Below are 144179 nucleotides of genomic sequence, written 5' to 3' on the forward strand. Positions count from 1 at the left end.
TTATAGTCTTATACCCAAGTTGACACTGTTGTGGAGCATATGTCAATAGTATATCAAAGCACTCTTGATCGCCGTAGGGGATCACCACCTATGGGTCGTCTTTTGGGGAAAATACCGATAGATGAGGTAATTAAAATTTAATTTCAAAGAAATTATAATTCAGCATACATGTTGATTTTGGTGTTAATTTGATCCAATTACAAATTATCTAGTTCATAATTAATCTAATTTGTGGCTTGTATTGTTATTGTGCAGTCATCTATAAAGGCATAAAGTACTTCAAAGAGGCTCCATTTTGTTGATCCACCAACAGTTTAGGATTCACTAGAGATGTATAGCATGACTTTTGGATCTATGTGGTATATGCCACATATTGCATTTAGATCTACATGGAATATGCCACATTTTGTATTTAGATCTCTCTATGGGATATGCCAAAATTTGTATAACGTTTATTGAGTTGCAATATATATGGCATTTTTGTATATGTAGATGCACAATTATTATACATTTTGATATAAAAAGGTTGATATTCTATCTAATTTGTTCCTCGTGTTAAATTATTATTATAAATTTTGATATAGAAAAGTTGATATTCAATATAATTAATTTGTATACATACAACTTATGAATTAAAATTGGTAATCCATCTATATATTCTAAGTGTTACATGTGGTTGCCTCGAGAAACTTCACCAAATTTTATGACTATCTTTCTAACATTATTTATCACAACATGGATTCTTAGTAATGACGAATAACAATTAATGAAAATTAGATTCAATTTCATGTTCTACTTTCTTTACTCTTTCTAAATTTTCATGATATTATCAAACAAATTACTTGGTATGCCTAGATGATTGTATAGATTACTTATTTTGTCTATTCAATCACATAACTATTGAACATGTATGGACATGATATGACATAAAAAAATTATAATTTTACCTTTACACTAAGTGGCACCATGGAGACAAGTGATACCTAAGCTAATAGGACTATAATACTTGGAAATTGTGAGCCCATAACATCATGACATTGACCATGCATTGAAAAAATTGAATGAAAATAAAATATCGATAATATTCAGGGAGAGTTAAAAAAAAGTTGCAAAATAGTGATGCATAGAGTACACAAAAAATTACAAAAAGTGTCGTGGTCATGAACCATTAGCGTGAGAAAGTCTAGGTAGGTAGGTTTATTCAAGGCATGGTCCTATTTTGTTTCCAAACTTGCTCATACGTTTAGGGCCATGTCATAGCGATGATGTCTCTTAAGTTCCCTAAGTTTAAAAAATTGTCACACTTTGATGACATGTATCTCAGAATCTAGAGCACATACAAATGATCTGTTTGAATTTATGAGGTCATGTGAGAACTCTCTACAATAACTTATCTCAGATTTTGAAGGCTTGAAACCATTTTCATAGGGCAATAATTTTTCTCTTGATGTAAGAATTGTCAGATGCATGCAATGCAAACTAGCAAGGTAGCCTAAGTTTTTTTCCTGTTCATCATGGTCATGAACCATTGGTGTGAGAAATTACAAGTACAGGGTTTTATGTTATGAATGCTCCTATTTTTCTTTTGAACTCACTTGAAGTTTCAAGGCCATGTCATAGCAGCACTGTCCTTAAGTTCCTTAAGTTCAAAGATTATCAAACTTTGATGACCTACATCTCAAAATTCTTGGCACATAAAAATGATTCGTTTGAAGCTACAAGGTCATGTGAGGACCTTCTACAAAAACCTGTCTTAGATTTTCAAGACTCAAAACCATTTTCATAGGGCTACAATTTTTCTGTTGATGCAAAAATTGTCTGATGCATGCAATGCAAATTTGCAAGGTAGCCTAATTTTTATTTTGTGTGTCATGGTCATAAATCATCAATGTGAGCAAGTCCAAGTAGGTGGTTTTATTTTGCTTCCAAACTCGATCAAATATCCAAGGCCATGTCGTAGCGGTGTTGTCTCTTAAGTTCCCTAAGTTCTTAAAAATGTCAAACTTTGATGATCTGTATCTCAAAATGCGAGGCACATACAAATGATTTGTTTGAACCTATAGGGTCATGTGAGGACCCTCTTTTAGATTTTGAAGACTCAAAACCATTTGTCTTAGGGTAGTAATTTTTTTGTTGATGCAAAATTGTTAGATGCATGTAATGTGAACTTGCAAGGTAGCCTAATTTTTATTTTGTTCGTCGTGATCATGAACCGTCAACACGAGAAAGTCCAAGTAGGTAATTTTATGCTAGGCATGGTCCTATTTTGCCTCCAAACTGACTCAAACTTTTAGGGCCATGTTGTAGTGGTGTTGTCTCTTAAGTTCCCTATGTTCCAAAAATTGTTAAACTTCGATGACCTGTATCTCGAAATATAGGGCACATATAAACTATTTGTTTGAAGGGTCACATGAGAACCCTCTACAATAACCTATCTTGGATTTTGAAGACTTAAAACCATTTTTGTAGGGTAGCAATTTTACTGTTGACGCAAAAATTGTCAGATGCATGCAATGCAAACTTGCAAGGTAGCCTAATTTTCGTTCTATTCATTGTGGTCATGAGTTGTCAACACGAGCAAGTCTAGGTAGGCAATTTTATGCTAGGAATGCTCCTATTTTGCCTTTGAACTTGCTTAAATTATTAGGGCCATACTATAGCGTTGTTGTCTCTTAAGTACCCTAAGTTCAAAAAATTGTCACCTATTCATTGTCGTGGCACCTAATTGTCAATTCTAATGAACCTAGGACAACCTATATTAAGCAGGTATAGGAAATGATAATGAGTATGAAAATGATAAATGTAGATTGACAAGCCTATATTAAGCCATAATGAACCTAGGATAGCCCTAATAAATGTAAGGTATCCAGGTACATATATTACAATTACACATACATACATTACCATTACACATACACACAACTTCTTACCTAATGAATGTAGGGAAACCTATATTACCATTACACATACATTTAACATCCATGAACATACATAACTACATCAATGTACTCATTTACAAATACATTTAACATCCATGAATATGCATAACTACATCAATGTACTCGCGTACAAATACATTTAACATCCATGAGTATAAATAACTACATCAATGTACTCATGTACAAATTCATTGTGTATATCATCAATACAACTACATCTACATCATCTGAGGTACATAAAACTACATCACTGTACTCATGTACAAATACATCGTATATCATCAATACAACTACATCAATATCATCATGTACAAGTATGTATCAATGCATCCTACTATCAAGCTATCCTAGATACACAACTAATACATGTGCCTCTTATATCCTCACATCCTACTCCAAGCTTGTGTAGCATAGTGCCTTCATATAAGTAAATACCTACATAAACAATGTGAACAACATAGTTTTATGATCATTATTTGAAATGAAAATAGGGCAATCCTAATGAAAATGGGGCAGTCCTAATGAACATAGGGTAGTCTTAATGAACCTAGGACAACCATAATGAAAATCTAGGGCAGTCCTAATGAATCTAGGACAACTCGAATGAAAATAGGACAACCCTAATGAACAATTAGGACATGTTATTATGAATAATGCATTGTACCTTCCATTCCCTAGAGTCTCCAGCCAAAAGAACAACCTCACTTCTTTGATTTGGTAGTTGAATAAGATTTTGACATGATTTTCCTAAGCCCAACATTCCCAAGCCATTACAAAAACTAAGTTTCTTAACCAAACGAATAATTGGATTGTGTTAATTTTATCGAATCTTCTTAATCAACATAAAAAAAGTGAACAACAAAGTTTTATATGATCATTCTTTGAAATGAAATAGGTGATAGTAAATCAAGAGGTAGGAGTATACCATGAAGATACTTCCTTATAAATTAGATCGAATGTACTCACAATGTTGAAGCAAAACTTTGATGAATACTATTGTCCAACAAAAAGATCTACATTTGTTAATAATTGTTAATAAAAACATAAACTCCAATATACATTTCACTCAACAATGGTTAAAATTAAACATAAACATGAATATGAATCTTCTTAAGTTGTACAGTTCATAATCGTCATAATTATCCTACCTTTACCATATGGTAAGAGCTACATATGATACTCAAGTGTGCCTGAAGGGTCATCTCTTACTCTCATCATATCAAGTATTGCTTCATGATTGACACTACTAACTATCCATAGTTATTTTGTCCTTGGTTTGGCATGATGCTTCAATAACTTAACATTTGTTGCTATAACAAGGTGTGATAACATGAGAATGCTTTTGTGTCTATCATAGTCATCAAATGTAAGTAAGCCATTCTTCCTAATCATATATGCTCACAACCATGTTCCAACAACAACAATTGAACCTAGAGGATAGATGAGGTTACAATCATTTGTCACCGATTTATTTATCTTATTCTTTCCTAGTACACATCGTGCCAAGCAATATTTTGATCTCTCTTCATTCCCTTCCGACACAACAATTGCATAAACATGTCTTGGATGTACAAAATCTAAAAGATGACAATAGTCAAGTGAACTTCTCATTCCATCATGTAAAAAGGATTTGGCTTGAGATAAAAGAGTTAGATATTATTGAATCCATGTATCTACCCACTTGCTTGATTCACATCAATCCCTAACATTGAATACAGTTGTGACAAAACAAACCAACTCTCATGTCCAAATGGTCCATGTACTTGCATCTAATCTTTGAAATGAATGCATCTTTAAAGATTCTCTAATCCTCTTACAATATAACATGTCCCTCACTATGCCCTCATCAACCAACCAAAAGAACCTACACACTTGTGAATCAGGTGTCCCTCCTTGTGATAATGCATGGTTACACCAGTCAACAACAAAATTGCATCTATGAATGTAAAACCACCTATAATCTTCAGTCATTCCTCAACTAGAGCTCTCTTCACACATGCACCTACTCCATCATGCTCCCCTTTTCCATGCCCACCTTCCTTGTGACAATGCATGATTACACCAGTCAACAACAGAATGTGCATCTGCAAATGTAGCACCACTTATAATCTTCAGTTGTTCCTTAGCTAGAGCTCTCTTCACACATGTACCTACTCCATCATTCTCTCCTTTACTATGTCCAACTTCCAAAAAACTCCATAAATGAGGTACACCCCTCTCTACATGCATTTTATTCAACAAATAAAACATACAAGCATTATTGAATTGACCCATGCAGTTATTTGACCAAATGAGATGTTGACCCAGTGCAATATCTTTTTCTTGCAAGTACTCAAAAAAATTATGAAAACAATGTTGCATATACTCTGATGAATGAGTTGTCATTAGTGATGTAAAAATGGTAATCCTTGATTATCTTCCTGCCCTCTTTTGTAGTGTCATAGGCATGTATATATGTCATGTGCACAAAAATAGCAACCTGAGTAGAATTTTAGTATTAAGACTATACCTCATTTTGTGGGTGCATTGTGTATTTTTTAGCAAAATTGATCACAAATATAATAGTACTAATCAGAAAAGATTCCTTATACATACTAAATTGCTCATCCAACCACCAGGACTTGTGGCAATACCTTGCATACTTGTAGAAATTTTCTTTCTTAAAATCTGATATAAAATCAACAACACTGATTTCTCTTGTTATCAACTCACACCGAGAACCTTCATTTCCACTCTTCAAATTGTATTTCATTGCCTCGTATCTCTTTTTTTGAACCATTTGATTTCCAAATTCATGTTCGCCACCCTCATGAAAAAACATGATATGAACTTTGGCAACCCACCACATTATAAACATTTCTCATTTAAACAATCATTTTTATTAAAAAACAACCATCATATCTAGCACATAAAAATAAAATCCAACAAGTCCTTGGATGACTTAGGGAGTTGCATTAATTTACCACAATCCTACAACATTTCATTAGTATGCAAATTAGAACGAACATAGCATAATAAATCATGATACATTGAAAACTCTACATGGTATTTACAACATGTAATAATAATTTTGAGAGGTACACAATAAAATGGCTTACAAGATTAAAAAGCCCTTTGAGATATTTGCAAAGTTGGGTGTTTTTCACAAAATTGTTTGGTTAGATTCCAAGAAATGTTTATGATGTGGCATGTGGTCTTTCTTACCAATTCTCAACTTTAAAAAATCCTTCAAATAATTAGAGTGCCAAAATTGTTGAATTTCATCCTTTACGTTCTCGATTAGTTTCTTGCCAACACATGTAAGCCTCCGACTAAAAGCCCATGTATCATTTTGTAGAGGACTATCTAGTCTTGTTCTTCTTCTGAGTGCTCGAAACAATGTTTTACAATTTAGGTTCATATTAAGACAAGTTTGCCTTAATAAATGAGCCTTCCTCAAATGATGGCTTACTAGTGGGGTTGTGGTTACTCTTTGGGCATCTCTCTTATCTTTTACCTTACTAGTATTTCCAATAGAATTGAGCACATTGAAAAGATTTTTGACAATAATAGTATTTTTCTCAAAAAAATTATTCATACAAATCTTCAACTTATCTAGCAAAGGTCTCATATTGCATTTCTTTAGCAATTGCACAAAAAGTTGACATTGTTTAGTCAATGTCTTATTGCTAAAGTGTTTGTCACAAATTTTTATAGCACATAATCGAATGGTTCGAGTTTATCTCTTCCCTTCAAGATTTTCAATTATATTCTCATCAATTTCAACTAACAATTTTGGGGTTCTTGAATATGTTCGATTTTCAATTTCTCTTTCTTCCACACAAATATCTTATCTTCTCATGTAATTCGGCAATACATAATGTTGAGCATTTTCATTTTTATTATCAATATTTCCGTTAACAATTTCAACATTTCTATTATTAATATCAACATTTCCAATATCAATCTCAACATTTTCATTTTCAATATCAACATTTTCATTAACAATTTTAATATTTTTATTTTCAATATCAACATTTCCAAAACCAATTTCAACATTTTCATTTTCAATATCAATATTTTCAAAACCAATTTCAACATTTTCATTTTCAATTTGAATATCATGCTCCACATTTTTAAATTCAAATGTCCTCTTCACTTGAAATAACATTTATGGGTAAGGAAGAAGATTGAGCATCTTGATAAGTATTTGATATACCTTGTCTTTTCTTCTTATGTCTTTCTCTATCTTTTTCTCTACAAGCTTCAATTTCTTCTATTGTAGGTTTTATCTTGCTTTTTCATTTTTTATGACTACTGCTCCCCGTTACACTTGCCAAAAAGATTCCAAAAATGATTGTAAACTTGAGTTTTGTGTAAACAAGTGCTCCAAAAGGTGAATTTTGTTTGATACGGACAAAGATCATGAGTTTTTCGATAAAGAAAAGAATGTGGGAACTATTGGAATGGTCAAAACGGTCGAGTTGTCCATTTTTATATGGAGCAGCAAATGGATATTTGTTATCAATCGAATTCAACAACAAAGCCAGCACGAAGGGCGCCAAAGATGTTTTTTGCCAAAAAATGAAAATAATATATCAACTACTAACGGATATCCGTTATTTCACATTATAAATATTTTGTAAATTTATTTATTTTGATCGGTAAAGTTATATTATATTATTAGAAATAAGTCTGCAAAATACATTCAACTTCAGTATGAGTTCAAAAAAGCACAAAATTTGTCGTACCCTTCTCACCTACACATTGTTAGAGTTATCTTTTATTAGCTAAATAATTATTTATTTAATTATTAGTCTATTATACTCTATGCTTAAGCTAAACTTAGGAATCTTATAGTTCTTTAGGGTTTTCTCCTTTAGGGTTTTGAGTATCCTCTTATAAGGATTCTCTCTTTGTATTTTCATAACAACTGTAATTATTGAATTGCATTCTTGTTGCACAATCAATATGACTCCTCTTTTCTGGATCTCTGAATTTTGGCCTCCATAGCTTTTTTGCTTCTCTCCTTTTGTGACAGGTTTGCATGCAGGTGATCTTTGGGAGTTGTAGAGTTGATTTTTCTTCAACTCCAATATGGTATCAGAACTCCAGATCTGCATGCCCCTATTCTCTTCATGCCTCTATTCTCTTCATGAGAGATTTTGGGCCTTGTTCTTCAAATCTGTGTATTTGGGGGTTTGTGCAGTTTTTTTTTTCATTTCTAGGGGTAGCTTATTTTTTGGTCAATTTTGATGCCAAAAGGACCTCATAGTTGTATTCAGAAGGCTGATTCCATGAATTTTGATATATAATTTGCCTATTTTCGATAACAGGGGCATGATTTTTTATTGGCACATTTTTCGAGGCACAAAAATCCGTACAGCTGTACTTGCAAATGTGTCAGAAAATTTTCATTAAAAAAATAAAAATAAAATAAAAAATTCTGAGCTCTATTGAGATTTGGAGGTTTGAACTTTTGATTTTTCTTTTTTGATGGCGTTTTTTGTTGTCAAAGCTATAGGTTCCTTTTTGCACTACGAGAGACATAACTTGAGCATCCGAGCTTCATTTTTCGAAAACTTTATATTGTTGGAAAGATTGTTCTGTGTTCTTTCCATTCATTTGACTTTTCTTTCCAGATTTTGCTCCAGGTATATTTTATTCAGTTTTTTGTTTTTCAGCACTCTGGTGAATATCTTGGATGTTTCAGGTCCTGGGATCTCTTTCTTTGAGTAGGATGTCTCGTATTTGTCTATTCTTTTTGTTTCCAGTCTTTTGTCTCTTTTGATCATTGTAGCATTTTATTTATGCAAACACACTGAGATAAAGTGCCAGCATGTATTGTATACTTGGGATCTTGCACATCTTGTGCCTTATTGTACATGCACTACTTATTAAGTGTCATGGGGGGTTGATGTTTGCCTTTGTTTGCCATCTACTTTTGTCACGTGAGTGTTCCTTCCACCACATTAGCCTCATGATGTGTATCAAGTGAGTGTTCCTTCCATGAAACTATGTACTTTCTTTGCACCTTCAATGTTCCTAGTTCTTCGTCATGCAGTTCTTGTTGGCCGTTATTTTCACTGTACCTGTCCCTCTCCCTTTTCAGCATTATGGGGAGGTTTGTCATGTTGTTCTAATGCTTCCTTGGTTCGATTGATCAACTCTTTAGGCTATGGTGTTTCATGCCATCTGTATCTTCAAGTATTTAGTTGTTTGCCTTTGTTTGCCATCTGATTCAAGTAGTGTCATTAGAGGGCACTCATACAGATTACAGTCTTCTCTACCTGGTCATGTTCTATTTCAATGGAGGTTCTTCAAATTAGCAGTTACTCTTTGATAGTGTTTGCAACTATTTCATATTTCAGTGGTGTTTTTCATTCTCTTCTTTTTGTTCCTATCTTTTAGAACACTTTTGTTTGGAGGCTTCTTAGTCATTCACTTGAGCTTCCATCTCTTCTTGGAGAGGAGTTTTATTCTCACAAGGTTTTCTCCTTTTTTCTCCACTTTACAAAGATTTTATTGTACTTGGGTACCTCATCAGGCCTAGTTGTTGGGACTCATTGTTGCTTTCCTGCATTTTTTACATGTTTTTTTAGTCCTTAATTGTTTTTAGCTACTTCCTAAGTTCATCTTAAGGGGGGGTGTTAGAGTTATATTTTATTAGCTAAATAATTATTTATTTAATTATTAGTCTATTATAATCTATGCTTAAGCTAAACTTAGGAATCTTATAATTCTTTAGGGTTTTCTCCTTTAGGGTTTTGAGTATCCTCTTATAAAGATCCTCTCTTTGTATTTTCATTACAACTGTAATTATTGAATTGCATTCTTGTTACACAATCAATATGACTCCTCTTTTCTGGATCTCTGAATTCTGGCCTCCATAGTTTTTTTGCTTCTCTCTTTCTGTGACAGGTTTGCATGCAGGTGATCTTTGGGAGTTGTAGAGTTGATTTTTCTTCAACTCCAATACACATCTTCGTATGGGCATTTAGATTATCACCCAAAATTCTACCCATGATTATCTTATCAATCCAAAAAATCAATATATGAAATTCATAGTATCGGCTTCATACAAAATTTACAAAAAGAAAAACCCTCCCAAATTACTAATCGTGTTCTTCACCTTGCTTGCATCACCTTGCCTCGCCTTTGTCTCCTTCTGGCACCCTGGCCACCCACTGCGTCCCTCCTCCATGCTCGGCCCTTGCGGTTCCCTTCTCACTGTCCATCTCTCCAATAGTCTGCCAGCTTGAACTTAAGCTTTGTCAGGTCCATCATCTCATGTGGCAAACCAGAATTAAGCACTATCTCCCAGTCATTTACATAGTCCGAAACCGATCGCCATCCTTCCATAGCTTCATGTCTCCTTGCATTTTTATCCTCAATGGCATGCCATAGAATGAAAGCATGTACCTGCGAAGGGTATCCCAAGTTCGCCACCCAATCTTCCAACACCATCACAAACTCTCGACCTAGCTCTACATATTTAAGGAGCTCATCCAATCCTTGCCTCCATTCAAGTTTCACACACCTCTCCATTATCCTTTTCACCTCCTGGATACTACCACATTCCAACCCCCAAGCACTGAACATAGAAGAAATGTTCGTATTTGTGCGGTATTTATGGTTGCAAGAATGTAGTCATAGTCAAGCCCTGTCACATCCCTCCATACACCACTTGATGATACACCACTTGATGAATAGGAAGAAAATAAATAATTAAAATAATTAAAAGACATTCAAAAGTACGGGATGGATGAGTTGACGGGAGGCATGGGCCTCCATACAAGTTTAAGAATGATAATCAACATGAAGGGAGACTACACCATTAATGAGGAATGGTGTCCCTATTATTTCCTCGATCATTCACGGCTGCGTCTATTCTAGCTCCAAAACGGACCTTTCATACAGCGTGTTAGCGACAGGTTAGTCAATCACAGCCGTTAATTGTCAAATCGACAGTGTAAAACGCGCGACTAACACGCGTGTTAGTCAATCGGTAGTGTCGTTTTGGAGCCAGAATAGACGCGTCCATCATTCACATGAACACGTAGACCAAAAATTAAGGCGTGCAGAAGAACCGTGACCATCTATCAGGGCATTCAATGACAGTATGGTAGGAACAGCCACACAGTTGGCAAGGCATGGCATCTATGCCTTCTAGAAATCTAAAACGACAATCTGGAGGTGAATTTGGGGACACAAAAGAATATCTCACGAGCCCCCTAAATCGCATTCTTCTTTTCTGAGTTGATTTTGGAAGGAAGAAGAAATCGGGTGGAGAAGGTGGAAGGGCATGTTCGAGGTGGAGAGGAGAATGCGCTGTGAGAGAGCAAGGAGGGAGGAAAAACAGGGGAGCACGCATGAGGATAGTGAACGCTCTTCTCTCAGCATTGTCTTCCAACCCCAGGTTGATTTCTTTTGCTAAGAGTCTTAGGCTGCAAGAAAACGAGTCAGCCTGAAAGGAAAGTGTGTAGGAGCTTGGTGTGTGCCTCCACAAAGTGCCTTCATGGCTGCTAATGGTGGGCCTGCGTTCACCCATTTGCATTGTTCGAGAGTCTCTAAAGACTTAGCCTTCTCAATAAATCAAACAATTCGCATGTCGTGTTTATGATTCCACGTTTTGTGTAATGTCCAACTGCAAAATCTAATAAAAAAACCCCTACCCTTATGCTTTGCTGGATGTCCATTCCTTATTTGACAGATCCCATATTTTCACAAGCGAAAAGATGTTGGCTAAGGTTTGAGGAGAGGGCTTTACTCAGCCAACAACATTTATTGGGAAGTTTTCAAAAGCCTTTCCAGCAATACCACGTTGTGCATATCCTGCAACATTGCAAACTCTGAGACATTTCAACCTTTGAGGCTATTGTTTTGAGATAAGACGAGATTCATGATTGCGGGTTTGGAGAGGAGGTACAAGGTGGAATAAGATGCCAATCTTAGAGAGCTGATGGAAAAGTGTAAGAGGAGCGTATGGAGGAAGCTCTGCGTGGAAACTGCAGATGAGTTCTCAATGATTTGTGTGACAGCAAGGCCCATAAGAATAGGTATGGTTTATAGGTTTTATATATGGTTCCATTTATATTATTCATTGAGATGTACTACGACCCATTCTACACATTTGATCTTTTAAGTAATAATGCTAAACAAAACAGTGACCAGTACAAAGATAACTATACTATTGCAATTGAATTCATTATGTAAGTTACTATTACATCTAAATTTAGAGTTATTTGTCACATGGAAGACCTCCCGGATTTGGAAGCTTCAATAAATGAATATTTATAAGTAATTAGAAATGTGGAAGAAAACCCAATACGTATGTGGTACTTGACAAAATACCTAAAGATAATTGATATTCGTTGAATATGGTATTAAGTAGCATTTGTATGACAAACTCTATATTCATGTAGGGAGAAGAAGAATCTTCGATTGGTGGTCAAATTCTCTCAACCTATGGTTTATTATCTCACAACAATAGATAATGTTGAAGTTATATCAGAGATGACCTGAGTTCAATTTGGCTTTCTACCCCTCAACTTTAAGGCTTAGAGGATTTATAGGTCCTATTTCATAATTAGAAGAACATTCACACCTCGTGAAAATACCAAATCTAATGGCGTCTTTATATGTAAGACCATATATTTTCACATTTGGAACTATTTTTAATCATGAATAATCTTATTTAATGATATATACTTTGTTATCAAAATCTTTGTGAGTTAAGAAGAGATTAATTGTGAACATGGTCCTAGATGAACATGTAGAAAAGTGGGGGGAGGGGGGGGGGAGAGATCGTGAAATAAAATGAATACTATTATGTTTTCTTGATAGTTCTTGTAATATCTTGTTAATCATGGGAAGAAATGAAGTACCACAATTTTAATTACTAAATGAAGATCATTTTAACCTTGGCACGCAACTAAACTAGTTATGGAGGTGACAATTCATTATTTATATTAGGCCCTCAACATGATGGAATGATTAGGATGTTATGTTGTGACCTTCAGGTCATTAGCAATGATAAGCTCTAACAAGGATGCAATAGCACAACACTATTTTATTTATGGTTTATCATTTTATACCTAAGAGGGAGAGCTAACAGACCCTACCTAGTAAAAGATTGGTGTAAATTTAAACTCTCTTTTGAGCTTATACTATACTACTAACGTAGTTGGATAAAATGGTGCCTATAACTTATGTGTAAATGAATATGTATGTTAAGCTTGATTGCAACAAGATGTTATCATGATATAGGTGGAAAATGATAGATACATGCTTGGTGTTATTTTTGGTTACTAGCAATTGTAGGTTACCCATGATGTATGAGTATTGATGAAATAAAATTGTTAGGTTCTTGCTATTGATGTTATCAATATTATTATGTATAGCTTTACATGATTCTCCAAGGGATATAGAGATACTAACTATCTTGTGTATAACTCAAGTATTACTCATGCCTCGATAAAATTGGTAAATAATATGTTAAATCTTTCAATTATCTGTATATAATATTTGTAACAACTTTATAGTATTACAAATATTGACTCCTTGAGTATAACACTCGCTATAGTGAATCTAATATGTTAATTTTGAATGGAAGTATGTTCTTATGTGTTGGGGTAAACCAAGGTAATTTTATGTTGAGCAATAAGCCTAGCCCTTGTGTTGATAAGATAAACCTTGGACATTTGGGTAGGTTTATGAATAACCCTAGGAAGAGTTTGATTCGAGATGTCAATATCTTTAAGAGATGTGTTGTAGTGTGTGTTGCTAAGTGGCATTATAATTTCCTATAAATATCATTAAGAACTAATGACTATTGTGAATAATTTAAGGGAACTATATTCGGGTGATATCTAGCAACTAAGGGAAACATTAACACAATCTTGGTTATGGTAACCTGAGTGTAGGTGTCCTTGAGAGACCTGGGTAGGAGAACTACGTATGACTTTGACCTGTTTGGAAGCGGGAACGTAGGTGGTCCTTGGGTGAAGGATGCCCCTGTGACCTCAAGTCCATAGGGTAGGGTCTAGGGGGGGGCGAATAACTCCAAGGTTTGGGGTTGTTACTAACTTGTCGACCCTTCCTCTTTGGTAGGCTTCAAAGGAGGCCGAATAGGCATTAGAAAAATATGAAATAATTAATAAAGTATTATAACTCGTATTTAATATTTATCGTGTTTTGAATGATTAGTTGATAAAATGAAGGGTAGACCACCTTATGGTTGGTTGGTTTACCTATTGAATAAAGGTAATGCTATGATGGGTTCAAGTGATCTTAGGCGAATGTGTAATTTAATCATAGACCTATAAGACTTTGTGTATACTCCTAGAGTAGACAATTATGATCTATTTGTTCTAAATTAGGAACCTCTCTTCCAGTTATAGTGCTAACCCATGTACAGGTGTTGATTTTTACGGCTACGGATGGAGTAAGGGCCCTATGAGGGCATAGGTAGAGGTTGTATACCTCATTTCATAGGCTACCCTTCTCCATCTAAGGTGATCACTGATGGAAATACTATGGCCCACATAAGATAAGCTTATCCGCTTGAGATTGATAGTAGTCAAGGAGCGTACTATGTCGGTAGACTGTTAGTCATACCCCCTAGTTAGCGGATGGTTATCGCCAATTGCATGTAGGCAAGGGATACCCCGCTTAGATCTAGGGTTTTGGACAGATTCTGCTAGGAGCATGTGGATCTTGGTGCCAACAACATGTCGATGATGGATGTCCTTGTTGCTTAGTCGTTCGATGGACTGCAGGGAAGAGAATTTCTAATGAAGAACAGGTAGGTAATAATTGGATTAATCTCATTGTATATCTTGGGTGTATTTTGATGTGGAAATGGTATACTTGACTTGTTAGGATGAGGATAGATACCCAATGTAGTATGGGATACGTCGAACCTTGTTCGCACTTTCTTGTTGGTGCAAAAGACTAGACAAAAGAATGTGTCCCACGGTGTAGTGCGCAGTGCACCGACATTTTTTTATCTGGGATGCACCATGGGCAAGTGGTAGCTAGAGTCATGGATATGGCAGTTCCTCACTGTGTAAATGCTAGTCACAAGCTATGTGATGCCTACCAAATCTAGTCATTGTATGCAAGAAATGTATATTGAAGCTAGTCCTTGTGATTATTGAATGTATGCTAGAGCAAGTCACTTTGCATAGAGCTAGTCATCACATGCATGATGCGTACGAGTTAGTCCCATGTGTTAATGGTAAATGTGCTCATATCACTCTTTATGGAAATGGAAACATTTGGAAGGATTTGACCCCTGTGTGATTGTGTACACATGAACACTACCTAATGGTGATGGTTGTCTTCTATTGATACAAACTAAGATTAATTGATTCCATAAAATTAATAATCAAGGTGAAGGAGAGATCAAGGATCTCATACAAGAGGAGAGTATGATCTCCCTCTAACCTTTGGGGTCAAACTACAAAGCCTCTGATTTCTCTCAAAGGGATACGTAGGCAAGGTCATTGGGAATGAACCCTTGACGCTTAAGGCTAGGTCTAATAGGGATCCTGACCTCAAGAGCTTACCGCCTTTGAGTGCAAGCAGAAGGGGTGGTGTGGAACTTTCACCACTAAGGCTAATAAAGGAATTAAGAGAAGTTTGTTTAATTAAACTGGTACTTGTAAATGTAAAAAAAATAAAAAAATTATAGTGTCCAAATGGTGGATATTATATAGGTATTAGAGCAACTGGATTCAAACACTAGAGACCTTCAAAGCCCACTTAACTTTGGATTAAGGTTATAGACTTATTTTACGAAATTACCATGATTAAGTTCGAGTCGTAATGCATATATAATGTTTTGAAATTTTTAAATGGACTTAAGCTTGTGAGGATAATTGGCTAGTCTTGACCAAGACAACCTAAGGGGGTTTGAAAGGGATTTTTTAATATATAAATTGTAAATGAATACTAGAGTGTGACGTGGGAAGTTGTGGTATTTAATTAACATTATTATTCAATAACCCCCCCCCTTGTTATGTGTTAGTTGAAAGCTTGTCAAGTGTGGTAACTATTATGGTATATATAAAATATCAAGAATCTTTCTCATGATATGGACATAAATTTCTATCCCATTTATTGGATTAGTATGTGTTAGGATGGAGTTTGTAGCACCTTTGATGGGTAGTTTGTAGCTACCTTAAAATTAGATGTTGTAATTAAGCAATTTATTAAGCAATAAGAAATGCTTATCCATAGTAATAAAGTACCTAGGAGGAATGATAGGTCGATGGAGACTATTATGTATCCACTAAATTCATTGCCCTTGAAAATGACATACTATGAGTTTGAGAATAAGATTGCATTGTAATTGGCACAATAAGAAGCCATATGAATAATATTCTACAAAGAACACGTGGACCTACATTTGTATCCACTAAAAAATAACTAAACTCGCATGAATTGAAATTTCACTAATGTTGGATCACTATGGTATGTGAATTGAACCCACTTAGTGAGTGATTGGTCTAAGGCCATGTGACCCTATTAGGAAAATGTATGACTCCTTAATGATTTGTACTTGGAACCTTGCAAGAATTAACCTAAAATAGGTGTATTGAATGATAGTATATTGATTACACTTAAGAAAATCAACCTATAAATTGAAAATGAAGATTGCAATTGAACAAAAAGGCTCACTTAAGAGTAAAAATTTAGTATGCTTCCTCTTAAATCTTGTAAATTGTTTAAAATTTGTTAGATTATGGAAGATGGGACCAATTGAAATAACAATGTTAAGGGGTTCAAAAGGAATTAAGTTGGCTAGTAACCCAATAATTTAAAAAAAATTAACAAAAGAAATATTTAAATAAGTTGAGGACAACCCATCCTAAGGGGGGAAGGATGCTTGCATACACCACTTTCACTGAGGATGAATAGAAAGAAAATAAATAATTAAAAGACATTCATAAAAGTACGGGATGGATGAGTTGACGGGAGGTATGGGCCTCCATACAAGTTTAAGAATGATAATCAACATGAAGGGAAACTACACCATTAATGAGGAATGATGCCCTTATCATTTCCTTGATCATTCGCATGAACAGGTAAACCAAAAATTAAGTTTAAGGCGTGCAAAAGAACCATGACCATTTGTCAGGGCATTCAATGAGAATATGGTAGGAATGACCACGCAGTTGGCAGGGCATGGCATCTATGCCTTTTAAAAATCTAAAATGACAATCTGGAGATGAATTTGGGGACACAAAAAAATATCTCACGAGCCCCCTAAATTGGATTCTTCTTTTCTGAGTTGGTTTTGGAAGGAAGAAGAAATCAGGTGGAGAAGGTGAAAAGAAGGGCATGTTTGCGGTGGAGAGGAGAATGCACTGTGAGAGAGCAAGGAGGGAGAAAAAATAGGGGAGCACACACGAGGAGAGTGAACGCTCTTCTCTCAACATTGTCTTCCAACCCCAGGTTGGTTTCTTTTTCTAAGAGTCTTAGGCTGCAAGAAAACGAGTCAACCTGAAAGGAAACTATCCGGGAGCTTGGTGTGTGCCTCCACAAAGTACCTTCATGGCTGCTAATGGTGGACGTGCGTTCACCCATTTGCATTGCTTGAGAGTCTCTAAAGCCTTAGCCTTCTCAATATTTGACAGATCCCATATTTTCACAGGCGAAAAGATGTTAGTTAAGGTTTGAGGAGAGGGATTTACTCAACCAACAACATTTATTGGGAAGTTTACAAAATCCTTTCCAGCAATACCACGTTGTGCATATCATGGAACATTACAAACTCTGAGACATTTCAACCTTTGAGTCTATTGTTTTGAGATAAGAAGAGATTCATGATTGTGGGTTTGGAGAGGAGGTACAAGGTGGAATAAGACACCAATCTTAGAGAGCTAATGGAAAAGTGTAAGAGGAGCGTATGGAGGAAGCTCTGCATGGAAACTGTAGATGAGTTCTCAATGATTTGTGTGACATCAAGGCCCATAAGAATATGTATGGTTTTATAGGTTTTATATATGGTTCCATTTATATTATTCATTGAGATGTATTATGACCCCATTCTACACTTTTGATCTTTTAAGTAATAATGCTAAACAAATCAATGACCAGTATAAAGATAACTATGATATTGCAATTGAATTCATTATGTAAGTTGATTGGTTAGTATTACATCTAAATTTAGAGTTAATATTTGTCACATGCAAGAGCTCTCGAGTTTGGAAGCTTCGATAAATGAATATTTATAAGTAATTAAAAATGTAGAAGAAAACCCAATACGTATGTGGTACTTGACAAAATACCTAAAGATAATTGATGTTTGTTGAATATGGTATTAAGCAACATTTGTATGACAAACTCTATAGCCATGTATGGAGAAGAAGAATCTTCGATTGGTGGTCAAATTCTCTCAACCTGTGGTTTATTATCTCACAACAATAGATAATGTTGAAGTTATATCAGGGATGACCTGAGTTCAATTTTCCTTCCTACCCCTCAACTTTAAGTCTTAGAGGATTTATAGGTCCTATTTCATAATTAGAAGAACATTCACACCTCATGAAAATACCAAATCTAGTGGCGTCTTTATATGTAAGACCATATATTTTCATATTTGGAACTATTTTTAATCATGAATAATATTATTTAATGATATATACTTTGTTATCAAAATCTTTGCGAGTTAAGAAGAGATTAATTGTGAACATGGTCTTAGATGAACATGCAGAAAAGTGGGGGGGGGGGAGAGATCGTGAAATAAAATGAATAGTAATATGTTTTCTTGACAGTTCTTGTAATATATTGTTAATCATGGGAGGAAATGAAGTACCACAATTTTAATTACTATATGAAGATCATTTTAACCTTGGCATGCAACTAAAGTAGTTATGGAGGTGGCAATTCATTATTTATATTAGGCCCTCAACATGATGGAATGCTTAGGATGTTTTGTTGCAACCTTCAAGTCATTAGCAAGGATAAGCTCTAACAAGGGTGCAATAGCACAACATTATTTTTATTTATGGTTTATCAGTTTATACCTAAGAGTGAGAACTAGCAGACCCTACCTAGTAAAATATTGGTGTAAATTTAAACTATCTTTTGAGCTTATACTATATTCTAACCTAGTTGGATAAAATGATACCTATAACTTATGTGTAAATGAATATGTATGTTAAGCTTGATTGCAAGGATATGTTATCATGATATAGAAGGGAAATGATAGATACATGCTTGGTGTTATTTTGGGTTACTAGCAATTGTAGGTTACCCATGTTGTATGAGTATTGGCGAAATAAAATTATTAGGTTTCATGCTATTGATGTTATCAATATTATTATGTATAGATTTACATGTTTCTCCAAGGGATATAGAGATACTAACTATCTTGTATATAACTCAATTATTACTCACGCCTTAATAAAATTGGTAATTAATATGTTAAGTCTTTCAATTATTTGTATATAATATTTGTAACAACTTTACAGTATTACAAATATTGATTCCTTGAGTATAACACTTGCTATAATGAATCTAATACGTTAATTTTGAATGGAAGTGTGTTCTTATGTGTTGGGGTAAACCAAGGTAATGTTATGTTGAGCAATAAGCCTAGCCCTTGTGTTTGTTGGTAAAATGGTGTCTCAACCTTGCATTTACATGAGTTACTATTTATAGTAAGTTTTCATTTGAGCACAAAATGGTGCAAAATTCTCCCCAAAGATTCTGGTTGGCTAGATAAGCATTCTGATAAAGTTACGTCACAAGATCACAACTAGTTTTGAAGATATTAAATTTTCCATTTTGGAGGGGTCTAATGAAAGGTTTAAATTTGATTTTGAAAACTTTATAGGTCCCAAAACATCCTAAAAAGTGGGTGTAAATGGTGTAGCATTTTACGAGGCAATGGAGTACTTCATGAGCTTTCCAATGCTTTAAACAATTCGTCAATAGGACACACAATTCTCAAGTTATGGCCTCCGAAAGTTTGTAGTCCTGAAATAGGAAATATAAAATATGAGACACATAAACGAGTTGTAAAAAGGGAGGGACACGTCATAGGGCATCTAGAAGGGAGATAAGGCCAGTTACACCTTATTGGGTGGTTTTAGCCCATGGTTTTGTAATACCGTTTGACGGTTTCTTGTATATATGAGATGCGTGAGATAGAGGTTGTGTGTAAGAGTCTTATGACTATTGAGTTGCCTTTGAGTCTCTAATAAGTGGTACTCTTGCAAAGAGCTTGATCTGCAAGTATATTGTAATCTATTTTTTATTGTTGAATAATACATTGTGCGGCTTTTGGAGTGTGGGGTTTTTCTCCCGAAAGGGTTTTCCCCACGTAAATCACTATGTTACGGTTTGAATGTTATTATATCTATTTCTATTTTTTGTAACCGTTGTGACAATTTGTAAAATTTTTGCATTACCCTCCTCTCAAGGTTAGTGTAGGAAGTTGTCCTGCTACTTGAATTCCTTTCAAGCGGTATCAAAGCTTGATCACCTTTGGTTTCAGTTGTGGGTTGTTGGGTTTTTTGAAATAATCTAGATTTGAGTGGGAGCTTGTGTAGAAGACATTTTTTGATCTTGTTGTAGGAATTTTTAGATGGCAAGTTCGTCAGGGAAAATAGAGGTGGAGAAATTTAATGGAACAAATTTTTAGATGTGGAAGTTGAAGATGGAAGATCTCTAATAGATCGAGATCTATGGGATGTTGTTGATGTGAATGTCCAAAGGCCCTTAGATCCTACTACAGCGGCTCAATATGATGTTATGGACCAAAAATCCAAGGGTCTAATCAAACTATGTTTGGAAGACTATGTTATGATCAATGTCCATGAAGAAAACAATGCAAAGAAGCTATGGACTAAGCTTGGTGAAATGTATCAAGCGAAATATTTATTAAATCAGATTTTCTTGAGGAAGAAATTGTATTCCTTTAAGATGGAAGAGGGTGGACGAATTGTAGACCACCTAGAAGCATTCAATATGTTGGTGGCTTAATTAGTATCGGTAAGTGTTAAGATGAACGAAGAGGAGAAATGTCAGATCTTGCTTTGTTCTTTGCCCGTTTTGTGGGATTCTCTTGTTATGGCTATCAATAGTACTTCTGTTATTTTGAAGTTTGAAGATGTGGTGGGTGCCCTACTTGGTGAAGAGATGAGGAGGAACATATCCCTTAGTTCAAAAGAAGCCCTAACTGTTTGTGGAAGACCTAAGGAGAAAGGCAAGAAGAATGAGAAGTGCGATAAGTCCAAATTGAGAGGGAGATTGAAATCTCTTGGAAAGTCCAAAGTCATTTGTTGGAATTGCGGTAAAGTAGGTCACCTTTGTAAGGACTACGAAGAAGAAAAGAAGAAGAAAAAGAAGAAGATTGATTCTAATTCTGAGTCCGAGAAGGAAGAAGGTGATGCATTTATTGCAGCTTTGATGACTCATGTAGGTAATGCCCAGTTAATTGACTCAAGTGCATCTTTTCATATGACTGCCAATAGAGATTGGTTTTCTGAATATGAAGAATTTAGTGGAGGTAAGGTGTACTTGGGTGATGATTCACATTTAGACATTGTTGGTCAAGGTAAAGTTAGAATTAGGTTTTTTGATGGTAGAATAAAAAGGATTAATGGTGTGCTACATATCCCTGGTTTAAAACAAAATTTATTATATGTGAGCAAACCGATAGATGCGAGTGTGCGGATAGTCTTTTCTAAACTAGGATGTAAGATGATTAAGGGTGCTATTGTAATTGCTAGAGGTGTCAAGTTTGACACTTTGTATAAGCTAGACACATACACTGTTGAGTGTAATAGCACTTTCGTAAAAAGTAAATCTCTGGAAGATTTGAGGGTTTCACCTTCAACAAATAGAAATGGCTTTTGGGTACCTAAGGGTGCTCTTTCTTCTAAAGCAAAGTTACCTATAGAGAAGACTATGTTATGGCACTAGAGGCTTGGCAACATTGGAGAAAAGGGTCTAAGGACCTTGAAAAATAAAAACCTTGTTGAAGGTTTGAATGATTGTAATCTTGACTTTGATTTCTGTGAGCATTGCATTTATGGAAAACAAAACCGTGTTCAGTTTTACTTGATTTCTCATAAAACTTGTGGTGTTTTGGATCTTATTCATTTTGATGTGTTTGGTCCTATAGATGTTCCTTTGATTGGAAAATCTACATATTATGTTTCATTAATTGATAATTTTAGTAGAAGGACATGGGTATATTTTCTAAAGAGTAAATATAAAGTTTTCAGTCGATTTAAAGAATTTAAAGCAATGGTTGAGTTGCAGACTGGAAAGAAAATTATATGTTTGAGGACTGATAATGGCAATGAATTTTTCTCTAATGATTTTGATAGATTCTGTAAAGACTGTGGCATTAATAGATAGAAGGCAACTCTATATGCTCCACAACATAATGGAGTTGCAGAAAGAATGAACATGACACTAATGGATAAGGCTAGGAGTATGTTGAGTGGTGCCGGTCTAGAACAAAAGTTTTGGGCTGAAGTTGTTGCCATTGCTTGCTACCTGATTAACAGGTCTCCTACATCAACCCTTGTTGATAAAACACCTATGGAAGCATGGTCAGGTCACAAGCCTTCATTGAGACATCTTAGAGTTTTTGGTTGTGAGCCATATGCACATGTGTTAAAGGAGAAGTGGACAAAGTTGGAGAACAAGGTTGTGAAATGTATCTTCATCAGGTATAGTTATGGTGTGAAAGGATACAAGCTTTGGGACCATGTTGCACAAAAGGTAATTCATAGTAGAAGTGTTATTTTTAGAGAAATTAAGTATCCTTTTGTTACATTGCAGCCAGAACAGACTATAAAGGAAGATGTGATTCAATTTCCTTCTACACCTGAAAGAGTTGAATCGAGACCCCTAGATAGGAAAGCAGTTGAGGAGAGCTCGTCTAGCTCTGAATCTTTGGAAGAGGAGGAAGAACCTCCAACTCAGCTTGTTCGAAGGTCTACAAGACATAGACAACCACCTGAAAGGTATTCACCTGATGATTGGAGATGTATTTTTGCTTTGAATACTAATGTGGATGAACTGAAATTTGTAGAAGAGGCATTAGGTATGAATGATGCAAAATCTTAGAAGATTGCTATAGAATAAGAAATGGCAGCTTTGAAAAAGAATGATACATGGGGTCTTGTACCATTGTCTGAACAATGGAAGCTTGTTGGTTGCAAATGGGTGTTCAAGAAAAAGATCGGTTCAGATGGAAGCATTGAGAAGTATAAAAGCAAGGTTGGTTGCAAAAGACTACTCTCAGGTTGAGGGTGTTGATTATGGTGAGATATTTTCTCCCATTGCCAAAATGACATCCATTAGATTTTTGCTTTCTATTGCTACTACTTATGATTTAGAAGTTGAGAAAATGGATGTGAAAACTACTTCCCTTCATGGTGATTTGGAGGAGGATATTTATATGACACAACCAGAGCACTATATTGTGAAAGGTTAAAGTAATTTGGTTTGTAAATTAAAGAAATCCATGTATTGCCTTAAACAGAGTCCTAGGATGTGGTACCCAAAATTTGATACATATGTGTTGAGTTTGGGATTTGAGCATTCTAAATCAGATCACTATGTTTATTATAAATCTAATGGTGATCATTTCCTGTACATTGCATTGTATGTTGATGATAATTTTATTCATTGGTAAAGGGAAAGGTATGATTTCAGGACTTAAGTCTCAACTCACTACTAAATTTGAAATGAAAGATCTTGGTGTAGCAAAACACATTCTTGGGATGGAAATTAAAAGAGATAGAGTGAACATAAAGCTATAGCTAGGACAGAGTATGTATGTGAATTCACTGTTACAAAGGTTCAACATGCAGGATTGTAGACCATTGTGTGTTCCTTTTATAGTTGGAATGAAATTATATGATGCAGATTGTCCTACATCCCCATCGGACATGGAAGAAATGAGAAGAGTGCCTTACCAAAGTGCAGTTGGAAGTTTGATGTATGCTATGGTCGCTACTAGACCAAACATTGCCCAAGCAATGGGAGTTTTGTCCAAATATATGTCTAATCTTGGTAGAGTTCATTAGGATGTAGTCAAAAGAGTTTAGATATTTGAAGGGTAACTCAGAGTATTCTTTGTGTTATCATGGTAATTCAGTTGGAGATGTGATTTCCCTTGATATTCATGGTTATGTGGATTCAGAATGGGTAGGTGATATTGATAACAAAAGATCCACCAGTGCTTATGTGTTTACTTTATTTGGTGGTATAATTAGTTGGATGAGTAAGCGACAGGTTGTGGTTGTTTTGTCCACTATTGAAGCAGAGTATATGGCAGCTACTCATGCTTGTAAAGAGGCCATTTGACTTAAGAGATTGTGTTCAAAAATTGGAATAAAACAAGGAGTCATGATAGTTTATTGTGACAGTCAGAGTGCGATTTGCCTATCTAAGAACCTGACATTTCATGCCTGGACCAAGAAAATTGATGTTCAATATCATTTTGTCAGAGATATGGTCGAAGATGGTAGGTTGAAGCTAGTCAAGGTAGAAATTTTGATGAATGTTGTAGATTCTTTAACTAAGGTTGTGAGTACAAAGAAGATCAGATGGTGCTTGGAGTCTATGGGCCTCATGGCCCCTAGCAATTGATTCATTGTGTTGATACTCCCTTTTCTCTTGCAAGGTGTTTGACAAGTGGGAGATTTGTTGGGAAAATGGTGTCTCAACCTTTCATTTACATGAGTTAATATTTATATTAAGTTTTAATTTGAGCACAAAATTGTGTGAAATTATCCCTGAAGCTTCTGGTTGGATAGATAACTATTTCGGTAAAGTTACGTCACAAGATCATAACTACTTTTGAAGATATTAAATTTTCCACTTTGGAGGGGTCCAAGGAAATGTTTAAATTTTATTTTGAGGACTTTAGAGGCCCCAAAATGCCCTAAAAAGTGGGTGTAAATGGTGTAGCGGTTTACAAGGTAATAGAGCACTTCACAAGATTTATGGCACTTCAAATGGTTCGCTAATAGGACACATGGCTCTCAAGTTATGGCCTTCAAAAGTTTGTACTCCTGAAATAGGAAATATAAAATACATCAGACACATAAACGAGCTGTAAAAATGGAGGGACAGGTCATAGGTCATCTAGAAGGGAGATAAGGTCAGTTACACCTTATTGGGTGGTTTTATCCCATGGTTTTGTAATACCGTTTGACGGTTTCTTGTATATACGAGGTGTGTGAGATAGAGTTTGTGTGTAAGAGTCTTATGGCTATTGAGTTACCTCTGAATCTCTAATTAGTGGTAATCCTGCGAAGAGCTTGCTCTGCAAGTATATTGTAATCTATTTTTGATTGCTAAATAATATATTACCCAACTTTTGGAGTGTGGGGTTTTTCTCCCAAAAGGGTTTTCCCCACGTAAATCATTGTGTTATGGTTTGAATGTTATTATATCTATTTCTATTTTCTATAACCATTGTGACGATTTATAAAAGTTTTTGTATTACCCTCCTCTCAAGGTTAGTGTAGGAAGTTGTTCCGCTACTTGACTTCCTTATAGTGTTGATAAGATAAACCTTGGACATTTAGGTAGGTTTATGAATAACCCTAGGAAGAGTTCGATTCAAGATGTCAATATCTTTAAGATATGTGTTGTAGTGAGTGTTGCTAAGTGGCATTATAATTTCCTATAAATGTCGTTAAGAACTAATGACTATTGTGAATAATTTAAGGGAACTCTATTCGGGTGAGATCTAGCAACTAAGGGAAACATTAACACAATCTTGGTTATGGTAACCTAAGTGTAGGTGTCCTTGAGAGACCTGGGTAGGAGAACTACGTATGACTTTGACCCATTTGGAAGTGGGAACGTAGGTGGTCCTTGGGCGAAGGATGCCCCTGTGACCTCAAGTCCGTAGGGGTAGGGTCTGGGGGGGCGAATAACTCCAAGGTTTGGGGTTGTTCCTAACTTGTTGACCCTTCCTCTTTGGTAGGCCTCAAAGGAGGCCGAATATGCATTAGAATAATATGAAAGAATTGAGAAAGTGTTATAACTTGTATTTAATATTTATCGTGTTTTGAATGATTAGTTTATAAAATGAAGGGTAGACCACCTTATGGTTAGTTTGCTTACCTATTGAATAAAGGAAATCCTATGATGGGTTCAAGTGATCTTAGGCGAATGTGTAATTTAATCCTAGAACTATAAGACTTTGTGTATACTCCTAGAGTAGACAATTATGATCTATTTGATTTGACTTAGAAACCTCTCTTCAAGTTATAGTGCTAAGCCATGTATAGGTGTTGCCTTTTATGGCTACAGATGGAGTAAGGGCCCTGTGAGGGCATAGGTAGAGGTTGTATACCTCATTGCATAGGCTACCCTTCTCCATCTGAGGTGATCACCGATGGAAATCCTATGACCTGCATAAGATAAGCTTATCCGTTTGATATTGACAATAGTCAAGGAGTGTACTATGTTGGTAGACTATCAACCGTACTCCCTAGTTAGCAGGTGGTTATCGCCAGTTGCATGCATGTGATGGATACCCCTCTTAGATCTAGGTTTTGGACAAATTCCGCTAGGAGCATGTGGGTCTTATGGCCAACAACATGCTGATGATGGATATCCTTGTTTCTTAGTTGTTCGATGGATTGTAGGGAAGAGAATTTCTAATGAAGAATAGGTAGGTAATGATTCGATTAATCTCATTGTATATCTTGGGTATATTTTGATATGGAAATGATATACTTGACTTGTTAGGATGAGGATAGATACCCGGTGTAGTATGGGATACATCGAACCTTGTTCCCAGTACTTGCTCATTAGTGCAAAAGACTAAACAAAAGAATGTGTCCCACGGTGTAGTGCGCAGTGCACCAACATTTCTTTATCTGAGATGCACTATGGGCAAGTGGTAGCTAGAGTTATGTATATGTCAATTCCTCATTGTGTAAATGCTAGTCACAAGCTATGTGATGCCTACCAAAGTTGGTCACTATATACGAGAAATGTATATTGAATATAGTCCCTATGATTATTGAATGTATGCTAGAGCTAGTTGCTTTGTATATGTGACATAAGATAGAGCTAGTCATCACATGTGTGATGTGTATGAGTTAGTCCCACGTGTTAATGGGTAATGTGCTCATATCACTCTTTATGGAAATGGAAGCTTTTGGAAGGATTTGACCCCTGTGTGATTGTGTACACATGTACACTACCTAATGGCAATGGTTGTCTTCTATTGATACAAACTAAGATTATTTGATTGCATAAAATTAATAATCAAGGTCAAGGAGAGATCAAGGATCTCATACAAGAGGAGAGTAGGATCTCCCTCTAACCTTTGGTGCCAAACTACAAAGCCTCTGATTTCTCTCGAAGGGATACGTAGGCAAGGTCATTGGGAATGAACCCTTGAGGCTTAAGGCTAGGTCTAATAGGGATCCTAACCTCAAGAGCTTACCACCTTTGAGTGCAAGCATAAGTGGTGGTGTGGAACTTTCACCACTAAGGCAAATAAAGGAATTAAGAGAAGTTTGTTTAATTAAGTTGGTACTTCTAAATGTTAAAAATAAAAAAAGTTGCAGTGTCCAAGTGGTATTACAACACCTAACAAACCTGTAGAAGGAAGAAAGGGTCATCTATGGTGAAAACAATTTTCAGTCTCTCAATTGTGATTTTTCCCCAAAACTACAACTGCTACTTTGAAGCCTTCAAACTAAAGTTTGCCTCTATTTTCAGACGACAATTTCACCTCTCACCAGCCACAATCAAATGGATGCCACCCTGGATATATATTGAGAATCGTGTTTGCACATCTCCCACAACTGCCATAAATGGTAATAAAGATTGGAGTACGCATATCAATCGAGCCATCCGTGCAAAACACCAAAATATGCCACCTTGCAACACGTTGTCCTTGCTTACTTCACGACATCCAACAAAAATGGAGATGAATAAACGAGGTATACATACAACTCCAACTCAAATCACCAACTCTGCATCTTGCCACAGTGACTGGTTTGGACAAAGAGTTTGCCAACACATTTCCCTCTTGATACACATGTGAAAATTTGAAATTTTTGAATCCTTCTAATTTCTTCTTGATGATTCACACCAATTTATCCATTTTCCATACCCTTGCTTCCCCATTTACAATTGCAGTAATCACTATTTGGGAATCACCTTCTAGGTGCAACTAATTGATTTTGAGCCTTTTCACCAAATCCATTGCCAACATAGCCGCCTTTACTTCTGCTTCATTGTTGGTTCCTATCTCCAAGTGTTTTGAGTCAATAGAAAGAATATTACCTTCTGAGTCTCGAGCAACACATCTGACCCCAAGGGTCCAGGATTCGCTTTTGAAGCACCATCAAAATTAACGTTCACCCACCTTGGCTCTGGTTTGGTCAATTGCACTCCTTCTCTCCTTGTCCTAGGATCAACCCTAGCTTGCCCATTAGCAGGAAAGGATATTTTGTAAAGTGTTAATATATAATAATATTTTTCTATTTTAATAATACATATAGTGATGTGAGAGAGAGAGAGAGAGAGAGAGAGAGAGAGAGAGAGAGAGAGAGAGAGAGAGAGAGAGAGAGAGAGAGAGAGAGAGAGAGAGAGAGAGAGATGGGAAGACTAGAGAGAGTTAGAGACCTAATAGAGAGGGGGAGAGGGATAGAGATACCAAAAAAGAAAGTGTCCAAGGGAGAGAGGTTTAGAGATATAAAGAGATATTTATAAAATATAATATTATATCAAGCATATATACATGATATTTAATATATATTATATAGTAATATCATTTATTATATATGATATTATACTATATTATATATCATAGACTAACAAAATAATTATCAAAATATTTAGTTGACATAACAAATTAGTTATTAAAAAGAATCTTAAATAAATAGTGCTCTAAATGAATATTTGTTTTTTCTACAAAATAATTGCAGCCTTGAGATTCCCATTGGGATTGCTTTGGGATTTGGCTTAGAAGTGCCAAACTTGGAAATTCAACACAAAAAACATGTTTACAAGTTTTCCTTGGTTTCCTAGATTTTGCCCATGTGGTGGATGATGACTTTTTTAACCCAAAATTGATGAAACAAAAAGAATTTTTTAAGGAGATTGTTAGATTTCTATCAATATAAATTTTGCCTTATTTTGAATTTAATAAATAATTATGATTGATTTTTTCATACATTATGTCTAAAGCCCTATTTGATAGGCTGATTGAAAAACATCTATAAATTTAACACGGTTAAACATTTTTCAAACCCCAAAAATGTTGCACATCCTATGCTTTGTCTACTATAGGAACATTTTTTTTTTTTGAATTTAATGGATTTTTGACCAAGTTATGTTCTGCAGACAAACACGTTTTTTTAATTTTTAATAAGTTATAATAAAAAATTATAATTAATTATTTACTTGCCAAAAAAATTTACAAAAAAAATGTGGCACATCCGCACGTGTCTTCTACTTATTTTGAAAATTTCAGAAAAAATATTATGTTTTGTTTATACTTATACTCCATAGGCATACACCTGCTTTTTATTTTTTCCCTGAAATTTTAGTACTATTGCATCAAAATTTTAATTTTTCACCAGATAGATTTAATTATTTTTCAAAAAATAACTAGTAGCTTAGAAACTAGATTCAATTTGCTACAAATTTGATCTTACATATTTTTCAAATTATGTTAATAACCTATTCAAATTTTTATGTCAAGTTACTTAACTCTGATTTTCTGAATTTTCATTACCACATAAGGGCCTAATTTGGACCCTCGTGGTCTTGCACACACACACACACACACACACACACACACACACACACACACACACACACACACACACACACACACACATACATTCATAGTCTTTTCTCTTAAATTGTGTAGTCGTTACATATCATGTAAAGCTAAGTAAATTATATGTGGAAATGGCCTTGGCATTTTATGTCGTCAATTAAATAATGGTAGAAGGATTATAAATTTTAGTCATTCAAATTTCACTGTTTTTCCCTAATTTCTATTATGTTCATTCATCGTTTTCAAGTGATAGTTATTTAGACAGTGCTCAAGGCCTCATGCTTTTTCATTTAATCCGTATCAATATTTTATTTTGGAAATATGCATGTGTGTATTTAACTCATTAAATTTTTATTTATTTAAAGCAGACAATGAAAGTTGAACAAACGATTATATTAAGTTAGTCCTCCATTCAAAAGACAACACATTCAAGGGATGACACATAGGTATGTGGAAAATGCCAATGATGAAAAATAACAAAAAGTGATGGAAAAGGGTAAAAACGATGAACGAATGAGATTTATTCAATCGTATTGCATTGCATCTCTTCAACTTTCAAGAGTCAATGTAAATCAAACATGTTGTCTAATTAAAATAAGGGAACACCTTTGACATAATTAGGCTGAGGTTCCATGGGGTGGCTTTAAGATCTATTTTTAAAGATTCGAGAGGTCCCATGGGGTGGCTTCAAGATCTATTTTTAAGGATTAGGAGGTTCCATGAAGCGAAAAAAAATCGCTACAAGGATAATTAGAATATTTTTTTGAAGAATAGCATAGAAATTGCGGTTTAGGCTTTTTATCCACCACTTGACAATGATGTGGAGTTTTTCAAAATTTTATCAATTAATTTTTCTCTTATTTTATATTTAGTTACTTGTTGAATTATATGTGATAAATAACAAAATTCATGAAACCACCCACTTCTATAAATTTTGGAGCTTAATCTTTTTGTTTAAATGATATTACAAAATTCATAAGACTAACTGCTCTAAATAATTTAAAAAATCTCAACAAAACCCACTAGGAAGCCCCCTCATGAGATCCCAATCTCAATATTTATTTACTTTCTTTTTCCCTCTAGGAGATCCTAACCTTAAATTTTACTTTTTTTTTTTTTAATATTTTTTTTTAGACTACCCCTATAAACTAGAGTGCCGCTAACCTGACCAGTGATGTTAAATAATAAAATCTATAAGACTATCAACTTTCATAAATTTCAAAACTTAAAAATTCACTACAAAATTCATAAGATTTTCAAACTTAATCTCATGAGTTTAAATTGCACTACAAAATTTATGAAACCGAAAAAAACCCAGCCTCAACTTTATTACCAAAATTTACAAAAAATGCTTTTCCCTCCCCTTACAAAATTCAAAATGCGTCAATGGAGAATGATGTGATAATTTACAGAGATTCAACTATATAATCTGTAAAACTTCATGCACTCCAAAGTAATCATTACTTCATTGATTGAGAATGGATCATCAAAGGATTTACAAAGACATGGAAGAAGTGGGTCGAAGCACAGATTCCTGGGAGTCCACCTCGATCCATTCCTTGGAACAATGTAGATCTAAAGCGCGAGACATCGCTCATTATCAAGGTTGTTTATCCCTTTTACCCTCTGCATTTCGTTGATTTTGAAGGACAAAAGAAAATACAGAAATAGTACATTAGTTACTCGGTTTTTGATTGATACTGAAGAGTTGACTGTCAGACCGGTGTTCATGAGTTCAATTCCCCAGTTAACATGGTACATGTGATTATCTCTTTCCTTTTTTGCACTTCTACAGGAAAGGTAGAAGAACTTGAAGCCCATTTTCGCGAACTGGACGAGGCTTACCTTCACACTAAGGCAGGTAAGTCAAATAAGCAATACAGAGTTCATTTATCATACTGATTCTTTATTGTAACCTAGTTGATTCATGAATTCCTTTTAATAATTCTCTGCTCTGGGTGTTGGAAATTTGTCAGATCTATTAAATTATAATTTTTTTACATGCCCTTAAAATCTCTTTGTGAGAGAATTTGCATATAATTCGAGAATAATTATTAAGCTTTTATACAGTCGACCGGTCAATTCACTTGGCTGTTACACAACCCACCAGTGTGCAATTCCCGCAGAATACCAGGTCTTCACATATCTTAGAAGGTGGAGGATGAGACTGCATGCTAGTCTTGGGAAGATTTGGTAGACTACTCACTCCTTAGGTCTTCGAAGACATAAAAGGAGGTTATGCAATGGACCCAAGGCCTCAGCGGATGCTGCGAGAGATTTTAGGGCTTCTTTTGCATTAAAATGGTCCTATTAAAAATTAGCAAGTTTTACAAGTTAAACTTTTGAAATAATTGCTCAAGATTCCATTTATTCCCGTGACACTGCTGGACAGCTTTTATGTGGTCACCTGAACAATGAAAATTGAATCAACAACCCTCTCTACGGGGACCATCCTTAGTGCGACTGCGAAGTGTTTGTGGATTTTGGTAGAATAGTTATTCTTCACAGCTTTGTATCTAAGCAAATAGGAAGAGCACCATTGTCTCACATGGTGTCACTACTTTCAAAATTGATAAATTGGGGATTAACCATGAGACTCCTATATGTTAACCATAAAAACAGAGCAAGCAGAGCTATTACTCCTTGGGTAGAGTAGTTTCTGTGAATTTTTTAAGAGAACACATTTAGAGGTGATAGTGAAAATGCGCATCTTTTTTTTGAACTAGTTCAATTTGCTCAATGAGTCTTGTTTCATTAAAAGCTACCACAAGAACACATTTAGAAATGATACCGGAGAGGAATAATTTTCAATGTGTGAGTTTGAACTAGTATTTGTCGCCCATGGAAATAGCTTTCAAGTTAGATCTACTTCTTATAGACTGTTTGAGAAAGTGAGGCATAATATGGTGCCTACATAAGGTAAAAATGGATGATTTCAATTGCCACCTACCTACTTGAGATGCTTAGTTTTTTGTTTCCAAATACATTCAGATGTCATCAATATCCTTATGTTTCTGGCATAATATGGTGTCATCTTGATGGCCTCAAAACTTGTCACTGTTTCCGGTGGGTGCAAAAAATCTTACACAGTTACAACAAAAATCATTCACATTATTATGGACTGTCGACTATCATTTCTCAAAACTTGTCAATTCCCGAAACCTGAGCATTCCTGAGGCATTTCTATCACCTGCAGTAAGACAAAAGCATCTGGCTATCTCCAATTTTATCTGGTTCAAGCTGCTTACATATTACAGATATTGTTTACGTCTGATCATCAGCTTTCCATGAAATGTCATTAAAAGTTCATATATTGATTTCTTATGAGCATATTATCTCTCTTAACCTGATCCCTAACCATTTATGATTATGTTATTGAAACACTCTAGAATTCTCTTTAGAATCTTAGATGCCATTTAATGTTTTTTAAATACCAAAACGATCTTTGAATTGCATCTTTTGTTTAGGATAAGCCTATAAGGTTCTTGAATTTAATAGGATGTTACTTGATTTGGATGCTTGCCTAAGGTGGCTAGCCATTCAACTTGACTGTTCATCCAACCTTGAAATTCAGATGCATGGATTTTATAGAAGATAATTTGATTTGGATGTTTTCTTGAGGTGACTTGTCTGTTAAAATCAATTGGTGGTCCAACCTTGATATTAACCTTATTTGCTCATCAGTTGTCCTTTAAAAGCCTGTTGCCTGATATGCAAAGCTTCTATGTTTATGAAAGGATAAATGATAAGAGATTTGTATGATATGTTCCTGTGACACCAAGTCTTTCTTTTAGTTTCTTGCCTTGGGAATGTTACTAGCAATGCTAATCTAAGATTGTCTCCACATTTGAAAGAACTATGCCATAAATAAGGATAAAGATAATGACTGTGTTTTTTGGATCCCGGTTTTAGGTATTCATAATCTTCACATTATAGTTTTTGTGTTAGGGTCTCTGTTGTTTCCCAAGGACTTCAGCATGACACATAGAATGAAATCTTCATTTTCTCTTATTCCCATGCAGGTCCTTTAAAGTTTTCATTGGTACCCCTTTTCATTTAATTTGGAGTGTATTTGCAAATATAAATTGAACTGAGTTAATGGAATTGCATTTTGTATTAATGAGGAAAGCATGCTAAGGCTTTTTGATTTGTAACTTGTTTGCTTTGTAGTGAAAGAAAGCAAAAATCAAGAATGGGTGGCTAATGCAGAGTTACTATCTTCCACCAAGTCTAGAACTGAAGACCTTACGAAGATGAAGCAAATATTGAGTGAAAGGAGGCATGAGCGCGAAATGATTATTTCTGAGCAGTTGACTGGTATGTGCTTTCAAGTTTTGCCTTTAAATCCAAGTGTATAAAATTGAAACAGCTAGGAAGTATTACAAAAATGGTTTATAAGGAAAAATACTTGTGGATGGTTTTGAAAATGGCGTAGCAAGCTAATTGGTTTTGTGAAGTCTTGGTGCTTCACTCTTGTGAGCATCACCTAGATGCAATGAGTGCTGTACCATTCTTGCTCATGAGAAATGGGTTCTTGCAAAGCACTACTCATGAAATAGGAGTCAATGTAGGTTGCCTTGAAACTATTAAGTTGAATCCTACAATATCATAATGATGATACATTTTAATGACATTGATTTTTGCTAGGGAGCCCCACAATGAAAGTTTTATAAGGTACAATTCTTGCTGAAGGTTTATCAAGCTAAGTGGTTTTGATTGTGGGGGAAATTTCATTGTCAAATGCATTTAAATATTAGTAGTATTGGGATTGGGCAACCTCTTAAGAAGCTTGGTGCTTCACCCTTATGGGAATCAACTAGATACAATGATTGTCAAGTGGACCATTTTTCCTTGTGAGAGATGGCTTATAGTGAACCACGATGCATGAAATATGGGTTAATGTAGATTGACTCAAACTTATGTAATGGAATCTTAAAAAAATCATATTTTTATAATTTTGCGCTATGTAAACACCAAAATTATAAATAGAAAGAACTAAGTAGAACTCTAGGTGCTTGAGATAGACCTATGTTGGGTTGAATGACCTCTTGAAAAGTCTAGGGCTTTACCCTTGTGAGCATCACCTAGATGCAACAAATACGAAGCCAGCCATTCTTACTCATGAGAGATGGGATATTACTTATAAAATATTGATCAATGCAGATTTACTTGAAACTATACAAGTAAATGCCAAAAAATCATATTATATAATTTAGGAATGTTAATATTGTCTATGATTTTATCTCAGGTAAATTTTTGACTTTTGATCTTTATCTTGCTTGTAATGTTCCATACAGACATGTCTCACTTCACCCAACCCCCATGTTTTTGGGATGAGGAAATCCCCTCAATGTATGGACTTGGAGGACATACCCTTTTTTTGAGGACTTCTAGGGGACTTTGAGACATCATTGAGACACCTAGGGGACTCTCAAGAGTCTCTCGAATGTCCTAGAGAGTACTAGGCATCCCACATGGTAGATAATTGTAAAAATTAAATTAAAAAAAATAGTTATTTTGAAATGTGTGCCATAGGCCCTAACTTTAATGACATATGGGCCCCACCCAAATCCTAAACATCCACAAAAAAAATTACAAATACACACCTAAGCCTCATTCTAACTCACTCCAAAGTTGAAAATTGTAGCGGCAGACTGTAAGAGTGAATATCTTTTCAAGTGAAGGCATTAGGATCGAGGAAGAGCAAGAGGAAGATTGATGCCAATCCATCGCCGAATCAGAGGATTCAAAGCATTGTTCAAGCCTCAAGATAGGCTGCCTTCATGAGTTTAATTGTTCAATTTAGTAACTAATTAGTCATTACCACTTCTAGTTGACAAATTTAGTGCTCAACTTAAACGCTTATAATTTACATTGTTGCAAATTTCAATTTCAATTCATTATTCTAGTTTTAGAAATGATTAATGATCAAATTTAATATTTTTTAATTCTATAACAACAATAATTTATATTTTAGATGTTCGAATTTTTGTCAAATCAGGATTTTAACTTTTGCGTATTCTTCACTTCTATGCTTTGTATGACATGAAGTAAGAAAAACAAAAGTGGAATCCTTGTTTGACAAAGGTTGAGAACAATGATTCTTATTTGTGTAGTATTGCTTATGCACCTCATGTGATTTGGAGTAAGAAAAACAAAAACAAAATGCTTGTGTTTCAATCCCTTGCATTGTGCATGATTTGAATTATAATCTTACAAATTTATAGAGTTGATTGTAGTGTCACTATGAGTTTTCATAGCATGAGTGAGGATGAGATTGAGCCTCAAGAGGTTGAAGAAGTTGACACTGAATCCAATTATTCACTTGATGAAAGTATAGAAGCAAAGAGAGGTGATGTTAGTTGCACTTTCAAAATGCTACAAAGATATGTTGAGGGTCCCTTTGATCCTAAGTTCCCTTTTAAAATAATTTACAACTAAGTTACAAACAAAGTCTAGGGCATTTGGGGGCACTAAGTTGTGGAAGTGCCACTTTTGTAAGCTTGAATTTTAGGCAGCATTGGCAGAGTTGTGCACAACTCTTTTATATTCGAGGCAAAGGTGTAGAAGTATGTAAAAAGTTGACACAAACCTTGAATAGAGGGTTGAGATAAGTAAATTATGGGGTGGTAGTGAAGAAAATACATCTACATCTGCTTCTTTGCCCCTAAGAGGGAGGGGTTATCAAAATTTTGCTTCTACTACTTTGCAAAGGTCACATGCACATATTTTAGTTTCTTCTAGTTTAGAGGTAGCAAAGTTTAAGGGGAAATGTAGGGTGATTAGTGATGCTCCAACCTTGCTAGTAAATTTATTCAATGTGCGATTGAAAGGTGAGGTAGATGTGCCATTGGTGAATTCTCTTTGCCAATGGCGTTTCATTCCACGTGGTTTCTCTCCTTATTATAAGAAGGCCATGGCAAAGGTAATAAGGGCGAGACCATCATATGTGTTTGTTAGGATGTCTGTTGTACAAGTGTATGCAGTGATACGCGTTGTTAGAGCAACTGATAATATAAGAGAGTGATTGTAGGAGGTAGAACTACCTTCTTATTATATAGTAAATGCAAATCTTATATATGTGTGATGTATTATTTAATGTCCCCAAATAGGGATAACTGACAAAATAGCAATATTCTTCAAACTTTACAAGAGAATGCATTCAATTTTAAGTTTCTTTAATGGTCTCAGCTCAACTGTTTATATTTGCTTCAAAATGGCATATATGTGTTACATAGAATTTGCAAATAAATTATATTAGAGACGATTTGCTTTCATTTCTAGAGTAGAAAAGATTACAAAGTATGGTGCTCTGACCATAACTTGCTGCAATTACCAGGAGGACAGTCGTTAAGGTTAGATCACCAATCTTGTATTGAAAAATCTCTCCAAGCTCCCTATTCGTGATATATTAATATTCAATGTTGTGATTTGCTGATATTAATGGAAGTTTGGCAATGAACAATATCTTGATAGATTGATGGAATTAAGGCACAATCTGTACAGTTTTCATGTCCCCTTGTAATCACCTCTTCCACGATTGTTGTTAAAGCCCTGGTATTTCCGATTGTCTTCTTCTTTACAATGTTCCCACCGCTCAAATCCTTGAATGGTATGCTAATGGGAATCACAGGTATCTCTACATCTCCGCAGAAAATGCACACTTGTATGAAAGGATTACTTCTTATTTCTGACTCCTGCCTTGTGAAAGATGCCACATAAACGAGGAGGATGTCCACATTACACAAAGCCGTGACTTCACATAGCAACCTGATATGAATCGTGCTAGAGAATTAACTAAGAGCTGTAATTGCAGAAAGACTCCCACATCAATATAATTTTCCTCGCTTCAACTATAGTTTTTCCTAAGTGGAGGATATTGATATGTATGATTTAGGAAATTTCATGCACCAAACACTATAGTCACAATAATTTTAAACTTTAGGACAGTTGAATATAATTCCGCACCACAGACTATGTTAACCTCTTCAATATGTGCGATAAATATTTCAACCAACTACAATCTCCCATGGGACTTATTATTATTGACTCTTTGCCAATATCGCTGCTAATTATAAACTATCGGCAAGTATAATTATTCAACCCTTTATTTCCTTTTATTTATTCAACAAGTGCCATAATTGTAAACTCAAATAAAGCTCACACCAATATATTCAGAATAAAAAATCTTATTATATCCAAATAGATACAAATTATCACATGCACATATCTTTTATTTCTGCAACAACACTTACAAATTTGTCTCCATCTGAGACTTCACAAATTTGGCACAAATGTAGACTCTATTGCGAATCCACCTCTTTGAAAAAACTAGGTTTTCATCCAACCCTTCTGTCAACTCTTGAATGTTTTTGTCTCTGGAAATCATAAACATTTATCAAATCTAAAGCATGATTTGCCACAACCCAACAACTTCCTCATAAAGACTTTCAGGAACTTTCTAGAAGATTAGGCTGACTTGGCCAACTTTAATATTAATCATATTTGGAGAACTTTATTTAATAAAGTGACATTTAATAATATTATTATTTTATTTATTTTTTAGATAATTTTATAGTTGCATAGGGAAGCTCCCTTTATATTACCTCTTATAAAAACTTACATAGAAATTCATATCCAGCTGTCGCTGGTGTATACTATTCATTCGACCAAACAACATATAAACCCACCCCCCTACTGATATTGATTCAACAATATGAGGAACACCCAATTCAAAATGGTGCCCTTAGAATATTGGGATTTACATACAAAAATCCCTACATCATACATCCTATTTGCTATCTTCTATATGTATACAAAAGAGGGGTAGCATGACAATAGCCATTACGCATTTTGCTGCTTCCTCCTCGCATATTCTGCATGGACTCGACATTCATCTCCACATTGTTCATGCCCTGCCAATTATGTCTATGTTGTAGAGACCGTTGGCGGTTCTTCTTTGATGGTCACTCCAAATTCCACTTCGTCATCCTCCTCGAGGTCTTCCTCCATCAAAAAAATCTTGATCAATTCACCACCTTCATTTGACATAATGCCCATCAATTTTTTGAGGAAGACCAAGTTTTTGGCAATGATTGGCTTTCAACTCTCAAAACCCTCCAGATCAAATGTAGTGATTACTGGCAGTCTAGAAACCTCCACTCCGTGACGTCGGGTCACAAAGTGATCCCGAGGTAGAGGAGCCCTCAAATCTTTGTCTACATTCTCCAATACCACCTCTATCTCACCAAGAAATGTATTTTGGAAAACTTTCTTGCATAAAAGATTTGCACCCCCTCCTTCATCTCGCCCATTTTCAACACCAGAGCCAAAAACATAGCGGGGATGTCAAAATTGACCCGGTGCCTGTGGTTGGCATTGACAAACTCATCTTCCAATATGGCCTTCACTAAATGTATGACCAGCCAGTGTGATGAAGAGAGCACGACCTTGAGTCTTTTCTCCGTTATCCCCCCCCAAAATGACATTTGCTGCTTTTGAAATATCAACCTAATGGGGATATCTATTTTCCTCCTTACTATTTCTATATTTTCGAGCAAGTCACAAATGACCGCCAAATAGAATAAATAGCAATATGCTATCTGTCGATAACAAACCAAACATACATCAGCGAGTCCAAGAAATCACGCCACATACATCGACTAGTCATTTCAAATCTCTTCAAATCTATTTTGGTTCAAGGAAATCGAGTTCCCAAAAAGAAAGTACCACTAACCATTAATTTTTTCACACTATATCATCAAACCCTTCATATGATGGTAGCTGGCCACCTCATCCACAATCACATGGTTAACAACCAGTTGTGAGATGTGCACCATTGGAGTCGAGCATGTACAATACACAAGCCCAAGAGCAATGATGAGTCTACAATCCTCATATGACGTCCTTTAAATGAAACTTGCAATTAATGCCTCATTCTACATAGATTGATCCCATTCACACTCATCTTGCCACATGCCATGGCCACCTCATCTATTCTGATTTCTCAGTTGCTAGTTTGGCAAGTTCATTTGCTAGTCCATTTCCCTCTCTATAAACAAGGAAAACTTAAAAAATGTGAAGATTCCTCCTCTATAGCAATTTGGCGCCCAAGGTCAATGGGGGGCGCTAAAACCATAGTGCCAAGGAGAAGTTGACAAATTTGAAATTCCACCACTGCAATGAAATAGCACCCATTTCCCAAGAAGGGCGCCAAATGAAGGAGGGCAAGGAAAAATACTCAAAAATCAAATTCCTCCAAGATAGGGAAACAATGCCCAAGTCCTAGCCATGGCGCCAAAATCAAGAGGTCATGGAAAATCAATGAATTTGAAAAATTCCTTCAGCAAGGTAAAATGGTGCCCAAGTTAGGTTGAGGGCGCCAAATGTAGGTGGTCATGGAAAGTTACTAAATTAAAAAATTCCTTGACAATGTGAAAATAGTGCTCAAGCAAGGTTGGGGGCGCTAAAATGAGATAGCCAAGGAAAGTTAAGCCAAGATGAAAAATCCTCCATGTGGGTGATTTAGTGCCCAAGGTCAATAGAGGGTGCCAAAATCAAGATGCCAGGGAAAATCCACAAAGGTTGAAATTTCCTCCATAGCATGATTTCCACGCCCAAGTTCAAAAGGATGAAATTTTCTAAGGCAAGGAAATTGAAGGTCAAGGATGAAGTAAACAGGAAAATCCCCTCAGGAAAAATTTAAAAAATCCATTTTCGAGCATAAAATTCATCCAAATTTTTTTAAAAATTCGGATTTGGATTCGTGAGATAATTTTCTCTCTCCTGAACCTTAGAACCCTAATTTGGAAAAATCCCTAAAAAATAGGAGTTGTGCAAAATTGATGGAAAAGCTTCCTTGGACTAAGGAAAAGTCAAAATTTCAAGAAATTTCTTCATAAATTAAGTTTCTCTCTTGAAGTTTTCTCTCTCCTGGTGTTTTTTCCACCAAGTGGATGGATAATAAGAATTTTAAGTTAATCTTTCAAAAATCCCTCCAAAATTCAAAAAAATGGAAAGTTGGCGACACAAGAAAGAATATTCCAAATTATGATGCACACCTCAAGGCATAAAGGGAAAATTCCATTTTGGAACTCAACTATGAAGGCGGGACCCATTTACATGGCGTCTTGGAGAGGAAAGTATGACTCGTCATTAAAACAACTGCCAAATTTGATCCTTGCCAACTTAGCAACATGTTGGAGGAATTCTATATAAACATGCAAATGCGATTCATTCCTCACATGTAGGTTTGGAGAAAAGTTAAAATTAGAAAGAAGTGGCAAGAGTCAAGATTGAAGAATTTCTTACTCCTTTTTCAGAAGTTGATCACAGAAGAATGGCAGAGTCAAGCAAAGCAACAGCTATTTCCAGGCAGACACAGATCAAGGCTGAGATGAAAGGATTCCTTCCGAAATCCAAAATGGTGTCTAGGTGGAAGGAAATCAAGGACACAAATCTAGGGACTTTCAACTTAGCTGCTTTCTGGATTAGGATGTTTGGGACAGTTGGATATAATCCATCGCCTATCATTGCTGAGATTGTTAAAAGTGGAATTGTTGCAGCAGCAGGTTTCCTTCCTTCTATTCAATGTCCGAAGTTGATCCTAGAATGCATGAAACTCTACAACCTAGAGAGAAGAACTATTTCAGCAGAGAATGGCAAGCTTTTGGCCAACCTGACTCCGGAGGCTATTGGCGAAACCTTTGGGATTCCATCACATCATTCCATGACTTACAAGACTATGGAGAGAGCTAAGGCAGTATATGAGGCAGGTCCTGATAGATGTGTCAAAATTACCAACAAGAGTTGGTTGTAGAAGCCAAGGCCTCACATCTCCAAGATGCCCAAGCAACTCACCATTTTTGAATTCAAGCAAGAGTATGTGGACTTGATGATGATGTTGAGTAGAATCATGGGGTGTTCACATACCGTCAATTTTGAGACCTGGATGTTTTTCTTCATTAGTGAAGTCATCAATGCCAGTGGATTAGTGGATTGGGCTAGGTTAATCAGCCACTATGTGCATGAACAACTTAAAGATCTAAAGGAAAAGAAGACTCAATCCTTCTATATGAGCTCTTATGTGATTTATTCACTTGTGAGGATGGGTGGCTTTGATGGGTTGCCAGGAAATGTGCCCATGGGATGCAGATCGGTACGGTTGAAAGTCCATGAGTGCTATCCTCAACTGCACCTACACAATACTAGTTCATTCAAGTTGGTAAATGATACCTTTACCATGTATTTAACTAGGTTGATGCAAAATCAACTCCATACAAGAGTGTCACCTGAAGCCATGGCATTGAGGGAGAAGTTTGGAGTTGTGTTCCTACAGTTTCCAAAGTTTACTTATATTAGGACACAAGGATTTTTCTACCAGCCATATAAGCTGCCAAGATATCCATCAGATAAGTTGGTGTTGTTGGAACTTACGAGATAGTTGACAACCTACGATCAAATGTAGAAAAAGAAAAGAAAGTTGTCCATTGGATTCCTTGTCGTCCTTGATGACTATGCATAATTGTGTCCCAACCTGGTAGTAGCTGAAAAGGCAGTGGAGGAATTGGCATTCTACCATTTACCATTCTGCACATCTAGGTCTTGCTATGATCCATATCGTAAAATCAAGAAAGTTGTTGGAGTGAAGTTTTTGCACAAGTTTCACCTAGAAGATTTTTGGGCTTGTGTTGGGGATGACCTTGAGGTCATAAAGAGAATGTTTTGCAGACTGCTCCTCAACATGATTAGGATTGGTGAAATAGTACAAATAGTACAAGTCTTGAATCAGGTGAAAGAAGATACAAACATGGTGTAGTTGTAGTTTGGAAAGATCAAGGACCGACCCATCCAATTGCCGAATTGGTCAAAACGTGAGGTTGATGACTTAGACATTTTAGCCAAGCTAGTTCTAAAGTTTACCAAGCAATGGGTTGATCGGCATGTGCGGGCATTGAAGGAAGAGAATGTTATCTTGAGCTACCAGTTAATGGGAAATTTGGATTCCCATAGTGAGGCTACAGAAGGATCGTCACAGGTTCAAGCTGAAGAAGGAGAAATTCAGCAAGGAAAAGTTAGATCTAGTGAAGGAAAGAGCCCTCCAAAGAGGCCTAGGACAAAGAAAAGGAAAGAGGCTCAGCCCAGTAGTCAACTAGAAATTCAGTCAGCTGTTCAGCAGGAAGTGCACCAAGAGGAACCACAATAGAAAAGAGCAAGGGTGGAAGAAACTCAATCCCCAACCAGTTCTTCCAGTGTACGAGAAGTGGAAATGTTTGCACAAGGGGCTTCGGGAAATCAGCCAATGCACTTGCACAGGATGTTCTTAGCATCAACACTGCACATAGGCCTACTCAGCCAGGAGAGGAGAGGCAAGAACTTCCTCCTCATTCAAAGGAACCACGGCAGGATAGTTTCGTAGAAACAATCCTTGGAGAAATGGAGGCTTCACAAGAGCAGGAACATATGGAAATTGACCTCTGAATATCAATGCCTCAAAACATATGAAGGGTCTGGAGATGAAACACCAACAACTGTCCTCTGGAGAGCCAAAACAACTCCACAACAGGGTCCTCTAAGCACCAGTATTAGCCTACAAGGACCCAGTGATAGGCTAAATCCATTAATTCTGATGCATGGTGAAAATGGGGACATTACAACCTACAATCGCACTTTGATCAAGAGAGAGTAAGGTAACTGTTGGTAACTTTATTTTGTGTTCGACGTTGTCATAAAAAACACGTCAACATATCCTCTATAATGAGTTGATTGGGTGGCACTTCCACTCATGCTTGCACTTTCTGCATCTTCATTAGAAAATTCTGCCTCTCCCATCAACTTGAAAGTCAGCTGCGTATTTTGGTTCTTCAATTTATGAATTTGAATGTTTACCCATCGTTGTGTGTGTGCTAAAATTGGCTTCATCAAATCTTTCAAGTTGGTGATCTCTACATCAATCCAATTGACCTTCACCTCCTTATCTTTCTCTTGCTCATATATTGGCTGAAGGCGTCTTCTACTATCTTGTACCTGATCTGGAATGTTGAAGACCTTGCACATCTTGATGATGTCAATTGATAGTCTTGAGTACATTCTTCTTATTTCAAAATCATCTTGAGTATTCATCCAATGATCTGCTAACTATAGTTGATGCTTATGCTTCCTTCCGTTAGATCTTCTCATGTTGCCGTAAGGATCAAATTTGTCTGTGGTGAAGTATGGAATAAGGAAATGAGATCTTAGCTCTTCTTCTGCTTTCTATGTTGCCTGTAGGGATGGACACATTTTAATGATTGCCCAACTGAAATGGGAAAAGCAATTCTTGTCGTGTGTCTGTTCTTCTATACTTTGTCATATGTAGTCAACTGTCTTGCCAATTCAAGCAATACTATCTTGTCGGTAGGATATGTTGGTAGCATGTAGGGCAAACAAGAGCATCCTTGAATTTTGATATAGGTCACACTTGGGAAATTGGATATACCAAGCACCGAATTTTTTTACTAACTCCTTTTCTTGCAGGGATAACATTTGATGTATGCCGCCTTGCAACGTTCTTGTCAAGTGCATGGTAAAAGTATCATTCACCCTCCTGTAGTGTGCTTTTCCGGGGTACTGTAGTTGTGTATATGATTCACATGCTCTCATCTCTTTAGCTCCTATTCCAACTGGACCTCTATACATTAATCCAACGTACTCATGAGCTAAGGCAAGTGAATATATGAGGTATGAACTCATGTAGAATGTTTTAGTGTGCTGGAGTCTCTTCAACTGTATGTCAATGTTGTTGCTTATGATTCTCGCTCAATTGATCTTTTCCTTTCCATTCGATATTGTCTCCATGAATTAGAACATTTTTCTCAAACTAATATGCTTGAGGACTTCTTGTGACTTGGTTGAGTAGAGTAATCAAATCACCAAACTCTTCCTTGAAATCAATTTTATGTAGCTAGCTGGGAACCTTTGAGATGCCGGGTCTAGTCTTTGTTGTGACCATTTCACACATCGCCCCATTAAAATGGGGACCCCCTCTTTTTTTTGCTCGGTTTTGCCTGTTCTTCTCTCTGCTTTTAGGGTTTTGAGTAAGTGAGTGAGTCGTTTGGACTAGGGTTAAGCCTTAGGAGTTTCCTGTTGATATTTTCAAGCCTCAGTCCAGTCGAATTTTGAAGGATTATTAAGCCTCCTCCCGAGGGTTGCAATTTTGGAATAGGATGAGTCTGTCAGGAAGTCAGGTATGTCTGTCTAGGTCCAGTCAAGATTTTGAGGGCAAGTTCAAATTTTACCTAAGTGTTAATGATGGAATTGTGCAATTTTGTCCGGGTGAATTTTGACCAAATTTTGGAAGGTTTGATAATTGATCCCTGGCCTTGGAAATAACCTAATTATGCCTTGTGAGGTGACTGAAAGCCTAAATTTTGGATACTTTGGCCTATAGAGGTAAAATCGCTCCTGTCCCTCACCCAGGGACCAGGGCGAAATTGATATTTTATGCATCTTGGTTATGGACTTGTTTTATTTGTTTTGTGCAGGGTCGCCAGGAGATGCTATCGAACGTGAATTGAAGGTTTTGAAGATTTTGAGACTCAAAAATGACAAGTTTTTAAGGTTTAAGCCCAAATCGCTCCTGTCCCTCTCCCAGGGACCAGGGCGAAATGGCTTACTTAGGACATTTTGGGCCTTAGTTGATCAAATTAAAGCATCAAGGACGCAATAAGAGATGAAATCAACATGATGAAGCACTCGGACTTAGTCATTGGCAATGAAAAGTTGAGTTTTTGACCTTGATGACAAAATCGCTCCTGTCCCTCACTGAAGGACCGGAGCTTGAATTCCAAGTTTGCCTTATCCTTGCAAGATTTAAATGATTTCGCGATTTGAGAAGGGCAAGGATAGTACGTTTTGCTGATTGAATATAATTTGAATGGATCGCGAAAGAGAAAATCTACCCAAGACACAAGTTCGCTCCTGTCCCTCTCCAAGGGACCAGGGCGATTTTCAAATGAAGCTCCTGTCCCTCTCCCAGGGACCAGAGCGATTTTCAAATGAAGCTCCTGTCCCTCTCCCAGGGACCAGAGCGATTTTCTCAAAGGACAAGTTTTGGACAAAGGAAAAGCGAGTTTTAAGTTTGGGATAAATGAAGGAAGGCTTGATCGCCCCATTGAAGATAATTTCGAAAGTTGGCGAAACTCAAGTGGACTTATAAATGCAAAATCGCTCCTGTCCCTCTCCAAGGGACCAGGGCGAAATCTAGGTTATCCAGCCTCCCCTTCCAAGTTTGGTCGAGTCCAAGTCAAGACACGAAGTCAAAATGATGTTTGGAATGCTTTAAGGGAAAACAAAGTTGCAAAGACCGCAAGACTGGACGAGTAATGGCCAAGGCGCTCCTGTCCCTCACCAAGGGACCAGAGCGAAATAGTCAAGTATGCCTAAATTTTAAATGACTCTTTCGTTTCAAACGTTCAAGATGGAGTAAGAAACAATGTTTTACGCTTTGAAGAGAATTTGATGTTGATATGATTAAGATTTTGTGCCATAAATGCAAAATCGCTCCTGTCCCTCATTGGAGGACCAGGGCGATTTCTATAAAAACAATCATTCCTTTCCAAAACCACGCCAAGGCAAGGTCATGTAAGGTCCAAAATGTCTTTAGGAAGATGATGAACAAAGAGTTAACGTCAAAAGTCGACAATTTTGAGCTCAAGTGTAAAATTCGCTCCTGTCCTTCAGTCAAGGACCAGGGCGAATATCCTTAGAAGAACTCATTTGGCATTAAAGAAACGAGTTGGCGTACATAAAGCAAACAAGGAAGATCATCAATTGCCCTCACAACTCGATTTGGCAATTTGGAAAGTGAAGACCAAAGGCAAGAAGTAAAGTTCGCTCCTGTCCCTCTCAAGGGACCAGGGCGAAAATCTCCAGAATATCAAGTTTGCTTTACAAAGGACGAGTTAAACATGCGTAGAACAAGCAAGGATGATCATTCCTTACCTTGCAAGTTGATTTGATGATTTAAAAGACAAGGGCCAACGTTAAAAGGGTGAATTCGCTTCTGTCCTTCAGTCAAGGACCAGGGCCAAAATGGTTTAAAAGGCATTCATTCCAAAGATGGAATAGATTAAACTCATAATGCCAAGCGAGAACCCCATTTTGGACGTAAAGGATGAAGTTTCAAACATAAAAAAATGAAAGATGGAGGACCAAAATGCATGGGCGCTCCTGTCCCTCTCCCAGGGACCAGAGCGATATTGATTAATGTCCCAAATTCCTCCCATGCTTAAGCGCCAATATCCTCGAATTACATTAAAATGCTAATTTCGATAAAACTTTGAAATATTTAATTAAATTGGCATTTAAAAATAGCGCACAAGGCATTTAATAATTAATTTAGCCCTTTAAAAAATCGAAATTGTTAATTACAAAGGCATTTAAATTAATTAATTATTAAATGAAATAAAAAGGGAGAGCGCTTGGGGTTTCATTTTTATATTTTTATAAAAGTCGGCCTCCTTTTTATTTTTTTTTGCCTTATTTTCTAAGTCGGCCTATGGGCAATTATCAAGATGAGCGCCTATATATGGAGGTATGTTGAGCATGTTTAAACCATCATTCAATCATTTATCTAAGTGCAATTTGGAGAAGCAATAGAGGAAGTGAATTTTGATCCAAGGAAAGTGCGAAATTTCAATCCAAGGAGGAGCGCGAATTTTGTTGGAGGTGGAGCGAGTTTCCCTCAAGACGTTGAAGACCCCAAGGGTGGTGAAGTTGACGAAGGAGGCGCATTTGCTAGAAGAAGCTCACGTTGAAGACTTCGATCTTCATTTTTGCCTAGCAAATTTCCTAATTTTGCATCGTTTTTTAGAGCTAGTTCTCAAGGAAAGGTATGGCAAGATCTCCCTTGTCCAAATTTTGAATTTTGAATCGTCCTAGCCTCAATTTTGAATTTTGAATTTTGAAATTTAAATTCCAAATTGCATCGCTATATTTAGGAAATGATAATTCAAAGATTTATCATGAAGTTTCCTAAAATTAAAACTTTAATCTAATCTATATTTCTACATTGCAAAATCTATTACTCATTATGAAATGTTGTGTAGGTGTAACGATGGCGACCCCAGAGGCAGGAGCATCCACCAGTCGTCCAACCCTCATGAAGGAAGATCAAAAGAATGAAGAATTGGAGACCAAGATCGTATCGAAATGGAGCAACATTGGAGATACCAACTTGGGAAACTTCAGTGTGAAGAAGTTTCGAGAGGTCCCTTACATTGGCAAGCCATCACCTGTTGCCAGGAGAATAATTGAAAGTGGCATTATCAAGGCGGCCGGCTTTCCTCCAGCAATCCAGTGCCATGAGTTGATGATTGAGTGTGCTCGCCATTATGATCCACAGTCAAGATCGATCGTGTCCAAGGAAGGAAACACTTTGGCTTATCTTTCAGAGGAGGCTATAAGTGAGGCTTTCCATCTTCCAGAGCATAGAGATATGATTTATAAAAGCTTAGAAGGAGCCAGGTCCATGTACGAAGATGATCCAGACACTTGCTTGAGCATCATCGACAAGAATTGGTTACTCAAGAGTCGTCCTCGCCTGAGCAAGATTCCAAACACACCACATAGGATTGACTTCCAGGAGGAGTACAGAGATTTGATAACACTACTCAACCGAGTCACAGGGGCTCCTCAAGCCTTCTATTTTGAGAAGTGGATGTTCTACTTCATCCAAGTGATAGTTCAAGGAAAAGGAACAATTCATTGGGCTAGAATGATTAGCCATTGCTTGGACGTACAGTTAAGAAGATTGAAAGCTACCAAGTCTTTCCACATGAGTTCATACATCATATATGCCTTGATCAGGAGTTATGAATATGCAGGACTACCTCACAGAGGAGTGATCGGAAGAGGGCCCGAGGAAGTCAGAGTTTGTGATTCCTATGTTCATTTGCATCATCCACCGGGAAGTGACTACAAGTTAGTCAATGATACCTTCATGATGAACATCACCAGGACATTGCAAGGCGGGATTCACAATCGGCTATCTCAGGACGCACAAGAGCTTGTAAAGAGGTATGGTGCTTGGTTCATCCAATTCCAGAAATTTACATATATTAGAGTTCATGGATGTCCTTCACCTCCCTACATGTTGCCGAGATATCCGACAGACAAAATAGTGTTACTTGAGGTGACTAGACAGTTGGCAGCTTATGCGAAGGCATTCAGACACAGGCATGGAAATGGAGTTCCTGTGCCTATCATACTAGGGAATTCAGTTGAGGTATGTCCTAATGCTCTAGCCATGGATGATGCAGAAAAGGAGTTGGCCTTATATTCATTTTCATTCTTTGCCTTGAGAGAGAGTTTTGATCCTCATGGGTATATAGAATAGACAGTCGGTAGAAAGTACAAGCATGAGTTTCAGGTAGAGGACTTCGTGATGAATCTCTGAGATGATTTTGAAGTAAAAAGAAAGATGCATTCCAGATTGTCTTTAGACTTCATCAGGAAATGCAAAAATTTACAGAGTGGCCAACCAAGCTCAGGACAGTGGTAGACATCTGCAATCATCTTATGACTGAGAAAGCAAAGCAGTAAGGATAGATTGGAATGAACCTGAGATTTTGGATCTAGATGCTTTGATGGCTCCAGTATTGTCTTGTACTCGCAGATGGGTTGATGTGCAACATCAAAAGTTGAGAGAGCAGGGCATATCCATGACTTTTACTTTGGAGGAAAGGCTAGGAGAAGGAGGAGCAAGTGTAAGTGAAGGTAATCCTCATCCCTGGAGTACGAGCGAAGGCAATCTTCGAAGCGCAAGTGAAGGCAATCCCCATCCTAGAGGCTCAAAGAGAAAAGAAAGACCTGAGAAAAGAGAATCCTCCAAGAAGAAGCAAGAGGCCAATCGAGACCGTTCATCCGGCACATCTTCTCGACAAGAGAAGAGGACACTTGAAATGGAGGAATCTATGGAATCAATGGTACAGAATGATAAGCATGAAGAAGGACAGGCACCTCAACGTTCATCAAGTCGATCTCTCCAAGTTAATGAGTTACATGAAGACAAGGATGGTGACGAAGTGACATCTCCTCTCCGAGCAGAAGAAACATTGCCTAAGGAGATACAAGTTAGGGAGACGAGATCTGCCATTCCAGATTGGTTGAAGGAGAGACTAACAAGGGTAATTGTGATCGAGGACGAAGATAATGTGATTGATTTAGAAAGCCTTGTTGGAAATTCTCAAGAAGTGACAGAAAGGAGGAAGGCCACTAAGATGTCCAAGATGATAAGAGATGAGACAGGATCCAGGAAATTGCAGATAGCTACACCAGCAGTGGACAAGTATGAAGGTGAAATCCTTGCAGAGGAATATGATGTAGAAACATTTGAGCTTGGTCCACTCACAGCTGAGCAGACATTGGATGAGGCCACTGATTCATTTGAGGCACTTAAGGACAAGCTTAAGGAAGAAATGGAAAAGAATAGAAAGCTTGAGAGAGAGGTCGGTGCTTGGAGAGGCTACTTTAGCCATCTCAATCAGCCTTTGAGGCGTCAGGATCCAACAGTATCTCCTGTACAGGCACTTCCCCTTGAATCAGTTGGTGAGGCTGAGAGAGTCAGGAGTTTGGTCCAGCTTATGAGCTCTTGGATTGACAAATCCCATACAATTGCTATTGAATTTGCAACAAGGATGATGCAGACCATTCACCGAGCTATCCAGGTTCTTGAGATCATCCACAACCTAATGATAACGGTAGCTGCCTTTTCTCATACTAAGGATGTTATCATTCCTGTCCTGCAAGTAATCAGACAAACATCAAGGAAGATCCTAGCACAAGAAAAGATAATGGATGGAGGATCTCATAGTTTACTCCAATGGTCAACTTTACTTCAGATGAAGGAAGTTCTTTTTGAGGACATCAGTAGCAAATGCAATCAAGTTGAAGAGATTATCCATCCGATCCAGGACAAGGTGTTTGAAGTATTATGTACTATTCTTGGCAGAGGATCGAAGTTGAGACAGATGTGGATTTGCAAGAATTAGAAGAAAGAGTCAAGGTCATCTTTTGCAAAGATGAGAATGTTATTACAGATGAGCAACGAGATCAAATGTTTGCTACCATGCTCCTAATTGAGAAAATTAAAGAACTTGAACTTGGATGGGACACTGCTCTTCTCAAGGCTTTCGATCAGGTCATCCACTTGGAGGAACGAATGAGGAATCTTCCCGAGATTCCAATTGCTGAGATTGAAGGAATCGTGTCCAGATTCATTGCATATGCTAAAAAGGAGCATTGGAAAGGGAATAAGGTTCTAGAAGAAAGGTTGTTATAGATGATGTGGCACCTTAATTGTCATTGGTCTATGTCTCCTAGATTTTTGTGCCAAATTTAATATTTGGCTATGCATTTAATATTGTTCAATAAAAAGGGGGCTATTTGTAATAAACCCTAATTAGGGTTTAGGTGTCATAATATTGGCCATTGATCTTCTTTTGATCTGGACCGTTCATTGTAATTGAGGATTCTATATATACCCTCACTCCTTTTCATTTTGTCATAATAGGAGAAATTAGAAATAGAGAGATTAGAGGATTTGCAGTTAGAGTTTAGAGCTTTTGACAAGCAAGTTATTTTGTAGCAAGATTGAGCTTTGAAGAAGGAATTTCAAGCAATTGTTGTTTATGATGGCTTTGAGATCAATAAAATATTGAAGTTATGGTGTTTTATTGCAATTCTTGTGGTTATCTTCATGGTTGTTTACTTTCTTGAATCATTCTCAGTCAAAGTAGTATTTAAGTTTGAAGGACTAAGTGTTGGGCTTGATCTTTGGTGAGATTCACATTCCAAACCACTAGCTTCTTACTGATTGTAAGGACGCCTTGTGTGGTCGACTGGAAATATTTGGATTGCATAAACCTTCATTCATTATTGAGTCATTGATATGTACCTTCATGGTAGTGCCTATGATTCTTGATGACTTGAAAAATTATTATTCACCTTAGAAGATCGCATCAATTTCAGTAAAGTTGTAATTCCTTGGCGATACTGAAGTTGGTAGAATCTTGCCAAGTCTAGCCTACGTTGGGTCATTCTTAGGATTAGTTTAGAATTTATCCCTTGCAAACCTTACCCCTTTGATCTTTTTTTTTGGAATTCATTAGTATTAGGAAATCTTGTTCCTACAATTCGGATACGTAAGGCCCCTTGATGAAACAACAATCACAACGACCACTGGTGCTTATCCACACGTAGAGACCCTACATAAAAGAACATTGGAGTCACCCTGATTGATCCTTTTTTGCGACATCTTCAGCAATCAGAGGCTTTATTCAAGAGAGGATAAGGTACCCTTGGGTATTTTATTCTGTGTATGATTGTGTACAAAATACACGTCAACAGTCTTCAATACCCAATACTTGTTGATTATACCTAGACATCTGTCGGGATCATCCTCATAGACTACTTACGCCCCTTTGCTTTTGTAGATCATGCCATTGGGTTTGGGTATGTGGAAAGCCTCATTGATGGTTGTCTCGGATAGGTAAGCAAGTGCTCTTCTGTAATACCCCTTCCCTAATCAGACTCTTTTTTACCGCGTTGACCATGTTTGACTTTTCAATGGCTTATGTGGATGGTAGATACAATATGATTGTGATGTTTTTATCCAAGTATTATGCTTTGGAGTGTGATTTGGTGAATATGATTATGCATTATTGCTTATTGAGGAGTAGATGTTGATTAGGCACTATTTCTTTGAATGAGTAGATGTTAATTCTGCTTATGCATGGTATTTTATAAATGATGAAATGTGAATTTTGTTCATGTGTTACTAACGATGGACTAACACATTTACTTCATGTGAGAGTTGCACTATGTTTATGTCATCATGTATGTGTGGAAAGTGTATGGGGTGCGAGGAGAAGATTTCCCATCACTCACTTTGGTGAGACATGGAAAATCATGATTTTCCTTCACAGGTGTGTTTACTGTGTTTGTATATTTATGTATGTGTGATTCGGTGATGCAAAAATTGCACGTACAAGGTACTGATTTCACCTGGTTCCACAGGTTTGAGCGTACCTAATTAACTCGATGGAAGTGGAGGAGATGGTTTTAAGGGCCTAATGCCATCCCTAGCCTTGCTTGATTGTGAGCATTGTCAGTCATTTGTCAACCCTGTCGGATCGCCAAGTAGGCCACCTTTCCGACGTTGGTATGTGGGTCATGTCTCTGCTTTGTTTAGTTGAGTTTGCGTGTTATGCGTTTTGTGACTTTATTAATTCTCTTCTAGTGTTAGTTAATGTGAAATTAATTATTAATACCTTATGGTTATTAATAATTAATGTGTATTGCTTTTATTAAATTAAATTAAGACTAAATTATTAAGAGCACTTTTGTGGTTAAATAGTTAATCATTATTCTTAATTGTTTAGTTAAAGTGATTGTTGATTTATTAGTGGAAATTATATTTTGTCTCGAGTATTTGTTTTAAAAAATATAATAGAATTTTTAAATATAAGTCATGTAAATGTTTTTAATAAAAAAATAGATTCTCAATTTTCATGAGAAAGTGAATTTGTGCCCTCAAAGAGATTTTTGGGTGAAAATTCCTTCATAATTTGAAATTTTTTCCAAAAGAAGGATTCTTTTTCATTCTGGAGAAATTTTTCCTCTTTGATGGTTATGGGGGTTTTGTTGGAAGTTTTGGTATTTTGGGAGGATTGGGTGCTCTTCTCCAATTTTTCTTCCAAGAAAGCAATGGAAGGTTGGAATTTTAAAACCTTTGTTTGTTTATTTGTTTTTTGTTTGTCAGTTGTTTTTCTGCTTTCCCTCTCTGTTTGGGAAGAAATATTTGATGGAGGAAATTGATTATCATTTCATATGTTGTTCTTTCTTGTCTTTTTGTTTTGTGTTTTGTAAATTTGGAAATGGGGGTTTCAATTTTCCCAATTTTGGGAGCAGAGGAAATGGGGTTTTGCTATATCCAGCTTGTGTTGTGAGTTTATTTAAAAAAAAAAAAAATTGGTTTGGAAGGCTAGATAGAGAATAAGATTTTAAATTTTAATAATCTCCAGGTTGACAACTTAATTTTATGAAATTGTTGTTGTGGTTTTTATCCTGCTATTTTATTTTAGCTGGACAGAGGATTTATCAGAATGGATTTGAGGATTTTGCTGTTTTGATATAGCTCTGTTGCCTGGTTAATTAATATCTTTGTTTGAGTTCATAGAGAAAAGTTTTAAAAAATAAATAATTAAAAAAATAAAATAAAAAAATATTTATAAAAAAATGTTGTGGGGGGTGGCATGGAGCCAAATTCCACGCTGTGGGGAGAGGCCACCCAAGGTTGTGGGCGCCTCTCTACCCACAACTGTGGGGAGAGGCTACCCCTGTTGTGTGGGGGAGGCAACCCACATGGTGGGCGCTTCTCACCCCACGCTGTGGGTTGGGAGGTAAACCCCCCAGCATGGGGTATGTTGCAGGCCGCCAACAAATGTTGCAGTTTCATATTTTTAATATTTGCTGTTTAGTTTACTTCCTGGCATTAGTGGGTTATTTGGTATAAATATTAATGCGATTTATATATGTATATGTATATGTGTATATATATATGTGTGTGTGTATATATATATATATATATATATATATGTATGTATGTATGTATGTATGTATATATATATTCGTATGTTTAAATTGAATATGTGGATTAGTGGGATTATGATTTTTAAAATGATCATCAGATTTTTTTTTAAAACAGAAAAATAAATATAATTGTAATGTTATATATATATGTGTGTGTGTGTGTGTGAAGTTTGGAATTTAGAAAATATCAATTAAATGTTATAATTGACTGGATATTATTATAATAACTTGGAAAATAAAGTTCTTATAGCAATCATAGATTAATTTAGCCAATATGGCTTCAATTGAAAGGACCTATATTTGGATTAAATAATGGCCTTTTTAGACTGTGACTAGCTTTTACTTTGTTAAAAATTACTTGGTATTTTTATCGCAAATGAAGCGTGTTTTAGCCATTTTTGGATTGGAAACTTAATGGTTTAATTCTATTTAAGGGAAATTTTCATGTGTGTGGGTATGAAATTTTAATTAAGGCATTGTGCAAATCTCTTGGAGAATATGTTATTTTTGCCCTTTTTCTTGCGTTTTCCCTGTGGTAGACTTTCTTACCATGAAGGAATGAATTTATTGAAAGAGCTACTATTAGATAACAATAGCTTTTAATTATATTTTGAATGGTCTTTATGATTCCTTAATATGGATATGTATAGTGTGCTAGTGAACCCTTTTGAGTATTTACTCTGATTGGAGGATTTTGGTGTTTGATTTGAAAAGAGTCATTTTTGTGATTCATGTTGGTATGTTGTTGAATGCGAGTTTGTCATGCAAGATAATTGGTTTAGTGTTGATTGTGGCTGTACTTGCTTTATTCTGGTTGTGGTTTTGTCTTGTGAATAGACTAGTTGTCCGTTTCACGCCTCCAATTGGTTTAACCTTGGTAGAGGGTTTGTATAACCAAGTTGTTTCTTCAGTTTTGTTTTGAACTCCCTATGTTGGTTGGCTTTTGTGTTTTGCCTTGGAGTTTCGGAGGTTGTGTAGTGTCATAAGGAAGAGTGGCTTCTGAGTGGGGGTCGGGGACCAAAATGGTTGCCAGGATAACCCCTTGGAAGTTGAGTAATAAGTGATAACTTAATTAATAAACTTGGGTTGGGTTTTACAAACATTAATCAAGATTAATTGTGCCTTGCTCATGGTTGAGTGCTTGTACAGACTCAGGATGCAGTGGGAAGGCCTGGATTGGCAAACCAACTACCTTGTCTTCACGAAAGGTTTGTTGGGTCCGCATGAGTCATGGATGGGGATCGGGGGTTCGGGAGAGGCTACCAGGATAACCAAGGATGGGGGCCGGGGCCTATGGAGGCCTGCCAGGATAACCCATACCAGATATGCAATGACACTCTTCCCTTATGTTCACTAGTGTGTAGTCTTGTGTTGGCCTTGCTTGGAACATTCTTGTGTGAGTCATATCTGTATGCTTATGCCTTATGTGAGTACTCAATGTACATGTTAGACCATGTGATGCTTTATTGTGGTTTGCTTGAGGGCTTTATTACTATCTCCTAGCACGGAGGGGTGGTCTTTTTTGGGCCACATGGTTGGGTGGTAGTGCCACTTTCCATCGGGCATTTTGTTTGGGCTCCAGATGTATCTCTTGGATTCACTCCATTCCATTGTACTGGTTGGATCCTCTTTGTTCTTCTCGGATCATATTTGTATCTCTTGGACCCTATGTGGTCGGTTGTATCATTTGTTTATTGGTATGCCTTCATGGCAAGTTGTAATTTTATGTAACCATTATGTTTTTTTATAAGACTTGGTGTTTTAAGTGCAATGTAATATTATGTTATCCTTGCAATGTAAAAGCAATGTATTATGATGAGATTTAGAGGGTAGGATTTATATCTTTAATTAAAATCATTGTTGTAATGTAATTGAATGTATTATCATGAATGAAGCATAGAAATGTTAGTGTTATCTCATGTAAAGTAAAAAAACAATCATTGTTTAGTATAATTAAGCTCCTAATGGATAGATATATATCTTAAGTGGATTAATTGACCTTAAGTAAGAATTAGTTTAATTAAGTAATCTATGTTGGGAAACCCTTTAGGAGTTTGAGTTAAGTCTTCCGCTTGTGCATCTTCTATTGCAATGTTTATCTTTTACGTAATGCATTCAAAATTGTTTAAAAAAAATATTTTACACTCTTTTTGAGTTTTTGTAGTTGAGTCCTTTAGGCTTTCTTGGTGGGGCATTACATCTTCCATTGGGTGTTACCAGCTTTCTACTGCCGGCATCATAATGTTTGGGGCACTCCACTATCAATTCATTGCATTGGATGGCCGGTAGGAAACCTGCCGCCTTCACTATTCCGCTCTCGACCATCCTCTATGAGAATCCAGATGGCTTGCTTGTGTATAGGGGACCTTGAAACTTCTTCATATGGAATTGTTTGAGATTGGTGTCTCCTACACCACTCCAAAATGTGGTGATCTTGGTTTTGGGCATTACTCCTCTTAAGTTCTCCTTGATGAGAGTTTGCCTGGAGACCGCTCCTGCCTTTGGGGCTGCCATGCTCTACCTGCAAACTACTTCTAAATGGATTGGTAACTTCAAAATTGATCGCTTATTTGGCAAAATTGACCCTTATATTAATGCACTCTTGATCAAATGCTGATGTAGAATTGCTGATTGTAGTGATGAATTCGTTGATATGCAATGAAGGTCACTAGTGGTAAGGTCATGATTGCTGAAGTTCAGTTCGCTGATCCTTAATGGATACAATGTTGCTGCTAACAATAGCAAATTCGCTATCCTTGGAAGATGGTTCGCTAGGCAAATAAAGGATTCGCTTAGCCTTGGTGAATTCGCCTCTCCTTGATCAAAATCGTTGTTGTTTGACAATGTCAAATCGCTGCAAATGAAGGATTAATCACCTCCTTTATAGAGTTGCAAAGGTGCGACTTTTAACTAAATTAGGCCAACTTGATATTCTCATTTAATGTTTTGCATTTGGAGTTCAAAAGCCAACTTGTTCTTTACCCTTTCAAATTCAAATAAAATTGTTTGCCTCTTGGGTGGGTCCTTTCCTTAGGCATGAGAGCTTTAAATGTCATCTCTATCGCCAAATTAAGCAAACTTGAAAAGTTCAGACTTTTGATAGGGCATGGACAGAGCTGGAAGAAAGTTCGGACTTTGGAGGGGTCATTGACTATCATGCCAAGGCAGGTTGGACTTTTGATATGTCATTGAATAGGCATAAGAAAAGTTTGGACTTATGATACCCTGCTGACTGGAAGAGTTCGGACTTCCAGGGGGTCACTGACTGTAGTGCAAACTTGTTCAAGTTCCCTTAATCTTCATTTCATGCTCAAATGCCTTGTATTGATCTTTTTTCATTGTTGTCTTGATCATCGACTTCAACATCTTCTTCCAACTTCCGGTGAGATATTTCATCGAGCACTAACTGAGCTCTAAGTGAGGTCGTGGTTTAGACAGGGCATTGATTGTGAAAGTTCGGACTTTCACTAGGTCACCGACTGTGCTCAAAGATAGCTACCTTCACTTACTCAATTGCCTCTACTTCGTCAAACATCAAGGATTGTTTTCTTAACATGTTCATCTTGCTTAGCAAAAACATCTTCACCTTAGATCGGACCTTGGAGGGGTCACTGACTGAGAAAGGGAGAGATTGGGTTTTGGAGGAGGTATTGACTAGAAAAGTTTCGGACTTTTGAGGGGTCATTGACTGTTAGCTGAAAAAGTTCGAACTTTCTAGGGGTCATTGATTGAGTAGCTATGGCCAGGTGGGGGATTTGACAGCCAAATTTTGAGCGAAAATCGCTCACCTTGCCAACTCAAAGAGTCCTTAGTTGTTGTTTGAAGCCTTCTTCATAGTCTAAGTCTCCATATTGCATCAATGATTTCAATATCATAGCAATCCCAATGCTTGGTTCTAATATCTTCATCTCAGGTGATGATGATCAAATGAAATGGTCATCATGTATCGCTCATAGCCAGGATGTTGAGGAACAAACCCACTCAACTTCATTTCATCTAAAACCAAAACCCTAAAACTAAAGCAAAAGAGGGGTCCCCATTTGTGATGGGGCGATGTGTGAAATGATCACAACACACTTCAAGGTGAAGGATTTCAAGGTTGAAGGTGAAACACACAAAGGTGAATTCCCAAGCAAAGGAAAGATAAGGACTCATCATCACAAAGTGAAGATCAATATCATGAAAGTGCTAAAGAGATGAATTTTACAACTATCTTGAATTTCCTCTAGAATTCCAAGAAATTGTTGCTATTACAACAAGCGAGTAATCTAAGATAGGAAATTCAAGATGGAGAGCAATGCAAGGACAAGTTCTAGACATCATAAGGAAGGAGTTTCCACAAAAGAGAAAGAGAATGCAAATGTGATCAAGGTAGAAGATAGTTCCAAAAGAGTTAATCAAAGTTAGAAGGTTTGATCCCCAAAGATGATGCAAATTGTAAATATCTCCCACTATCATCACATTATAGGCTTAGAAATATTGAGTATCAAGAGATATTGCCCGAATCACAAATACTTGTGATGAGTTACAAGGAGTAGTTGAGGTGGCACCTAGTCATCTTCAACCCAATCACATCATTCCAGGTCAAGGCATCCTAATTCAATGTACTTGACCCATCCAACGAAGAGGATAACTACCACATGAAGGCACAAAGTTTGATGTACCTAACTTCATCATTCATTGGTCGAATTTCAATGATGGACATTGTTGACGTGTCTAAAGTCGCATCGCTGCAACTCTATCCGGCCAACGCAGAATAGAATGTTCTTGCCAAGTCTTGTATAAGGAAGCCCTAATGCTGCTTTTAATCGATCAAAGGGGAGAACCTCAAGGTTCCAAATGTCAGTTCTTGACTGAGCACAAGGGGACTTACGTTTTGCAACAAGCTAGTCTGCTGCGATTCTCGGACTGGGAAATAAAAGCAAAAGAGAAGGGTTTAGGAAACCTAAAATTAACCAGGTTGGTATGCGGGTAGACGGATTCGACATAACCAATCCTGGCTTGGCCAAAATAACTCACAACCTCGCAGGAACGGTGCAATCTTCAAGGGGACTTGGAAGATTTTCAGACTGCAGGAGCATGGCTAAGCACCCAATTCTGGTGCAGCTCAAACGGACATCTGCAATTGAACTAAGCACGATTTAAAGGCTCAGGCTAACCATAGACAAGGATACACAATCAACATATCCTCAATGGTATGAGCCCGAATCCATCAGATACTTGCACACCAAAAGATCCATCTAAATTGCTGAAGGAAACCATGCAAACAAAATGAAACCAAGATGATAAACACCAAATCAATGTCCATATATTGATTTCAGCTGCTATTACAACAATTTCAGCAGCATTTCTATGCTACTTCTAACTACTAAATTCTAACCAAAATCTAACTATCCAAACCTAAAGAGCTAACCCTTTACAAAAGAAAGGCCTCTGCCTTTTATAGATTTTACATATTGAATCAGAGGCCATGATTGACTACATCCAAGGGTTGCAATCTGCCTTCTAGAACCTTGGTAGCCTTAACCCATGCCTACTCAATTCTCGGTTATCCCTTCAACCACATTTCCAACTACCTACAACAGTTTGGCTTTAACTCAGTCCACTTGGTAGCTGGGGATAACTGACTTGTGTCCCCTCATTTTAAATTCATTAGGTGGGGCCCACAAGCAGCTCTCTTTTACAATAAACAATTCAGTTTTCAGAAACTGAACTTTTGGAATTAAATCCAGCAGTGTATCCTTCTGAGAATGCATATTTTGAGCATTATGTGTGTTCTTTGTCTTCAATCTCATTGGGTGGATTTCAACTTGTGGTTTGGTGGCATGCTTCCCTGTGCTTCGTCTTGCGTTCTGTGGTGCGTTCTGCATCCTCGCTTCCTAGCTTCGCTCACTATCAGGTCTTCACCTTGCGTCGTTTATCTGCAAATAATCAATTTCTACTTGGATTAATCACTTTGAAAAATTAAATAAATTAATTTGACAAAGATTAAATTTTATTTAACGTCTGGCTTTGTCTCGGTGGAGTTCAAGCTTAAGAAGCTCTTTGTGAAATGTATCTTTTAAATGTCTCTCCTCAAACATGAAATCCGATCCTTCGTCTTGATTCACTCTCCAACTTAGATGAAATTCAGGCCTGAGAGGTGAACTACGAGATGTTAAGTTCAAGCCTTTTTAAGAAGCATATCCAATTTCGAACGCTTCACCTAAAATGTGAGATTTTGGCTTTCCATTTTAATACCACCCTTGGTGAAATTTCGTGTGATTTTACATTTTTTAATCACCTAAGTCCTGGAATTTTGGGCATACTGGGGGGTTTTGAGAGATTTACTTTTTAGGTTATAACCCCCCTTTTGGCAATTTCGGGTTCAACAGGTGAAATGAGAGATGATCTTTAACTTATGTTTATTTGCTCTCCTGACTTTTCGGCTAAATGAATTTTCGGGTAAATAAGCGATTTTTTCGTTTTCTTGTTTCACCTTAGATGCCATTTACTTGCCACAAAACTCGGCCATTTGACCAAAAAAATGCGACCTTATGCAAGATGCCTTTGGACTTTATGAAATTCGACTTTAATGGGCTATTTTGTGTGAAGTTTTAGGGTTTGGAATTTTTGGCCTACTTGCCGATTTTGAAAGTTTAAACTTCATTATTCTTTTTCGGCTTGAAGGACACTTTGGTGAACTTAGTCTATGTTATGATTTTCGGCTCATGAAGTGAAATTGCGAACTTTGTTTTTTTTAGTGTTTTTGGCCTTTAAGGCGATTTTGTGAATTGGTCATCTTTTATGCTTATCGGCTTAATGAGGGCCCTTTTTGCGAACTTGACTCCCTGTGTGAATGCCCTTTATAAATTTCGGTTCTTTAGATCGAAATGTGAGATTTCGAACTTTGCATTTCGGCATTTTAAGCCGATTTTGAGTGGTTTAAATGTTTTTCGGCCTTAGAGGTCAAATCTACAAATTTGGGCTTTGTTATGGTTTTCGGCTTATAGAGCCATTTTGCTCGATTTTATTCTTAGAGTCGTTTTCGGCCTAAAAACCGATTTTGTGAGCTTTTGAACTTCGCATTTCAACATTCACAGGAAAATGTGCGACTTTGGTCTTTGCCCTTGAATCGAACTTCGGGCATTTAGGCTTAGATTCACAATTCTCCACCAAGTTGCCTTGCGATTTTACATTTTCGGCCAATGAGGTTATTTTGCGATTTTGAGATCTTCGGGCAAATGAGCCCCATTGTGCGATTTTGAGCTTTTAGTTCATTTTCGGGATTTTGATGGGTGTTGCAGAGGGTTGGGTTTCTCGGGTTTTTAGGAGGCACAAGACACATCCATTTTGGTTCTGCTACCGCCAAAAGCCTCTCATCTCTCCTGGGCGATGGGGGTCCCTTGTCTCAGACGAGGTATGTGTGCAATACGCGCAACATACATGTGTCCAATTCAATGTAATTTTATCATTGGTCAAGCATTAAATGTTATGTAATGGGTGTAACAAACCCTAATTAGGGTTTTTATCTTTCAATCTTGGCCATTGATGTGGATTTGATCCTGGCCACTCAATTGTATTGAGAGCACTATATAAGGCTTGCTCTTCTCATTTGTAAGGGTTAATAGACAATAGTTGACCAATAGACAGTAGAGAGCAGTAGGTAGCTAGCCAAAAGTTAGAGTAGAATAAGAGAAGACAAAAATTGTTGCCAAGCTTGTAAATAAACATTCTTTTCATTGAAGATATGGTGGAATGTGTTGTTTCTTCTACATATTGCATGATCTCTTGTTGCATCCTAACAGCTGCTGTCTTCAAAGTATACCCTAAAAACTCCAGGATCAGCAAAGGTAGGACAGCCATCTATCAACATTGTATGAGGCTGAAAGCAGTGGATTAGGGCTCGAGTACTTCTACCCTTATGCTCATCTCCATACCATAAAACGATATTCCATCTGAAACTCCAGCATATGCCACTCAAAATCAAGTACCTTTATGACATCATCTTCATATCTTGGATCATATACCAGCTGCAACTCCACACCTCCACGTACATACCAATCACCATGAAATGCCTCCATGACATGTGTCATAAGTTCTGAAATTGGGGCACCCTCATACTCCACCAAGAAATCTTCATTATGATGGGGTTGTGTCTCAACACAAGTAGACTCCTTGAACTCCTTAGGGATGGCTAAATGCCCAACCAAATTTGATTCACAAATGTCTCCATCTTCACATGCATGCATATCACCGTTAGCTGGCCCATCAAGTGTGTGCTTAACTATTTCATCCATAACAATGACTTGAGCCTTCAAAGGGCTCTCCAAAAGAGGTGACTCATAATCCCCACGATGCAAACTGTGTACAAGCAAAAAATTTTGAATCACACCTTTCCTCATGTCCGTGCAAATCTGAGTGCTCCTCGTGCTTGATCATTATAAGAGGCTCTTCCTTCAAATCTTGACTGTCAACAATAGAAGACTTCACACCACTATTATCCTCATGCATTATGGCTGCCATAGATGATTGAATTTATCCACATAGTTGATCCATCAATGCTGGTTTGGCAAACTTCAGGATAGCAATTTCTTCAATGGTAACTTCTGAGATTTCTTCTAGCTTCTGCTCTTTACTCTTCTCATTCATATCAGTCTCTCTATCCAGTTAGTTATTAAGATGGTACCCCTTCCTCCTGTGCCCTCCTTTTGTTTTCAGTCCATAGTATTCATTGAAGGTCATGTCATTACGAACTGCTGCACTCAAAGCATTATATTCAACATGAAGTCGGTCAATCTCATTAGCTTGATCAGGTTGTCCTTCACCTTTGTCATATGCAGGTTTATCAATACTCTGTTTCTGATTGAGACCTATCAACAGTTGGGCTACTTTCTTCCATGTTTTAGACATGTTGATGTTAAGTTCTTCATACCTCTTAAAGAAGGCCTTTGCTTTGTCTTCACCTGTGTCACCCATACTGGTACCCTGTTCTCATTCGCTCATCAATCTAAGCCCACGGCTGGCAGGACTTAAGCTCTGATACCACTGTAATATCCCCAAATAGGGATAATTGACAAAATAGTAATATTCTTCAAACTTTACAAGAGAATGCATTCAATTTTAAGTTTCTTTAATGGTCTTAGCTCAGCTGTTTATGTTTGCTCCAGAATTGCATATACATGTCACACAAAATTTGCAAATAAATCATAATAGAGATTATTTGCTTTCATTTCCAGAGTAGAACAAATTACAAAGTATGGTGCTCTGACCTTAATTTGCTGCAATTACCAGGAGGGCAGTCATTAAGGTTAGATCGCCAATCTTGTATTGAAACTCTCCAAGCTCCCTATTGGTAATATATTAATATTGAGCGTTATGATTCGCTGATATTAATGGAAGTCTGACACTGAACAATATCTTTATAGACTGATGGAACTAAGGCACAATCTGTACAGTTCTCATGTTCCCTGAAATCACCTCTTCCACGACTACTGTTGAAGTCTTGGTATTTCTGACTGTCTTCTGCTTTCTAATGGTCCCACTGCTCAAATCCTTGAATGATATGCTAATGGGAATCATAGGTATTTCTACATCTCCACAGAAAATGTGAACTTGTATGAAAGGATTACTTCTCATTTCTGACTCTTGCCTTGTGAAAGATGCTGTGGAAATGAGGATGCAGACAAAACACAAAACCATGACTTTACATAGCAACCTGATATGAATTGTGCCAGAGAAGTAAAGATGAGCCGCAATTGCAGAAAGACTCCCATAGCAATATAATTTTCCTGGCTTCGACTATAGTTCCTAAGTGGAGGATATTTATATTCATGATTCTGGAAATATCATGCACCAAACGCTATAGTCACAACAATTCCAAACTTTGGGAAAGCTGAATATAATTCCGCACTACACGCTATGTTAACCCTCGGTGTAACATGCAGAAATTTGAAAGAAATTTAAATTCGAATAATCTAACCGTTGCAAAATAGCCGTTAACATATGCATAGCAAAAGGATATATATATATATATATTTTTTATATTCAAACAGGAAAACGAATAACGATAATGGAAAGATTAAGTGCATAAAACTAAAAATTAAGCATACATGTAATATTTAAGAACTAATTAACTTGCATAAAAAGAAAGAGAGATAGGGTTTAGAGAGTACTTTTAAACTGATGCTAAATTCTGAACTTCAAACTCTGCCATGATGTTGGTGAGGAGGAAAAGTATCATTAGGGCGTTTTTCCGCCCAACCACGGACTATCTAGTCCCCCGTGCCATATCCTTCTGGACTGGCCCGGCCCTTCGCAGGAAGGTAAAGGAATACGAGAACTCAATGCCATCTGAGACTTGGTGTTAGGACCTACGCACTTAGTCGGTGATACACTAAGGGTAACTCCCTACTAGTATGACGCTCTGACTAAGGTTGTATCTGGTGCTAAAGATCAGACTAGTGCATGCATTACGCAACACCACCTTGGCCAAGGTTTTACACTGTAAGCACGAGTCTTCGCACTGTCAATGATCTCACCCTTCTCGGCAATAAGTCTAGGTTTAGGGAGTTCAACTGAACTCAAAAAGGGAAACTAGGACCCGGTGGTTTCAATTGAATGGTGTAAATAACATTGCTAGTCAATGGTTCGGTTTTAAGCAAAACTGAGTAAGCTTGATTAAGGTTTCAGTAGTCTTCTGGAATATGAGATCCTACAAATTTCTGAGGGGCCCAGTGGTTATAATTTCTCTCAATTAATTTTGCAGTTTAAGGTTTCAGTCCATATATCGTACATGTATTGGTACGTAGTATTACACCTTCATGCTTTCGTACACACACAACCTAGTATATGTAAGTACTTATACAGATTGTATATGTACGCAAGTAATTATATACACTACATACACCTTATTCGTTAGATGGGAAAAGAATAAAAGTACCAATGAATAAACCCCTTTCTTTCCATAACAGTAATGGAATGGGCTGCTCCTATAGGAGACTGACACATTAACTCAGTATTAATATAAAAGAAGATCCAGTAGTTCCGTATAAGCAACCCAGATATTTATGGTATGCCAAAAAATGTAATGGGGAAAGCAGGGTTTTGCTGATCAGGAAGCTGTAACATAGTTCCAGCAGAAGATAATGACTATATTTCCTTAAAGTCTGCCAACTGTTCAAACCCTTGTCTAACATGGATAGTTTAAGTTCTTTTATACCTTCACATTTTACATCAAACTTAAGGAAACCGTTGTGTAGGTTCTTATACACACATATCTATATATATATACTTGCTGTATATACAAATATATATGTATAAAAACCTATTACAACTCCTCACATCAATAGGAACAAAATAAACAATGCAGTCACAGCTATGTATGCCCTCCCTTACTTCTTATATGAAATAAAAGCAGAATGGAAGGATAATTACTTCCTAATTTACAAAATGGCAACCAGGAAATCTGGTTTAACTATGAAATAATGCAGCTGTGGTACGTATTTCTTCTTGCCCATTTTAAAAACTGTCCAAACCCTTCCTAGATTCAACAGTACCAACTATGTTTCCTCACAAAAGCTAAAGATACATTACGTATTTCATTTGATTGCATAGGGTTAACCCTCTCCTTAATTTCCAGAAACAAAATTATTACTGAAATAATAACAGAGTAATAACATGAGAAAAAGCATGTATGCACTTTCCAATTTCAGACTACCACTGAACCCCTAACATAATACATTAAATTTCTTCATGCTGCTTATCACTGATAAAACTGAAACTACAGCAAATATAAATCATAAGAGTGCAGAAGGGTTTCCAGCCCATGTGATTTGCCATGAAATTTTCCAGACTTCCAGTATTTAACAAACCACAAAAACATTTATGTAATTCCTTCTTTTTTTATTTTTCATAAGGGAAAAATAACGGTAAGAAGAAGAGGAATTCGCAGGTCTGAAAGACAACATGACCTGTGATTTGAAGTATCTTGTCTGAGAACCCTCTGGAATACCAAATAGCAGAGCTGTGAATGGAAGCAAGCACCAAACAACCCCTATTCCTCTCGTTTTTTCTTTCCAGAAGCCAGCCGTAACAAAAGATAATAATCTCCTCTCATATCCTTTTAGTTTATATAAACCACGCAGTCCCAAATCCACGCCCTAATACCAGGCGGATTATCCAAAACCCCCAAGGAGTCACGCAGGGCATGCTTGCATTCCTGTAACTGCATTTCGCTTTCATCCCACGCCCTTCCAAAAACATCCCCAAAAATATCTTTCCATGATGATATAAAATGGTGCGTGAAGTTTCTAATCTATTCCCTTTTTTTTCAATGCCCGATAACTCCATAATAAGGGATGGCGATATACTAGGTTTACTTTACATTATTCTTTTTTTTTGCTCTTATTACTTTCTAACTAGCCCGATAAAATATTAAGGCTTGCTCATTAAATAGGAATTATATGATGGTTATCATTAAAAGAATTAAAAGTTTTTATTTAAGTCTTATTTCTTTCAACACTTATGAAAGAAAATAATTTCATCTATTTAACCATTGATATTGCCAATAAAATAATTTATTTAATTAAAATAAAACTTGTCACACAATCATAATTAAATTTAATAATACATGTTTATTTATGTTTATATATACGTGACCTAGACTCCCTACGAATATCTGATTGCGGTAGTACGTATACGATCGGGTATACGTGCTACCGTACCCAGGTACTCGTATAGGATATATCAATTATGTATATATATACATATTCATAAACATATATATTAAAAGTAATATTAGTCTGGTCAACTTAATTAATAAATAACGAAGCGTCAAACCCCAGATTCTATGCACTGACCTACCAGGTTAATCGACACACAGGCTAACCAAAGTCTGACAAGATCCAACTAGGTTTACCTGGCCTAGGCTAGGGTTTTCAAATGACATTGAGTTCTGGCATTCTTTCACCTCCCGACCTGATGATACTTTCCCTCCTTTTGGAGAGGACGACAATCTCCTGCATACACTTGGCCCAGGGAAATCGGTTAGATCAAATCTTGTCTAGTTCTGACAATTAATAAACCATGATAAAAGTGAAACATGATATCATATAGCTAGCTGGAATTCCTCAATTTACTAAATCAAATTACATCAATTCGCATAGAAAACATAATTAACATTATTCACACATACATTATCATCTGAACAAATCCATCATTTAAAGCATAAAACTAGGCACATCATACATCACATGAGTATATCAAAATGCACCAAGGTTAACATGTATCGGGACAAGAATACTGCATAAAATCACTAGGGCACAAGTGGGATGTAACACTCGGCCTTCAATATGTGTGATAAATATTTCAACCGACTACAATCTACCATGGGACTTATTAATATTGACTCTTTGCCAATATCGCTGCTAATTATAAACTATTGGCAAGTATAATTATTCAACCCTTATCTTTCCTTTTATTTATTCAACAGGTGTTGTAGTAATTAAATCAAATAAAGCTCACACCAATATATTCAAAATAAAAAATCTTTTTATTTCCAAATAAATACAAATTGTTATAGCTTCGCAAATATCTTTTATTTCTCCAACAACACTTACAAATTTGTCTCCATTGGAGACCTCACAAATTTGGCACAGATGTAGACTCTGTTGCGAATTGTAATGTCCCACCCTATCTAGGACACTGAACTTTCTGAATAGTAGAAGAACACCTGCTGGTTCTTTAATTAAATTAATAATACTATATGTCCATTCTTTGAATGTGATCTTTCAGAGCTAGACAGAAGTTGTAGAAGATGTAGTTGTTTTTGGTTTGAAGTTTTTGAAAGGAGGAAGATAAATGCTGTCTTCTGATAACAAGAAATAGATTGAAAGCTAACTTGAAATCACATTTAAGCTTAATACTTATACCAGCATTCTATTGAAATGGAAACAACAATCTTCTGGAAATAGTTCTATTACAAGCAAGTGAAATTCTTAAGCCACTACCAACATACCCGGTAGTTTTGAAGAGGAAACATTGAACTCCAGTTGTAGCACACAACTAAGGAGCTCACTAAGAAAATGAGGTGCTTACCCAGAAAAAGACTCACAGAGATCAGAAATCTGATTCCTTCTCTTCAAACTGCTGTCATATGATAGTTTGCTGATGGTGATATTGTTAGAGTGTATAGGCTGAAGTTTCCCCTTAAGTTGGGGTTTATTGTACACTCCAAATTCTTTAGATGGTACGGCCTGCTGTAGGTCTGTTTTGATGTGTTTTGATATCCCCTTCATTGCTGCAACCTTCCAGAACTTGTTTGCTGTGTAGGGAAAGATAGTACTATAATGTGCAGCTGATTAGAACACAGTTTGGGGTGGAAATGATCTTCAAAGAGTTGGCCTACCAAGCAGCCACCTCCCTACAGCTGTAGACTAAAAACTCTATAACCAGTCCCAAACACTCTTCAAAATTGCTGTCCAGCCTTCACACAAATCGTACTCATGTGCCAATACATTCCTTGTGCAAAGATCCTTAAAAAATGTATTCTAAACCTTCTCAATCAAGACAGTTTAGCCACACAATCAAGCAAGTAGGTGACTCAGATTTGTATACCAAACTAATTCACTTTAAGCTCCATGGAAAGTGAAACCCTTGATGGCGGGAGTTCCTCTTCACACCCTTGGCTGGTCTCTCACAGCTGTAGATGTGCAGCAATGGAGGTTTCCGTCTCCAAAGCCCTTAAAACCACAAGCTCCCTAAGGAAGGTGAGAAAGAGAAGTTTTTATCCAACATAATGACTTTGCCCATAAGTTTGCCTTTTAATACTTATCCAAAGTTATGCCCTAATTAGGGTTGAACCCTAGCACCTCAATCAGATTTAATGATTTAATATTGGTTACTTTCTCCACATTATAATATTCCCGTTTTGGAGTGCTTACCTTATGTTATGTGCTTTTTCCACTTAAGTCATTCTTTTATCTCTCACTTCCCCTTTCACTCTTTCTCTAGAGATAGGAACTTAGGATAGGTGAAAACTCACTACTATTAATGTATTTTTAGCAACCCAAGGAGAGATTATGAAATTCAATGTGGCTTAACTGGAGTGATTAGATTAAATGCTCTAGCAAAACAAGAAAGAACCCTCCTGACACATTTTCATGGAGACCAACTTGCTTGGGTTCTCTATCCAACTTGTTAGTCTATGAGGACCATTAATAGACTGACCTTGTAAGCAAAATTGGCTGAGGGGACATTACACAATTCCACTTCTTCGGAATAACTAGGTTTTTCATCCAGCCCTTCTGTCAACTCCTTAAGGTTTATGTCTCTAGAAATCATAAACTTTTATCAAATCTAAAGTATGACTCACCACAACCCAACAACCTCCTCATGAAGACTTTCAGGAACTTTTTAGAAGATTAGGCCAACTTTAATATTAATCATATTTGGAGAACTTTATTTAATAAAGTGACATTTAATAATATTTTATTATTGTTTAGTTAAATTAATTAACATTAAGTCATCATTTGAATATTTTATTAATTTTTTTGACGACTTAATAGAAATCAATTTAATTAATTGTCACCTCAAAAATTGGGGACATTACATATTATGGAACAAAAATAAGAAATTGAAAACATATTATTATGTGTACTCTGTAATTTAACAGTGATGAGAAGTGGATTAAAGAACAAGGCAAATATAAATAGTGAATATGGTTGGAACTATACAGGTTGGTCAGTTAATGTACAGGACAGTGATAACTTGATAAGAGACACAGATGGTACACTAAAGAAGTGTGCACTAAATCTAAATGGAGCGATATTTTAGACACATGTTGTGGTTGAGGTGGGATAAGTAGTGAAGATGGCAGTATCATGACTGAGGATGCTAGAATATTCTAATGTGGAAAAGTTTGGCTCGAAATAATATATTCTGAACTGAACAAACAAAATCTAGATAAATCTTTTTTCCTTTCTGTTAAACTTATCAATGTATATTTTGAACCAAACAAACAAAATTATAGACAATTTTTGCTTCCTGTCCATTATGAAGGCTGCAACAAACAATCTTTTTATTGTGAATAAAAACAAACCTTAGTTCTACTGAAATATCTCATTGTGCAGTACATAGAAGAGGATAAAATTATCTTGAAGAGGTATGAGACACAGGGCAATAAAATATGCAAGCATTGAATAGTTAATGCATAGCGGCAAGACTCAATCTCAATGGATCTAAAGCAAAATTTCTTCCACCCAAAAATAGGCTTTTGAAAATGATAGGGCTGAGATTTGACAAAGTCGAGTCTCCAAATGTCACGGAGGCTGATGTTCATCATTGTTAGCAACTTAGCTTCATCTCCATTGTGTATATGAGTAAAAGCAGAGGTTTTCCAATTCATAGCGAGTATTTAGTAGCACCATAAACATTGCGCTATTTGAATTTTAAAGAAATTGATTATGAATAGGACTTTGTGTTTAATTTTTTTGCTTATGTGGGCTTCTAAACACATTCTCAACCACAATCTTTTTTCTTCATTGAAAAAGCATTGACAATGCTAGAGGAGAGCAATCAGCCTGATTTGAGATTCAAGAGAGGACATCAAGAAGCTGTGGCATGGTACAATAGAGCACTTGGCTTTCGTATTGAATGTGGACATGGTGAAAGACTCAAACCTGATTTTATAATGGATCTTTATTTATCAGTAACTTTCCATTTTCAGCAGTTTCACATCAGAAGTATGTCAATCACGGAGCAATTTTTTATCTGTTTGCTGTAGGTATCAAATTCATTTTTGTCAATGTTGATCAAGTAAGTCCAGCTCGTGAGTTTTCATTTAGCATCCGTCATTGCCGAAGGAATGACCGCTATACCTGTATGTTGATTCTAATTGCAGTTCATTATTTTTATAGTGCAAGCTATCATTTCTGAAAAAGAGCCCAATTTGAATGACATTGTAGAGGATTTTCTGCTTGCTGCTACAGTTTCTATAGTTATTAAATGCTTTTAATCTATTTTTCTCTGCTTAATATCTGTGAATTGTAATAATATAATGATACCTGGCTGTATTGGCAGTATTAGATTGTGATCCCAGCTTTGAAGGTACTAGAGAATTGCTCGATGAGTTGAATCAGACTAATGATCTGTTCAAGTTTGTAAGGGTTATGAGGAAAAAGTTTCAAGAACTTTCATTGAAGGGTATGTTGCTTTGGCTATCACTTAAGGATTGCTTTATTTTTAATACATTTTATCATTATGTGAAAAAGAATGGTTGTTTTTCCCTGGCAAGGGTCTAAGCAGTGGGCTTAAAACCTTAACACTAATAATTTCTTTATTTTAACCTTTTACTGCACTGTTTACGTCATGATGATTTTTTGCTAGGAAAAGAAAAGATTATTATGTTAAAAAATTTCAGATTTTTCTCGAGTGCCTCACAGTATGACAGTGAAAAAATTCTGTAATTTCAGATTTTGTGCAAAACTAAAAGTGAGAATGGCATCCAAGTTAAAGCTAAAAGCAAAGTCTTGCTAAGACCTAGTACTAGCATATCAATATTCATGATCTCCCAGTTGATTTTATCATCATTCCTAGCTTTAGTAATAACACAATTTCATATGAATTCCTAGCTTATTTTATTAGCTTTCTTGGCTTTACCAATTCCAAAATCTGACTGATTTCCATTTTGGGTAACTACAAAAATAAGTATACGGACTGCAGATTAAATAGTAACTGAGGTCTTGAGAAAAAGCTAGATTGGGAATTGAATTGAAGAGTAAAATATTAATCAAAATCATACTGGTAAATCAAATGGGTGTCCAATATGTGACTCTATATAAACTTCATTTGAAACTTTGTTTATACATTGCATTGACATTGTGAGTTTTTTATTATTGAACCAAGGTTGCATTGAAATCTTCCATAATCATTATAATGGAGGGATTTTGGAATTGAAGATAGTGCTTTAGGATTGAATATTAAGTTCTTAATTCCTTGGTTGGTGTCTCTAATCTTGCCACGCGTGAGGTTTCTTGAAACAAAATAACACTTAGAACCCTGCCATGCTCAATGAAAGACTTTAGATCTTGGATTTCTTTATCTTGGATAATCTCTCCTTTGTAAGACATTTCTTCATTTTGCAAACTATTACTTATGCCTATTTTGGCTCAATTATGTGCAACCAGTTTCATTGCACTTCACCATATAACAAATACTCGAAACTCCCACTAAAGTTATTGCTTAGGGTGCTACTTTCTTAATTGCTATTGTTAAAGCAAGCTTATGACATAATATAGATGTTGAATCAATAGTGATGATTATTCAACTCAAGTGCCTTAATAGACACAAGGTTGGTTGACAATGAGTAGCTAAAGGGATGAAGTTGTGATTGTTGAAGGCCTTTGAATTCTCTAGAATTCTTTTAAGACATGCTTTCAAATAGGTGTAAATAGGTGTTGGGAATGAGATACAAGAGACAATGATTTAAATTATCTTAACCATTGTTGTTTTAGCAATTGTTAGTATTATAATGGTTTTTCATGTTGGTAGCAAATTTGCATTAATCATGCAATTTTTGATTGGTAGGGAAGGGAAATAACTATGGCCCATTTCCACCAATCTTCATTTATGTCCATTATGAAATATAATGTGATTGCTATTGCTAGATTGAGTACACGATGTCTTCTCTACTAATAATTCCCTCAATCCTCTCTATGATTTGCATTGGCAACTGGATTTCGTTTCTTCAGTTGTCCTTGTGCCTTTATGTTTCATAAGCATCCTAGGAAGGTTTGTAGTGGGATGGTTGGCATGATAAATATTATTATTCTCCTAATTCATGCCATGGTTGGCTAGTGTGTTAGGGCATGACATTTGCTTCAAGGTACAAAGATTAGTTCAATGCAAGGAATTCCAGTAATGAGTTGCTCTCCTTATTGAGCTATCACTCATATCAATCAGCTAGGACTTGAACTTGGAACCTTCCATTTGTTGTTGGAGTGCTCTACCAATTGAGCTATTGACACCTCTTTGCCAGCCCATCGTCAATCCATATGTGGCTTATTTCCAACATGCCCCCTGCCCTCTGCCCTTTAAGTTACATTGCAGATGCTTGGGGCTCCTAGCATGGTTCTCATACCATAAAATAATTAAAAATATACATGATGATTATCAATATATTTGATATTAACAAAAGAGAAAAAGTCTCCTTAAATAAGAGATGCAAACAATTTATCCTTAAAGGATAAGATCTACAACTAAGAAAGCAGAGGATAAGAACTTAACTATAAGACTAAATAATATTCCTTAAGTCTATCTTAAAGACTTAATTGACCATTATAAACTAAATATTACATTATTATTTTAGTACTCCTATCATTATGATGGTCTCCAATCTTAAGGATACTTGAGAATTGAATGTCTTGGAGTTTTCATGTAACTTATGACTCCCTTCAAAAATCCTATAAATATTGTGGAGTTCTCTAATGATTTTATGTCCAAATTTAGCAGCCATGAACTTTGCTTGTTGATAGTAGCCTTCTCAGTAAGAAATACAAATATGAATATAATGTGATCATTCTTGGTTTGAATTATTCCCTTTGTCATGGATTGTTTTTGGATGCCATCTCAAAGTTGACTTGAACATCGCTAATGTTGGGCAGTTTGTTGGATTATTATTTGCTTGTGAATATGGAATCATTTGATTGTAGTAGGAATTACCGCACATGTTTAGGAGTAGATATCTCTTGGCATCTAGTCATTGAGGTTTTCATTATGATGCTTTTGAAATATGGTGCCATGAAGACAATTGAAGAAACTAAATTATGATGCTAATGTAGATCACAAAGAGGATTGAGGAAATTAATAATAGAGAAGACTTGTGTATTACATCTCCAAAAACACAATAATGTAATATACCCTACTAGGTTTAGGCTTGTTTTAACCATAATTAAGCTATTTCAATATACTTATGACTTAAACTAAGTTGATTAGGAGACATATCTATCTTAGCGTGAATCGAATCGGTGATATTCCATAGTTCAATTGGTCAATTTGCTATTAAGTAAATTGTTCATCTACCCCAATGGATAATTAACTCTATCATACTTGATAATTAATTTTTTTCTGATTCATTATAAATCATTTACATATTTATTAATTACTAATTGTATGAATTATTATTCATTACTGCAGATTAGTTTCTAAAAATTAATATAATAATTATAATTAATAGCTATATTTATAACTATTATATTACTATCTACATTTATATTATTATTAAATTCTGCATAAGAATATTATCGGACTTTATATATTAAGCAAACATATTAAGCACACCCCATGCATACCAACAAGAACAAGGATGTTGCTGCCTGTAACTAATGATAGTTCTGATCTGATCTGTATAGTTCTTTTGTCTTTTTATTCTGCTGTTCGATTCATTTATTCCTCTGTCTAAATTATATTTTTTCAGAATTATATTATTCTCTGTATCCTCCCTTACTTGGGACCGAAATCTGAATATATACATATACTCTTCCTTACCTTTTCACGAATAGTCAAGTCCCTTCTAACTTTTCTTTTCATAAATGCATCGCCTCTATTCATAACTATTAGTTATAAAAAATCGATTCATAGAATGATTTGTAATTATTAGCGCATAGGAGAAAAGCAACTTCAATCTTATGCGATTTATGTTTTTACCACGATAAGTATATTTCCTTTGTTTTTATCGAAGATCTTAGACTTTGGTTTTTGGTTACCACCGATCTTCAACCAACTTTGACCATGTTAAGACTCTTAAGACGTGGCTTTCCACTGTTTCCATGTCAGTTTTGACACTCTTTGCATCCACTGTAGAAAGTGAAGAGGAATCTTATTAATATGAATATCTTTTAAATATTATGAAATTTATTATTATTTGTTTTGTCACCTATATTTATCACTCAGTTTGACCACTGTTTGCTGTTATCACTATACAGTATACTGATTTTATCACTGCATATATATTACTGCATATGTACTTCCAACCTCATGATATATTCTGTGTATACATATTCTGTGTGCATCTATATTACTGGATATATAGATTACTGTTGATAGATCACTGTAGTACTGTCTGCATCTATATGTTTAGATTAGGATTACAATCAGACTGCTGCATATGTATGTGTAAGGCATACTAATGTAAGGAATCCTCGGAACATAGTAAGCATACAATCTTCTTTGTCATCAATGACAATTTTTCCATCAAATTATGTTTATAATATAATATTAATTTATTTTTTATTTGAATGTTTCAAGATATTACTAGTAATAAACATTAATAAATATTAATTAAATAAATAAATAAATTTCAACTAATCATTATTTGGTAATTATTATATTAATTAATAATAATAATTGACATATATATGACGATCAAGGAGGGGACATGACAAATAATGATGGAGATGATCAATTTGCTCAAATTCAAGACATTGTGTACTCAATCTAGCAATGGAAATCGCAATACATTTCATAATAGATATAAGTGTAGGTAGGTGTAGACAAACCATATTTAGTTCCCTACTAGTCAAAAATTGCATGACTCTGCAAATCTACTACAAACATGAAAAACTATTATAATCCTAACAATTATTAAAACATTAATGGTTAAGAGAATTTACCAAACACTGCCTCTTGTATTTCATTCCCAACACTTGTTCGTAAGCACATCTTGAAATAATTCTAGAGATCTCATGGCCTTTAACGATCACAACTTTATCCCTTTAGTTGCCCATCGTCAACCAACCTTGTGTTCGTTAAGGCAAATGAGTTGAATAATCATCATTATTGCTTCAATGTCTATATTATATCATAAGCTTTCTTTAACAAAAACTAGGAAAGTAGCACCCTAGGCAAGAACTTTAGTTGGAGTCCAAGGTATTTGATATAAGGTGGAGTGCAATGAAACTAACTACACATAATTGAGCCAAAATAGGCATTAAACCATAGTTTGGAAAATGAAGAAGTGTCTTACGAAAGAGAGATTATCTGTAATATCCCCTTTTTGAAATAGGATTTAATAATAAACAATAATGATAAAATTAAAATGTAAAAGAACAAAAAAATAAAATTTAAATTATAAATATAAAAGAATCAAATTAAACATAACCATAACTAAAATTTAGTTAAGTTTAATGAATGGTCAAAAGGCATGAGATGGAAAGTTGTGACTCCCTCAAACATGAGATATAGAAGGGAGAAGAGAACTTCATTTGAAAGGGGGAGGAGGATAGAGGAAGAAAGAAAGAAAGGAAGATAGAGGAAGATAGAGGAAGAAAGAAAGAAAGAAAGGAAGATGTGTAAGAGGAATGAGAAGAAAATAAGAAATTGATTCATTCAATAAGCAGAAATGATGAAGGGTTGTGACTCTTTCAAAGAGTGGTAATTATGAAAGGTTGTGACCCTTGCAAAGGGGCAGACATGGTGAAGGGATGTGACTCTCCCTCACATTAGAGGATATAAAAAGGAGAAAGTCTCATTTGAGGAGGACATCTAAGGCAGATCAATTTGGAGAATAATTTATAATTCTCAAAGGGCAGCAATGAAGAGCGATGACTCATTTCTTATGAAGAGGTGTGACTTCCCACAAATGAGGATATAAAGAAGAGATTAATTCAATTGAGAAGGGGAAATTGGAGGAATCATCCTAAGATCAAAGAAGACAAGAAAGTCAATGGATCAATATCTAATATCAAAATTAAAAAGGGTGAAAATTAGCAAACTTCGATATCTACAAGGGCAAGATTTAGGGCAATCCCAAAAGGGGACATTACATTATCCCAAGATGAAAAAACCCAAGATCTAAGGTTTGCTATTGAGCATGGTAGGGTTCTAACTAAAAGACTATTTCAAGAAACCTCGGGCATGGCAAGATTAGAAACACCAACTAAGAAATGAAGAATTTAAAATTCAAGCCTGAAGCTGTAATGTCCCCTAGTGAATTTGATTATGAATAGTGCAGTTTTAGATCAACAAGATTACCCAAAATTATATCCTGATTGTTAACACCTGAAATTAACTGAAAAACCAATAATTATTCTACGATTCTACGTATATTTAAACTTATTAAATTATGATAGTTTATGTAGTATTGCAATGATGAATGCATATCTCCTAGAATAGGGTGCCCTATCCCTATGCAACGCCACTCTAGGGTGCCCTATAGTTGTTCTCCCTCATGCAACGTGTAATTGTAGGGTGCCCTTTACCGCTGTTCTCCCTACTCAACGTATCTTGTGGGGTGCCCTATGGCTGTTATCCCTTTTGGACGTGTCTTATAGGTTACTTTTGGCTATTCTCCTTACTTAGAAGATATGAATTCAGTTTAATCCACTGTCCAGCGTACTACTTAATTTACTATTTCCTTCATAATTAACGTAATTCACTAGTTTTATCGAATACCCATTGTAGTGATATATTGTGCCTTATTAAGTTTATTATCCTTCTTTAGTTTATGAATTTATCAAACACCTGGAGGAATTTGCTCGTACTCTTATCCATGCACCGGATTTCATCACTCTCCCGATCGCTATGGTTTTCATATATTGTCCCTTTCGATTTATGTAGTACATAAGGTATAATTTCCCACAAAAATGGTCTCTGTGTCCTCCTGTCCAAAGCGGATTGCAATTATATAAGTCTTTGTGTCCTTTTGAGGGGTCACGCTCATGGAGCGCTCAGACATAGTGGTGGCGACTCCTTGGAAAGTCGCCACCCTTCCCATTGTTTGACCAATAAAACATCACGCGATCAATTAATTATTGACCTGCAGTTAGTAATAGCGGTTTATAATATTAACATCCCTCAACAACGGGTTGTAAACAGTGGTTCACAATATTAATTAACTCCATTCTATCACCATGGAATTATTGGTTCCTATTAGGGGTAATCAGTGTTAAACCGACACTTAATTAGCTAACACAATTGAAAACCATAGAATATTGTTTTATGATTATCAATAAATACTATTTTCTTGTGCAATAATACATTTACAGAATTTTGAGGGGACATGACAGAAGGACTATCTTCAATTCTAAAATCTCTCCACTTTAATGATTATGGAAGATTTCAATGCAACCTTGGTTCAATAATAAAAAACATATTGTTAGCATTTAGAAGAGGTTTGAAATAATAGAGTTTCAAATTAAGTTTATTATATAGAGTCACAAATTTGACACCCATTAGATTTATTGCTATGATTTTGATTAATATTTTACTCTTTAGTTTAATTCCCATATAACTTTTATGTCAATTTCTCAGTTATTATCTAATCCATGGTCCATACACTCACTTTCGTGGTTACTCAAAATGGAAACTAGTTAGATTTTGTAATTATCAAAGCCAATAAAGCTGATAAAATAAACTAGCAATTCATGTCAAATTTTGTTATTACTATAACTGGGAATGATGATAATATCAATTTGGAGATCACGAGTATTGATATCGGTGCAAGTACTGGGTCATGGAAAGACTTTGCTTCCAACTTTAACTTGGATACCATGTTCACTTTTAGTTTTGCGCAAGGTTTGAAATTACAAAAAAAATTTAGTGTAATATTGTGAAGCATTTGAGAAAAATCTAAAATTTCTTAACATTGTTGATGTCTTTTTATGCACTGTGCAACACAGAATAAAATACTAAGTATTCTATCCTCTCTTGAACAAAATCCTCACAAGTGCTAAACTGTGTGATCAAATGGGATGACTCCAAGGTTCCGAATGTTAGGTTTTGACGTGATCTTGGATAGACTCAGTGTGTATGATGTGATGTTGTTGGAATCACAAGGGGGACTTGCGTTGAACTTGAATGCTTGAATGTCGCTAGAACGTGGAAATTTACTTGATTTTTAAATAAATAGCAAAAGGGTTGAGAAAGCTAATCCAATCCTAGGAGTGTAAGAGTGATGGACAATCTTTGGTGAAACTCGACTAGACTTTTCTTTGCCATGCAAAGCAACAACTCCATAAAGTTTAGTGCAATCTCCTAAGGTAAGCATATGATGTTCAAATCACTACCACAGACATAGACACCATTAAGATGATGCATATCAATGAAGAAGTAGCAATTGAAGTTACGCTTGGCTAAATGAGTTCAGTTGACTACACAAGATACTTCACAATCAATGGAATACTAGTAGTATGATGTTCAAATCACTACCATGGACATAGACACCATTAAGATGATGGATATCAATGAAGAAGTAGCAATTGAAGTTAAGCTTGGATAAATGAGTTCAGTTGACTACACAAGATACTTCACAATCAATGGAATACTTGTAGTATGAACATAGGAATTTCACCATTAATCATGCACAAAGATCTTCCATGCATCTAATTAACATAAAAATAAATGAGAAGTAGAGACCATTCAAACCGCTCAATCAACTTATGAAGTTCACCATATCTTCAATGAAATTTACATGCTTCTTGCAACAATTTCTTGACAACAATCTCCCTTTTCTCCTATTCTACTCTAGCTATTTGCTTGCTACTTGCTAATATTAACTTGCTATTTGCTATTCTTGAACTATTAACCTGTACAAATGAAGAAGTAGAGCCTTATATAGTGCTCTTTTTACATTGAAGGGCTACTGAAGGGCTAGGATCAAATCCACATCAATGGCCAAGACTGAAAGCTGAAAACCCTAATTAGGGTTTGTTACACCCATTACAAAGCATTTAATGCTTGACCAATGACAAAATTACATTCTATAGGACAAATGTCCTTTATTGAATTTATGACCAATAGATGGTGAGGGTAGGTACATAAAATTTTGTGACCACATGTGGTGGCCATCTTCCTTGATGGATGAGTCAGATGCATTGAATTCGGACGCCTCAACTTGGAGTGACATGATGAGGTTAGTTGGCCTGAAGATGACTAGGCGCCACCTCATCTACTTGCCCCTTGTAACTCATCACAAGAGTTTGTGACTGTAATTCTTCTTGATCTCTTCACCCTTTATTTTCTTGTTTGGGAATTCCGCCTTAGTGCTGGATTTGATGTGGACCTTGATCTTTCCTCATGTGATGAAGTCTTCTTTGCCTTGCGGAAGTGCTCCTCTTCTCTCTAAGTCCACCTTCAAAAGTGCTGAACTTTCATCATCTTCATGTTGCATTTGCTCCATCTCTCATGTTGATAATATTGATGCTGACATCCTTGAATGAATTGATGAACTTGTATTCTGAATCTCTCTTTACATGGTGAAGCTCCTTCTCCTTTGCTTCCATAACCACAGAAGCAAACACACCTTGATCAAGATAAAGAAGAAAACAATATCATTCTTAGAATCTGAAATAAATTCCCTTTGTTTAATTTCTGATTTTCATCTTCAAGGTCTAATTCACTGATGTTCTAAAGATTGATTTGTCATACTTTCAGTCCGAGACTTCACTTTTCAGGTCTGATTTATGTCTCAAGTCTGATTCTGATTAAGTTTCTGATTCGAAATGTTTCAAGGTCTGATTAATCCTCTACGCATAAGCTTCTATCAGATTTGATACTTTTGACCTGATTTCAAACCCTTAAGGTATGATCTACTGATTTGGGTTTCAGCTCTCAGTTTTTTGACCTGATTCCTACCTAGATACATGCATGGTCAAGTTTTTGAGATGTCACTGGAAGTGACTTAGAACAGGTCGGACTTTTGACCATGCATTGACAGTGGTCGAGCTTTTAGGGGTGCATAGGAAGTTCGGGTTTTCAAGGGGGCATTGACAGTTATCAAAAAGTGATCGGGCTTTTGAAGCCTAACTGGAAATGCGATCAGCAAGGTCAGACTTTTGGATGTGCCCTGGCAGTTCGGACATTTAAGGGGTCACTGACAGTGACACTAGGAAGGTCGTTCTTTTGATGCATCATTGGCAGTGACATCAAAGGGTGATTGCAACTTGCTCACTTAGCATTTCACCATGCTTCCACCTACCACCATGCAACCTCTCCCATTTGAAACATCATTATCTATAAATTTCTAAGGCATTGACTCCAAAAACACTGATCTCAGTAAATTCATGAGTCTCCCAACCTGATCGGGCTTTAGGTAAGCATCTTAGAAATAATCTCAAGGCAGGTTGAAGATCTGACCACCAACTGGCAATGCTAGAAGAGGCAGGTCGGGGTTTTGGAAGGTCACTGATTGGAAGTGGTTGGTGTTTTTGATGAGCACTGACTATGCCAAAAAGAGATTGGACTTTTGAGACCCCATTGATAGGAAACGGTCGGACTTTTTAATGGTCACTGGCAGTGGCTCAAATAAGGTCAATTTTTGGATGAGCATTGACAGGGCATGGTCGGGCTTTTGGGTAGGCATTGACAATGCCTTGCTCGTGGTTTAGCCCTTGGTGGAAGTAAAAACTTCCAATCTCCGTGACATACATGCCTTCAAAATCGTTGATCATCCATTTGATCTCTCTCTCTCTCTCTCTCTCTCATCCTTTGAATTCATCCTTTGTCAATCATCATTAACATAGTCATCGCCTTAGACATTGTCTCCTCTAACCTTGGGCAAGGATTTGAGCATGCTCTAGCAGTCACTCAATGAGGTCATGGTTTGGATGGTGCACTTACTGTAAGTGGTTAGGGTTTTCACCCCTCATTAATAGTGACTCAAAGATATCAATTTTACTTGCTCAATCACTTCTATTTCTCAAAACATCAAGCACTTACCTCAAGAGATGTTCATCTTACTAAGTGAAAGGACTTCTTCACCTTGATCGGACTTTTAGAGGGTCATAGGACTTTTGAAGAGGCATTGACAGTAGGTTGAGGCAAGGTGGGGTTTTGGGGGGTCACTAATAGTGACTCAACTTTGCTCTAATTTGTGAGCAGTAGCACTCACCTCACCAACTCAAAGGTTCCCTCATCATCATCAAAGTCTTTCATTTTGTTTAAGCCTTCATCCTAATTGACTTGCATCTATCATCTCAACTCTCATGACTGATCTCCATACTTGTACTCGTTGTATCCATCTTTGAAGATGATCGAAATTGAAAGGCAAAACTAGGCTTACACCAATTCAAAGAGAGAGACATGACTTCATCATCTCCTGACAGCCTAAGGCACTTCTCAGATAATCTAATGCAACTCTGATTGTCATAACGTATCACGGTAGTCTCAACCCTTTGACCAAACAAGGCTACCGGCAACTTCCAAAGCCATATAGCCTCACACATCGCCATGCTAGCTGCTATGTATTTTGCTTCTGCAGAACTCAGAGCCACCGACTTTTGCTTCCTTCTGTACCAAGAGACAACTCCTAATCCCTAACTAAAGCAACACCTTGAAATGCTTTTCCTGTCCATTGTACTGCCTGCCCAGTTTGCATTAGTATAGCCTATCAACTTGATTCCATCACCTCGAGCATATCTAATCCCATACTCGATTGTACCACACAAATAACGCAACACATGCTTTGTCGCTATCCAATGCACTTTCTTTGGCTCAACCATGAATTGACTAAGAGAGTTTATTGCAAAGGATATATTTGGCCTGGTGTTGACCAAATACATGAGAGAACCAATCAACTACCTGTATAAGGTGGGGTCTACATCCTTCTCCCTGAATGTGTCTACCTTCTTCCAATTCGTGATAATGGTTGTAGAGATGGCTCTGCAATCCTCCATCTTGAACCTCCTCAAGATTTTGATGCAGTATTTCCCTTGCCCAAGGAAAATCTCTCCATCTGTCTGCCACACCTCCATGCCTAGAAAGTAGTGCATAAGTCCCAAATCCGTCATCTCGAACTTTGTTGCAAGGTCCCTTTTGCACTTCTCTATGAGCCCCAGTGAACCTGTTAGAAACAAGTCGTCCACATATAGAACAAGAATGAGAACCTCACCCTCAACCACCAAGTAGTAGAGGTTAGCATCCGCCTCACTCTTCACGAAGCCCATTCCTTGCAAGTAATCATAAATGCGCTCATACCACGTGCCCTGGGAGCTTGCTTGAGCTCGTACAAGGCTCTCTTCAATCTACACATGTGGGTCTCGCTGCTGTGTGCTACAAAGCCTTTTGGTTGTTTTATGTATACCTCCTCTTTCAACTCACCATGAAGGAATGCCATCTTGACATCCATTTAATGGATCTGCCATCCCATTTGTGTTGCAAGTGAGATCACAACTCGTATAGAAGTATACTTGGCCACTAGAGCGAATATCTCCTCATAGTCTATTCCCTCCTTTTGAAAGAACCCCTTGGCCACGAACCTTGCCTTGTATTTCTTGATGCTACCATATGCACCGTGCTTGATCTTATAGATCCAACATGATCCAACCACTGCCCTATCTATCGGTCTAGGCACAATCTCCCACACATCGTTCTGCATTATTTAGGTATACTCCTCAACCATTGCATCTTGCCACACTTGTTGTTGTGTAGTCTCCTGATAGCTGGAAGGCTTGCCATCTACTAACTGACTAATTAATGCCATATAGTCATTATATCTGGTGGGTTTTCTCCGTTGTCTACTGCTTGTCTTAGGAGCAAACTCCCGAGTATCCCTATGTGTCTATTGAACCTCACGGTTCTTGCTGCCAACTGTAGAGGATGAAATATCAACCCCCATATCTTCTTGATGCATCTCTTGGATTTGCTGCATTTGTTGCTCCATATTCTGTGAACTCTCAACACCTGAGCCTCTAGTAACTGTATGCATGCTTTGTTGCCTTTGATTTGGTTGGACAATCCTTGGAGCTTCTGCTGGTTGCTCACTCTAATCATTTGTTGGCAAATCTCTGGACCTTCTAAATGCCTTGCCCTCCATGAATTTGACATCACGCCTGACTATAATCCTCTTGGTCCCTGGAATAAATGTCTGATATGCCTTTGAGGTCTCGCTATACCCAACACAATACCCCCTCTCTACAGTTTGATCTAACTTGGAATGTGTATCCCCTGGAATGTGACAATATGCCAAACTCCCAAATATCCTGAAGTGAATGACATCTTCTTCCCAGTGAATGCTTCCTTTGGTGTCATCTTCCCCGGTACCTTATGTGGAACCTTGTTTTGTATGTATACCGTTGTACTGCATGCCTTTGCCCATAAGTAATGTGGCATATCCTAGTTATACAGCATAGCCTTTGCTGCCTCCGATATAGAACGATTCTTCCTCTCAGCACAACCCCATTCTGCTACGGGTTGTAAGGACCTATCCACTCTCTCTTGATTCCTGCACTGGTACAATACTCTTGGAACTCTTTCCCTTTGTACTTGCCTCCATTGTCTAATCGAAAAACCTTCACCTTCCTGCCTATCGAATTCTCCACAAGAGCTTTGAACTCTGGGAAGCGACTAAAAACCTCATCCTTTGTCTTCAAGACGTAAATCCGGGTCTCTTTGGAGAAATCATCAATAAAAGTTACAAAGTACTCGTATCCTATGAGAGATTTCATCGACATTGGTCCACATATGTCTGAATGTACTAGATCAAGAACACCCTTGGATCTGGTGTCACTCCTTGGAAAAGTTGCTTTCGCAAACTTCCCTAGCACACATCCCTTGCATACATCATCATGCTTTGTGCTCACCTCTAGAACACCTATCATTGTTTCATGAAGCAATTTAAGTGCTCCCTGATGTATAGGACCCATCCTCCTATGCCATAGCTCTCCTTGATCTCTAGGATTATTGCTGCTCATAATTGCCTTAGGAGTGTCAAACTGCAACCTGTAAAGTCGGTCGCTCCTAACTCCATTAATAACTATGGGTGATTTCCAATCCTTATGCTTGATTAATACATGCGCCCCTCTAAAGAGTACATTGTACCCTTTATCCTAAAGGACAGATACAAAAATCAGATTCATACCCAAGTCTGGCACATGCAACACATCATGAATGGGAATCGACTTGCCATTCTCCCTCTGAAATAAAACAATCCCTTTCCCAACTGGATTAAGTTTGGAGTTGTTTCCATAGAAATCTAAATTCTGATGTCCTCCTCCTTATAACTAGAGAAGTACTCTCTAACTGCTGTCATATGAAATGACACCCCACTATCTATATACCAAACACCCTGTGAGGTTGAGCTAGTCAGACAAGCTATGAGAGCAAACTTATCCTCCATTCTACTAGAAAGCTCATCTACACTTGTTGAAGTTGCCATCTGCTTTTTGCCTTTCTTTTTCGTTTTTCTTCCTTTGCGGGCAATCGCTGACATAGTGGCCAAACTTGTGACAGCCATAGCATTTGATCTTAGACAAGTCCTTTTTCTTCTTCTCATCTTTTGGACTCGATCCTTTGCTAGACCCCTTCTTCGCTTTCCCTTTTCCTGCTAGAGCCACGTTTTCTTGTTCCACCTCACTTTTCTGACTTTTATTGTTGGTTCCACTGACAAGACTTATTCTAAGCTCCTCCTGAGTGAAATCACTTCATAGTCGATCCCAACTTGTAAGGTGTCTCGTCCATTAATAACTTGAACAAAGACATCCCTCTGCTTAGTGAACCCATTCAAGGCTATTTGTACTAGCTCGTCATCATCTGGTTTATCTCCAACAGCAGCTAACTCATCCTTGACAAGTCTAAGTCTGGTGAGGTAACTTGTAACGTCTTCTCCCTTATTCATCCAGGTATTCCTCAACTTCTCCCTGAGAATCAGCTTCCGGTTAGTGGTAGCATTCTGGTATAGATTCAGAATGGCATCCCACATCTTCTTCGTTGTATCTAACTTTTCGATATGCGAAACTATATGGTCTTTAACACCGTCAAGGATTAGCCTCCTCGCCTTGGCATCTTCCTTCTTGTATGTTGAGAGCTATGTTGCATGTGTAGGTGCAAGTATAACACTAGTCACATATTCCTTGACACCATTCTCTTCCAACAATTAAAAAAATCTGGCTTTCTAGACACCAAAATTTGAGGCTCCATCCAATTTGTCTTGATTTCTTAAACCTGTTGAGGCCATCTCAAAAAAAGTAAAACCCAAAATAATTCGAAAGAGGCTGAACTGGGTTTTATAAACCCTCAATTTTATCTTCCTGTGCTTGTGTTGAGCTTTTTCTGCCCTCAAATCAGCTCTAATACCAAGTGAAAAATTTATTGCAATAATTGATTATTAAGCTCCTATCTAAATAGATTATTTGATTGCAGAAAATCAATTCACAACAAATATTGCAAATAACACAACCACATAGAATCACAGTAACAGAGAAAGAAATACACTAAACAAAAACACAATATTTTTTGGACAAATTGTCCCTGGAAAAACCCCAAAGGGAAAACCAGTTCAGAAGATGAGGAATTTTATTAAACTTCAGCAAATCAAGAGTTACATAAACTGCTCGCTTCTTACAGACAGAGCTCCGGCAATAGTTTTCTTCTCCGGAAATTCTTCCCTCAATTTTGTTGATGTTAATTAGGGAATGGCGGATTGCAATTGCCTTGGGCAACATTGGAATCCGCCCAAAAGGGGCTGGCCCCTTTTCTCAAACGTGTAGGGCAGGGACCTATACCTCACGGCAACATTAAGCCTCATGCCACACAACTTAAACCTCACGCCTCATGCTCAAATTGTTGATAAATAGGGCCGACCCTATTCACAAGGCAATTGCTAAAAAGGAAAAATATGATTAAAGATAATTATAAGGAAAGCCGACCTATCTAAAGGTTTAGCTCCACATATAAGTAAATGTAAAACTTCATTGTTATTCACTCATCATCTCTCTATGTGAAATATACCTCTCTTGACTGCGAAGGTTAAAGAAGCAAATATACCCATACTTCGGTACACTACAGCAGGACTGTAATGTCCCCTTTTGGGATTTCCCTAAATCTTGCCTTAGATTACTATTCCCAATTGATAAGGGAGGGTTAGAGAGAGGGTTCCTTTATCTTCTTAAAGGGAAAACAGTTTGACAGTCCCTTTATGTTTTCTGTTCTGCTAAAATATTCTCCCTTTTGATTTTTTTTTCATTTAGATCAGAGTGTAGATCAAACTTCTGTATATATCTGCATATTAATCTATCTGTATGTGTTTTCTATCTGCATATTAATCTATTTGTATGTGTTCTCTATCTGCATAAGGAATTCACCGGTAATCATACCCAGATGCTGTTATAAGCAATCAGTCAATTTCGGTGTGGCTTTCTGAAGGTATCTTTAAGTTTGATCCACCTGTGATGTTGATGTAATTCTGAGTGCACTGTATTTCTTTCCAACTGATTCATGTATTATGGATTAAGTATGAATGTCATACATATTGCAGTCTATATTAATATTACTACTGAATTCTGCATAAGAACATTATCAGGCTTCATATATCAAGCATACATATTAAGCACATCCCCAACCAAGAACAAAGATGTTACTGCCCGTAACTTAATAACAGTTCTGATTTGATCTGATCGATGGTGATCTCCTTGGATGCTTGGATTCCTTTCCTTTATATCCCTCAATGTGAGGGAGGGGTCACACCTCTTCACCATGTATGCCCTTTGGCAAGAGGCACACCCTTTCACCATCAACACCTTTGAAAGAGTGCAACTCTTAATTATTTCTGCCTTTTTGAAAGGGACGCAACCTTTCACAATCAGATCTGCACCTTTAACACCTCTGATTCCCAAATTATCCCCCTCAAATGAGGTTCTCTTCTCCCTTTTATATCTCATGTTTGAGGGAGTCGCAACTTTTCATTTCATATCTTTGACCATTCATTAACTTAATTAAAATTTAATTATATACTTTTATATTTTAATTTTAATTTTACTATTAAATTGTATTTCAAAGTGGGGACATTACAAGGACATCTCTAGGTTTGGCAAAGCACATTCAGAAATCTGTGAACCATCATTAGGAGTCAGCGAACTGTTGTGAATGCACAGCAAATTCCTTGAAAGCACAGCAAATCCTTCTTGAAGGTCTGCAATCTAGGTTAAAGGGGCAGCAAACAACAACGAAGTGACAGCAACCATCATTCATGTGACCGCAAGCTAATCTTGAAGGCAGCTACCTCAATCTGCCATCCTTCTTGTGACAGCAACGTCTGCATCTTCAAATACTTGAGATAAGTGTTGTAATGGTTACATGACTATAATCCATAATCAGATCTGAGGATCTTTTCTGGCTGGCTTTTTCCTCCTTGGAGGTTTTCCCAGGGTAACTGTGTCTTGTTCTTATTTTGTTAATTTTATGTTGTCACTAATTTCTAATTCTTTCAGCAAATCAAACTAATTTATAAACTAAATATAAATTCTGAGTTTATATCAATCTGAAAGTGTTAAAATTAACAAATTTCTATCGCTGAAATTTCAATACTATTGCATGCAACGCTATCACTGTGCCCTTGCTATCACCGCAAAACTGTTTGCTATCACTGCAAAACTTTCTCAAAAATTGTATTCTCCAAATGCCCATCGATCTCCTCTTATAATCTCTCAATGAAAAATCAATGGCCACGATCTAATCTTAATGGCTAAGATTATCTTGACTTCATCAAGTACTTTCTGGAAGTTTCCAATTACTTCCTAGAAGTCACTAGAGAAAAATCAGTAACTATCTAATAACTACCTATTAATTATCCTGGGGAGCTACACAAACTAACACCCTTGTCATTATGATGGCAATTAATTATTTGTGAACAATCATTATTTGATATAATAATGGCATGACATTTAGTCCAAGAAATTAAATGATCTAAACATGGGATAATTCTGCATGAAATATGATTCAAATGATTAATCAATGTCAAGTAGTTGCTGCTTCAGGAAAAAATGTTTTAGGGAAGAACCATTTGGGATAAAGTTTGGAAGAGTCCAGCTTTGGTTGCTTCCTGTGGATTAACTACTTTTCACAAATATTGTTACACTTCTGATATTGTAAGAGCAGCTTGCATGCCCCATTGTGAAAAAGGAGAGAAGATCATTCGCCACCTGTTTTTCAGTTTCCAATGCATTTTAGCGGATAGCATTTTGACGAAAATAGCGAGTTGATGTGATGTCTTAATCGTAAACCTAGTGAACTGTCGAAATCAATTATTTACCAGCGGCAAACACATTACAGAGCATAGAACTGTCACAGCAGCAAGAGATATGGTGCAGTAAAAGTGTAGCTTTTGTAACGGTTGGTTTATTTTTGCTGCAACATATCTCTTGCTGCAGTAACAGTTCTATGCTCTGTAATTCGTTTTAAAAAATTTGTTTCAATAAAAAATAAATTTGCCCAAAATTTATTTATGGCGGGCAAGAAATGTTTGTATATTCAAATGGCAAAAGCAGAGGGTTGGAGAAATATGTCAAATAAAATTTGAAATTAAATGTGAAGCTACAATTACACAAAAAGGCGAAGCGGGCTTATTTGTAAAAGCCAAAACCTGAGATTGCCAGATAGCACGAAAGTGAGATATTTATTTTCATGATAAACGCCATCTATTTCAAACTTCACCCAATAATAGTTGGGATCTGCCCCATAGGTACCTATGAACACGAAAAAGGAAACCCATCAAAGTAGAAACACGTAACTAGAGACTCCAAGGAACACGAATTTCCAGTTATATGCAATATATTACAACAAAAACTAATAATTCACCGAGCTTGTCACCCTTCTTAAGATATCAGACAAACTGTGGATTATTGTCTCCAACAGGTACGTACAAGGAGATTTCCAGATAATAACCAATCTTACATCAAGAAACAAGGAGATGCATGACGAAACCCGAAATGGCACAAACCATCTACAATAGTCTAGTTTTACTTGGCGAATGGATAATATAGGTCAACAAATAGTGGTTTCTATCAGCACTGACAGATTATTCTTAACATAAAGAGAGACATCACAATGGAGTAGCCGATCTATGGGTTGATATTTCAATAAATCACAGAGATGATACCACCTTCATGTCTATTAAGGTAGCTCACAGCTCTTGATTATATCAGCACAAAGTGACCACTCAATGACAAAATTGATCTTGATTTATCTATCGATGCTTGACTAAGTCGATAATAATCAACTAGTATCTACCATTATCTTGATGTCAGGTTATCTCATCGAAGACAACCACAAACTATTTTTAATTGCATAAACATATATTAGCACTTTCACAATACATCGTACAAGATAGAGTGCTCCATTTCCTTATCACCCTTCAATTTCTGAAACACAGAAGATTTGTGCTTGTCTAACGTAGTCGGACCCTTTCTTTATGAACCACCTTTGCAATATCTCTACTAGCTTGAGACCAACTCCACTGCATTGCCCAAAGAAACAAGAATGAAATTAATATTGATGGTTTTAATAATGCAGTTAGTGGGTGGCTTGTTGAATCTTTTGACAATTTGATACCCACGAGATGTTAATTGCTAAGCTAGTTACCAATGTGAATAATAATTTATTTTCAAAAATTATTTGATTCTTTGCTACTTATCAATATGTGTGAATATTAGTAATGCTTTAAATTGTCAATTAAAAATGAAGTTTAATATAAATAAAATGTTTCTTATCACCCTTAATCTTTCCAATCTTTTGGTACTTTGAGATCATCTCTATTGTCTATTCAAATGAATAATTATTGTATAACAATAATATTTATAGTATTTGACTCCTTTATCCTTGAAACACCTTTCTAATTGGTACTTTGAGGCCAACTCTACTACCTATCCAAGTGAACAATTAATCATATTAAATTGATAATTATAATAATAATAATTATAGTATAATCAGTATGAACAATTCTCCAATCTAAAGTATAATAACATTATCATAAAATGGACATTTTGTATAATTTTCCAATTCAAATATGAAAGAAATTAATTGCTTATAAATTAGTTATTTTGATATATGAGAGTTGCAACCATTTAATAGTTATAAATCTAATGGTAAAGAAAAGAGTTTATAGTTCAAAATGTAACCTAAAATTAGGTACATGACAAACAATTCCTTGTTAGATGCCTCTCGTTTATGCTCCCATCCTTAGAGCCCAAGCACCCAAGTCTTTTGCACTTGGTTTAACATCTTTCTTGCCATTGCTATCCCTAGATGCATCTATTGCATGCTTTGGTGTTGACATCAATTTGTGTGTTGTTCCTTCCTTATTTGAGGACTACACTCAGAGGGATTTCATGTCACCAGTATTTGCACTTGGAGATGGCTTAGATTTTTATTTTGCTCGCATTGGAGCTTTAATTTTTTGACAATGGCATTGGAGTTGGGATTGGTAACAATACCAAGTCCTTGCTTGCTACTGGGGCTACCTCTCCTAGTCACCCTCCTGGTGTTGAAGTTGTGGGGTTGGGGTGCTAGTCCTATGCATATATTTTTCGTACAAGAAATGTACATCCTTGAAGGAATAAATTCCGTAATGCACAATCTTCCCATGTGGTAGTTTGTGGATAGCACATGCTTAAAAGTGAAGATTTTTATCTACATAAGGGCTTGGTTTACAAATTTAACAATGTTTGGCCTTCCATTTTCAATTTACAAAAATGAATCTTGGATTCTTAGAAGCCTCTCATTAGGAGCAAGATCAATCTCTTCCTTTTTATTAGGGGTTTCTTCATTGTGATTTTTGACTCTTCAAAGGACCAAGATTTGGTGCTTTGTGGTGAGTTATGAATGCAGGGAGAGCACTTTGCCTTGTTCAAGCCTTGGACTATCTCCTTCAACCCCCTTTTTGAATGTCTTAATGTTAGACTTGTATGGGTTCACATGTTGAATCTTCCTCTTCAATTTTTGCAAGAGGCTTGCTATGAGGCTAGAATCAATGTTATTCATCATTTCTTGAAGGTTAACTCTACCACTTACTACATCGACAACTCTATATTTGCTCATATTTTGGTGGATATTGATATCCCTAAGTATCTTCACAAGCATATTATTTTCATGGTGGGGGACAAACTTTGGACTCAACTTCTTGATAGTGAGGATCTCCCATTCAATTGTAAATGTTGCTTTACCATTAGCCACTTGGTTGTCAATTTCGCACTCTCAACACAAGGATGTGATGATTTGGAGGAAGTATGCTCATGAAGATCACTTGACTATTCATGTCTTTGCCTCTTTAGTTGACGATTCTTTTCAAAATAATGATTCTTTCCAGGATGTTGGATCTCATGTATTTGGTGTGACTTCGACGAGTCTTGCTCTTTTGCTCCATTAGCTCCTCTTGGTGAGTCCCACCAACCTTTTGCTCTAATTGCTCAATCTACTATATCATTCACTTTGGATCTACTACAATCCACTCATAAGGTGGTGATTCGACATTTGGCTACTTTGTCTTGGCATTCCTCTTTTCCTATTATGCACATAGATGGGTCTTTTGTGGAGGATTTCCCCCTTCTCTTAGACTTAAAGAATTGGAAGATGGTATTTATTGTACAGTTCTACAGAGGTGAAAGAAAGATCTTTTCCAAATTTGTCTTCCAATCACATATAGAGTGAAGGGTGTGAGATTGAACATGGTTGGGTTTGATAATGTTTAGGTTGGATCCTAGTGAACCTTGTTATTTCCTGCCTGTTTAGAATGAAGGGTATGAGATTGAGCATGGTTGGGTTTTGTAATGTTAAGGTTGGATCTTAGTGAACCTTGTTATCTCTCGCTTTTTTGTTGGGTTAGTATGTGCTTGGTAGCTTGGTTGCAAATGTGTCTTACTTTGATATGATTTGACAAGTTATTTTATTTGTTCCAATTCTCTTGGCACACATTTTGTTTTCTTGTTAAATGCTTTGTTGCACAAGAGTTTGGACTCTTTTGAAGCTTGCTTTTATGAATATCAAAATAATTTGTTGTCAGATTACAAAGAGGGCTAAACACCAATTTGTTGTGGTGACTTGAAAAAAGGTATCTTCTTTTTTAGAAGTTCTAGTATACATTTATTTTCGTTTAACGTGTCCACTATATAATAGTATTATACATATTAATATAAAGATCTAATATAAATCTTAAATTAGGAAAACTTAAAAACCCTTTAAGATTTTGTTGTAAATTTAATGTTTGTTATACTTATTTTTAGAAATCAATTTTGTTTTAGTGTGAGTTTTATGTTATATGAATTAATTTTTAACATCTTACTTTTTTTTCTAGGTACTTATGTTGGGAAGATTGAAGGATAACATCAATAAAGCAAATTGTAAAATTACACTTTACAGAGAGATGTATATTCTACATGCTCCGTTGTATCCTTGATTTGTTCTTAAAAGAAATTAACATTATTATCATTCCTTTGTATTTTAATAAAATGATTTTTTTTTATTCTTCTAAATTTTTTCAATAATATTTAAATAATCATTTAGTTAGTGATCAAGATGAATGAGTCCAAAACCAAATGCACATAGAAAGCATAGTTTTTGTAAATTTTATAAGTTCTTGAGAAGTTGATTAAAGAATTAGAAAGCTTAATCTCTTATTCTTTGTTTCTTTGTACTTCCTCCTTTTTAACATACTTATAATTATGTGGAAGTTGAAGGAGATTAACTTTCTTGTTTATTATGATAATTGATGTAACCATTATTTTCCTTTATATCATGTTTACAACCCATCATTATAGCTAATAATTTAAAATGGTTTATTCAATGACCTAATATATAAATAACTTATTTATTATCTTATTAGATAATCAACATATATTTTTATGCTAATAAAAGCAAGTTATAAAAAGATAGAATAAGAAAAGTTCCCATAAGATCTATTTTAAATTTACTTTTTCATTTTTATAGATGGACATTTACATCAAAATTATCTTTTAATTTTTAATTAAAAAATGTTGTCATTTTTTTATTGAAAAAATGTTTCTAATAATTATATGTTCAGAGCAAAGGTTATACATAAACAAGAAATTCAAAGAAAATAATATGTCACTCTTTTATTTGCATGTTACATTGTAATTGAGATATATGAATCTATATAACTTGTTTTGATATTGATCAAATAGATAAAAGTATGTTTCCTCGTAATATTGATTGACCATAAAAAGATAGAATAAGAAAAGTTCCCATAAGATCTATTTTAAATTTACTTTTTCATTTTTATAGATGGACATTTACATCAAAATTATCTTTTAATTTTTAATTAAAAAATGTTGTCATTTTTTTATTGAAAAAATGTTTCTAATAATTATATGTTTAGAGCAAAGGTTATACATAAACAAGAAATTCAAAGAAAATAATATGTCACTCTTTTATTTGCATGTTACATTGTAATTGAGATATATGAATCTATATAACTTGTTTTGATGTTGATCAAATAGATAAAAGTATGTTTCCTCGTAATATTGATTGACCAATCTAAAATCTAAATGATTAAAAAAAAACATGGTAGCATGTGTATACTAAGAAATAATTATAAATTGTTAGTGATGATTGTGAATTTTTCTAATGCAAATGTGAGAAATATGAAATATAAAATTGAGGTAGAACATGACTAGTTAATATGTTACAAAAATATATGGATTTGAAGTTTTTGTAAAAATTGTGTTTTAGTTATTTGAAACAATCTTGTGGATCACACTTCATGATTTATCATTTGAATAAAATGAAAAAGATAATTAGATTATAAGAGTTACATGATATAGATAGTTAAAAGATGTCAATGAGAATACAAACAATGGAGAAAGAAGCTTTATACTTAATCTAATAAAATTTCATGTATAATATTGTATATGAATTTTGTAAGTGAACATAAGTATTGAAAATTTTAACCATATAATTTAGTGACTTGTAAATAATAAATTGAAGAGGACAATTCTTAAACTACTTATATGAAATGCTTGATTATATTTTTTATAATTTATTTCATATTTATTGCGTGCATGTTTGCATTTTTGTATGTGAAGTTTTAATATGAAATGAACTACTTGGTGTTAAAGAATTGGGAGGCACTCATTACCAAGGAGTAAATCTTTAAATTTATATGAATACACTCTGTTTTGATTTGAATAAGTGGTCACCTAAGTATTTAAGGGTCTTAGTCATTATCAATAGATAAGTTTGGTAATATATAGTGAGTATTGGTAATTGTTGTTGTATTTAACAAAATCGAAAATTGAAATCAGATTTTATTGAAATCTTTATTTTGAGATATATTTATTTATATTTTTAAAAATGATATTTTGTAGATTGTTATGTTAATTTTTTGAAAAATGTAAGTCTATAATATATTTCAAAAAAATTACATATCAAAATATATTTCATAAATAATTTAAAAGGTTTTGTTATTAAAATAAGATTTTGAAAATTTTTGGGGATTCTTCTAAATTCACTTTTCTTATACTCTTATGTTTCTTTTCTACAAAAAAAAAAAAGAGGATCCCATGCACTATATGAATGAAAGTTCTTTGCTTGAAATACTAAGTTGTTCATTAAATTGGATGGCCTCCTCAAAGCAATTGTTTTTTTACAAAACATTTGAAATACAACAAATCATTTTTTTTTAAAAATACCAAATGTTGCCTAAAGACTTGTTCAGTAATATTTCAAGAAATTTTACTTTTATATGATAAAGTAAATATAAATAAAATCTTGTTTGGTTTGGGCTTGCTAATGGGCTTTTGAGGGCTAATCCTCAGAGAAAGGTGAATCAAGACAAAAGTGGACTTCGCCAGATAAAGGGTGGACTAAGGTTAATTTTGATGGCGCTTCGAGGGGTAATCCAGGGGTCTCTGGAGTTGGGGTAATAGCCGGAGATGATTGTGGCAACACTTTGGCCATAGGTGCTAAAAGATTGGTGGATGGATCGAACAATGTTGCTGAGTGTCAAGTGGCGTTAGAAGCCATTCTCATGGCTAAGAGATTGGGAGTGAAGAAACTCCATTTGGAGGGAGACTCTCAAATTGTGGTGAATGGGATAGCTAGAGGCTGAATGGAGGTGTGGCACTTAGACATGCATGTTCGAAGAATGAATCTTCTTTTGTGTGGGTTTGAAGATTTTAAGGTGACTCACGTCCTCAGAGAAGCTAATTTGGAAGCTGACAAGCTTTCAAATGTGGGAGCGAATGGCTCTTTGGTAAATAACTTTAGATTGTTCGAGGACTTTAGAAATGTGAGTTCTTATGATTTTGGTGGTATTGCTAATAACTTAGGAAAGTGAACCCAAGCTTGTTTTTGAAATGACCGTTTGTGTCCCTGGACTTGTGGGAAGTAATGATCCTCGTAGATTGTGTTCAACGAGGTCTTTGCAAGTGGCCTTGCGGTGATGGGTGATGATGGAGGCAATCAGTGTGAAGGCTTGGTGATGATGCTTGGTTTTTCTGCGATTTGTGTGGAGCATTCATGACTTGTGATGGTGGTGGCTTTTTAAAGCCTTGGTTTTATGTTCCCTGGCATTTTGCAGTGGTTGGTTTTCGGTGGTAGGCTGTGTGTGCAGGATTTGGTGCAGAGGCGAGTCAGGATGGAGGCAAATTTTTCTTTGATGACGGACGGGCAAATGCCTGCTTTTCACGGCCTGATCTCGAGCAATAGGTTGATGAATGTTTTCAGGGTGGATGGAGAGGATTTTTGGAGGGCAGCGAGGTTGATGTTTGGGGAGGAAGTTTTGACGTCGAATTGTCGGCCTAGAACTAACCTTGATATCTCGTCGCTATCCGTTGCCTTGGCCTTGCTGGTGGGTAAGTCGACAGAGGGAGTGCAACGAGTCGCATCTTTGGTGTTGAGACCCAATTGGGTGGGTGGCTTGCAGGAAGTGGTGGCTCGAGCCGTTGTTGGCGAGGGGCTGAAGTCGATGGTTGGACCGTGGCGGAGGATTGGTGTAGATGTGGGGGAGCTACAACTGTTCGTAATCTGGTCGGCTTCTCGACCATTTGATTTGCAGGTGGAGAATGCAAGGAAGGGATGGGGAGAGATTGTGCAGTATGTGCGTAAGTTGGGGCCGACTGAGCAAGTGAAAATTCACGGGAAGGTGACCCCAATTCGGTCTGAGGCTCCGCTGGATGAAGATGGGAGGCCTATGGTTTGACATTAGATTCCACGGAAGCAGATAAAGGTCGTGGAGCGTGGTTCACTGTGTGGTGGCGGGCCGAGAACGGTGCCAAGTGGAGGGAGTGTGATGCACAACGCGGGCCCAGCTGGGGTATTCCTAACTTCTCGAGGGAAGAGGCCTTGGGATGGTTTCAGTAGTTAGGTACTCTAGGATATTCGGGTCCTTCTTTTTGTGGGGCATGTGTTTGTATGTGGTTTTTTGTGGTTGTTGGCTCTGTTGGGTTGGTGTTTTTTGGGTTCCTATGTTGTAATTGGGGTGAGTCCCCTTGTTGTGGCAAAATGTTTATCTGCTTTTTGGATGTAAATCTTTCCTATTTTATGCAATATATTATCCTGGTTATCGATCAAAAAAAAAAATCTTGTTTGGTTCTAAAGAAGTTCGATTTATGTAAAAGAATGATAATTAAATAACAATAAGTTTGGTTTTTAGATGACTTGTTGCTAAAAATATATTGGACAAGTACTTCAATGTTTTAAACATAATTTTAATTAGTAATTTTATTTGTAATTTTATTTTTTATATTTACAGGTTTTTCTCATAGTGTGTTGGTTAAGTGATGGTGGTGTTGTTGTATTCACCAAGGTTCAAACCTCCATTGGGCCATTGTGATCGTAGGCTCGTGCTTTTGTTAATCCAATGTGCTCACGTGTTTAAGCCTCAACATAATTAAATAGGGATATGTCCCCTATATGTAACCTCATCTGTTCATAGCTCCAGGTCAAAAGCATTTCATGTGGTATTGGAGGGAACGTCATACTAGTGTCATTGTTCATGTTTAAAAATTTACTCGACAAACCTCTAATAACATGATGTTTTTTATTAAAATAAGTAGCAAAACAAGAGTGTTGGCCCTTTATGCAAATAGCTCGTTGGTGGCAAAAAGAAAGGCATCAAAACAAGAGTGCTAACCCATAACAAACCTAGGTTGGGTAGGCCCACCTGCGACAAACAATAGTCTGGGCAATACTACTATATATTTAATATTTGTTTGATGCACTAATGTTCTTCTAATAATTAAATTTATATTTAATTAATTCATTTCAACCTTATTCTACTATTTTAATTAAGTAAATTTATTTAAATTAAGATTATTAACTATAGTCCAACTATTAAATAAATCTATCAATTTATTTAATTTCCCCCTTTCCTCTCATTTAAATAAATTAAACATTTATTTAAAAACCCCCAATCAAACTCACTATTTAAATAAATAAATATTTATTTAAAATAATCATCCAATGCAAGTTGCACATTTAATTGAAATAAATAAATTTTAATTTAATTAAAATCCTATTTACCCTCACCCACTTGTATTCTCCTACAAAGCCCACTTGCTCACTAACCCTTCTTCTACATTCTTCTAATCACTTCCATTTTAGCCTAAACCAACTTCTAATCACTTGCACAATCCTAATCCCAAATTAACCCTCAACCCATCATCTCACCCATGTAAAACTCTTACAGAGTCTTAAATGGTTCCCTTCTTCAACACACTAACCCACATGGATCTTACCCCTTTGACACAGGTCTAACCATGGGTAAACCTTGCACAAGAGTTTACCCATTGGATAAAGGCTTTATCCAATAACCTAACCACATGAGGTTACCCTCATGTCCCCTCAAGCATTTAATGGTTCTCCCCGCTCCTCTCAAGCCCTCTCATTTTGCCACTTGTCACCATTGCATTGGTGGAAGTTGCAAGCATGGATTGAGGATCATGCCTCTCTCATGCAATCCTAGCCCTCCATAAGCCAGATCAATCTTGACCCTTCAATCAACCATTTTCCCTATAAAAGGAATCCTCATCCGCAAGCAAAAAAGGAAGCATTTTTAAGCATTATTATTATGTTAGCATAGATACTCACATTGAGCTTTGTCGTAGCAATTCCATTTGTGCATTTGCATAGCAAGAGAAGTTCATTTTCAACCATTCAATCCTTCATTTGGCATCCATGGCTACATGCTAAAACTGAGAGCTCTACTCAACCAAGCATTTGGATCTTGGGGAGTCAAAGAACAAGGGAGATCTATCAAGAGCAAAATTGGAGCATCTTAGGAAGTCTTCTTACTCTTCTTTCACTTTTTTATGTTGCATTTGTATGCTTTTCATCTCCTTTGATATGCATTTGAAGGTTTTTAGAGTTTGTTATGCTTATTTGGTTTTTGGTTGGGACTAACTACACTAAACTCTTTGAGCTCTTATTTGTGTGTCCCCTTTCATGTGCATCATTTTGGCACCCACCGTGGGGCCTTCCCACAGCTTTAAACATTTTCACGAAGGTTTTTCATGCAAGTTTTTCAAGCAGGTTTTTCTGTAGGTTCAAGACGCAAGTTTTTCCACACATGAAGAGAGCCCAATTTTGTAACACACAAAAAAAATGATTTTAGGCTTGTGAGCCCACTATATTGGACTAACATTTTGAGGGTTTTGTAGGTCCTAACTTTTCTTGCAGATTTCTAAGGAAGATTAATTTTTATTTTACTTTTGTTTCAAGTTTTCATTTCTTGCTACAAAGGTTTAAAAAAAACTCACACTTCATTTCTTGCAAGGTTTAAAAAGAATTTTACACTTCCTTTTGGTGCTAGATAAAAATAATATTTTTTTCTTTGGTGCTATAAAAAAGAACTTCACTTTTTCTTTCTTGTAAAGGATAAAATGAAAAACAAAAAGAACCATTATTTTTGCAAGTAGCTCATATTTCATTTGGTGCAAACTAAAAAGAACAAGTAAATTTCATTTTCTTGTTACAAAAGGTAAAAAGGACAAAACACACTTCATTTTGCAAGGTAAAAAGAACAAGCCACCTTTTTCAAATTTCAAGTTCTTGTTTTTCTTGCAAGGTTTTTCAAAGTTTTCAAAGTTCAATTATTGCAATTATTGGATAAAAAGAACACTCATTATTGCTATCTTGGTTAAAAAGAACACCATGTTTGTTGGAGCAACATCTCCAAGTAGCAATTAGATCACATTGCAATGATGGGATAAAAAGAACTACATATCTGCTTTGTCTGCTGATAGGCTTATGCTCTCCCCTTAATTGGGTGACCAAAACGCTAGACTCGCTTTCATTTTTTTGCAATTAGGCTAAATCCTTTTAGCAAGCTTTCCCTCCTGAGAAGCCCATAAGGCCTGTGAGAGGGGAACGATCTAACTGGGGAACGATTAACACCAAGTACTCCAACCCACTATAATCAAATGTGGATTGTAATGAAAATCACATCCAACGGTAGTGTTCACTGATAGTCTTCCCCTAGTATCCTCGAGATGCGTAAAGCCTTTGTTCTAAAGATTGGGAAGCCTCTTCAGGGAGTTTATCATTAACACACCGAACATAACCCTTACTGCAAACTTTAAGTGTAGAAGCCAAGCTGAGTTAGTTATCCAAACATTTTTTATATTATAGTACAAGGGTGGGGAAGAATCCGCCCCCAAGACACCATATATATTCCAAGAAAATGATCCAATTGAGACGAGAATCTCTTTGGTTCAATTTCTGGTAAAAGGCAAAAAAACAAGCGCACCCTTGGGTGTGACAAGGTTGTTTGAGTTGATGGAGTATCAGGATGTGAGCTATAATATTATTAATGACCTTTTTGACAATAGAAGAGTCTGACTGATTTGTATTCGATTGTTCAAAAAACCTGTGAAAAACAAAGAGGGTTTGAAAAGATCCTAGACAATACACATTTCATCATATTTAATTCAAAGCTACCAAGAGAAGAAGTGTTATGTGCTTGATGTGTCTTCTTGTCAAAATCAAACATTCAAAACAAGTGCATATCCTCAACTAATCAAAACAAATCACAACAAATTTTGCAAATGTGTCATCTCATCAAGTCCCTCAAGCATATCAAGAAGTCTATTCATCGCCGATTCAAGAAGAAGAAACCTAGCCAAAAAGAGATCTTAAAGAAGACAAAATTTCTCAACATAAATCACAAACTCTTGTTCAAACATCAAACATTCCTTCACCATTTTCATGATTATCTACATCGTCATGGAAATGAATTTGATGAAGAATCTTTAAAAACTCGTGCCTTTCAACAAAGATCCGCCTTATCCCAATTTCTCAATAGAAGTGGTCAAATCTCATTGTCATATCTACCTCATCAAGAAATCACCTATTGAGTCATTTCCCATCTAAGGAAGTCTTTCATCAACTCGTCGTCTTTCAAAATCTCATCCACCGTCTTACATTCCACAACCTGTAATCACTTAATAGAAATTCCAAGGTTTTACATTCACAATCAAAATATCAAAATTGCTTTCAACTCTAAAAAAAAAACACATAGAGGATCTTAGTTCTTTCGAATATTTCTCATCACAGCAACAAAAATTACTCTCTAGTGTGTCTCTACATCTAGGATCAATCATCCTAAGGGGCATTACTAAGCATCATGGATAGGTTAAAACTAGCTTTTGAGTGCATCCTCTCATGGTTAGGTAGCTTGTGATTTATAAACACGAACCTTGTTACACCTCATCTTACAATTGTTGAACACCAAGCGAGCAATCCCAAAGAGAACTTTGTTAACAACCAACCTTTTTAGTGAAAGAGATCACTCATCCACAAACATTTCAACTCAATCATCACCATTGTCAAATCTTGGAACTGTAAGAGGAGATCAACCACCCACTTTTCATTCATTTCACTTCCAAAACACAAAACTTCAACACGGCTAGACTAGGTCTCTGATAGGGAGGTAGGGCAAGGGGGTTGCCCAATAGGCTTGTATTTTTACTAAGTGATAGGTCCTTTGCTAGTTTCCAGGTGTAGTCACCAAAATAAGAGTGCAAAAGGTTTATAGGCAACCTAGCAACTCACCTTGATCCACCTCCCTGAGTCAAACACTCCCTGGTTGCTCAAGGGCTTAAACTCCATTGTTTTAGGCTTTGTGGTCTAAATCCTTACTCTCTCAATTGGAATTCATTTCCTCTTCCCTGATCTGTTCTCTGACTACACAAGGTCTCCTTTTGATGAATTACAAGTTTGTGTCAAGTTTTACCCGCATGGGTGTCTTTGGTCTTCTATGGTTTGGAGCGTAGTAATCCTTCACAAGTGCTACAAACTGAGTTATGGAGTCTATCTCACCAAATGTGTTAAAAGCATGCAAGATCAACTTGTTTCAACTGGATTTGATGGTTTTATGCTTTACAACCTTCCTTTGTGTACCTGATTTGACAAAAAACCAAATTTTAGGCCTAAAACGAGCTACAAGGAATTAGCCCTCTTTTTGGGGTTTTGTGCTCATCCTGCTCCAACGATGGACTTCCAGACAAAAGGAACCTTATATTCGGATACCCTTTTGGAAGATCTTGAGGATTTTCTAAGTCTTAGGGTCCATTAGGCCTCCTCCATGACTGTCCCAAAAATGGGTGCAAAAAGAAGGGTTTGCAAGGGTTTTGGTGGCAAGAATCAACTTGCAAGCTATACACCTTCAATGTGAATCATGCAACCTTAGTTCTACCATGTCACATACTAATTAGGCCAAAATGAAGTAGTTTGACACCTTCAAAGGCTAGAGAACAAGGTTTTACAAAAGATGCTCATAAGGAGTGTGCAACATTTACAACTTTTCCTTTTCTTGCTTTCCACAAACACATTAATGCATGAGTACCAATTACATTCAAGACATGTAAACATGTATTCCATTAGTGACAAAGGAGAACCACATTATCCCTGCACAAAAAGGCATTAGGCAATTACAAAACAATGAAACATTCATTGTCAAAACTTGTTATCACTACACTTTGCCTCTTTCACTGCTTTTTCACTTTAACCTGCATTTACCACTGTCAAAACTCTTTTTCAAAGGTCTATCTGATGCCTTTGATCAATGATCTTCCTTTTAATGCTTGTTGACCTTCATACCTGCTATTTGGAAGAAGAAGATTGCATAGACAACTCAACTTAAAATGCAAAAATTAGTCACAATTGACTGTTACAGCCAGCTGGGCATTTCAACTTTGCCTAAAGGATCATTAATTGATCTTGGCAAACTCAAAACCCATGGGCAGGGTCAAAGAACACTCCTTGTTCTTGTTTGCAAACAAATAGAAGGAGATACAAAGTTTTACAAACTGAAAAATGCAACCATCCTTATCATGGCTTAGAAAGCCTCTTTGCTTTCACATACAACTTGAACATCAAAACAGGTTTGTCCACCTGATGAATGCATTTGCTATAGAAGAGCAAAGCATCAAACTCCTTCAAAGACCCTAGCCAACTGGCACACTTGCCTAGGGCTCCATTGCCACAAAACTTCTTGCACCTGTATTTTTGAAATAAAAACATGTATTTACATATCTTACAAGTTGACCAACTAGTTCTTGGGAAGCCATGAACATTTAGGGCTTCAAGAAGCCAAGTTGGTCAAGCATCCTTGCCAAATTCCTAGACAAGGCAGTGAAACTGTCAAAACCAAATAATTTTGCTTAGAACTCAAAACTTAATGGAATTTGATGCCACCAAAGGGAAAGCTTCGGGAAGCATAAGAGAACTTGAAAATGTAAAAACAGTACGGCCACGTACAACAGGTGTACGAACTACTGCTCACATGGAGCTAAAACATAGAGAAAAACAAGGTAAAATTAGTGCAAACTTTCAAAATGCTTGATATCTCCAAATAATCAACCCTTAAAATGGTTAAAGCAAGAGAATAAATACCTCTACAAGTCAGTTATCCTCCTGTATGGACAGGTACATGTCCAAGAGCACTCAAATTTGACATTTTCATGTCTAAAATGACAACTTTTAATGCCTAGATGATGCAAGGTTGATCTCAAAGACTACCAATCACCTAAGAACACTAATCACACCTAAAAACCAAGCACAAAGCATGTATAAAAACTTTTCCAAACAAAAACACATTGAAAACTCACTTTTTCCAACATTTTGCTAGGCAACTCCAAACTGGCAACTTTGAGCAAAAAGATGAAAACAGGAAACATGACCACACAATGAGTTCAAAACTCATGCAAACAACTTAGAACAACTCAAAAACATATTAGAAAAACTTTCCAACTCAAGTCTAATAAAAATCAAACTTGCTATCAAACTTGTGATGAAATGAAGCTAGGTGCTCATGCACCATACTCCCCCGGTGACAAAGAAGTCATGTGACTCCTTTGGGCAGAAAAGAGAGAGGAATACCAGCCTTGTGGAAGTCACTTTCAGGTATCCAAGTGACTTTAGAGGCTAGTTGATCTTTCCACTTGATCAAATGATCAAAGTAGTCATGTTGTCTAGTCTTCTTGATGATTTTGGAATCAAGTACCTGTTCAGGAATAGGAAAAGAAGAAGAGGGGAGAGAAAGATCAGAAAGGGAATGTGAAATGTTTGAAGCTCTCTGAGTCTCTTCTAGAGGCTTCCCTTTGAAAGGTACCAAATTTGCAACATTAAAGATAGGAGACAAGGAAACATCAGCAGGTAAGTCAATCTTATAAGCATTAGGACCATACTTAGCCAAAATCTTGCAAGGCCCTATTCTTCTCATTTGTAATTTGGTAGGAACTCCCTTTTTCAACCTGGACTTGTTGAGATGCACCATCACAAAATCTCCAACTGAGAATTGGACATCCCTCTTTGAAGCATCCACCCTTGCCTTGACTCTTGCGGTAGTGTCCTACAAAGACTGCTTAACCTATTCATGGATCTCTTTCAGAGACTATGCCATATCCTCTACTGTCCCACTAACATGTTGCAAGTTAGTCACATCATGTAACTCAAAAACACCTTTTGGATGTATACCATAAACAATCTGAAATGGACTCTTACCAGTGGATCTGTTTAGACTATCATTATAGGCAAATTCTGCCTGTGGAATGAGCTGATCCCAGCTTTGTCCATACTCCTTGGTGAGACATCTGAGTAGATTACCCAATGTTCTATTCACCACTTCTATTTGGCCATCTGTCTGTGGAGGATAAGCTGAGCCAAAAGACAAGTTAGTACCCAATTTCTTCCACAAAGTCTTCCAAAAATGACCCAAAAACCTAACATCTCTATCTGACACAATGCTAGATGGCAAACCATGTATCCTGACAACTTCTTTAAAGAAAAGGAAAGCAATATGACTAGCATCATTAGTAGTTTTGCAAGGTATAAAGTGAGCCATTTTGCTAAATCTATCAACAACCACAAAAATACTATCATACCCTACTTTTGGCTTTGGTAAACCTACAACAAAATCCATGTTGATGCACTCCCATGGCCTAGAAGGAATAGGAAGTGGTTGATATAAACCAGCATTAGTGCTATTACCTTTGGCCTTCTGACATACCATACACTGCTCAACATACCTTCTGACATATTTCTGCATCTTTGGCCAGTAATAGAAGCGTTGAACCAACTCTAAGGTCTTATTGAGACCAAAATGGCCACTCAAACACCCATTGTGTTTCTCTTGGATAAGATTTTCTCTCATGGAACCTTTAGGAACACACAACTATCCTCCCTTGAATAACAAACCATTCTGCAATGTATAGTCAGCATACTCACTATGGAAATGATTCTCAAAAGTGTGACAAACTTTATAAGCAACAACAAAATCATCATCATTAGGATACAAATCTTGAAAGCAATCAATACCAATACTTTTAACTTGAATCTCCTGAATAGTCAACAATCTCCTACTCAAAGCATCAGCTACTTTGTTACATTGGCCTTTCTTTTGCTTAAGAGTAAAGGTATAAGCTTGTAGGTATTCTACCCATTTCACATGCCTATGGTTGAGTTTATCCTGAGAATTCAAAAAACTGACTGCTTGGTTGTCTGTATACACAACAAACTCTTTAGGAAGCAAGTAATGCCTCCACTTCCTGAGTGCCTGCACCAATGCATATAACTCTAAATCATAGGATGAGTACTTTTTCTTTGCATCATTCAATTTCTCACTAAAGAAAGCAACTGGTCTATTATCCCGACTCAAGACCGCACCTACTGCAAGATGACTGGCATCACATTCTATAGTAAAGAGCTTATCAAAACTAGGAAGGATTAACACTGGTTGTGTAGCAACTCTAGTTTTGAGTAACTCAAACCCCTTATTGGCTGCTTCTGTCCATTGAAACTTAACCTTATGACCACCCTTTATTGTATCTAACATGGGTGCACAAATTTCACTGAACCCTCTGATAAACTTTCTGTAAAACTGGGCTAGACCATGAAAACTCCTAACTGCACTGGCTGATTGTGGGGTTGGCCAACTTGTTATGGCTACAACTTTAGATTGATCCATCTTAAGATCTCCACTAGACACAACAAAACCAAGATAGATTAGCTCTTGCTTCATAAAATCACATTTCTCAAGATTTATGGTTAACTACTCATCAGATAATCTTTACAAAACAATGGCTAAGTGTTTCAAATGCTCCTCTTTAGTCTTACTAAAAATGAGAATATCATCTAAGTAGACTACCACAAACTTACCAAGAAAATCTTGCAATACTTCATTCATTAAACTCATAAAGGTACTGGGAGCATTAGAGAGTCCAAAAGGCATAACCAACCATTCATAAAGACCCTCATTTGTTTTGAAAGCAATTTTCCACTCATCACCCTCTTTTATTCTTATCTGATGGTAACCACTCTTTAAGTCTATTTTTGTGAAATACCTTGCACCCCCTAAACAATCCATCAAATCTTCTATCCTGGGAATAGGGAATCTGTACCTTATTGTGATTTTGTTTATGGCTCTGGAGTCTGTGCATAGTCTCCATGTTCCCCCTTTCTTAGGTGCTAACACTGTGGGTACGACACAAGGACTTATACTCTTTCTTATTAATCCTTGATCCAACAACTCTTGAATCTGCCCAACTACCTCTTTGTTCTGTTCAGGAGTCATCTTATAGGCTGCTTTGTTTGGCAAAGAAGCTCCTGGTATAAAGTCAATCTGATGACTAATGGCTCTAGGAGGAGGTAATGTTGTTGGTTGTCCATCACTGATGATGTCCTTAAAGTTATCAAGAATTTGCTGCACTTCTTGTGGGATCTCAACTTGTTTTTCTTTCTTCTCCTCCTTAGGTTTCACTACAAGTGCATAACCAATCCCATCTCCCTCTTTCATGGTTTGGATGAACTCTTTTTCATTGACTAATAACACTTTAGGTGCCTGTGGTTTGTTGTTCTCTATCTCTTCACTAAGGGACTGTATTTTGTAGACAATGCCATTCTTTTGAAAGGAATATGTGTTTTTTTCACCATCATGGTGTGCCTTTCTGTCAAATTGCCAAGGTCTACCCAATAGTAGATGGAAAGCATCCATAGGAAGGATGTCACATAGTATCCTATCCTTATATTCACCTATGTTGAAGTCTATCCATGCTTGTTCATTAACTAGGACATGTTGCCCCTTGTTTAACCAGGTTACCTTGTAGGGTTCATTGTGCCTCATTCTAGGTAGGTTCAATTTGCTAACTGCCTCCTCTGAGATAATGTTATTTGTGGAACCTGAATCTATAACCACCTTACATACCTTGCCCAAGATTTTGCACTTGATCATGAACAATGCTCTTCTCTGAGACACTTCACACTTGTGAGGTTCTTGCATCAATACTTTCCTCATCATTAGACTCTCACCATCTTCGGGTGCTAGGTTCATTGCTGGAGTTCTTGTACTACTTCCTTCCTCCTAAACATAGTTCACTCTCTTTTCACCTCCATGGGAAGAACTAGGCTTTTCTGGACACCTATAAGCAGGATGACCCAATTTCTGATAGTTATAGCATTTCATGGTGGAGAAGTAAGACCCTCTACCTGGTCCACTAGATCTACCCCTTCCTGGGTTTCTTGATCCCCTACCCCTATAGTTGGGCTTGCTATGAGAATCCCCACTTTTCTCTATAAGTTTAGATTCTCCTTGGGACCTTTGATCTATGTGTCTTCCCCCAAAACTGCCTCTATGGCCTCTACAATCTCTGCCTCTTCCTCTACCTCTATTATGTTGCTCTTGCTTCTTCCTACTCCTTTCCTCTACCTTAAGTGCAAGTTGATAGCACTTTTGGACTGTTGTAGGACACAACAAACTTAACTCTTCCTGAATGTTCCATCTCAAACCATTGAGATACCTAGCAACCTTGACATTTTCATCCTCTTGGATCTTTGACCTAAGGCATAGCTTCTGAAACTCCTCGGTGTAGCTACTAACATCTAACTCTTTTTTCCTAAGGTTTTGCCTCTTCCTATGAAGTTGTATTTCATAATCCTCAGGAATGTAAGTCTCTCTGACCTTGGACAACATTCCCTTCCAAGTTGCTATGGGCTTTTTGCCTTCTTTCTCACGTTCATCCTGAATGAACTTCCACCATGTTAAGGTAGCTCCTCTCAATCTGGACTTAGCCACCTTCACTTTCTGGGCCTCTGTCATACCATCACATTCAAAATGGTTCTCAAGACCCTCAATCCACTCCATGACCACTTCTGGGTCCATTTTACCACTGAATAGTGGGACTCCTTCTAGTGTTCTCCCACTCATAGCCTTCAAGGCTTTCAAAAAGGGTTCATTCTCTATCACAGGGTCTGGTAGAGGGATTTCATCCTCTATAGCTAATAGCTTACCCCTGTCTTCTATTCCATCTATCTTATTGTTGGCTTCATTTGCCTTCACTGCTACTTCTTCCAATTTCTTCTCTAGGAGGTCTACATTCACTCTAAGTAACCTATTTTCTTCTTCCTAATCTTCCATTTTCTTGGCTAACTCTACATTTGTCACCATGGTTGTCAAATTGCTACTTCTTCCCAAATGTAACTGTGCTCTGATACCACTATGATAGGGAGGTAGGGAAAGGGGGTTGCCCAATAGGCTTGTATTTTTACTAAGTGATAGGTCCTTTGCTAGTTTCCAGGTGTAGTCACCAAAATCAGAGTGCAAAAGGTTTATAGGCAACCTAGCAACTCACCTTGATCCACCTCCCTAAGTCAAACACTCCCTGGTTGCTCAAGGGCTTAAAATCCATTGTTTTAGGCTTTGTGGTATAACTCCTTACTCTCTCAATTGGAATTCATTTCCTCTATCCCTGATCTATTCTCTAACTGCAAAAGGTCTCCTTTTGATGAATTACAAGTTTGTGTCAAGTTTTACCCCCATGGGTGTCTTTGGTCTTCTATGGTTTGGAGCATAGTAATCCTTCACAAGTGCTACAAACTGAGTTATGGAGTATATCTCACCAAATGTGTTAAAATCATGCAAGATCAACTTGTTTCAACTAGATTTGATGGGTTTTATGCTTTACAACCTTCCTTTGTGGACCCGATTTGACAAAAAACCAAATTTTAGGCCTAAAACGGGCTACAAGGAATTATTTGGGGGTTTTGTGCTCATCCTGCTCCAATGATGGACTTCTAGACAAAAGGAACCTTATATTCGGATACCCTTTTGGAAGATCTTGAGGATTTTCTAAGTCTTAGGGTCCATTAGGCCTCCTCCATGACTGTCCCAAAAATGGGTGCAAAAAGAAGGGTTTGCAAGGGTTTTGGTGGCAAGAATCAACTTGCAAGCTATAAACCTTCAATGTGAATCATGCAACCTTAGTTCTACCATGTCACATACTAATTAGGCCAAAATGAAGTAGTTTTACACCTTCAAAGGTTAGAGAACAAGGTTTTACAAAAGATGCTCATAAGGAGTGTGCAACATTTACAACTTTTCCTTTTCTTGCTATCCACAAACACATTAATGCATGAGTACCAATTACATTCAAGACATGTAAACATGTCTTCCATTAGTGACAAATGAGAGACACATTATCCCTGCACAAAAAGGCATTAGGCAATTACAAAACAATGAAACATTCACTGTCAAAACTTGTTATCACTACACTTTGCCTCTTTCACTGCTTTTTCACTTTAACCTGCATTTACCACTGTCAAAACTCTTTTTCAAAGGTCTATCTGATGCTTTGATCAATTCTCTACCTTTTAATTTTTTTTGACCTTCATACCTGCTATTTGGAAGAGGAAGATTGCATAGACAACTCAACTTAAAATGCAAAAATCAATCATAATTGACTGTTGCAGCCAGCTGGGCGTTTCAACTTTGCCTAAAGGATCATTAATTGATCTTGGCAAAATCAAAACCCATGGGCAGGGTCAAAGACCACTCCTTGTTCTTGTTTGCAAACAAATAGAAGGAGATACAAAGTTTTACAAACACCAATATATGGTGGAGAGCAAGCAAATGAGTGGAAACCAACACCAAAACAGTGACTCGCTATTTTTTTACACAATTTTCACAAACTGAAAAATGAAACCATCCTTATCATGGCTTAGAAAGTCTCTTTGCTTTCACATACAACTTGAACATCAAAACAGGTCTGTCCACCTGATGAATGCATTTGCTATAGAAGAGCAAAGCATCAAACTCCTTCAAAGACCCTAGCCAAATGGCACACTTGCCTAGGGCTCCATGGCCACAAAACTTCTTGCACCTAAATTTTTGAAATAAAAACATGTATTTACATATCTTACAAGTTGACCAACTGGTTCTTGGGAAGCCATGAACATTTAGGGCTTCAAGAAGCCAAGTTGGTCAAGCATCCTTGCAAATTCCTAGACAAGGCAGTGAAACTGTCAAAACCAAATAATTTTACTTAGAACTCAAAACTTAATGAAATTTGATGCCACCAAAGGGAAAGCTTCAGGAAGCATAAGAGAACTTGAAAATGTAAAAACAGTACGGCCACGTACAACGGGTGTACGGACTACTGCTCACATGGAGCTAAAACATAGAGAAAAACAAGGTAAAATTAGTGCAAACTTTCAAAATGCTTGATATATCCAAATAATCAACCCTTAAAATGGCTAAAGCAGGAGAATAAATACCTCTACAAGTCAGTTATCCTCCTGTATGGACAGGTACATGTCCAAGAGCACTCAAATTTGACATTTTCATGTCTAAAATGACAACTTTTAATGCCTAGATGATGCAAGGTTGATCTCAAAGACTACCAATCACCTAAGAACACTAATCACACCTAAAAACCAAGCACAAAGCATGTATAAAAACTTTTCCAAACAAAAACACATTGAAAACTCACTTTTTCCAACATTTTGCTAGGCAACTCCAAACTGGCAACTTTGAGCAAAAAGATGAAAACAGGAAACATGACCACACAATGAGTTCAAAACTCATGCAAACAACTTAGAATAGCTCAAAAACATCTTAGACAACTTTCCAACTCAAGACTAATAAAAATCAAACCTGCTATCAAACCTATGATGAAATGAAGCTAGGTGCTCCTGCACCAGTCTCAGAGTCAGAGACACGGGCAAAATGAAATACATAAAAAATCGAAAGAGGAAGAAGACCTCAACTCCTTTTATCATAGAGAATTTCTAGGGGGAGAAGACTCAGATACTCCCACACAAGAGGAAATTGAAGGGGAAACACATGACTCTAGATTTAACAAACTCTTTGATGAGATTCTCAAGGGGAACGTTGATGCCCATTTCCTAAGACTGTCTCAAGAAGGTACAAAACTCCCTTTAGACTTTGACGTATCACAACTTAGGGAAATGCCAGAGCTAGCCCAAAATAGTCATCACCAAGAGAGAAATCAAAACGAGAGAAGGGCAAGGAATACCCACAATTATGACGACAACCAATATCAATAAGAGAACCATAGGTATGCCCCACCTCCTCCCATGGAAATGGATATTTTGAGACAAGTACAAGCCCTCACCCAACAATTAAATTCCAGGAGGGCACAAAAGAGATACTCTCTCGAAGATATTTGTCCCTATCCATTTGATAGGAGCATTGTCATGCCTCCTTTCCCATGCAATTTCAAGACTCCAAGATTTGACAAATACAAAAGAAAGGGAGATCGAAGAGACCATGTGAGAGAATTCTACTCTTCATGCTTAGAGGTTGCGTATGATGAAACATACTTAATGTGCCTCTTTCCTCAAAGTCTAGGAGGGTTAGCTATACAGCGGTTTTCACAGTTATCCAGCAGAATCAAGACATTTAAGGACTTAGTACAAGAATTTGTTACTCATCATGCGCACAACATAGAATGTGATGTCTCCATGGCTGATTTATGCAACACTAAACAAAATAATGGAGATTTACTCTCAACATTATTGCAAAGATGGCGACACCTTTCTAGCAGACGTTCGTTCCCCATTTCCGAGGAACAATTAGTTGAAATCTTCATTTCAAACTTAAATGAAGAGATGGAATTCCACTTGGAAGTAAAATGTTCAAAATCTTTTAAAGGCGTGATAGACCAAGGACTCAAGATCGAGAAAGCCCTTATCAAAAAGGGACTTGTCAAAATCTACAAGGACTATCCTCGACTGACCTACAATAGCGACAAACCCAAGTTTTGGTCCAAGAACAAAAACATTGTTAATGATGGTATTGTAGACACAAGGACTATCAAGATCGCCCAACCTATGGTCAAAATAGTCAGGTAATTTGATAATCATAACAACAACAACCCCAATCCCTAAAATAACAATCCCAACAACAATACCAACCAAGGCAATCCCCCAAACAATCAGGGAAATCAAGTTCCCAACACACAGCAAGAGGAACCTAAGAGCAGGTACTCTACCTACAAACTGAATCGAACATATACACCCTTGGGAGAACCTCTTGAAATAGTATTTCGATAGCTCATATCCTCCAATCTTATCATGTTGCCTAGAACATCAAACTATGAACCACAAGTTAAATATCCATGGTGGAGAGATAACGAATATTGTGAATTCCACAAGGGAAGAGGACACAAAATTAAAAATTTCTATTGATTAAAAGTCATCATTCAAGACCTCGTTGATCGGGGTGACATAGAAGTGGATGGTCACACTGCAAAAAATTCCAATACAGATCACACCATGTTCAAAAATCCACTCCCGTCATATGAGAAAGGGGGTCCCTCCCATCAAGGTAAGAACCAAGATAGCATGACAAACTATACATGCACATCGTATAACTATACTGTCAATAACCTTTATGATGCTAATGAACAAGTTGCAACCATTACAATCAAAGGCAAAGATCCTGAATGTAACGTTGTTACTTGCCGTAGCAAGCTTACCTTACCAAGAGCACCATAAAGAGTGGCATATGTGCCCAGACAATATAACCTTATGGACCAATTGGATAAGATGATGGAACTCATTTCCATACTAGAGCGTTTGTGTCTATCACCCTTACACAAAACTATCTTGGACCAAGCTCTCCAAGAAGTGTCAGTTCCATCCAACCTAAACATAGATCAATTTCAAGACATGGTTGGAATTCTTAAATCATCACCATGTCTCACTTTTGTTGAGAGTGATGATGCATATGTTCAACAACTTCATAATGCCCCTCTCCACATTGAGGGATTCATACATAAACATAATCAAGCGAGTCTTGATTGACAATGGAGCTAGTCTTAACATTTGCACATTGCAATTAATAACGACATTGAGATATGTAGAAGGAGCAGTTGATGCCAGAAAGAAGATTACCATCAAGCCATATGACGATGCAGAACACTCCTCTAAAGGGTGCATTACTCTACTAGTAAGGGTAGGACCTGTGGTGAAGAATGTGATTTGTCAAGTCGCCGATCTCCCTCTTCCATACAATCTCCTACTGGGCAGACCATGAATTCATGTCATGGAAGCGGTACCATCCACCTACCATCAGTGCATCAATCCTTGGTGATGCCAATCTATTTTCCTTTTGCAACAATATTAGTCACAATCCAGATATCATGGTGTCCAACAACAGAGAAGTCACTGCCTCATCATCATACGTCCACCCAACTTCTCTCACCAATACACCGATCCCTACACCCAAATAAGACAAGCTGAAGATGAAGGTAAAGGATGAAGGCCCGAGAGAGTATAACATGAGCCAAATTTTTTGTGTTGGGCAACTACCTCTCTCACCTAGGACTCATGAAAAAACACAAATTCCACTCAAGGCACATATTGCAACAAATACTTGTACACTTGATAGATTCACCCCCAGAAGATCACAAGAACAAGAAACTGTTGATGAAGACTTAGCAGGATGAATTTATAAGGACCCTTCAGACAAAGGTAAATAACAGGTCAAGATCCCTACTGAGAAGTATGGCAAAGGTTTTACCATGATACAAAATATGGTCTATGATGGCCATAGTGCTTTGGGATCGTACAAATAGGGACTGCATGAACCATTACAACCCTTGTTAAAATGAAGAGATAAAACAGGACTTGGATTTAATCCTAGTCCAGGGGACTCTTCTAAGCTCAAGATTATAAACAAACTAAAGCATCCAACTTATAATCCCATCACTCCAAGGTTAAAGATATTGTCCGTTTCAAACACCCAAGCAGCATCAGCAACCCTGTCAGATACAACACCTTTAGCAGTTGTCGATAAAACTTTCACACCTGAAAGCATCCCTATAATATATAGTGACAGAGTTAGGCAAAGTGATTCTGAGATAGATTCACATGAATACGAATGGGGTTTGTCATCTTCACATGAATCTGAAGAGGATTCTTTTGATACTTTTGAAGATAAAAGAGTTGAAGGTGATGCATGGATCAAAACCTTTTGGGATCCGGATACTAAGGATACTTCTAGTAGAGGTAACAACTCCTGAGCCCGATTATGATGAGGACAGTACTAACAATGACCTCAATACCTCCATCCTAACCATAATTGGCGCATCTTATGAACTCAACCTAATCGATGAACTAATGCCAATAATCCACCCCAAACTCATTGTTTGGGACCATCCAGATCCCCCATGCCTAGACACCTTCCAAAATGATGAGGCGATAATAGACTTTCTCAAATTACGAGAGAACATACCAAGTAGGGATCACAAGGATGAGTTTGTTATTGAACTCAATAGCAAGACCTATTTCAGAGAGAATGCCAAACCTTTCAGTTGTAAAAATACAACAATAAAGAATGGATCTTCTAGTGAAAACCACACTCTGACACTTCTAGATCCCAAAAAATTAAAAACAAAGGATGCATCCAAAGGTGAAAACCTCTCTGAGGTGCATGAGGATGAAAGGTTAGACATTCTCCCCTTCAGCATAAATCAGGAGAGATCATCTGTTCTCATAGAGGAGACTAAGGAAATCAATATGGGATTAGAGGAGAACCTGCATAAATTCCATTTAGCAGCATCTTTAACTCACATAGAGGATCCTAGCTTTGTGGAATTATTCAAAAAGCGGCAAATACAATTTGCTTGGTCATATGCAGACATGATCGGATTGGATCCATATCTAGTAATGCATCACTTGGCAGTAGCAGAAGGAGCAAAACTGATGAAACAAAAGCTCAGGAAAATGCATCCTCAAATCGCACTCTTAGTGAAAGTTGAACTCAAAAATTTGTTAGATGTTGGTTTCATAAGACCAATTGATTACGCAGAATAGATCTCCAACATCGTACCAATAGCAAAACCGACAGGGGGCATTTGTATCTGTATAGATTTTAGATATCTAAACAAAGAATGTCCTAAGGATGACTTCCCTCTACCCAACATTGATATGATCGTGGACCTTATAATAGGACATGCAATGCTATCTCTCGTGGATGGGTTTTCACGATACAACCAGATTAAGATCGCCCAGAAGATCAACACAAAACTGCTTTCACGTGCTCATGGAGAACATATTGTTGGAATGCGATACCATTCAGTCTAAAAAATGCAGGAGTTACATATCAAAGGGAAATGACTACCATCTTCCACAACATGATGCATATACTAATGGAAAACTATGTAGATGGTTTACTAGCTAAATCATTAACAAGAGAGGATCACCTTGCAGTGTTAGACAAAATCTTCACCAGACTAGAATAGTATAATGTCAACCTCAATCTAAAGAAGTGTGTCTTTAGAATGACCTCCAGAAAGCTCCTAGGATACATTGTCTTGAACAAAGGAATTGAGGTTGATCTTGCAAAAGTAAAGGCAATCATGGAGATGCCACCTCCTTAGAACATCATCCAGTTGAGAACATTACAAGGGAGGCTACAACCAATCTGTCGGTTCATTGCACAATTGGCTGATAAATGTCATCCATTCACACATCTGCTACATAAGAATATCCACTTCAAATGAGGTGACAAATGCAAGCAAGCATTCTAGCAGCTTAAGGACTACCTGATGAAACCACCTCTGTTAATACCACCAACTCCAGACATGCCCTTGTTATTATACTAACAACTATGGCTACAACCTTAGGGGTGTTACTAGCACAACATAATACAGAAGGGAAAGAATGTGCAGTATATTACATCTCTAGGACACTAGTAGGGTATGCACTCAATTATACACCTATTGAATGATCTCATCTCATAGTAATTTTGGCAGCAACCAAACTGAGGCACTACATCCTGACGCATAAGATACAACTCATTGCCAAAGATAGACCCACACAAGTATTCACTTAGTAAAAAAAACATTAACAGGTCACTTGGCAAAGTGGGTTATGATCCTTAGTGAGTTGGACATAGAGTATGTGAGCCTATATTATTTTGGAATGCTATCACCTTGAGGTGTGATAAAAAGAATGCCAGCTCCTGAACCATGCCTGGTGTATGATCCATCAAAATGTAGCTTCCATCAATAACCCCCATGTACAAACAACATAGTAGAATATGAGACCTTGATCATAGGACTAAGAATGGCCATACAATGGAATTTAAGGGAGCTACAAGTATATGACGATTCACAAATGGTCATCCAACAGGCTAATGATGACTACCAAACAAAGGATGATAAGCTCATACCTTACAAGAAAATGGTTGATAGTTTCAAAGAATTATTCATAGCTATCACCTTCGATTAGATTCATCGAGAGAAGAACAGAGTTGTAGATGCAATGGCTACAATATCCTCTCTTCTCGATCTTCCACATAACTCAACACAATACAAGTTATTAGTTGAACAAATTTGGATTCCCTCTTATGATATCCCAGAATCCGAGATGGTATGTCAACTCATTGGTCCCACTTTCCCATGGTATGGTTATTTTTATGCTTACCTACATGATCAAATCCGTCCACCAAACCAATCAAACAATCAACGAAATACCTTCATATGCCAATCTGCCCAATACATAATCATTGTTGAAACCCTATATTGACGAGGTCTTGATGGTACTCTCCTCCGATGTTTAGGGCAAGGTGAGGTGACTACAACTTTAGAAGAAGTACATGAAGGTATCTGTGGGGCCCACTCAAGTGGCCCTTCATTGGCTAAGAGACTCATAAGAACATGTTACTATTGGCCCTGCATGGGAAAAGACTCCTCTTACTTTGTCACAAAGTGCAAGAAGTGCCAAGTAAATAGAGATTTGATACATGCACCTGCACAAGAACTGCAACCCATCACAACACCATGGCCCTTTTGTGAGTGGGGACTTGACCTTGTAGGTAAAATCCATCCATCTTCATCCACTGGTCATAAATTCATCATTACGGCCACTAAGTACATCATAAAGTGGATTGAAGTTGTTCTACTCACCCAAGTCATCAACAAGCAAATCACCTTATTCATCCTAAATTACATCATCTGTCGGTATGGTGTACCCATGTCCATCATCACAGATAATAGGGTTCTCTTCAAAAATTAGGATGTCCGAGAACTCTGTGAGAAGTTTCATAGCCAACATCGTTTCTCCACCCCATATTACTCACAAGGAAATGGTCAAGCAGAAGCCTCTAACAAGAACATCTTGAGGATCTTAAAGAAGACAGTCAATGATGTCAGTTGTGATTGGCACATTTGTCTGAATCCCGCATTATGGGCATATCAAACTAGCATTTGAACCCCTAGACAAGCGCAACCCCCTATTCACTTGTTTATGGAGCAGAAGCTATCTTGCCTATCGAGGTTGAATTACCATCCATATAGGTTTCCTTGCAGAATTTGATTAATGATGAAGGGTGTCAAGTCTCCTATCTTCAGGACTTGGAACTGCTTGATGAGAAGCAACAAGCTGCCTATGATCGCCTTAAGACATATCAACAACGCATGAGCAAAAGCTATAATCAGAGGATCAGCCCTCACACATTTGAGGTAGGAGATCTTGTTCTCAAAGAGAATCCTTGCAATCAACCAAACATAGAACATCTGGGCAAATTTGAATCCAATTGGTTGGGTCCATATGTCATCACCATCGTCTTCGGGTCTGGGGCATATTAGTTAGCAACTTTAGAAGAGGAACCACTAGCAGATCCAAAAAATGGCATGCATCTCAAAAAGTTTCATACATAAGTTGTACAAAGCATTAGGCTTGTAAAATCTCAAAAGGATAAAAAAAATTCAGAAAAAGGTTCTAAAAAAAGAAAAAAAATAGTAAAGAAAAATCATTCATCCAAATGGTGAAAACCACTTTGGTGGCGCCTTGGATAAGTACGGTGGTGAAAACCTGGCAAACATGCACCATTCGTAAAGGTTGTGGCTCCATTGCCTTCTAGACTTGTTGCGATCACATCCATGCATCCGCTCATACATTATATCTACCATGGCTTGTTATTGATCTGCAATCATGCTTATTGCCTCATGTGTCCCGCATCATGCTTTCACAACGACACCTAACTGGGGAAATTTTTTTTATGATGAGAGTGGATTCTCAATACGGGTGATTCCCTGAATTACTCATTTGGAAAATATCCTAAAATAATACAAAAACATTCGTAAAATCTCAAAAAGATCAAAAATATTTGGAAAATGTCCTAAAATAATCCTAGAACATTCGTAAAATCTTAAAAAGACCAAAAACATTAGGAAAATCTCAAAAACATGAGAAAACATCAAAATCAATTAAAAACATTGCAATAAAATTGTTTCGTGTACATAAACCTCGAGCCAGATGCAAAACAACATTTGAGCTACCTAAAACATGACCACCTATCATATCAACAAACAATCAAACTGTTGGCCATATGATGGAATTGATTATGTGTTGCATTGGTGTTTTGTCATTGATGTCAACACTTGTTGTTATGGTTGTTTATCGGCTTCTGGTAGAAGGATTGGATTGGGAAGATAATCAGTTGATTATCACCAGTATGATCTAGTTGATGGAATAAGTTTGTATGGATGATTCATATGCTTCTGAAGTATGTTTCAGTTAGTTGGTATTGACTTGATGATCAAATGTTATCTCATGTTCTAGTAAGCCTGCTTTATTGGTTCGGTAAGGGTTTCACTAGCAGATCTTTATTGAAGATCTTTGATGTAATGCATAAGTGGTATTGGTGCAGCTTCTAGAAGTGATTCAGGATGCTAATGTTGATCGTGTTCATGCCTCATCTGATTAGTATCATTGCTTTGGCGTGTGTGGATCTAATTTAGGTCCGGTGTTATCTAGGTTATGGACCCATTTTCATGTAATGTGTTGGTGGATCCTTAGGTGTGCCTCCATGATGTTTTATTGATTGGATAATGTTTGTTTGGCCTTAGGTCGACATGTGTTATGATTTTATTTTAGGATTATTTAATGGATCTATTGAATTATCATTTAGGTGGCCGACCTAATTGGTTAGGTCCCGAGTTGGTATAAATATATGTAAGATCTCATTGTAGATTATATGGAAAGGAGCTAATAATGTAATAATCATTTGTGCAAAGGATTTGGTCGATCATAGGTGATCGAGTTGGGTTTATGTAAGAGGTTTTAGACCTTTGGTATTGAGCTTAACCGGAACTGTAATCTGGCATGTTTGATGCTATCACCGACAGTTCTTCACTCTGGATTGTTGTCCAAATATCTTGAGATGGTTGACATCTTTGTAGTCAGTGAGACTCCATTGTGATGAGTAGTGCGCTCTAGGCAGTGTGCCTTACTGCATGTGCAGGCCCCTATTGTAATCATATACTTGTTGCAGAAGTATCATTTGATTGTGGGTAGGGTTTCCCACCGTGGTTTTTCCCTTTATTGGGTTTTCCACGTACAAATCATGGTGTTTTGTGTTATGATTGCATGGTATTGATTCTTTGGTTTTCATTTATGCTTTAATGCTTAATCAGTTATTCTGTTATAAGGTTTTAAGTGCTTTAATTCACATGATTTGTTAACAACTGATTCACCCCCCCCCCATCAGTTGTTCGCCAGTTATCCTAACACAAACATCTGAGAAAAACATACGCGAGATCGACTTAACAAGGAAACATATTTCCTTATAACAAGACATGATGACATATCTCTTTGACAAGAAGATTTTGTTTGGCTAATGAGTACTTGATCAAATTACTACTTTTTATATCAAGTTCCTATGCTACTCCAGGATATCCATAAGTGATTAGATTGGCCAGGATGGTTCATGATATCTTTTTCTTTGTTTTATGTTTGTGAATTGTTCCAATGAAGTTCTAGGGTAAATACTAATGGTGTCTACGTGGGAAGTTCACTAAGCTACGAGATCCTATGCAAAAATACAAAGTCATGGATTGATATGGCTTACTAACTACAGCATATACCTCGACTATATGAGCCAGAATAGAGGGGAACCTTCCTTGTATGTGATGTTTGTTTACAAGTGGAGTGCTCAACCTTGGTTTTTGATACCTCAACCAAGATCAATACTACCATGCTCAATGAGGAAATAAAATAATTATGAATAGCCCATGGATCACTCATTTCATCTCATATGTATATATTGCATATCGCCAATGCATCTGAACATTCATAATGTATTGTAAATATCATGTGTGCATGCATACACAAAGAATGGAATTGACTATGAGATTGATAATGAGAAGCCTATCCCTAAAAGAATAAATGAGTACAATTATAGACATCACATCCATGTCAATCGATACTCTATTTGATCCTCTTCAAAGGTAGCGTCACGCTAAAGAACAGGGTACTAGGTCTCCAAACCTTCTCTCTACAACTAACCCCCCTACTCTCCCCATCCAGATCAGCATCATCATATACCCTATATCATGTTCCACAAGACGATCAAGCCAAGCACATTGTAATCCATCTCTCATAGGAGGGGTTGCGTAGCCTATGTCATCTAGGTCATCCTATAAGCAAAGCATGTTACTTTGTTAGCCATTTTAACCCATCTATCAATTGGTCAACCCATCCACCACAATCTAAATGGACAAATACATCAATTGTCTAAGTCTCAATGAGTAATTTGACTTAGATACCTTGACTTCATCAGGCAATTACATCAATTGTCTAAGTCTCAATAGGTCAATTTGACTCACTTACTCAGACTTTATCTTGCCCGAGCGAACAACTGACATCAACTGTCATGCTTTGACTAACACTGGGGCAAATCACACAATTACACTAGACTTTCCAAACAATTACACCAAGACCATATTGTTCAATTGTATAGCATAAACTAAAGGCGCCACAAAATATTGCATTTGCAAGTGTCTCTTGCATGACCTAAGGGTACTTACCGACTCATCCTTTCCTCTCTACCACTCACCAATCCCAAATCCTCCATTCTATTATTCCCCCAATTCTTTCTATTTTTTGAGAGATCGCCCGATTTTTTAAATTTTTGGCCTCTCTCTCGAGGGGCCATACCACCCACTAGACTAACATCCATGGGGCATTTCTCTCATACCTATTTTTTTGTCTTATGACATCATCTCAAAGAGGGTAAAATGTAGATACATAAATATGTCCAATAAATTAAATAAATATTTAATATTTGTTTAATGCACTAATGTTCTTATATTAATTAAGTTTACATTTCATTAATTCATTCCAACCTTATTCTACTATTTTAATTAAATAAATTTCATAAATATATTTAAATTAAGATTATTAACTATATTCCAACTATTAAATAAATCTATCAATTTATTTAATTTCCCCCTTTCCTCTCATTTAAATAAATTAAACATTTATTCAAAAATTCCCAATCAAACTCCCTATTTAAATAAATAAATATTTATTTAAAATACTCGTCCAATGCAAGCTGCACATTTAATTGAAACAAATGAATTATTTTTAATTAAAATATTGTTTACCCTCACCCACTTGCATTCTCCTACAAAGCCCACTTACTCACTAACCCTTCTTCTAGATTCTTCTAATCCCTTCCATTTTCCCATTGGATAAATGATTTATCAAATAACCTAACCACATGAGGTTACCCTCATGTCCCCTCAAGCATTTAATGCTTCTCCCCTCTTCTCTCAAGCCCTCTCATGTTGCCACTTGTCACCATTGCATTGGTGGAAGTTGCAAGCATGGATTTAGGTTCATGCCTCTCTCATGCAATCCTAACCCTCCATAAGCTAGATCAATCTTGACCCTTCAATCAAGTATTTTGCCTATAAAAGGAACCCTCATCCTCAAGCAAAAAAGGAATCATTTTTAAGCATTGTTATTATGTTAGCATAGATAATCACATTTAGCTTTCTCATAGCAATTCTATTTGTGCATTTTCATAGCAAGAGGGGTTAATTTTCAACCATTCAATCTTTCATTTGGCATCCATGGCTACATGCTAAAACTAAGAGCTCCACTCAAGCAAGCATTTGGATCTTGGAGAGGAGAAGAACAAGGGAGGGCTATGAAGAGCACAATGGGAACATCTTAGGGAGTCCTCTTACTCTTCTTTCACTTGTTTATGTTCCATTTGTATGCTTTTCATCTCCTTTGATATGCATTTGAAGGTTTTTATGTATATGTATATGTATGTATGTATGTATGTATGTATGTATGTATGTATGTACATATGTATGTATATAGTATGTACATATGTACATATGTACATGTGTGTGTGTGTGTGTGTATTACACACACACACACACACACACACACACATATATATATATATGTACATATGATATACTTATATAGATATATACATGTATACATATATATACATACATATATACATATACATATACATGTATATGTGTATATGTATATGTATATATGCATGTATGCATATATACATGTGTGTGTGTACACACACACACACACACACATATACATATATATATATACACACACATATATATACATATACATATACATATATTTACATATACATGTATGTATGTATGTGTGTGTGTGTGTATGTATGTATGTATGTATGTATGTATGTATGTATGTATGCATTAACTTACTAAAAAATAGTCTATTAGTATATTTAGTCACAACATAAAGGGCTAAGTATTGATTGTTGTCACAATACATGATTGCGTAATGATATCATTCAAAGGCTAATGCATAGATTTAAGCCTTAACACCTTGATGACATTATAAACTTACATCCAATACCAAATTTAGTATCTGGAAACATAGTATCTGCTAAATGAAACAATCCAATCACAAGAATGGAGTAAAATGACATAGCACTATAAATAAGAGTTGAGGATACAATCATAGTTGCATATTTAAAAAATAGTCTAGGAGTACATTTAGTCACGACATAGAGGGCAAAGTACCGATTATTGTCACAATACATGATTATGTAATTATATCATTGGAAGGCTAATCCATAGATTTAAGCTTTAACACCTTGATGACATTATAAACTTACATCAAATACCAAATTTAGTATCTGAAACATAGTATCTGCTAATTGAAACAATCCAATTACAAGAATGGAGTAAAATGACATAGCACTATACCTAAGAGTTGAGGATTCAATCATAGTTGCATAGTTTTGCATTGTTATAACTACATGAATATCCCAGTCTAAGCCAACTAACGTTGTATTGATTGGGACAAACCATGACCTACAACACATGTATATTGCCAACTATAGAGTGAGTGTTAGGTACAATGGAAGACTCATAAGTGGAGAATATATGACCCTCTAATCACTCTAGAATTGCATTATAAAAAGACTCAAGCAAAACTATCATTAAGAAGATTTGTATCATTACAACTAGTAGGAGGCTCAGTGGAGGATTAATCATCAATAGGAGTGAATAATCTATTCTCATATTTGAAATCTTAGTCTTTGCAAATTGTGTCTCGGGACTCCTTTCTATAGTGTTCTTGGAATTCCATGAAAGCCTGTTATCAACTGTATGATTGAAAATCCTCAACTCATCAAATTTGTAATTGGAAATTATAAGTGTGATAGTCACTCAAGTTTGAAGCAACCAATTTTATATATTCTAGGACAAACGAAGAATTGCACCTTTCATACAATCATTCAGGGTTTCATTGATAAAGTCATCTTCATTAGGAGTAAAAACTTTAACCCTATCTTTGATATCCATCTTTGAGGAGAGTGACATGTTGCTTCTTGTTGTACTATTATTGGAACTCCATGAAGGCATTCAAATTACCATCATTACTTTTCCTTGAAGTAGGCCAATGACTTGCATAAACTGCCTCAATTCTGCTAGAACCCATGTGTTCAAAGTCCCTCATCACATCAAATTTGTCTCTGAAGGTTTCAAATGTGATAGCCACCTGCATAGTCACAATACTGAAATTTTGAGTCTTATAAAAGATTTAGTAATTTTCCTCATCCGACCTTGATACCATTCATCATTCCTAACCTTCCATAAAGCCCAAATAATTTCAATACGAAGGATAGGCCAAAGAGGTTGCAAGTTTACCAATATCTTTAATACATCCAACTAAGATTTCAAATATACACTTACTATAATTAAGAGACCAATCATTTAAGCCAAACAAAAACATGGACCAAATTTATTTTGCAAATAAGTACTTAAGAAAGACATGCTCATTTTTAGGAACCCTACACAATGGGTAAGGATTAACATCAAATTTAAACAAGGGAAGCTTTTTCAACAAAAAAATCCATTTGAAACATGCTTTCTTTGGTTATAGAATACTAGACCACAAATGAATTAAGAGTCTTAAACCATTGGGTAGGATTAAGGTTTATATTCCATTATTCATTAAGGTGTTTGGTCACAATATTAGTATCCATTATAGAGCTGTAAATCAATTTCAAGGTCATAATGTCCAACAAAGTATGATCATTCAATGTAGCACTAACCATCTAATCATCAAAGGCAGACTTAATAGGAAAGTGCAGTACTTTACTGTAATGCCCCTCCCTTGATCAGACTCTACTTAACCTAGTTTGACTCTGGTTGACTTTCTCTGTTGTTCATGTGACTAGATGATACTCGCTAATCATGATTCTATGATATGATGTTTCAAATTTTAATAAATGGTGGTTGTGCATTATTTCTTTATGGATGTTGGAAGTTAGATTATTTGCTTATGTATTGACCTTGGACTAACATATCTTCTTTGTATGAGTTATATCTTGTGATCGTCTTCTTGTAAGGGTACGAGTCTGTATGGGGCGCGAGGTGATGATCTTCCATCACCCACTTCGAAGGGACATGGAATGTCATGAATCTCCTTCACCAATATGCCTGTATATGTTGGTGAAATGTATGTGTGTTTTCTTGGTGATGTGGTTACAGGTACCGAGCATCGAATCCACCTGAATCTCCAGGTCTAAGTGTTTTCTCCAACCCAATGGTAAAGTGGTAACATGAGATATCAGTCAAACCCTAGACACAACCTCCTTGCCAGCTATCCTTGTGGTCATAGTTAGTCTTGTTTCTTGTCGGTCTTGACCTTGTGTGCGTCCGTGTATGTTGTTGTAGATATCCTCATAAAGTTGGCTTTTGTGAATTAATTAGTTTTGCTAGAAAAATTTTTAATTTAATAATAGATAGTACTTTAAAACTTTGATTATTTACTTAATTAATAAAATGTACTAGTGCAAGTTTAGTATTAAAAAGGATTAATAAAATATTTAATTTGGTTATTGAACTCAAGAAATTCATGTTTTCTATATATATATATATATATATATATATATATATATATATATATATATATATATATATATATATATATATATATATATATATATATATAATTTAATTGTATATGTTGGCTTTGTAAAATAATCTTTGTATTATTAAAAGAATAATTAAATAATTAAACCCCTCTCTTATAAAATATAATAATAATTAAAATGCAAGTTGGGAGTTACTCAAAAGAATTAATTTTTTTAATTATGAAGCATTCTCGCATGTTGAGGGAGGGTATTTTTTTTTGGGTGCTTTTTGGGGTTGTGGGGAGAAGCTCTATCATGAATAATTTTGGGGGTTTTTGGAAAAGTTCTTGAAGGGAGATTTTTTTTGGGTATATTGGGGTTTTAGGAGTTTTCTCTGTAAAATCTTGGCAATATTTGTTGAGGTTTTGGTTTGGATTTGGCTGGCCCTCTGGTTTGGATCGAGGATTTTCTGATTGCACTTGTCGTGTCTTCATACATTCTTTCCGGTTAGCATTTTGAGGTAGGAATTTTCCCCTCATCTTGCATGTTGAATTTCAAGTTGTAGAAAAAAAAATTGGGGAATTTTGTTTTCAGATTGTTAAATTTGGGGAAAGCATATACAGTGTTCGGGAAAAAAAATATGGGTTTCAGGATTGGATTGGATTTTTGTTAAAAAATTTGGGGATTGTTGGGTTATTGAAAGTTAACTGTGATTTGGGTTAAATTATGTGAAAATTGTGTAATCTAAAAAAAATTGGGGTTTGAATCTTTTTTTTTTTTTGGCAAAATAACGTTTCTAATTCATGAATTAGTGGGGATTATAGCTATTCTTTCTGTGTTATTTTTCCTGAGAAATCATATAGATGTTTGTATCAATATATATATATATAATTGTAATATTATTTACTGTTATTTTCTTTGTCAACGAATTTCATTTCTCTGCGTTGTTTTATGTTTGTTATTTTGGGGGGGGTTTTGTGGCACCCACGGTGGTGGGGGAGCCCACCCACGGTGGTGGGGAAGCCCACCCACCACGGTGGAACTACCACCCTTCCCCCCCTCTCGGCCTTGTTTCAATTTGCCTGTCAGTATATTAATTTCATGCAGATTTTAATGTTTGGTGGAAATTCGATATATATATATATATATAATATTATTTATTGTTATTTTCTTTGTCAACGAATTTCATTTCTCTGCGTTGTTTTATGTTTGTTATTTTGGGGGGGGTGTTGTGGCACCCACGGTGGTGGGGGAGCCCACCCACCTTGGGCACCCATGGTGGTGGGGAAGCCCACCCACCGCGGGGAAGGTCTACGGTGGAACTACCACCCTTCCCCCCCTCTCAGCCTTGTTTCAATTTGCCTGTCAGTATATTAATTTCATGCAGATTTTAATGTTTGGTGGAAATTCGATATATATATATATATATATATATATATATATATATATATATATATATATATATATATATATATATATATATATATATATATATATATATATATATATATATTATAATCAATTCTTTTTATATATAAATGTGAATTCATTTGAATATGCATTATGTTTAGATAATTTGGAAAAAAGTAGTGTATTCGTTAAGATCGCATTTTGGCTCTATAGTTATATTTTTGGGAATAAATAAAGATAGGTTTGATAAAGATAGTGAAATGGGTTAAATAGTTACATTTTGGAAAAATATAGCAAGACATTGAAAAAGCTAGAATAAAAGATTAAATTAGAGACTTTTTTCGGATTAATAGATTTGAGAATAGTGTTTAGTTGCAATATGTATATACATGTGCATGTATTTTGTTAAATATAGACTTATTTGGAAATTAGACATATTCTGGAGGAAGTAAATGTACTTAGATTTATTCATATGTTAGTTCTTATTATTTACTAATCATGTGGCTAAGTTCTGCTTAGAAAATATTTATATGCATATGTCTTCTAATAAACTTGGGTAATCTTCATTTAATATGCAATTGATCAATTTTAATGAAAGCAAATTTGTAGAAATGGATTACATGTTTATGAAATAATATGTTGTCAGTGAAATGAGCTAATGGATTAATGGAATCAATGTTATTTTGGAACTATTTGATGCTTTTGTGTTGTTATGGTTCCTTGGTAGATTTGAATGAACTCTCTTGTATTTGGCTTCTTGAGATCTTGTTTTTTCTTTTGGGTCTTGTCCATCTTTGTGGGATACTCAGATGTGTGGGTTTATGTGTTTAAGTTCTAGAGGCTTAGGAAGGGAGTTTGTGGATTCTTTATTGTATAGTCATGCTTCTCTTTTGATGAAATTTGTTCAAGTCTTGTTTGTTTTGGAAGCTAGATGGTCTTCCTAGCCTACCTTGGATTCTCCCTGTATGTTATCTTATTCTAGCAAGAGATTCAAGCCTTTCTATGGTACCTTGGTGAATCACCATCTTGAGATTTCCAGTTTGATTTGTGGTGTTGCTTGAATTCCTAGGTGCAATCTTGGGGGAGTGGCATTCATTGGGGGACGGGACCCAAAGTGGTCGCCAGAGTAACTCAATGAGAGTTTTGTAATCAAGTGATAACATTAAATAATGAACTTGGGTGGGTAGCTAGATAACATTAATAAAGATTAATTCTTGTTGCCTCTCTTACGCTCAAGTGCTTGTATAGGGCTAAGGTAAGTAGAGAAGGGTCTGGAATGGCTTCCACCAATCTTGTCCCTTCCAAAGGTTGGTGTGGTCCACTAGTGTTTGTATGGGTGCTAGGGATCGAGAGAGGTTATCGGGGTAACCTAGGATGGGGGTCGGGACCTAGTGAAGACCTACCAGGGTAACTCATGACAACCTAGTGATGACACTCTTCCCTATTACTACCTAGTGGTAACTTGCATCTTTCGATTCCTTTTGTGGATTTTTTTTGGAACTCCGGAAGTGGTTGGTTAACTTATGTTGGTTTATCCTTTTGTGGATTGCTTTGGGCCTCTAAAAGTGTGTTATTGACTTTGGTGTCTCCTTTGACATGACCATTGTGAGCCTCTTGTAGAATCTGTATTGTTGATTCTCTTGTGAGTATAGATTTGTGGATTCTTTTGTGTTTCTTGATGGGTACCTTTCTATGTTTGCTTCCGCCTTGTGGCTTTGGTTGATACCTCCTAGCACAGGGGGTGGACCTATTGGTACCACATGGTTGGGTGGAGTGTTATTTGCACCCATTGGGTTTTGGCTCCTTCAGCTACATGTTCGAGGAGGCTCGTGAAAAAATTGAAGACTGTTACTATTGCACCAGATTTATGTAATCATCCCATCACGGGACTCTTGGAGATTTGTATCTTGAGTATCCATTGTAATGAATTTGATGTTCATATGTATAATTCTCAATAATGCAATATGTATCTTGTACTTATGTAAATGATCAACATTGTAATTTGTTTAGCAATTCTTGGTTGGGTTTACTGGATGATATTCAAGCATGATTTACATCATTATGGGGCCTTGAGGACAATTGCAAATTGTTAGTTATGTATCACTTTTTACCTTGATGGATGTCTCTCTCTCTTGATTAAGTAATGCTATCCTTTAAAAAAAAAAGTATTCACATTTTCATTGTTTTTATTGTTTAGTCCTCTTGGCCTCATAGCGGGGTGTGACATTTGTTGGCTTCTCTAATCATCAGGTATGTCATCCAATGGCATTGTGGAAACCTGTACTTAATGCTCAAATCAAACCAAGATCTCATCTATAAATTGTCAAGAGTGTACAAAACTTTTAATTCCTTTATTGTACTAAACTTTTGAAGAGCAACCCTGCAATAAGGCATGGGGTTTGTCATTGTGATAAATTCCACCGTATTGATCTATTAGTAAGGGTTTTGTTATCCGCACAGCTATATAAATCGTAACCCTTAAATTTCTCTCTAATGCATTCCCAAGCCTTCCAAATGCTTCTAAAAATATTAGATCTAGAGGGAACAACAAAGAATTTACCAAACATGGAGTCAAAGATATTCAAACATTTCCAACCTTTAGAATGTTTAGGCAAGGCCATCTAGATGTTATCCTTGACAAGGACTTTCCATGACTCATTACCTTCTAGGGCTTCTATAATGCACTTGATTGCTAAGGAGATACCATGAATCTTTAGGTCTTTGAGCCCAAGACCTCCTTGCAATTTGCCACCAAAACCACTAGTCGCATTTCATCGAGTGCCTTATTTTCTTGCCTTTACCATCTGAATAAAGAAAGGACCTAAATTTTTGTAGAATTTCATACACTTGATAACTATAGAATATCTAAAATGAAGAATGATTCAAGCTATATGAGGAAAGAATTTTTTTGGGAAGCTTGAAGCCTTCCTAGAAAGGAACGATAACGACAATTCCACTTAGCTATTCTTGTATCAATCTTGTCTTTTATTTAGTTCTACATGTTTTCAAGACATAAGTTAACAACAAATGGGGATCATACCTGAGTACCTCGATTTCTTATTAGGATCACCCCACTAAAGAATACATTTACCAAACCAGTTAGGAGGTTTGTCCTTCTATCCTAACACCATTGATCCGGCCATAAAGATTTTGGCACCTAAGGTTGTACAAGAGATCTCAAGTTCATTCATCAAGCTATCAAAATTCCTTTCATTCAATGCAACAAATATTAAAATGTCATCTACAAATTATACATGTAGTTGATTTGGAAGTGTAATGCCTTGCACAAGAGGGAATATGCTAGGTTTGTTCAAAAGGTAATGAATAGCATTAGATGAAATCACAAAGAAGGTAGGGGCCAAGGGACACCACTGTCTAATAAATCTCTAAAGACTCAATGTTGTAGATAGGGTACCATTCACATGAACTTGTGCAACAACATCATGAAAGAGAGTCTTGACCATTTGGAAAAAAATAGGTGGAAAACCAAAAGCCTCCAAGGTCATTACCAAAAACGGCCATTTGATTCTATCATAGGCCTTTTCAAAATAAAAAAATTAGCATACCCACATATTGGTCAGAATTTTTGCCCCACTCCATTGCTTCTTTTTTTGTGATCAAGTTTTCAAGAATATCTCTCTCTCCAATAAATCCAGTTTGAGTCTTACTAATGAAAGCAGGAAGAACGTAAATTAATCTGGAAGCCAACACCTTACTGAGAATCTTTTATGAGACATTCAACAATGTTATAGGGTTCCAATTATTTATTAATGACTTATCACCATCCTTTGGTAATAGTCTTATAGTGCCCCTATTAATATTGCTACCAAGAGATCTAGTATCAATGGCCTCCTTGTATACCTTCAAAAGGTCTTCACTAATCTAATGGTGGTTTTTCTTGTAGAATTTTCCAAAAAAACCATCAGTCCTAGGTGACTTCTCATTCATAAGTGACATGATTTCATATATAATCTCATCCTTAGATATTTTTATGTTATTTTACTCCGATACATCACTTGAAATTTTCATAGGTATCTCTTTTGCAACATTTTTATTGGTGCTTCCAAATGGTTATTCGAAGTCTCCTAGAATTGAGCTATAATTAATCAACATGAATTCAAGCCAGTGGCTAACTTAATAGGAATATGTCAGTAGAAGAAAACACTTCAGGCTCTATGAAACCTAGATGGGTAAACCTATTCAATATTTTAGTTCCTATGACAAGTTTATAATGATACTACATTGAATAGATAGTTCTCAATTAAAATATACCAAGGAAAGCACTTAGGTTGCTAGATTTGCCCAAATCTTGGTTTTCCATGCATTTAACAATCAATTGAGAACAATATTGGGAATTAAAATTGTATGAAGAGGAGGAAAAATGGTGGATCAACCTTGGTAGGGCTTTAGATGCCATGAGGGTTTCAAATACAGTGGAGGATTCAATGGAAAATGGCCAAGAAATAGGAATGGGTATCATGGCCATTTCAGAGATACCTGCACAGTGTTTTGAGACCAGTCTTGGCCATGGAAGGGTCCAGAGATTGTGCAACAAAGGAGGATGGTAGTGAGTGGTTTTAAACGTAATGATAGGCTTAAGATCAACGACAGTTTAGGAGGGTATGAGGCACTAAGCGACCATCAAAAGGCGGATTTCAAGACGGTGCAAGAGAAATTTTGGAAGCAGAAGCCCTCGAGAGAAGCTGCAAAAGTGTTAGAGGTATGCCCTAACTCAACCTATAATAGAGTCCTAAACATTGAAATATTGAATGTTGAATGGGGTGATAATATCAGTTTTCTTAATGCGCACACTCTCTTCCTGAAATGGGGGGTTTGTGGCCATCTCTGTAAAAAATCAAGGCATGGTGTGACTCTATTTGGGGGTAGGGTGTAGAACTAAAAACAATAGAAAATGGATTTTTCCTGGTTATATGCCCTACTAATATGGATAGGGATTGGATTCTTGACAATGGACCTTTCTTTATGGATGGAAAAGGCTTTAGCATTCTCAAATGGAAGCCAAATTTCAACCCAAACGCAGAAACCATCAATAGGGTGCCAATATGGATTAAATTTCCAAGGTTGCCTCAGGAATACAAGAACACAAAAACCCTAAAAAAAAAAAGAGAAAACCTAGGTTTTTTCAGAAAAGCTGAGGAATTTATGGATCCTACAAATTTCAGTATGGTCTTGCGAATATGCTTTTATTGGGATCTGGTGCATAACTTACCGGACACAATAGAAATCAAAACTGGCTTGAGGATCTGGGAACAGAAGGTGGTCTTGAAAGAAAGGATGGCAACATGCTCAGATTGCAACTCCTTTGCCCATGCTAAAGGGGAATGCAAAATTGGAGACAAAGGAAAGTCTAAAATCCAATATGGACTAGCAGAGGATATAATCAGGCTTTCGGAATCCAAGGACTGGGAACATCAATGGGAAACATTGGATTGGGATGTTTTGCAACATTATAGGAAGAGTTATGGGTCTGATCTAAACACAATAGCATCTCTCTATTTTAGAAAAGGACTGATTGACAATCTATTTGCATTTGAGTCATTTACAAAGCACCTGGTAACCCTAACAAACACTATCAGATCAGATTCAATAATGATCCAAAACCAATATAGTGATCCTCAATTGCAGAGTAAGGTGATGGATGCAGTGGGACACATCTGGGCCTTTGGCACTGGTTTAAGTGCTCCAGATTTAACCTAATTAGAGAATCATAAGCAAAATGTTGACCATACTGAAGAGGAATGCAATGTGTCCCCACAAATTTTTCATGATGTTTCTATGGCAGATGAGGAAGAGACATTAGTCCCACAGACTCACATGGAGGATATGCCTAAAGAACATAATGAGGTGCCTCAAGAAAGGACACACTTACAAGATGACAATCTCCCCTCTACACCTCTAACAATTGATCAGATTGTGGAGGAAATTGTCTTTAAGGATATCCAAATCTCTCCCATCTGAAACCTAGATGCATCCTTTGAAGAGGTGAAAGATAATGGAGGTGACCTGATTTCATCAGAATTCGAGGGAGAACTATCTGATAATCCGGAGGGAGAGGATGACATGGGACTTCTTGCTATAGGAGGGGTTTCAGATAGGAGAACTTTGGAAATGACTTTGGCTCAAAATGCTAAGGTAAAGATAGGAGAGAGTACGAAAAGAGGACCTAAATCCAACAGAGTTAGATTGGAGATTGCAAGTAATGTTGCTGGCCAAAGCAAACTCAGGCTTAGATCGAGAAGGGATGTGGTTTCTTCGCGGAAGCAATGAGGTTCCTTTCGTGGAATGTCAGGGGCTGCAATACCCCTGACAAGGTTAGACTGATTAAGAGATGTCTTGATCAATTTCACCCATATCTCATTTGCCTACAGGAAACCAAAATTAAGTCTGAAGATTTTGAAACCTTTTATAGTAGATTCAAAAAATGCAAAAGTATCTTAGTTGAGGCTCAAGGAACCTCAGGTGGTTTGGTTATTTTATGGAATGAGTCCCTAGTGGATGTCAGCAACATTAAACAAGGACACTGGTGGCACTGGGTGTGAATTTACTCGAAGCAACTTTAGCTGCAATTGTTTTTAATCAATGTCTATGGCCCAAATAGTCCCTCCTTAAAAAAAATAGCTATGGAATGATATCTCAGGGTGCTTTAGAGAGGACACTGTAACACCTTTCCTTATAGGTGGAGACTTCAATACCTTGATTTGACCATCAGACAAAATGGGTGGTAATGGTTGGATGAGGCAGAGTAACTTAGATTTTGGCTCTTTCATCACCAAATCAGGATTAATAGAAATCCCCTTCAAAACTGGGGAATTCACTTGGACAAATAGAAGAAGTGGATTTTTAAACATAGCATAAAGACTAGACAGATTCTTCATAGCTGGTGACTGGTTCTCTCATCCATGGACCTGTAGTGTTGATTTTTTTCCATTCATGGGATCAGGCCATTACCCCATTGGCATCTAAATTCAGGATGAAAGAACCCCTGATAGATGCCCTTTCAAATTTGAAGCTATGCGGCTAAGGGATAACAATTTAATATCTTTGGTGGAGACATGGTGGAACTTGCCCCCCAAAAATACAGGTAATAAGGCTTTTATATTCTTCAAAAAACTTGAATTTGTAAAAGAACAACTCAAAAAGTGGAACAAAGAGTCTTTCAAAAATATTTTCAATGAGAAATTGAGTCTAGAGGAAGATTTAAAAACTCTTCACGAATAAATTATTTTACAAGGCATGGATGAATTGACCTTCTTGAGAGAGAAACAACTTAATAAGGTGTACTCTGAAGTCTTAGCAAGAGAAGAAACCTTTTGGAGACAGAAATCCCGTGAGACATGGCTGAAGGAAGGTGACAGGAATACCAATTTTTTCCACACCTCTACAAAGGTTAGGAGGAATTATAACAAAATCTTCTCAATACATAATATGGCGGGGGAGTTCATGTTAATCGACCAAGATTCCATTAACAACGAGGCAGTGAACTTCTTCTCAAGTGCCTTCAATGGAGAGGCCAGGGCAGACCAAGAGTTGCATTCTATCATGGATATCTTACCCTTTTGTGTGAAGGAGAAGCATAACAAAATGTTACTCAAGGTTGTGTCGATGGAGGAAGTAAAGGTTGCACTTTTTGACATGGGGGCAGACAAATCTTCAGGACTGGATGGGTTCCCAGCTCTTTTCTATCAACATTTCTGGAACATTTTGGCAAATGATTTATGGGAAGTAGTGGAGTCTAGAACAAGTGGTTTCATCCTTAAGGACTTTAACAATACTTTTATAGCACTGATCCCAAAAAAGGAAAACATATCTACCTTCCATGACTTCAGGCCCATCTCTTTGTGCAACACGATCTATAAAGTGATCTCTAAAGTGATAGCTAGCAGGCTAAAATGTATTTTGTGGAAGAGGTTATCTCCCCGAAATAGAGTAGTTTTGCCCTTGGTAGATCGATTTATAAAGGTATTATTTTGGCACATGAGGCAATTCATTCCATCCGTCTATCTAAAAAAGAGTATATGATAATAAAAGTGGATATCAGGAAAGCCTATGATGAGGTTAATAGAGATTTCCTCTTAAAAGGTCTTGCAAAATTGGCTTTAACCCGATTTGGATAGCTCAGAGAGAAAGTTGTATTAAATCCCCTCGGTTCTCAATCCTTATCAATGGGAGCCCTCAGGGTTTCTTCTCTTCCACAAGGGTTTAAGACAGGGGGACCCACTATCCCCTTTTCTTTTCATTATTATGGCAGAAGTGTTGGGTCGTTTGATTTCAAAAGATGGTAATGGTGGCTGGTGGAAGGGTATAAGGATTGTTGTAGGGGTGGATCCTCTGACTCATCTGCAATTCACTGATGACACTTTCTTGGCTGGAGAGGCCTCGACAAGGGAATCTAGGGTTGTAAAACAAGTGATAGATGAATATGAACAAGTGTTAGGTCAAAAAGTGAACTGGCTCAAATCTAATATTTTTTTCTTCAATACTCCACCTCTTAAATAGAGGAAAATTAGCAGAATTCTTGGCATGAAGCTTGGAACTTTACCAAGTAAGTTTTTAGGTGTTCCCTTATTTGGAGGCGCTAATAAGTCAACAATTTGGAAAAATTTGGTAAAAAGCTACTTCAACAGATTGGAGGGATGGAAAAGTAAATGGATGACTTTGGTAGGCATAATTTTGATGTTAAAAACGGTTGTCTCAGCCATCCCCATCTTCTCAATGACATGTCTAAAAATTCCCAACAAAATCATCAATGTGATCAAATAGAAAATGAGAAAATTCTTCTGGAATGGTGCTAATGAACAAGATAAGATCCCTATGTTGGCTTGGGAAAAATTTTGCAGTTCGAAAGTGAAGGGTGGTGTTGGGCTTAGGAATTGAAAAATTATGAATGAGGTTCTGGGAGCTAAACTCTCTTGGATCATTTATACTAACCCAAATCAATTATGGGTAAAGGTTATGAGGGCCAAATACTTGGACACAATGGAGAATCATAAAATTTTCACAATAAAAAACCCACCTAGGGGATCTGCAATTTGGAACTTCATAGTGTGCAGCAGGAAAGTACTCACAGATCATCTTTCATGGCATATTGGTAATGGAAAGTCAGCTAAATTCTAGGATGATTCTTGGGCGGCGTACCCAGTTATAAAACGCATGGTCAATTTTTTGAAGAAAAATCTCTTTTATGCAGGATTTGGGGTGACAAGGTCAGTGACTATTTGGTGAGCAAACAAAGTCACCTAGGAGAAGTTTGGTGCTCGAAAGACCTCTCAGACATAGGGCTATCGGATCAACAACAAATGCTATTAAAATAAATTTTGGATCAAAGAAATATTTACCTCACAAAAGGTCAGGGCTGAGTAATTTGGTGTGGTTCAAAAGATGGGAACTACTCGGTTAAATTAGGTTATAGGATTTTGGAAGGCATGGTAGGTGACTGCAATACAACTAATGATTTAATTTGGCATAAGCATTGTCTACCCAAAGTAGGGGTGTTTGCATGGCTAGCTCTGAAAGGGAGAATTCTAACTGGTGAGAGCAGGAAAAGGCTTGGATTGACAGGACTGACCAAGTGCTTTATGTGTGGGGAAGTTAAAGAGGATCTTGACCACCTCCTATTACAATGCAAGATAGCACAAAAATGCTGGTATTTGGTGAAAGGTAAATTGCAATGGCAAATCCCATTGCCAAATTTGCTCAAAGATGTGTTTGATAGTTGGCCAAGGCAAAACAAGAAATCAACTTTCTCAAGCATATGGAACATATGCCCATCACTTGTGATATGGGAAATATGGAAGGAAATAAATCGAAGGATTTTCCAAGACAAGGTTGAGAATGTTAGAAGGTTGTATAGCAGAATTGATCAAGCAATGGAGAAAACTTTAGGGGCTGCAGCTTCTCAGATGGATTCAACAAAAAACCCTTTGACCATAGAGGATATGAAAATACAAAAAACATGGCCTAATATCAAAATAAGACATGGGGCATGGAATTCTAGGCAAATAAGTAAGAAATATAACTCACCCACAATATGGGCCTAATATCAAAATAAGACATGGGGCATGGAATTCTAGGCAAATAAGTAAGAAATATAACTCACCCACAATATGGACTCCACCTCAGTCGGGATGGGTCAAAGCCAATTTTGATGAGGCAACTTAATGTGGAAGGGGCTTGTTAGGGGTGGGAGTGGTTTTTCTAGATCACAGCGGCAACATTGTAAAATTGGGAGCACAACGTATCAAACGGGACACCAACAATGAGGCAGAAGTTTATGCAGTGTGGCTGGCAATTAGATGTGCTCAAAAAATGGGTATTAAAAAACTACATCTGGAAGGGGACTCATTGATCATAATCCAGGCCATAAAAATGGCCAAATTAAAGCATGGCACCTACAAAATTTTATCTCACTAATTTTAGAGGATTTGAGTCCTTTTGAAGAAGTCATGGTTAGCCACATCAAACTGGAGGGCAACACAGATGTAGATAAATTGTCTAAATGAGTGTTGTCCTTTAATCAGATTGAGGATTTTGTTTTTGAAGTCTTTGAAGGAAAGTTGGATTTAGAATAAGATGGGATAAAACACGAACTCTAAATGATGACATGATAGGGTCATATCATGCTCTCAAACAACATATGATAATTTCTATTTCTCGAAGTACATATATGATGTGTGTTAATCACGATTTTGATGGTCATTAACTCTTGCTTTGTAATGATTGGCAGCTCACGTGTGTTACTCCTCGACTTTTTTGTTTTTGTGAGCGTGATTGATAGCAATGATGGCAGTGATGTAAACCATTACATGTACTTCCTTACAAAAATCTCTCGTTTATACTGTTTCCATCTATGTGAGCAGGTGATGATGTGAAATTCACAGCATCAAGTGTTGTTTAGCGATGGGATGGAGGCTACATTCACTTTCCAAACAAAGAAGCAACATAAATCTCTTTATGGATCAATGGAAAATAGAAGACTCGGACTACTGCTCAAATGCCCATTAGAGGAAGTTATAAAAGCGGTGCAGGGGATGCTGGGATTTTTCTTCCAGCAAGCCACACATCGGTGAAAATGCAATGTGGATATAGCTGTCATGATTTTGGCCTGGGGCCTAGAATTGGGGATTGTCAAGGAGGATATCCATTGGGTCATGAACTCTCTTTTTGAACAAGAACTAATATCTGGGATGGATTTTGTTCTTGAATGGGTGCACTCGGGATATGGCTTTAATTTTAGTGAGTGCTTCGAGAGTCAAATCGCAGTGGAAGAGTTGGGGTTTGTGTCATTTGTCCGCTGGCCCAATATGGTGAACCAAAGACTCTATCTAAGTCATATAAGGGAAGAGTGGAATTATTTAATGGTAGTGATCAAAACATATCAACATGCGCAGGAGAGGCAGAGGCCATGGTTTTTGAGTTTCATCTCGAAGAAACGACGAAGTGCAAGACAACGACCACCCCAGGTTTGAATTTTGAGCGTGGAAGGTTTTTTCTCCTATGGCTTGAATAAGAGAGGTCTTGTCTGCAAGTTTTTTGTGTCTCTAGCGCGGTCTCAAATGCAATTTCCAGTCATCTATGAAGTGAATCATTTTTTGTCGATTTGAACTCACTATGTTAGCAAGACAGTTTTTGTAGTTATGGATGGTGACCCATGATTTTTTTGTGACCCAAGCCCTCATAGGGGTTTAAATTTCAGCCATGTTTACAGTATCGTTGTAGTGTATAGGGATAGGCAGATCTCTTTATAGCTTACTTGTAATACTTTGGGTGTAATATAGGCCCATTTTGAATTGTACTACTATTCATATATTAATAAAGAAAAATCTATATTACCGACCAAAAAAAAACAATCAATTGAGAACATTATTCAAATACCAAAATACATATACAGAAAAGTAAAACATAATTTCATTTGGTTTGATGTTGGAAGAGTAAATATTGGATTGGTGCCTAAATCCATGGGTAACAAAGTCAATTAACTGAGTTAATTGTTCCAGAAAAATACATAAAATTCACCCATAAATATACTAGTTCATGCCTTGCATAAACTTTCAACAGTACAACATTACAAGTCATCCTTTCCAATCACTAACAATTTCGATACACCACAGTAATATTTCAACAAAATTTAACTATCTCCTTGAAACAAACCCACTAAAATATCACTCATAAATGATATGATCACTGAGACAAATTCATCCATCCTAAATAGATAAATTCATATGATAAAAAGAAATAGACTAGGAGACAACTTGTAATGCCACATTTCATTAATGCACTAGAATAAGTTCATAAAATTTTCTACATAGAAACCCAATCCTTCTATTACTCAGAACTTGCCTACCCAGCTTACAACTTTAATTTTTAGAACCCCCATGCAAATGATCTTGAATTCCATTTTATAAAAACAAGGGAGCAAAACAAGACTCGAATCATTTGCCACTTGTCAAAAATCCAAATATCTAAAACATGAATATGCTTTAAAGCATCTTTAATATTACAAAACAAAAAGAGTTTGAACCACATAACATATTTAAATAAAAACATTTCATAAACTAGCATCCAGTTATAACAATGATTATGAGAGAGAGTGTCTATGAAAGAGACCAAATGGTCAAGCATTACAACTCATCCCATGTAATGACAAAAATAATGAAGAAGTCCTTTAAACATCATTTAAAACAACCCTGTTGAAAGAAACCAACAATAATGGAATAATCGTTTGAAAGGAACAACATAAACATGACATTTTGACCGACAAGTCTACTTTTCAAATACTTTCAGCTCCTTTGTTTGCTCGTAAGAGACCCATGATCAGTGGATATGGAAAGATTCTTATTAAGATAGATGAAAAATAATTGAGAAATTAGTCATTTACTCCTTCCATTATGCTCTTGATTATCTCAATCCTCCTTGATGGTGCAATGCTTCTCATGCCAACTCTGAACTACATAACTGGTAGATCACTCAAATTCCTTAATTTATTGGACTCGGCCAAAAGCCTCCTTAAACTTGCTATCAATAATGGACCTCACATATGTAATGAATTTAGTAAACACAATATTTGTAGAAAGCATCTTATCAATTGCAGTATAGTAGATAAGCTTTATGGCGTGATCTCCATCACTCATTTTTTGAATTACAATGTCTACAACGCCTTCATACTCCTTCTTCCATTCTTCAAAAGATTTCAACTCAAAATTTTCATTATGAAGAAGAGAGATAGTCCAATGTTGAAGCTCTTTGAATGATTGCATTCTTCCTTTTATTGCACCTTCTTTTGATTCTAAAAATTTGATTTTATTAATAAGTAAATTATATGTTCTGCACATATTCACTATTACTTGATGAGCCTTAGACATGTTCCGAGCAGCTATTCCCAAGTCTCTAATATGTGTTTCCAGTGGCCTCCAAGTCTCATAAATTTCTTCTAACTCCTTTAAAAAATTAGCACAATGAATTGCCCCTTGAGAAAGAATATAAAAAGAATCATATATGTCCTTTAATTTATTCAAAATAGCCTTTTGAAGATGGGAAAGAGTTCCCCTCATTATTGTCATTACTTTGTTTTGGCCATCAATATTAGTGTCACTTCATCTTCCTTCATCTTCAATTGTTGTTGCATATCCTACAACTATCCTTTAAGAGCACTTAATTCTTGAGATAAGGAAGGAGAATCACCCTACTCAATCATTATCGTTGGAGGTGCAAGAGTCTTGGTTGCTAAGGTCTTTATGAGTTGAGAATTGGCCATCAACACCTAATTGTAGGCTACATGCATTCCTACCCTTTCTTCAATATACTTATCTAATCTCATTTGCAATAATTCAGTGGCATGCTTTGCCAACATAACAGTGTGCATGGTCAATGTTGATGCTTCCACAACTATTGTATCTTTGAGAGTTCTTATTATTGCACCATCACTCCCCTACTCCTCAACACCAATTAGCAATCTCGCTCTGCTATTCCTTGGTGTTGACACCCATTCTGCAAGATCCTTCAAACTAGGGTGGTAACCTATTCCTGTAATTACTCTTCTTTATAAAATTCAACAACAAATATTGGATTGTGTTGCTGCCTTATCTAGTCAAGAATAAATATGTCTTCTAAGTTCCAATTAGGGAGTAATAACATTCTACTTTCTTTTACAACTTTTCTTATCTCATTAGGGGTGACATGATCAAGGTTCAGTTCATCTAAAGTAATTAGATCAATCCTCTCAGCCACTCCTCTCATTCTTAACCACAAACCTTTAAATTCTGGGGTTTTAATGAATTGATCTTAAAAAATAGAATGTTTGGTCAGCAAGGACCATTTCATCATCATTAATTTCTTCAAATGGGATTTCCACATCAGCCCTAGCTCTCTCCTTCGACTCTTTGTCTGATAATGCATCCCTTGGAGGAGTGTTCAGTAGTTGCTCCATCTCTTCTCCCTCAGCCATACCCTTCAGAATGTGAACTACACTTTTAGTACACATTTTTTGTTCCGTGACCTCATAGGGAACAAGGGGTGGCTCCTAAACAGGTTCATCCTCATGAATAATATTCTTTGTTATTTCTTCCTCAGTTGACTAAGGACCTGTGCAACTTCTTGTACAACTTTTTTAACAATCTTGGGTTGTTGTTGTCTGGCCTGTAGAGCATGGGTATAAATACCCTCAAAACCATCAATCATCATTTCAACTCTCTTCACAATACTTGGCTCGTCTGGGAAGAAACCCCTAAATGTAGGGTCATTCTCTATTATCTTCATTTTAATTTTGGACAGAATTTGCCCATTTCTTTATTCGTTGAATAACAGTTTGTTCGTCGTGAGCACTTCTAATTACATCCTCATCTAAATTCAACTCATGATTTTATTCGGGCCTACTCTTCAAATTCTTTTCCTTGAGCCAATGCATGAAACTCTCTGGATCATACTTCCTTCTTATCCTATATTTCAAATCATATTTCTCAATTGAAAAATTCTGAACTTTTTCCAAAGCTTTTGAACCAATAGAAAAATCATAGTATCTGGTAACCCTAGGTAAAAAGGTGCCTTTCTTCATTCTTTCCAGATACATTTTCTCCATCCACATAAATTGCCACATAATTTCTAGAAAATCCAAGTGAGGAGACACATGAATTGGCAATTGGTGGGGGGGTTGGGGACACCCATACACCATAATTATTGTATAGTTCGAAAATAAAAACCAATCACCAAAATTGAACCTTTCCTCCTCATCAATCCTTGGGGATTTAGGTCTTAATAGTTGAATCATCCTTGGAAGGAACCTTTCAACCTTATAACCACACCACCCTACAATTCTAGACACAAAATGTTGGAGGAAAGTGACATAATCTATTCCTTCACAACTACTATCCCATAGATAGCACCATCTTTGAATTGGCTGCATTTTGCCTTCTTCAAAATATTTCAGGCACAAGTCCTGACTCCATTCATATTTATACTGAAATAATATCATGTGACACAATAAAGATAAATATTTGAAGTTGATCTCCCTTTCTTCTTCTTTAATTTTTAACATTTCCTCATTAATCTTGTGGTTGATGTAGGAATCAAAATCATATTCCAAGTTAATAAATTTGTGTTATATTCTCATCCCCATCATCATCATCATCCCTATTGGGACCTTGTATTCAACATCTATTCCTCAAATTTGACAAATAGCATAGTATTTTTTCCAAAAATAAATTTCAAACTTTCCAATAGAAAAGGGCTCTCTCTCATACATTGGGGATAGGTACAAGGCTATTGTTCCAATCCTTCTTCATAAACAATGTCACCTCCTTCTCTCTCAAGGCGTGTATCCTTCTTATATAATCAACATCAAACCTATCCAAATCAATTTTTACTAAACCTTGGCCAATTAATCCAAAAGACTCCACAACTTTCATTTTTCTAAGATCAACCATTATAGAGCCATCTTCATTATTTATTGTTATAAAGCAGAGTCATAATTTCTAGACAAAAATATTAACAAGTCCACTTTCATGTATACATTCGACACAATTAACTTGCCTAAATTCAATGTCCAAGAGTTAGAGAGAGGTATGGCATGTTTTGTGTTCTGATAGAAATAGGAAAATAATTTCCATCCCTTGATGGGGATGACAAAGTCACAACATTGAGCAAAACTATATCCTAATTCACCTTTTTCTTTTGCATTTCCACCTGACTCAGGAAGTACTTCTATTATATCCTTGGTGAGTGATTTATTCTTTGTCTCAACGTCGCCTTCCTCCTCTGTCACCACTCTTTCTTCTTCTTCTACATTAATCACAAGGGATTTCTCTATAGGGGTTGATGCTTTCCCCTTCTTCAAAGCCCTTGATTTTGATGGAGAGGGTTTCTTAGGATCACTTGTTGGATCTTTCCTCTTTCAACCTGAGCCCTAGGTTTTACTGGTTTTTCTTGTGTAGGTGCCTCTTGCTGAGGTGATGGGACTTGGCACTCTTGCGGCTCTAGTTCTTTCTTGTTTCTAGAAGAGGGTTCCCCTTTCTTCGACATGATTGATTCTCAATCTCAAGATCTAAATCTTATAATAACTACTTCTTCTAAATCAAGAAATTTTATATTCGACTTTCACTAATTATCTACAATAAACCAAAAAAATTCCAAGGACAAAGACTAACTTACTGATTTTGGTCATTTGACAAAAACCCGCTTGAACTTTGCAAAGGGGTTTTTCCCCTGATTTCAAAATTCCTTTTCAATCTCAACTTCGGAATGCAATGAA

The 144179-nt window shown here is 36.5% G+C and overlaps 1 protein-coding gene across 2 annotated transcripts; it reads left to right on the top strand.

Moving 5' to 3' along the window:
• The first annotated feature begins 31035 nt into the window (after nt 1–31035).
• On the top strand, nt 31036–93551 carry LOC131030928 (kinetochore protein SPC25 homolog). 2 transcript variants are annotated; one of them, XM_057961892.2, is made up of 8 exons: nt 31036–31329; nt 31520–31585; nt 33895–34041; nt 70884–70997; nt 71117–71212; nt 71413–71535; nt 93095–93142; nt 93386–93551. In XM_057961892.2, exons 1-7 carry the CDS (start codon nt 31203–31205, stop codon nt 93109–93111), a joined length of 690 nt encoding a protein of 229 aa, XP_057817875.1. In that variant the 5' UTR covers nt 31036–31202; the 3' UTR covers nt 93112–93142; nt 93386–93551. The 2 variants fall into 2 exon arrangements, with proteins under 2 accessions (XP_057817875.1, XP_057817874.1); XM_057961891.2 differs by lacking the exon at nt 93095–93142 and having other exon boundaries at nt 31037–31329.
• The last annotated feature ends 50628 nt before the right edge of the window (nt 93552–144179 follow it).

Source organism: Cryptomeria japonica, chromosome 5 (assembly GCF_030272615.1).
Source record: "Cryptomeria japonica chromosome 5, Sugi_1.0, whole genome shotgun sequence".
Classification (NCBI taxonomy): Eukaryota; Viridiplantae; Streptophyta; class Pinopsida; order Cupressales; family Cupressaceae; genus Cryptomeria; species Cryptomeria japonica.

What these genes read in the sequence shown, in the direction of transcription:
- LOC131030928 (XM_057961891.2), top strand. Translation starts at nt 31,203, where the DNA reads ATGGATCATCAAAGGATTTACAAAGACATGGAAGAAGTGGGTCGAAGC. An exon ending in AGACATCGCTCATTATCAAG is followed by an intron (nt 31,330 to 31,519) that starts GTTGTTTATCCC and finishes GCACTTCTACAG; the next exon opens with GAAAGGTAGAAGAACTTGAA. An exon ending in TTACCTTCACACTAAGGCAG is followed by an intron (nt 31,586 to 33,894) that starts GTAAGTCAAATA and finishes TTTGCTTTGTAG; the next exon opens with TGAAAGAAAGCAAAAATCAA.